We start from the raw sequence: 138,665 nt of genomic DNA on the forward strand, positions 1-138,665 counted from the left end.
AACCGCTGAGCCATCTCTCCAGGCCCATGGCTGGTTTTTATTGCCCTGCTAGTGATCCAACTCAGATACTCTGTCATGCATAGCCGTCCACTGAGCTCTCCCCCCACCACTGGTTGATTTATTGATTGCTTTTTGTTTTGTTTTGTTTTGTTTTGTTTTTGAGACAGAGTCTCACTGTGTAGCCCTGGCTGGCCTTGAACACCTGGCAATCCTCCTGCCTTGGCCTCCCAAGTGCTTGGATTACAGCATGAACTGCCATGCCCGACTAACCCTGGTGGTTTTAATGAAAATAAATGTGTGCTCCCTCCTATGAATGTGCTTGTTGCTAACCTACCTCCTAGGATAAGATTATTGAAATGCCAGAGCAGAAAGAGATAATTGAAACTTCCTTACAAACAGAGTTGCACAACTTTAGACCTGACATTTGTCCTTCTTTTCCTCCCAGATTCCATGAATAATGAATGACCTCTTGACCTTTTTCAAAAAAAGATTTTCTTCTTGTTTTTATTTTTAGTTGTGTGTGTGTGCACACGTGAGCGGAGTGCTTGAGAGGACCAAACTTCTGACCCCCCGGAGCTAGAGTTACAGGCAGTTGTGAGTGGTGGAATCCTGGGAATTGAACTCAGCTTCTCTGTAAGAATAGTATGTGCTTTCAGCTTCTGAGCCAGACTTCCATCCAGCGTTCCCCCACCCCCAACTCCCCCTCCACTGCCCCACCCTCCTGTCATTTATAGATGGTCTCTCTGTACGAGGTAGGCCTCAAAATCCCAATTGTCCCATAGGATGTATTCTTACCTATGAGAGTGTTTTGTCTGCATGTCAGTGTGTCATATGAGTGCCGTCTCTCCAGCCACATTTTGGTTTCTTTGCAGTGGGGATATTGAACCTAGGACCTCATGCATGCTAGTTGAGTGCTCTCTCACTAAGATACACTCCAGCCTTTTTCTGGTACAAAGGTATGTTATCTTGAGATAAGGTCTCACTAAGTTGCTCAGGCAAGCCTTGAACTCGTAAATCTCCTACCTCAGCTTTACCAAGTAGCTGGGATGACAGTCCTGTGCCACCAGGCCAAGTTTCTTTTTATACTTTTCCAAACATATATAAATATATACCTGCATATCCATTTCCCCTACCCTTTTGTGTCTGTCTGTCTTTCCCCCAACCCCCCACCCCAGCTTTTTGAGACAGGGTTTCTCTGTCTTTTTCTCACTCTGTAGAACAGGCTGGCCTGGAAGTTAGATCCCCTGCCTCTGCCTCCCAGTGCTGGGATTAAAGGTGTGTACCACCACACCCCACCCTTATTTTTTTTACTACATTTATTATGCCAGAGGACAATTTGTAGAAGTTGGTTCTTTCTTTTTACCCTGTGTGTTCTTGGGATCAAACTAAGGTCCTCAGGCTTGGCAGCAAACACATTACTTTATCCCTTGAGCCATCTCACTAGCCAGGATCACAGTTCCTTCCATGAATTCCTATCCCTTGGGGTAAACTGAAGACAAGCCTAGCTGGACCCTCCAGTATCCCTGGCTTTAGACGAGTTAAAGACCGCCGATTTCGAAGGTCAGACATCTCAGAAGTACATTATTTTTTTGGTTTCCCATCAACTTTGCTATAGATAACACCTCAGACATGTTGGGACTTATTTATAATCATTCATTCATTCATTCATTCAAGACAATATTCATAGTTCAGGATGACCTACAACAAGCCATGTAGTTGTGACTGGCTTTGAACTTAAGATCCTCCTGCCCTAGCCTCCAGTCTGGGTTGGCAATAAGAGGTTAACTTTGAGGAACTCGAAGGCCATTTCTGTTGAAAATACTGGCTCTTCGCTGGGACCTGCAGCTGTGCAGTGGGGCCGGATGGACTGCTAAGGCCTAGACTCTTTCACACCGTGTTTGCCCCCTTTGCTGCACCGTCGAGTTGGTTTCTACTCAGTTCTTCATATAGATAAGTTCATCGTTTAGAGAGGCTATATCCAGCGGTCGGTGGTGGCGCACGCCTTTAATCCCAGCACTCGGGAGGCAGAGCCAGGTGGATCTCTGTGAGGCCAGCCTGGGCTACCAAGTGAGTTCCAGGAAAGGTGCAAAGCTACACAGAGAAACCCTGTCTTGAAAAACCAAAAGAAAAGAAAAAGAAAGAAAGAAAGAAAAAGAGAGACAGACAGACAGACAGAAAGAAAGAAAGAAAGAAAGGAAGGAAGGAAGGAAGAAAGAACGAAATGCTATATCCAAAACTATATGCAGAGTTAACCCAGACTTGACAGGTATCCTATTCCCTACTTCAAGACTAATGGTCATGCCAGCAGCTGGTATCATTAGCTTGTGTCTCTCCAAAGAAAAGAAAAAATAATACCCTATAAATATGTAAAATGATTATATGTCAGGTTTGGGATTTAGCTCAGGCCCTGAGTTCAATCCTCAGCTCAAAAAAAAAAAAAAAAATGATTACATGTCAAATAGAAATAAAAATGTAAGCTGGGCAGTAGTGGCGCACGCCTTTAAATCCCAGCACTCAGGAGGCAGAGGCAGGCGGATCTGTGAGTTCAAGGCCAACCTGGTCTAAAGAGTGAGCTCCAGGACTACACAGAGAAATTCTGTCTTCAAAAACCAAAAGCCAAAAATGAAAAGAAGAAAAGAAAAAGAAAGAAAAACGTGGGGGGTGGCTCATTTGATAAAGTGATTGCTGAACAAGTGTGAAAAACTGGGTTTATTCCCAGAACCTACATAAAAACGTCAGACGACAGTGCACGCCTGCAGTCCAGTGCTGGGCAGGTAGAGCAGTCGGTCTAGCCTAGTTAAGGAGCCCCTGGCCAGAGAGACCCTGTCTCAAAAGTGAGTGAAGGGACAAGAGACAGGACTCAGCCGTTAAGAGCTAGCGGATTGCCCCGCAGTGGTGACACACGCCTTTAATGCCATGACTCAGGGAGGCAGAGGCAGGTGGATCTGTGAGTTCATAGGCCAGCCTGGTCTACAGAGTGAGTTCCAGTATAGCCAGGGCTACACAGAGAAACCCTGTCTTGAAAAACCAACCAAACAACAACAAAGAGATAGGGTTTCATATAGTACAAGCTTGCCTCAACCTTAATATGTATTCATGGATAACCTCCTGCATCCATATCTCAAGCATTGGAATTATAAGAGATTATAATAGTTTCTGCCAAGATTGAAATATTCTGGGGCTGGAGAGATGGCTCAGAGGTTAAGAGCACTGACTGCTCTTCCAGAGGTCCTGAGTTCAATTCCCAGCAACCACATGGTGGCTCACAGCCACCTGTAATGAGATCTGGTGCCCCCTTCTCTATACATAATAAATAAATAAATCTTAAAAAAAAAAAAAAAAGATTGAAACATTCCATACTCGAAGTCTTCAAGTCTTCAAGCCAAAATCATCCTTTTTTCCCAGTTTTATGTATATGAGTATTTTGCCTGCATATATGTGCACAAATGTGTGTGTACCACATCTGTGCACACTCTACCCACAGAGACCAGAAGAGGATATCAGTTCCCTGGGACTGGAGTTTCAGATGGTTGTGAGCTACCATGTGGGTGCTGGGAGTAGAACCTAAGTCCTCTGGGAGAGCAGCCAGTGCTCCTAACTGTACGTTAAGCCGTGTCTCCAACCCCAAGCCTCTTCTTTCTACGCAGCCTTGGGTACTTCATTATAAGGAAAAGTGGACTAATTAGACAAGTTCGGGCTGTGCTCACTTCGTGTGCATGGGTGAGTGCATGTATGGAGATGTCTCTATTTGCTATTCCCATTCTCATATAAGAAGTTTGCAGGAAAGCCTGGAGAGATGGCTGCTCTTCCAGAGGAGCAGGGTTCAATTCCCAGCACCCACATGTAAAATCACAACTGTCTGGAACTCATTTCTAGGGGAAGTGGCACCTCCCACAGACATACATGAAGGCAAAAAAATTAGTATACGTAAAATAAAAATAAACGGGCTGGGGATTTAGCTCAGTGGTAGAGCGCTTGCCTAACAAGCGCAAGGCCCTGGGTTCAATCCTCAGTTCTAAATGAATGAATGAATGAATGAATGAATGGATAAATAAACAAATAAATGAATAAATAAATGAATGAATAAAAGGACTTCCAGGAATATTCCACCACTGAGAAAAAGACCTTATCTGGCATGCAGACAGGTCTAGATAAAAAACTATCACATTATCAACAGAGCATCCAGTGAGTAGGACAGCAAATAAGGTTGAAATATAGATAGAAACTAGTATACAGAGGAGTTTTCTCAGTCGTGATGACTAGTGGTTGTCTACTGGGAATATGGTATGTGTCATTATACATTTTTTTGTTTTTCTTTTTAAGAACAGGTTGCTATGTAGCCTGTGCTGGCCTTCAATTCAAGATTCTTCAGCCTCCTAAATGTGGGGGTTATAGACTTATTCCACCATACCACCATTTCATTTATTATTTTATTTTCCTATATTTTGTTCCTCTATGATTTGGTGTTTGTAGGCCTATTTGGACTAAGGAGTTAGTTCAAGTCAGTTCAAGGCCAAGTTGGGCAAATTAATGAAGTCCTGTCTCAAAATGAAAGTACAAGGCGGCCCAGAGGTAGGGTTCAGTGCTTAGGCTATGTGAAATCCTTAGTTCAGTTCCCAGCAGTCCCCTCCAAATAAGTTCACTAACTTCATTTAACTCTGCTGTGGTACTGTGGGATACTTGAATTGTCTTTTTTTCCCTCTTAGAATGCAATGTTACAAAATACTTCTCAGGATATTCATCTGCAAGGCAAGAATTACATTATAAACTTCTTGTGGGCTGAAAACAGAAAAACAACAAACTCCCTCATTTTCTTTCTTTCTTTTTTGTTTTTGTTTCGATTGCTCAAGACAGGGTTTCTCTGTGGAGCTGTCTTGGCTGTCCTGGAACTCACTCTGTAGACCAGCCTGACCTGGCCAGAAATGCATAGAAAAACACTGTCTTGAAAAACAACAACAAGCAGGGCAGTGGTGGCGCAGGCCTTTAATCCCAGCACTCGGGAGGCAGAGCCAGGCGGATCTCTGTGAGTTCGAGGCAAGCCTGGGCTACAGAATGAGTTCCAGGAAAGGCACAAAGCTACATAGAGAAACCCTGTCTCAAAAAACAAAACAAACAAAAAAGATTTTTTTGTTTATTGTTTTTTTTTAATTATTTATTTATTTTTTTATTTAGAGACAGTGTCTTACTATAGAGCTCTGGCTGTCCTGGAACTCACTATATAGACCAGACTGGCCTTGAATTTGAAGAGATCCACTTGCCTTTGCCTCCAGAGCCCTGGGATGAGAGGTGTGCACCACTGTGTCCTGGCTGCTGTGAGTTTTTTGGTTGTTTTGTTTTGTTTTGTTTTTGTTTTTGTTTTTTACATTCATTTTTATTTTATGTGTGTTGGTGTTTTGCCTGCATATATGTCTGTGTGAGGGTTTTGGATCTCCTGGAACTGGAGTTACAGACAGTTGTGAGCTGCCATATGGGTGCTGGGAATTGAACCCGGGGTCTTTGGAAGAGCAGCCAGTGCTCTTAACTTCTGAGCCATCTCTCCAGCCCTGCTGTGAGTTTTTATGAGAACATATTTTAGTACTGTGTGGCTCAGCAAGAGAACCAGACCATGAGAGGACACTGAGGATGAAAGGCAAAGCCTGATTCCAGACAGGAACTGCTGGGCTGTCCCCCAGAGAAGGGAGGGTAGCCCTGGCGAAAAGCAGAGTTTGCGCTTTATAGAGTGGTTTTAGTCAGCAGGAGGGAGACTGGCGGGAAAGGAATTGTCTCAGGAGAAAGGGACTGTAGTAAGCCAGACTTTATGAGGTGGAGTGTGGGGAACTCTGGCTGATAGGACAGCAGGAGGTTATGGCCAAACTGTTCTGAGGAGAGTCTGAGAAACGCATAATCTTCAGTTTCCATTTCCTGGGAGGGGCTGGGTCCCATGTGGGTAATCCATCTTGGTGTCTTAGGTGACTTCATTTTGGGCCAATGATCTGGGCCACTCCAGCAAGTATAACCTTATCAGATATTACAATGCATACCAAGAACTATAATGGTCCTTAAAAAGATAAAAACACATACTGGGTGTGGTGACGCATGCCTTCAAATCCAGGGTTTGAGAGGCAGAGGTAGGCAGATCTCTGTAAGTTCGAGGCCAGCCTGGTCTGCAGAGCGAGTTCCAAGACAGCCAGAGCTACACAGTGAGAGCCTGTCTAAGAAAACACACACACACACACACACACACACACACACACACATATAATAATAATAATAATAATAATAATAATAATAATAATAAAAATAAAAAAGAAAGCACAGTAAGAGTAAGCAGGCGCACTTTACCTCTAAGCCTACAACCTGGTCGACTGGAAATGAGTATCTCCGCCTGTCTTAGTCTTCGCCCTATTGCTGTGAAGAGACGCCATGACCATGGCGACTTTTATAAAGGAAAGCATTTACTGGGGGCTGGCTTAGAGTTTCAGAGGTTTAGTCTATTATCATCAGTGCAGAAAACATGGCGGAAGGCAGGCAGATGCTGGAGCAATAGCTGAGAACTACATCCTGAGCCACTGGCAGAAAGACTGACACTGGGCCTGGTGTGGGCTTTTGAAACATCAAAGCCTACCTCCAGTGTCGCTCTCCTCCATCAAGACCACACCTCCTGGTCCTTAGAATACTCTCAAATAGTGCCATTCCCTGGCCCACACCGCCCTATTATGTATGTATGGACAAGTGCTCTAAGTGACAATATCTGAAGCACAATGGAAGAGAAGGATTCATGTATGCATGTGGTGATATTTTGTGTATCCTAGTAAACTTTCCTGAGGATCAGAGGACAGAGCCAGTCACTAGATTAGACACAGAGGTCAGGCAGTGGTGGCACACACCTTTAATTCTATCATTGGGGAGGCAGAGATCCATCTGGATCTCTGTGAATTCAAGGCCACACTGGGCTATATGAGATTGATCTGATCCAGGATAGGAGAGAAACAGCCAGGTGTGGTGGCACACACCTTTAATCCCAGCACTTGAGATCTCATGCCTTTGCTTGGGAAGGACATACACCTTTCATCCCAGGAAGTGATATGGCAGGGCAGAGAAAGGTATATAAGGCGTGAGGAAACAGGAACTCTCTCTCTTTAGACTGAGGATTCTGTAGAGGGAAGAACTAGTGGCTGGCTGTTCTGCTTCTCTGATCTTTCAGCTTTCACCCTGATATCTGGCTCTGGGTTTTTTTTATTAAAAGACCATCTAAGATTTGAACAACATATCCACACTGAAATGGCATTTTGGTTTATTTTGCCTGCTGGGAATTTGTGGGCTGCAACATGACAAGCCAATCTGATCACAGGACAAACAACAGCCAGTGTAGACCATCTACTGTCCACATCTGGAAGCAGAAGCAGTAACACTGGGATGGCAGCATCAAGTCCAGAGGTTTGCTGCAGTTACCAGGAGATATACAAGGCTAAAAGGTGGCTCAGGAGTTAAGAGTGAATACTGGCCAGGAATAGTGGTACATGCCTCCAGTCCCGGGACTCAGGAGGCAGAGGCAGGCAGACCTCTGTGAGTTAGAAGCCAGGTACATTTACAAAATGAGTTCCAGGATAGTCAGAGCTATGTAGAGAGACCCTGTCTCAAACATTAAAAAAAGAAAAGAAAAAAGAAAAGAGTGAATACTATTCTTTCAGAGGGCCTGAGTTCAATTCCCAGAACCCAGAACCCATGTCAGGCAGCTCACAACCCACAACCACCAGTAACTCCAACTCCAAGGGATCTGATATCTGGCCTGGTGTTCTGGCTTCTCCTGGTACTTGAACTCATGTGCAGATATCCACATACATATACACATAATTAAAAATTTTTAAAAAGGGGGGGCTGGGGATTTAGCTCAGTGGTAGAGCGCTTGCCTAGCATGCGCAAGGCCCTGGGTTCGATCCTCAGCTCAAAAATAAAATAAAATAAAATAAAAATAAAAATAAAATAAAATGAATATTTTTTTTTTCTTTCAAGACAGGGTTTCATTGTGTAACAATGTTGTGGCTGTCCTGGAACTCTCTTTGTAGAACAGGCTGGCCTTGAACTCACAGAGATTCACCTGCCTCTACCTCCCGAGTGCTGGAATCAAAGGTCTGTGCCACCATGGCCCCTGGATAAAATCAATCTTAAACCAGGTTCAGGAGTGCACATCTTTAATCCCACACTTTGGAGGCTGAGGCAGATAGGTGTTTGATGCCAGCCTGGTCTACAGATCAAGTTCTAGTACAGCCAGGACTATGTAGAAGGACTCTGCCCCACACTCAGACAGACAGACAGACAGACAGACACACACACACACACACACAAACAAAAAATAAATAAATAAAATAAATCTGGGCCAGGCAATGATGGCACATGCCTTTAATCCCAGCAGAGGCTGAGGCCAGGTTGGTGGGAATTGAACTCAGGACCTTTGGAAGAGCAAGCAGTGCTCTTAACCTCTGAGCCATCTCTCCAGCCCAAAGCTATACTTATTATAGAATCTTTTTTAAAAATATTTATTTATTTATTTATTATTATTATTTTTTGTTTTGTTTTTTTTTTTTTCGAGACAGGGTTTCTCTGTGTAGCTTTGGAGCCTGTCCTGGACTAGCTCTGTAGACCAGGCTGGCCTCAAACTCATAGAGATCCACCTGCCTCTGCTTCCCAAGTGCTGGGATTACAGGTATGTGCCACCACCACCACCCAGCATTTATTTATTATGTATACAGTGTTCTGTCTGAATGTATGCCTGAAAACCAGAAGGGGTAACAGATCTCATTATGGATGGTTGTGAGCCACCATGTGGGTGCTGGGAATTGAACTTAGGACCTCTGGAAGAGCAGCCAGTGCTCTTAACCACTGAACCATCTTTCTAGCCCGATTATAGGATCTTTAAAAAAAATATTTTGTATGTATGCCTTCATATATGTGTGTGTACCATATATGTGCAGTGCCTGTGGAGGCCAGAAGAGGGCATCAGACTGCCTGGAACTGGAGTTACAGATGGTTGTAAGATGTCCTGTGGGTGCTGGGAACCGAAACCTGGTCCTCTGCAAAAGCCGCTGGTGCTCTTAACCTCTGAGCCACATCTCCAGCCCCACTTACAGAGTCTTTGCCAAGTTTCTGAAAGGACAATCAACCTGTGTGTCTGTCTCTCACTGGGGTGGGTGTGCGCCAGATGAAAGTAGGTGAGCAGTGATTTCCCCTAACACTGGGATGGGGTGCTGTCGGCGAGCTCCTTCCTCCCTGCCCTTCCCCCTTTCCTGGTGGAGTCGGGACAGGATAAAATGAAAGGATGTGTGGAGGGAACGGAACCTCTACTCTTGGACCTAGATTGCCTTTCGTGCTTACTGACGGAAAACTGCACTGTAGCTGATAAAGCCAAACCTACCAAAGAGATAATGTGCCTCTTTCAAAAAAACCTCAAACAAGGATGCTAAAATCAGCAAACTATGCCTCCTCAGGGCCAGAATGTTTGTAAGCTGGGCTCTCCTCTCCCATCCCTAAATCTAAATTGCACCTCAGAAAACCACTGTCTTGGTGTTCTTTTTTCCCCCCTGAGACAGGGTTTCTCTGTGTAGTTTTGGAGCCTTTCCTGGAACTAACTTGGTAGCCCAGAATGGCCTCGAACTCACAGAGATCTGCCTGGCTCTTCCTCCAGAGTGCTAGGATTAAAGGCATGCACCACCACCGCCTGCTGTCTTAGTGTTCTGTTGTTGTGAAGAGACTCCATGACCAAGGCAACTATTATAAAGGAAAACATTGCATTGGGGCTGGCTTACAGTTTCAGAGGTTTAATCCATTATCAACATGGCAGGAAGCAGTCAGACATGGTGCTGGAGAAGTAGCTGAGAGTTCTACATCTGAATCCATAGGCAGCAGGAGGAGAAAGCCACTGGGGCTGGCTTGAGCATTTGAAACCTCAAAGCTCACCCCTAATGACTCACTTCCTCCAACAAGGCCACACCTCCTGATCCTTCCTAAGTAGTGTCACTCCCTGATGACTAAGCATTTAAATATATGAGTTTACCACAACCACAATGTTTCACAAAAGAAAATTCCCCCCTAGTGTTGTGTTGACTCCAGGCTCTCACGTATGATAAGCATCCACTCTACCACAGAACCATGGCCTCAGGCCCAGAATTCTTTTGTGGCTCTTTGTGTGATTATATATACACTCAACCACATGTGCAATGCAAGCGGAGGACAGATGGTTGACCTCAGGTGTCCTCCTCTACCACTCTCAATGTCTGAGACAGGGCTTCTTCATGACATTCTGAGCTTTCAGACTTGGCTGGATTTGTGGTCAGTTAGCTCCCCTCCACCCTCAGCACTGTAGTTACAAGTGAGTGCTGCTGCTCCAGGCTTTCAGTGGGTGCTCAGCAAAGCACTTTACCCACTGGGCCATCTCCCTAGAGCCAAAATCCTAAGGGGAAAAAATTGTAGGGCTGAGATCGTGGGTCACTTGGTAGAATGCTTACTGAGTATGCATGAAGCCCTGGGTTCTACCCTTCACATAAACTGGTATAAACTAGTGAGCTAGTATGCATCTGTAATCCCAGCATTTGAGAGGGATTGAGGCTGGGGGATCAGGAGTTGATTGCCATCATGATTACATATTGAAGCAGAAGTAAGCTTGAGCTACATAGACCCTGTCTCTAACCCAAATAAAATAGCTTATATATTTTTAATTTTCAAATTTAAATTTTAAGCTTTAGTCTTTAAACTGTGTTGTAAATACATCCTTTGAGCAATATGTGTATGTGTGTATATACATATATATATTCTCTATACATATATACATTCACATTGCCTTTGTTTTAATTTTTCTTTTTGTTTTTCTGAGACAGGGTTTCTCAGTGTAGCCCTGGCTGTTCTGGAACTCTGTAGACTGGGTTGGCCTCGAACTCAGAGATCCTCCTGCCTCTCTGCCTCCTGAGTGCTGGGATTAAAGACTGAGCCACCACCGCCTGGCTAATAGTCATTGTAAAGGCAGCCTACACATATTTCTTGGACCTTTGGATTGCATATCATCCTTTTCCTATATAATTTTAATAAACTCACTATCTTGGCTTCGTCTTGGCAGATCCTAAAATTCTTTTCAGCCAAGTGATCAAGGATCCAGCATTAACTGAACGGAGGTCCCTGAGAGGGAAGGGCACTCCAGGTGCTGGTGACAGAATGGAGCTGTATCCTCCACAAACACCAGCCCCGCCCTCCCCATGACCATCCTCATCTCTGTTTTGTGCAACACCAAATTTATCAGCACACTAATCCTTCATCTCCTTCCAACCCAGAGAGATTAAATCTTCTTGAAAGGCATATTTTTAAAATGGTTAATTAAAAAAAAAAATTTGTATGGTTTCTGCAACTAAATTTAAAAATGGCTTCAAGGTTGCAAAATTGGTCTCTGCCGTTAATCAGATTTCGTAGATTTATCTTTAAAGGTATAAATTATTTTGCATTAATAAATGTAACACAATGACCCGAGTGCTTTGACGTAGAGAAAACAGATGCTGGGAGTGGGGGAGGATATTTGTCTGCTTACGTCAGCTCTGTTTTTTCCAGGGCCTGGCCTAGCTGGAGCTGTGGGTCCACAGCTGGACCTCTGCTGGGCCTTCCTACCGGCAGTTGGGTGGCCTACTTGATCTACCCTCCTCTTTCAGGGGTGTCCCGTGGGCTGATGAGATAATATATTCACGTGAAAGCCTTTGTCAACTGTGAGGCACAGCTGAATGCCAATGGTTGCTGTTGTTATTACACAAATCACACTCCAGGGAAACCCTGTTGCCCTTCGGCACCCCTCCTCCTCGCCCACTAGGCTGGGCAGCCCAGGAACCTCTGAGGCTAGACAGCCCCTCCCACGTGGGCCGGAGCCCCTGCTTGGGGGAGGGGCCTTCTCTCCCCCCCCCCCCCCCCCCACTCCCCTTCACTCCCAGTAATGGCTTTCCCAGTTCTTCCTGGCTTCAGGGGCCTCACTCCGGAAGGAAATCTCAGTTCCAGTGAAAGTTCTGGGGTTGCAGAAATCATCTACCCCTTTGGCGTCTCCTCAGGGCCCCCTCCCAGCCTCATCCCCTCCCAGTGCCCGCTGGAGCCTGGCTGCCCCGGAAGGATCTGACCGGCAGTTTCCTAGAATTGTCTTGCTGGAGCTCCTCAGTCATCCAGCTCCCCACCCCCTTCCCCACCTCCTCTCAGTCTCTCTGGATGGCCCAGGCGTGGTGTATCACCTCCTAGGCCCCTTTAGTAGTTACAGCATAGCCTCTCCTTGGGGTCTGCCTACATAGTTCCTGGGAGGAATTGGGCATGGGAGTTAAAATGGCTACCAGGGCCCACGGAAAGTTGAGAGTGCTGTGGTTGCCAGGACAACCACCTTTCCTTCTAGCGCATTTCATCCCAAGCTTGGCTGGTGAGTGTAAGCACCCTCTCAGTAAATCTCAGCAGCCCTCCACAGCCACCTTTGATGTACAAAAGAGATCCGCCTGCCTGGTAGCCAGACCTTAAGGCCCTGGTGTTCCACTCTACCGCCAGGTCCCACTTGGCACAGGCTCCAGGAAGAGGCCTGGGGAGGTCAGGGCAGAGGCCTGTCTGCCTTTGATGGATGGTAATGAAGAAATGTCTGGCACTTTCCTTCCCTGTGGGGGAAGTGAAGCTGCCCTTCTCCCCCACATTCCTGCCGGACTGCTTAGGAAGGTGCTAGGTGGCTGGAGCCCGGAAAGGAGGACTCTTGATCCAGCTCAGACTTTATTATTTTTGACAGGTTATCATGTAGTCCAGATTGTCCTCCAATTTGATAGGTGACCTTCATCTCTCTGGAATGGTGGAATTAGAGGCCTGGATCACCACGAATTCAGTGTCAGAGCTGGCACCTGGGGCTTCATGAATACTAGACAAGCCGTTCAGCCAACAGCCAGGGCATTTCCAGCCCTCCTGAGGGGCAGGGGGTGAAGTCACATTTGCCTACACGGACACAGGGAATGGAGTGTAGGGAAGAGGAAGAACCCCATTCCCACACCGCAACTGAGTTTCAAAGGGACCCCTAATGGCCAGTCTAATGGTGGAAGGAGAGAAGAGAATCTTGAAAGTTGTCTTCCACGTAGATGTAGTGATTGTGTGAGCCTGCCCCCTACAACACACACAAAATAAGTAAAAAAAAAAAAAAATCAAAGCAATATCTAAAATAAAACAAAAGGCTCCATGAGGAGCCAGAAAGATGGCTCAGTGGTTAGCAGCACTCATGGCCCCCCACTGAAAAGGCCCATTTCTCTTGAGAAAGTCCTTGCTGGTGTGGGGAGATAGTGGAGGTGCTGTAGAGCTGGCTCAGCAGTTAAGAGCATTTGCTGCTCTTGCAGAGGACCCAGGTTCAGCTCCCAGCACCCACATGGTGACTCAGAACCACCTGTCACTCCAGCTCCAGAAGATCCACTGCCCTCTTCTGGCCTCTGTACCAGGGTACCAGACATAACACACATGTGCACAGACATACAAACAGGCAAAACACTCAATACACACAAAATAAATCTAGAGCTAAGCGGTGGTGGCGCACACCTTTAGTCCCAGCACTCGGGAGGTAGAGGCAGGCAGATCTCCGTGAGTTTGAGGCCAGCCTGGCCTACAGAATGAGTTCTAAGACAACCAGGGCTACACAGAGAAACCCTGTCTTGAAAAAGCCAAAACCAAAACCAAACTAAAAAAAAAAAAAAAAAGATGTCTTTGTAAACCTTGAACTCACTATGTGACCAAGGATGACCTTGAATTTACGATCTTCCTGCCTCTACCTCCAGGACAGAACCCAGAGATTGATGCACCACGGGAAAGCCCTCTATCAGCTGAACCACATCCCCGACCTCTTTATTAGACCTTTTTTGGGTCAAGGTCCTGGGCTGGCTTAGAATGTAGCCCAGTGTGGCCTTATCTTCTCAGGAATCCTGATCCCACCTCCAGAATATTGGGATTACAGGTGTGAGCCAACATCTAGGGCCAGTGTATTTTTTGAGATGAGTTCATTAAGTTGTCCAGGCTGGCCTTGAACCTTTGATGTTCCCTGTGTCGGCCTCAGTAAGTGGCTAGGACTACAGGCCTGCCTCTTTTTAATTTTTAACAAGGCCAGCATCAACAAACACAACCTACGTAAACAAAAGTTAGTTGGGACTCTTAAAAGTTTAGCACTGCTGAGAAATTCTGTGGTCTCTTCGATTAAAAGTGTAAAATTTGTAACCACAACAAAAAAGAAACAAAGTTGAAGGCAACTCTTTTGGAAGCAGAGAAAGAACATGACTGTTTCCCAGCAACCCTCTTCCCGGCAAGAAGAGACTGTTCACAGGAAGAAAGACTTTAATGGTTTTTGCTCATAGGAGAAGCAAGGCATGGACACCACAGCCTTTCTTCTCCTCATGCACTGTGTGCAAGGTCTGTGGGGTGGGGTAGGGTGGGAGTGAGGGGGGAGCATTTGTGACCCGCGACTGCTCACCGCCTGCAAGCGCCTAGAGTCTCTTTTTCGATTTCCCGCAGGTGGCGATTTCCCTCACTAAGAAAGTTACAGTGGAGCAGAGTTGAGGGAAGACAAGGAGCCGCCTTCCCAACCTTGGCAGGCAGCGGAGTAAGGGTGGGACAGGGTGCATGTGCCACCGGGAGTGACTGTGCATTTCAGTCAGCCCTGTGAGTTTCAGGGGGTCCCCTCCAGGCCCCTCCATCTCCACCCTCTCTCAGAGGTCACAGCTGGTGACTGCTGGAACACAGTCAGGTCCCTCATCTTTCTGCAGTGGTTCGGTTGCTGTGGGGGAGGTGGAAGCTGGGCGCCTCTGTCATCTCCGGCACAGGGAAGGGAGGTGAGCAGAGGGACAGCAGGAGCAGCAGGTCAGCCTCTTGTGCTACACCCCCGCTCCCCCAGGAGCCAATAGGTCCGAACCTTGCCTTTGCCCTGGAAGAAATAAAGAGGAGGCTAGGTAGGGAACTTGCCCAAATCATTTGAGAACCTTAAGGCTGGGAGTGGCCGCGGGATCCTCTGGGATCTAGAGCGTTCATTTTCTACCTTCATTTCCACATCCCCTCGAAGCTCCAGCTCAAAACCATCGAACTCCTCCAGCACAGCCTTGGTCTCAGAGGACAAGTGGATCTTGAGGGCTAGAGAGAGGACAGGGGTGGAGGAAGCTGAGGAGCGCCGGGGTGGGAGCAGCGGGTAAGACTGGGAATGTGGGGTGGATAGCAATGGCTTCCTTCAGCTCAGGAAGTCCTAGACTGTCCTTGTAAAGTGTGAGTACATAATCTGGGTTCTCTACAAGAGCAGTACGTGCTCTTAACTGCTGAGCCATCACCCTGGCCCTTCCACGCCCTCTTCACTCTCTTTTGAGATAAGTTACTTAAACTGACTTTTACCTCCTGATCTTCCTGCCTCCACCCCCATGGGCTGGGGTGACAGGCAAACATCAAGTCTGGTTTATGTGGTGTCAGGGATTGAACCCAGGGCTTTCTGCTGCTAGGCAAGCACTCTAAGGACTAAGTTATTTATACTCTCAGCTTGCTGGACATCCCCCCCCCCCCCCACCCCTGCCAGACAAGGTTTCTCTGTGTAGTTTTGGTGTCTGTCCTGGCTCTCACTCTGTAGACCAGGCTGGCCTCGAACTCACAGAGATCTGCCTGGCTCTGCCTCCCGAGTGCTGGGATTAAAGGTGTGCGCCACCACCATCCAGCTCGCTGGATATCTTTTAAGTCATCAACTGGCAGATGAGATGCAAGGCTACAATACTGTACCTATGGATTACAGAGCATCTTTGTGACTGTGGAAAACACTATTGCACAACATTGCTTTTGAGACTCAGCCAGCTCCCGAAGGGGTGCACAGCACTGGTTAGGAACCCACACTGCAGATGCTGTTCTAACTCTAACTACAGAGGGGCTCAGCTTAGACTCCTCAGGTAACTAAGATAAACAGGCACCAAAACTACAGAGAAACCCTGTCTCCCTAGTCTGTAAAAGGCTGACAGCAACAGTGCTCTTTTCAAAGGGTGGGTGCTGTATGAAGTTAACCCCACTCTCATTCACCTGGCTTAGATTTCCAGCACCTCAAATAAGCAAATAAAGCACCTGCGAAGTATCTGGACACAGTGTGCACACAAGAAACACTATGTTAGTTGTGATCAATTACTTGACTCAATATTGTGTGTGTGTTTGCCGTGTACGTACACGGCAGTATGCATACATGTGTACACACCTGGAGGCACAGGTGAATTTTGGGTTTCCTGTCACTCTCCACTTTGACATAGGGTCTCACTGAGTCTGAGCCTTACTGTGGTGATCCCTGTTTGGGCTAGACTTGGCTGTCCGTGAACTCCAGGAATCTACCTGTTTCCATCCCTCCTGGCAGTGCTGGGGTTACACGCTCTAGTGCCCATCTGGGGATCCAAACTCAAGTCCTCATGCTTGAATAGTAAGCATCGTACCCAGTGAGCCATCTCTAGATGCCCTACCCCGCCACCACACACACATCTGTTTGTGAAATGTAGTTTCACTCTGTAGACAAGGCTAGCCTGAAACTTGGAATCCTCCTGCCCCAGCCTCCCGAGTGAGTGCTGGGATTATAGAAATGCACCACCTGCAGGGAGACTCTTTTTATGGTAGGAGGTCACGGAGGACCCACTGTTCCCACATTCTTTCTGAAGTCACTCTGACCCATGTCTTCATGGTATCCTGTGTTGCTGACCCACTTCTGAGAATGTGCTCTGTGAAAGATGATCTAAGAGTGAGGTTCTTTCCACATCAGCCCCAAACATAGGTGCAAACATTAGCAGCTGAACAGGACTTCTTTGGGCTTTGGGTCAGGTGAAGGTCACATGGCCTTCTCAGTTCGCCCAGCCTGGAGGTAGGGAGTTGTTGGATAACTATTTACTTAATTGAATTGTGTCAAATACAGCAGGGAACTGTAATGCTAGCACTTGGGAGGCTCTGGGGGAAGGGACTGGGGTCAACCCAGACTGCATAGCAAAATAACCAAACCAAGCAAAATACAACTGGGCAAGGTGGTATAATCTTGTGGTCTCAGCGCTCAGGTGAGGGCCAGAGGATCAGGACTCAAGTCAGCCTTGGCAACTTGAGATACTATTCACAAACAACAAACACCTAGCAGGCAAAAATAGAGGGGGCAGGAGGCAAGACCAAGGGGCGGGGTGGAAACAAGCATTTATTAGATGCCTACTGTCTACCCAGAGCTTTGCTAGATCCTTTACAGCCCACAAACAGGAATACTGTATGTAGAAGTAGTTGAGGCCCAGAAAAGATGAATGACAATTTTATACTGCACTCTCTCATAAGTCTACATTTTAAACTACATTTATTTATGTATCAGGGTGAGAGGACATTTTTGGACATTGTGTGTGGGGGTGGTTTTTTGTTTTTGTTTTTTCCTTCAAGACAGGGTTTCTCTGTGTAGTTTCGGTGCCTGTCCTGGATCTCGCTCTGGAGACAGGGATGTTTTTTGTTTTGTTTTCAAGACAATATCTCACTAGGTAGCTCTGGATGTCCTGGAACTCTCTGTATAGATCAGATTGGCCTTGAACTCAGATATCTGCCTGTCTCTGCCTCCTGAGTACAGGCACTATAGCTATGTCCAACATTCCTGGCATATTGTGGTGTTTATTTATTTGTTTTTCGGAGACAGGGTTTCTCTATGTAGCTTTGGCTGTCCCAGAACTTGCTCTGTAGACCAGGCTGGCCTCGAACTCACAGAGATCTGCCTGGCTCTGCCTCCCGAGTGCTGGGACTAAAGGTGTGCATCACCACTGCCTGACCTTATTCACCTATTGTATGTACATATGCATGTGGATATGTGGTGAGTATATGGAGGTCAGAGGGACAACTTGTGAGAATCCATTCTCCCCTGGTACCATGTGGGTCTCAAGGATCAACCTCAGGTCATCAGGCTTGGCCAGCAAGCACCTTAACTCACTGATCATCTCACCAGCAAAACACCTATCTTTGTGGGTACATGAGCACATTCAATACTTTATTATTATAAAATAGACTTTGTTTTCCAAGCTGGTGGCTTAGGCCTGTAATCCCAGCTACTTGGAGACTACAGCAAGAAAATTATAAGTTCAAGACCAGCCTGAGCAACTTAATGAGATCCCCATTAAAATAAAGAATATAAATATCTTCTATCACATACCTCAGTGTCAGGGCACTTGTTAAATCTCTAATATCACACACAAAGGGAAAGGGGGTTGTGTTAGATTGCATTGCTCAGTTGTAGGGTAAGGAAAGTGCCTTGAAAACAATCCAGGTACCTAACTAAGCAATGATGTTCATAGGTAAGGTGGGTAAGGTGGGCTTAGCGCATTTTCAATCCACTGTGTGTATACTCTCTCTCCTCTCTCTCTCTCTCTCTCTCTCTCTCTCTCTCTCTCTCTCACACACACACACACACACACACAGAGCAATAGCCTAGATTTACAATGTGGGGGATGTGTGTTATGAAAAGGCAGTGTGGGAGGAGAGAAGGCTGGGAGCTAGCTGAGAAACTAGGTAGGCATAAGCAGCAGGAAGCCATTGCCAGCTGCCGCCTTTCTCATTCCCTCTAGAAGGGACATTCTACCTACCTTCCCCATTGGACTCCATTCTTGAAGCTGTGTTGACGGTGTCTCCAAAGAGGCAGTATCGGGGCATCTTCAGCCCTACAACACCAGCACACACAGGACCTGGGTGGGAAAAAGAAGCCCAGGGATGTCAGAGGAGGCAGGTAGGCACTCCAGAAGAGGTAGGAGTTGGGATATGTGGTCCCAGGATGTGTAAGGAAAGGCAGGGGATAAGGGGACTACACGCAAGGACAACCGCTTGTTCCCTAGTTTTGGCCTCCTGGATCTGACTCCCGATGTCTTCTGTGGGCTGACCCGTGTGGATGCCAATGCGCAAGCGCAGCTGCTCCTGGGGCCGATGGCGGATGCGGAAGGAGCGCACAGCGTCCAGCAGAGCAAGTGCCATTCGGGCCACCTCTCGGGCGTGGAGCTGCCCATTCCGCACTGGGAGCCCCGACACCACCATGTAAGCATCGCCAATGGTCTCCACCTGTGGGGTGTGGCGTGAGAATGAGGAACAGGGGGACTGGAGCCTTCCCTGTGCTGGTGAGCCTTCCAGACCGTGTTCACCATCTCTCACTCAGTCCCTATCAATCCGCCTGTCACTGTACTCCTCCTCCATCCTGGGTCCTCTGTCTGTTCCTGGGTCCCCTGTGTCTCTTTGCCCTTGTCCTTGGTCTCTGTTTTCTTTTGGTTTTTCGAGACCGGGTTTCTCTGTGTAACTCTGTCTTGGAACTCACTCCATAGACCAGGGTGGCCTTGAACTCAGAGACATGCCTGCCTCTGCCTCCTGAGTGCTGAGATTAAAGGCGTGACCACTGTCTGGCTTTTTTTTTCCCCCATCCAGTGTGCTCCACTGAACATTTTTCTGACTCTGCCCACGTCTGCCTGTCCTTCCTGTACCCACTCACACCCTCACCTTGTACACATCAAAGTTGTCTATGACAGCGTCAAAACAGGTATACAGATCATTGAGCAGGGTCACCACCTGGAAGGCAAGGGACGCCAAGAGAAACGGGGAAGGTGGGTTCCCACCAGGGACAAATGAGGAGTGCTAACCAGAAGGCCAAGCTGATGACCCTACCTGGCCTGTGGCCGAACCCCACCTACCTGCATGGGTGTGCTCTCTGCCGAAAGCGCTGTAAAGCCCACGATATCACTGAAGTAGATGGTAACACTGTCAAAGGCCTCAGCCTGGACTGTCTCGCCTCTCTTCAGCTGCTCAGCCACAGAGCTGAGGGGGTGAGGGCAGGCAGAGACCAGAAGGTGAGGTGGGGTGGGGAGTGGGCTATGTGATCATGGGCATGTGTGCAAGCGTGAGCATGCTCGACTCCACGGTCCGGCACTCACTGAGGCAGAATCTGGTAGAGCAGGGCCTCAGCTTTGCGCTTCTCCTCCAGGTAAGCCTGGGTTCTCTCCTCTACCAGTTCCTCCAGATTGTTCGCATACTGCTCCATGCGTGACAGCAGGTTGTCCAGGATGTTGCTGCTATTCTCCCTGAGGGCCGTGGGGCATGTGGGGGCACAGATGAGATGACTGGTCCTGCCTGGCAGTGCCCACATTCAGGCACTCAACACTCCCCTCCCCCCACTTTGAGACAGAGTCTCCCTAAACAGTCCTAGCTGGCCTCGAGCCCACAGACATCCACCTGCCTCAGAGCGGAGCTGGCTATCTTATTTATTCTTAATGTCCCAAGTGAGTTGGAAGGAGGTGGAGAGGAAGGGAGACAAGATGAGTTGAGGACAGTGATGGGCACACAGGCAGCCGAGAGACATGTCTGGGAGGCTAGGCCCCAGTGGGCCTGAAGGAAGGGCTGAGGTAGGGACCTTTGAGTAGGACTGAGACTAAGGGGGCAGGAGGGAAGAGGCTGGGGGTATCTGGACCATCTACTCTTATTTATCCTAAGTCTAGGGGTCAGTGTAGGGCTGAGGGCAGGAAGGGTGTGGAGTGTCAATGTTGGTAGAAGAAAGGTGAACGGTAGAGAGCTGTGGGGACAGCCAAGTTATACACACATGCAGATGCCTGTGAGGCTGTGAGGGGCTGCAGTGGGCTCCCTCTGCCACTGTAGAAACAGATTTAAGGCGGGCTTTATGCTGGCAGAGGTGGGAAAAGACCACTAACTTGTTAAACTTTCGTAGCGCCAGGCGGATCTGCTGGAAGGGTGGCCGCTCCTGGGGGTCCTCTGCCCAACACCTCTGCATCAGCTGCCCCAGTTCCTCTAGGTGGCTCTGCAGAGCCATGGAGGGTCGGAATGGGGGCTGCTCACCCCGAGTCACACGCTCAATGATCTCTGTGTGGGAAGGGGTATACACTGAAGAGTGGTATTATCAAGGACCTAGCTGGTCAACCAGCTGGAGCAGGTGGGATAAGTCCAGACCAGAGGGCAGAGTGGACTGGTCACTGTCAGCCATGCAGCAAAGGACAGTGGTTGACTCCCCACTCCAGAAGGAAGGGTAGGGGTGTTTGCAGAGGTTCCCTCTCTGGGGGTGGGTTAGTCAAGATTGGCTGGGGTATAGGTCACATGATCCTCACCTTTTGGGCTGAGGTCCAAACCTTCCACATGGAAGACCCCACTCCTGAGGGCAATCTCCTGAAGGATGATGCCAAAGCTATATACGTCACCAGCTTGGGAGCCACGGGCAGGTGGGGAAGCCATTCTCAGGAGCTCAGGTGCGGTCCACAATTTTTCTGTGGATCAGAGGCAAGGAGTCAGGGAAGGAGAGGCCCCAAAGCTAAAGGATAAGGTACTTTACATTCTGATAGGAAAACTAGCAGATGACTATTGTATCTCATGGGTAATGAATGCAATAACAAAAGTAAGAAAGCATGGGACAGTTTAAGATTAGCTGGGAACAAGGCAGTGGCTAGCCCTTCTGTGGACACTGCACAGCGCCAAGAACCAGAGGACTAGAGACCACTTAGTCTGACCTCTTTAACCAATGAAGGTTGAGCCTAGAGGTGAGAGATGTACCCGCGTGAGACAGAGGCTAGGCCTCACTTGCCCTTCTCAGCTGTGTTGGCAGCCAAAGCCTAGGGGTCAAGAGTCAGGCTCACTGGCAAAGAGAGTGTGTCCTTGCTCTGGTTCCGGGTCTCTGAAGCTCTCGAGCCCATAGTCCGTGATCTTTAACACAAAGCGCCCATCTACCACGCAGTTGGAAGACTTGAGGTTCCCATGGGAACAAATGGCCCCATTGTGTAGAAAGAGCATTCCCTGGGAAATTTAGGAAGGCAGAGGGCTTGGGCATGAATGTGACTTCCAACCGTGCCCAGCCCTTGCCTGGCATCCAATGAGCTCCTCTGGACTCACCTTGACAATGTCATTGGTGAGTGAGTACCGAAACATCCAGTCCAGAGTTATACTCTCATTCTCTAGAATGTCCTGCTGGGGCAGCAAGAGTCAGAACCCCCTGGGCATAGGAGGAGGGCACAAGGGAGCTACTGATATAACAGGATACTTGGATTCACTCTAGTGCCATCACCATGCCTGCCCCCGACCCCGACCCCCCAATTTACAGAGAGGGCCGAGAAAAGCCAGAAAGAGGGAGGCTTATCTGGGCTCATATGGTCAGTGGGGTAAGAGCCAAGTTTCCTGACACACATACCCCCTTGTTCCACTTACCTGTAGGCTCCCACGGGGACAGTACTCTGTGAGGATACAGATGTTCGGGGGGTCGGTACAGGCACCCACAAACCTGGTCAAGTGTTCATTCTGCACATCTCGCATCTGCAGGTTGGGACAGCATCAAGGCCCTTGGCAGAGGCTTCACACCCCATCAAGTCATGTGTTTGCTAACATGTCCTTCCTCAGAATCTGCTCCCTAACTTCTTGTCCTCCAGGCTGTCTACCTGTGGGGACCCAGTGATCTCTCATAACTGATCTCCCTCTTCCTACCCACAAGACTCAAGGGCCCATCCCAGATCTACAGATCCCTCCATAATCAGTTCTGTTGGCCAACTCTCTTGGAGCACCCACGGGTCCCTTCCCAGGCCGTGGCCTCGCTCCCCTACGTTACATGCTTAAGTTCAAACAGGACTTTTCGTGTCAGATCAATGCGTTTCCGGTTCACACGTTTCACAGCCACGAGGTTGCCCTGAGCAAGAAATGGAGATGTGTTGTGCGGGGTACGGCCTGAGACACTCCACCCCCACCCCCAACTGCTTCTGAATGCCCATCCATGACCCCAGGTCCTTACCACCTCGTTCTAAAAGCCCACCCCTGTCCTCTGGTGGCCCACCTCAGAACCATCTCTTAGTTCTCAGAGCACACTGGGATCCACGTGGGTCCCAAGGATCAACCGTCTTTCTTTCCCCAGACCTACCTTATAGTATGCTGTCTTGGCAAAGACTTGGAACTGACCCTCTGTGGTCAGAAGGGAGCCATAATTGGAACCTCGCTGCAGAGAAGAACAACAGACTGCATGGTCAGCCCCAGGGGCCAGTCTGCATCCCAGAAAGTCTAGATTCAATCCCACTGCCCCTTATCTGTGTCACCCTCCTGAGATGGGGTATCAACTTTAGCCCAGGCTGCCCTGGAACTCCTAACAATGCTACTGCCTCAGCCTCCCAAGCTAGGACTACAGGTGTGAGCCACCGAGGCTGGCCCTTACCCTCCTTTATGTAGTATGTTAGACTCATGACTGTGTATTTACTTAGACCTTTGACCTTTGAAATAGCCTTGTCAGGGAGGCTGCAGCTGCAACCCGCATCTGAGACAATGTCAGAGACAGCAAGTGAAGGAAGGCAGAGCTGGGAGTAGACTTCTTCTTTTGTTCAGTTTTGCTTTTGATTATTATTTTTAATTAATTAATAATATTTTTGAGACAGTATTTTTTGTGTAGCCTTGGCTGTCCTGAATCTCGCTCTGTAGACCAGGCTGGCCTCGAACTCACGGAGATCCGCCTGCCTCTGCCTCCCGAGTGCTGGATTAAAGGAGTGCGCCGCCGCCGCTGCCGCAGCTGCCGCCGCCGCCACCGGTTTTGGTTTTCTAAGACAGAGTGTCTCACTCTGTAGCACAGGCTAGCCTCAGACCTGAAGCAATCTTCCTGTCTTAGCTTCCCAAGTCCTGATTCCAGGTGTGAGTCTAGCTTAAGATCACCTTCTTCTACTTACTCATGGGGCATCACCCTTGGTACTCAAATAGTCCCGCCCTCCAGAGTCAGCAGTGTCCTCACCCCGCTCAGAGACAGCCGGCTGCCAGCGCTCCGAAGATGCCTCTCCAGGCTGCTGGGCTGCAAGTCTTCCCAGTGCACACGCCACAACTCTGAGGCCAGCTCCTTCTCCAACTGCATCTTCCTGGGATGTGAAGTCTGCCCCTGAGCCGCTGGCCCAGCGGGGTGCGCAGCAGCCCCTCAGAGCCCTGGGACATTTCATGTGCTAAGAGATGAGTTAGGGAGTCCTGTTCTCTGAACTAAGAGTTGGGAGGCCTGGGGACCTCACAGAGGTCTATATTGACTTTTACTACATTTTTATTTATTTGTTTTTTTTTTTGAGACAGGTCTCACAATGGAGCCCTGGCTGTCCTGGAACTCACTCTGTAGACCAGGCTGGCCTCAAACTCAGAGACACACCTGCCTTTGCCTCCTGAGTGCTAAGATTAAAAAGCATGCACCACCATACCCAGCTTCTACTTCATTCTTGGTTTTGTTTGTTTGTTTGTTTTTGTTTTTGTTTTTTGAGAGAGGGTTTCTCTGTGTAACAGTCCTGGCTGTGCTGGAGCTCCCTTTGTAGCCCAGGCTGGCCTAGAACTCACAGAGATCTGCCTGCCTCTGCTTCTTGAGTGCTGGGATTGAAGCACGCGCCACCAGTGCCTGCTACGTCATCCTCAGCTATTACAAGGATGAAATGTTGTCCTGAGTATGTAAGTGCCTGGTACACAGTATGTGCTCAGTCAGCACTGCTCTTTCCCCTCTCTTTCCTGTTTCCTTATCCTACCCTGGACTTTCATTTCCACACGCACTGGAGGGCAGGCGTGGGCTCTCTCACACCTCTTTTCCAGTTCAGGGTCATCCCCCGGCCCACATCAGGGCTCATCATTCAGGGCCAACTACTTTGGGCCAGTACCTGAAGGTTTTGAACTGCTTTGAACTCAGCAAAAGATGCCAGTTCCACATCAGTATCCCCTCTGCTATGATGCCATTCCCAACTTCTCTGTTCCCTCTGAGTTCCTAGATGGGGCTTTGTAGCTATACCCCAACCTGCTCCCAAGTCTCCCCAGCCTCACTTAGCATACCTAGTCCCTAACTTACCTGTATATGAAGAAGGACACAATCAGAAAGCTAATGAGAGAGAGGCTGCCCACCAACGCCAGAACCTCCAGTGTGGAAAAGCGGTCTGCGGGAGGGTCCATGTTGCAGAAGAGAGACTGGGGTTAGACAACAGGAAAGGGGAATCATCTCATAGTCTAACAGATGATAAAGGGAGTCTCAGTCAGGCAGAAAGCTCCAACTCCCCAGGGAGGAGGCACTGTCTCCACTACAGGACTTTGGAAGCATGGGCCAGTCACCTTGGTTGCAGGCTGGGTCCTCATTGTCAAAGCCACACTTAGGGATGTCAGGAGGTGGGTATCCCAGAGGCCAGTATAATTTGTGTTCTGACACAGCCATCAGCTCCTGGGAAGTCCCATTATAGTTCAGGACGACCTGAGGGAGATCAGGAGAGGTGAGTGCCTGTAGCCTCTGAACCATCTTGCTTCCTGCTTGTCAATCTCTGTTTCTAGGACCTGTCTCTGGACTACCAGCTATTCACCAGGCTCCTGCTGTGACTATCCAGAGAGTTCAAATCTATGCCCAAAGCATTAAGGGGCAAAAAGCTTGAACACTAAAAGGCTTTGCAGAGAAGTACCCATAGGAACTCCCATTGGAAACCCCAACTGTCTACTCAAGAAGCTTGGCATTGGCTGCAAGACAGAAACACCTCAGTCTACACTTGCAGGACTAATCCCTGTACGTCTTTTTCAGGCCTTCACTGGTAGATCTGATTCTCGCTGCCTTTGACCTCTGTCCCTTCCTGGCCCTGCTGTGTTTACATAGGTGCACACATGCCTTCTTCGTGGCCCTGAGTACCTGTCTCTGCCAGGATGGGGTCCCAGCTGTCTTAGGAACTCCTCAAGGGAAGGATTCTGCTCTCTCTTCAGACCCGGAGTTCCCTCTGCACCCTGATCCTTTTGGTTGCTCCCTAGACTGAGGAGTTGAGCCTGCCTTATCCAGTATTCTCATACCTGGCAGGGATGCTGGGGAGGCGGGTGAGGGGGAGGAGGAGGAGACACCATTCCTGCCTGGCACTGTCTTCTTGGTGCATGAACTTACCCTGAAGGCGCCTGTTTCTGGATCCATATCCCAGAGGGAGAAGTCGGTCTCCCGATCTCCATTGCTATCGATTTTCAGGTATCCTGTCACACCTAGGGACATAGAGGAGGAAAGCTGTGTTCTGAAACAATGGAGGTTCAGAGATACCTCACTTCATCACAATCCTCTCTCTCTCAAGACAGAGTTAGAGATGTAGACACAAACATGGACACATGTGTAATGGTGAGAAGGACAGCTATGTTGGCGGTGGGAGTGGCAGGTTAGGGACACAGAATTTTATGGAACTTAGGAGACTGGCTGGATAGCAGGCTTTTTGTGGTCTCCTGCTGGGGCACCTTGGGCTCCCTCTCACTTCCACCCCCAAAGCAGCCCATTCCGGTTAGTTCTAGGCCCTGACCTTGGAAGCTTCGGTTCCACATCCGCTGTGTGATGTCCTCCCCATCAGTGACAGTTCCCCCCTGTGCCAGAGTCTCTGTCACTGCCCGGACATAGAGCAGGAGCCCGTCATGGAAGGATGCTGGGATGATATTCTCCTGCAGAAGCAAGCAGAGCTCAGACAGGGCAGAGAGTGACAAAGTGAAGTGCTGTGGGTAGGGAACTGGGCGGGGGGGGGGGGGGGTACTGGGAGCTTGGAAGAGGATACAGAAAACAACCATATTCCACAGAGATGTGTGACCCTTAAAAGATACGTTTGCATCTACCATTGCTCCCTACTCGGAGTCATGTTAGGTAGATAGGGCAGAATATCATTCCCATTTCCCTGATGAGGACTTGAGGTTCAAGGGATGTATTTGCCATTGTCTCCCTCCATCATCAAAAGAGAAACAGAAATAATAGGAAGAAGGGGAGATGGAATAATGGAATGCCCGAGAGAGTAGGCTAGAATGGCAGAGCCATGAATTAGGGTCTGGAGCTCCACACTGGCGGTTCCTAGGACCCACCCCTTACCAGGCCATCTTCTATGGTAAAGTTGAACTGCTTGTCAGCCAAGAGTTTTAGCTGCTTCAGGAAGTCCAGGTACTCAGGGTTATCCGGCTCTTTGTAAGTAATGATTTTGGCAGCCTGAGGAAGGCATCAGGGAAAAAGGGGAGTCCTAGGAGTTGACCCCAGTCCTCCCTGTGTCATGGGGTCCCAACCATCTGGGGTCCCACCTCCAAGACCAGCCTCTTTGTTTAGGTCAAGATCAAACTGAATGACCTTATGTGGTAGCACACACCTTTAAACCTAGCTAGCACCCAGGAGGCAGACGCAAGAGAATCTGAGTTTGAGGCCAGCCTGGTCTGTATAGTGAGTTTCAGGACAACAACCAGGAATATAGAGAGAGACCCTAGCTCAAAACCAACCAACAAAAACAAAAAGTAAACAAGAAATATTAAATAAGAAAAAGATCAAATCGAACCCTGTGTCCTTTATGAGGTGGCCTCCATGCTTGAGCAAAAGATTCAAGAACTGTCTAGTTTATGGGTCTTTAATATCTTCCTACTTCAGATCCATTCTGTTATCTGTTTAGCCTCCTGATTCTGAAGCCCCCAAATCCCATGGAGTTCATTGTACAACTCTCTGACTATCCAAAACCTGTTTTCTGGAATCATTTCAGACATGTAGGGGCATAGTGCCCAGAGACGATGTGTCAACAACCCCAGCACTCACCTGAAAGGCCTGGCGGGCATTGCTGTCCTGCCTATCTCCTCTTTCCCAGGGCTTTTGGGGAGCAGGGCCTTGAGCACCCTGAAGGCTTTGCCCAAACACATCCAGGTGGAAGAAAACATAGTCCTCCCCAGTCAGGCCAGCATCCATGGCCAGAAGCATCAGGGCCCTGAAGGCGTCCGGAGAACTGCAGATATAGATAACTGGAGAGAAGGAAGGGGGGGGAGAAAGAAGGAGGGAGGGAGAGAAGGAGAGAGGGAGGGGGGCACACACTAATGAACACACAGGCATTGCAAGGGAGGGAATTCTGAGTTTGTAGTCTTTAAATGGTACCAACTCCTGGCTCAGTCTGGGCCTTGGCAAGGGATCGTGAAAGATGGGAGAAGGAGGTGTGCCGAGTGGGGGGGGGGGAGAGGTGAGAGGAGGGAACAGAAGGTGGGAGACCAAGAGCGCAGGAAGAATGGCCAGCGGGTGAAGGAACCCGAGAGCTCGTGTGGGAGCAATAGAAGAAACTGGGGGAGAGAGAACGTGGCAGTATAGAGCGAAAACAGGCAGAAGAAAAGCCGGGCACCAAGCAGAGGACGCAGTAGCGCTAGAACTAGGCCCTTCCGCGCTTAACTCAGGAAAAGTCCGCGGCAGGAAGGTCACGGGGAGACTGGAGGAAAGGGGTGGGGGGGGGGGAGAGGGTAGGAATGCAAACCCGGCGCCGAAGGGTTTGTAAGAGAGGGAACTAGAAACTCCGAGGTAGGAAAGTCGTCTTGGGCAAGACTTTAAAACAGCCAGGAGGATGCCTGGCTCCCAAAGGAGGGAGAAATGCCAGGCCCTGGACAGGCCAGAGAGAAGGCCCCGAGAGCCAGGGGTCCGGGTGGGTGCCCGCCTCACCTCTGCCCTTGCGCCGCACGGCCCGCAGTAGCTTGGAGTAGTGGTCGGGGTCGCCCTCGACGAACTCCTGGTGATGCACTGTGATGTTGAGGCGCTCACGCACCCGCATGTACAGCCCCTCCACTATGAAGAAGCAAGGCCGGTCGTCGCCCAGCCGATCCGCGTAGAGCACCAGCGCCTGGTGCTCCCAGCCCAGCCGTCGATGCAGCGCCGCCACGAAATCGCCCAGCTTGACGTGGCTGGGCCCCGCGCGCGTGGTCAGCGCGTACTCGTTCTTGACCCCGATGCCCAGAGCCGGGGCGCCGGCGGTCAACAGCGGCACCCGCCAATGCGCGGTGAAGCGCCCCACCGGGGCAGCGGAGTACACGCAGCCGGGGCCCAGGAACATCGCGGGGCTGTGCTCCCACTTGAGGTCCACGGCAGCCAGCGGTGCAGCGGTGTCGGAGCAGACGCCCGCCGCGTTCTCGCTGCTGCCCAGCACCATGCGGACCGTCCAGCCCGGCAGCAAGTCCGGCTGCGCCTTCACCTTCTCCAGGGCCAGTTCCACGGCCGGCCCCACGCGCGCCCAAGACCACGGGTAGGAGGTGTTGGCCAGAGGCAACACCACGGCCACCGTCAGGTCCCCCGCGTGCCCGCCCCGCAGCAGCAGCAGAGGTGGCAGCAGCAGCAGCGCCTGCAGGCGCGGACCGACGCGTCGGGAGCCGGGCATGGCCTCAGCGAGCGCAACGGCGGCGGGAGAGCGCTGTCACCATGTTCCGCTCGCAGTCCTCAGGCTCAGGGGCGAATCGCGGACGTCCAGAGAGGCAGAGCAAGAGCGAGGGCCGGGGTGGGTCGCAGCCGCAGCCCCGAGGGCACGCCGCCTGCCGGGGCTGCGTCGGTCCGGTCCTCTAGTAAGCGCGCTGAGCTGGGCGCGTCCGGGAGCGGAGGGCGCCTCGGAGCAGGTGGGAGCGAGCGCAGCACCCGAAGGGAGTCGATAGAGAGAGAGAGAGAGGAGAGAGCGAGCGAGTGATCCGGAGAGAGCGAGGCAAGAGGGAGCGCCAGCGAGGAAAGGGGAGTGTGCGCTCGCGCTTGCCCCAGGAGTGTGCCAGAAGGGGCGTCCGGCTGGCTCAAGTCTCCGGCCGTTCCGGAGGCGGGAGGGGCGGGGGGACGGGGACGGGACCACAAGGTCCCGAGCTAGGCAGCGAATCCTCTCCCCTCCCAGATTCGGTGACAAGAAAGCCCAGGGAGCCAATCCCGGCTCCTTCCCAGCCTGGGCTAGGGCTGCCCCCCCCCCCCCCCCCCCGGGAGTGCGCGTGGTTATTGCTGACCCTCTTCCCTCCGCGTTGCCGCTGTGCGAGGTTTCCCTCCCTGGGCAGCACCCGCGGGCGGGCGGAGCGCACAGGCCGTGGGGAGAGCAAGGCTGAGGAGGGAGGTGTAGGGAAGCTGCTCCCCGGCCCTGGCGCCCCTCCTGGGCTCTCCTCTCCTACCTGGGCTCCTTCTGGGGAAGAGGGAAATAGAGGCTTGTTTGGATCTCGGCCGGAAAAGCTGTGTGTGGCTTGTAGGAGTTTGGGAGGGTTTCTGGAAAAGGCAACCGAGTGGAGGCGAGCCAGAGTCCGGGTTACACAGTCCATCAATGAGTACCTCCCCTTTCTTCTCCGCCGCCTCCCAGATCGCGCCGATTAACTGAGCAAGATGACCAGGTGGGAGGGCGGAGTTAACTCTTCAGTTCCCAAATAATGATGGAAAGTGGGGACGGGGAGGAGTGGGTGGTTAGCGAAGAGATGTCACCTCATTCGAGTGTTTTGTGTAGAAGAGTATTAAAATGGGACCTGTGAGGTTGTAGTTGGAAATGAACATGGGAAGAATAAATGAAGGCGCGAGGAGTCTGGGGACACCAAACAGCTGGGCCGTTGGGCCGAAGCGCCATGGGATTAGTCTGCCCTCTAATGGTCATCCGCACTCATTACCCGTATTGCGCCATCATCTTCGCCAGCCTTCAGTCTAAGCAGGATCTAAGGTCAGCAAACATTTCCAGAGGAGCGTCTGTGTCAAATGCCAGTTAAATACTGACAGCATAACGATGAAACACACACACACACACACACACACACACACACACACACACGTATACATATACAAATATACACATCTATACGTATATATATGCTTTTGAGGACAAATAACCACAATACAATATACTTTAAGGCACTGCAGAGAAGACAGGGATATGCTCAGAGACCGAGATGAGGGCTACTAGTAATTCTATCTGGACTGGAGCCAGGAAAACCTCCAAAGAGAAAAAAAACTCAACAAGGATAAAAAGATGAAAAAGGGTATTCGGGGTTGGAGATATGGCTCAGCCGTTAAGACCGTGTATTGTTGCCCTTCCAGAGGAACAGAGTTCAGTTCCCAATACCTATAGTGAATGGTTCACAAACAACTGTAATTCCAGCTCCAGGGGAGCCAACAAGTCTGACCTGAGGGCACACGCCCCCCCCCCCCCCATGTGCCATTCAAACAGATACAATTGGTATTTAAAATAAATAACTCTAGTTAAATAAAAAGAAAAGGGAATTATGTGGAGAGAGCAAAATGTTGAAGTGTATTTTCTACACAGGAAGTGTTAGGAGAATTTTTTTTTTTGAGACAGGCTTTCAGTATCTCCATTATTTAATTGTCCATGCTTAAAAAATAGCAGATGACTGGATAGTGGTGGGTTCTTGTCTTTAATCACAGACTGCGGAGGCAGAGGCAGAGACAGGCAGCTCTCTTAGTTTAAGGCCAGCTTGGTCTACAGAGTTCCAGGAAAGCCAGGGCTATATAGGGAAATCCTGTCTCAAAAAACAAAACAGTAGACGGTTCATGATTATTTGTGTTTCTGGTTTTTTTGTTTGTTTGTTTGGTTTCTTTCTTCCTCCCTTCCTTCCTTCCTCCCTTCTTCCCTCCCTCTTTCCTTCCTTCCTTCCTTCCTTCCTTCCTTCCTTCCTTCCTTCCTTCCTTCTCTCTCTCTCTCTTTCTTTCTTGTTTTTCCAGACAGTGTTTCTCTGTGTAATTTTGGTGCCTTTCCTGGATCTCACTCTGTAGACCAGGCTGGCCTTGAACTCACAGAGATCCATCTGCCTCTTGAGTACGGATTAAAGGCTTATGCCACCACACCTGGCATGTTTCTGTTTTTTTTATTTTTATTATTATTATTATTTTTTGGTTTTTCGAGACAGGGTTTTTCTGTGTAGCTTTGTGCCTTTTCTGGAACTCACTTGGTAGCCCAGGCTGGCCTCACAGAGATCCGCCTGGCTCTGCCTCCCGAGTGCTGGGATTAAAGGCGTGCGCCACCACCGCCCAGCCCTGTTTTTTAAAAGTAGCTTTCCTTAAGTTTTAAGTCTGAGTGGAGTACAGGTGCCCTGGAAAGCCGGAAGGCATGGGACCCCCTAGGTCCAGGAAATCAGCCATGGGTCACGGGTACTGGGAACAGAACTGCAGCCTGCCAGCACAGAAGTATGCCCTTCTGACTGCAGAGCCCTCTTTCCAACTCCCTAACTGGAAAAGAGAAAGAGAGAGAGGGATAGGGAGAGGGATAGGGAGAGGGAGAGGGAGAGGGGGGGGGGGAGAGAGAGAGAGAGAGAGAGAGAGAGATTTATTGAAAGACTTGTTTATTTATTTATTTATTTATTTTGTGTGTGTGTGTGTGTGTGTGTGTGTGTGTGTGTGTGTGTGTGCAGGTGACCTAGGCCTGATGAGGCTTTTGATCTCCTGGAGCTAGAGTTACAAGCAGTTGTTCCCACAAAGGTGCTGGGACCCTAACCTGGACCTGGGTCTTCTGTAACAGCAGCAAGCACTCTAGCCACTGAGCCCTTTCTTTAGCCCCCTACTTTTCTTGAAATATTGAAAAAGCTGGTGACACAGGTCTGTATCCCTTTCTGCACGATCAATGGGAACACTTCTCTATCCACCTTATTTCACTCAAGGACGGTACCTGGCTGTCATTGGACCTGGGCGTGCGAATGACTGAGCAGGAAATAGGGCAGAGGAAATGGCATGAGGAAGGCTTTTCTGTGACAGGTGCAAGGTGTTGTGGGAAGTAGAGTCTGCATGTAGGGTACAGGAGATAGAAGCTGCTTCATAAGTGCCGTTGGCTGGACTCAGAAAAGGAAGGACCTGAGGGACATGACCTCCAGATGAGAAACTAAAACAAGAGGTTTGGGTGGGTGGTAACAGTTCATTGAACCTAGGTGCCTGTAGATTCCCAGGTAGAGGTTTCCATATGCTTCTGGTGCAGCTGGAGCTCAGAGGAAAAGACTGGACCAGAACAGTGTTAGGTTATTGAATTCTGGTCAGTATGGTGAAATCTGGAGCCACAAACAACTAGAAATGTTGGATGATTTTCTTTTTTCTTTTTCTTTGAGACAGGGTTATTCTGTGTAGCCCTGGCTGTCCTAGAACTCACTCTGTAGACCAGGCTGGCCTCGAACTCACAGAGATCCACCTGCCTCTGACTCCCGAGTGCTGGGATTAAAGGCATGTGCCATCACTGCCCAGCAGATGGATTATTTTTTAAGGTGAGAGAAGATCATCTAATCAGGAGGCTTTTAATAGCTGTCAACTAAGGTTGAAGGTAAATTTCCAGAAATAAGGGCTGCAGCTGCAGTGAAAGGAGTGGATGATTGTACCCCCTTCCTTCTCCCCCCAACGGCATTCACACCGGCCTCCCTATAATATTTCTTTAGGGCCACAGTGTCCTCATGGGCCTCACAAGCCCCCCTTCCTCTTCCCTCACCCACACGCCAGTGAACAAAGGTACACCTGGCACATATCAGGTCAAATTTGGGGGCTTGGCAATCCCAGGCCTCAGCAATGGCAGTGGTGGCGTTCGGCATGCACACAGCTCACTGTAGCTCACTGTAGCTGGTCCAGGTCTCTATCAGGTAACACTGGGAGAGATGTATCCCGGCCTTGAGGCCACCAGAGTATGAGAACAAACTGCTGTATGTGGTCTTGATGATGGCAACAGTAGCACTGACCTCTTTAGGACATATCACCATGGCACACCAGGCTTCAAAGCCATGTGTTTACTGTGGTGATGTCACATTTTACCATCTGGTCGGCTAGCTCAGAGTAAGCACTAGTGACCTCCGCTAAAGACCCCTGCTCCTGATAAACTTTCTCAGCAGAGAAGACAGGGGCGGACGCAGCTGCGGGGAGGTGGGAATGGAAAGCTGTCAAATGGGAGAATGATCTGGTTAAGAAGGCCGTAAGGTTAATGTAGGTTGGGTACTCAGTATTGAGGTTTCTTTTCTCTCTTCTTCCTTTTCTTTTTTCCTCTTTTTCTTTTTCCTTCCTCCCTTCCTTCCTTCCTTCCTTCCTTCCTTCTTTCTTTCTTTCTTTCTTTCTCTCTCTCTTTCTTTCTTTCTTTCTTTTGTAACAGGGTTTCTCTATTTAACAGCCCAGGCTGTCCTGGAACTCACTCTTTAGACCAGACTGGCCTCGAACTCACAGAGATCCGCCCGCCTCTGCCTCCCTAGTGCTGGGATCAAAGGCATGCAACACCACTGCCTGGCAATATCGAAGTTTTTATGTCAAATGTGACCTCATTGTCTCCCATGAAGACACAACGGGAGTTCTGCAGGATAATGTAGTGAAGGTGGAGTTGTAGTGTTTAAAGGTGGCTGTGAAAACCCAGGGCAGGCTAAGTGAAGAACTCCATCTGTAATCAGCAGAGTGACATTCCATCAGCAGCAAGGAGAACGTAGAGCCAGTTTTCTACCCAAAGCATAGGAAAACAAGGCTGGAGCACTGGCTGGTTAGCTTGTAAACTCCATCCAAGACAAGGTCATTGGTCCCGTTGCCCATGAGTAGTTCTTCTGGGCATAGTTAATGGCAGCGTCTCCCTTGGCTGTGATGAACTGCTCAGAATGCAAAGCTGGAGGTGAATCGGTGCAGACTTCACCAGTGACTGTGGGTTCCCTCTGTAATACCCGCTGCCAGCACACACTTGTCAGTACCTGCTCACTAAATGAGATACTGAAGAAGTCATCTCCCCAAATGTCACTTGGCATCTGGCCATGAGAATGGCCCGTGTGGACAGAGATGGACTCCTGCAAGGTGCTACAGGATAGGAGGCAAGGTGAACAGGTCCTGGTCACCTTTCCCATGAAAGCTAAGAATCCGGTAAATAGGGGCTGGAGAGATGGCTCAGAGGTTGAGAGCACTGGCTGCTCTTCCAGAGGTCCTGAGTTCAATTCCCAGAAACACATGGTGGCTCACAACCATCTGTGATGAGATCTGGTGCCCTCTTCTGGTCTGCAGGGATACATGCAGACAGAATATTGTATACATAATAAATAAATAAATTAAAAAAAAAGAATCCGGTAAATAATGCACTGAGCAAAATGTCAGATATCTGGTGAAATAAGAAAAACAATGGTGGCACACGCCTTAACTCCCAGCACTTGGGAGGCAGAGGAGGTAGATCTCGGTGAGTTCGAGGTCAGCCAGAGCTACACAGGAGACACTGTGTCAAAAAACAAAAGCAAGGCAGTGGTGGTGATTCCTGTCTTTAATCCCAGCACTTGGGAGGCAGAGGCAGATGGATCTCTGTGAGTTTGAGGCCAGCTTGGTCTACAAAGAGAAACCCTATCTTGAAAAAAACAACAAACAAAAAACCCCAAACAACAACAACAACAACAGCAACAAAACTCATGGCTCCTACATGCAGGCAAACCACCAATGCACATAAAAAAAATTAATAATAAATACAAAATCAAAGATAAACAAAGCAAAATACCAAACTCCAAAAATGCAGAAGAGTCTCGCCATGGAACAAGTGAAAGAAGCCAGAAGCCCACCCCCTGCACTCCCCACCCTCATCCCCAAGGTGGGGTCATCCAGATGTAAAGATACTTGCTGTAAAGCATGAGGACTTGAGTTCAGTCTCCAGGACCTCTAGGGTGGAAGCAGAGAACTGACTCCAGCAAGTTGTCCTCTGATCTCCACTTGCATGCCATGGCATGCGCGCGCGCGCGCGCACACATACACACACACACACACATACACGAAAAAGTATAGAAAAATAAATGTAAGAATTTAAAAATTAAAAGAAAATAACAGACATAGCTGGGAAGCTGGGTGTAATCACACAAGCTGGGGTGTAATCTCAGCGGCATTTGGCAGACTGCATGCAGGAGGAGGGGTTATGATGACTAGGCTAACTTGGCAAGTTCCAGATGCAGGTGTACATAGAGACTTTGTGGAGTAGGTCCTAAGGATGTGAAAGACTCAGTGGGACATGGCTGTGGCACAACCTCCTGGCTACCTACCCTCAAATCATGCACACACAATAACGAATAAACACTTTTTTTTAAACAACAGCTTAAAAATACTTTTTACATTTACTTATTTTATGTATATGAGTGTTTTGCACACATGTATGTCTGTGCACCACATGCATGTCTAACACCTGTGGAGGTCAGAAGACCACCTTGTACCCCCTGGTACAGACAGTTGTAAGTCACGAGGTGGGTGATGGGAGTTGACACCTCCTCCTCTGCAAGAGTAACAAGTGCTTTCAACTGCTGAGCCATCTCTCCAGCCCCTAAATTAAAAAAAAAAATTATTATTATTATTTTTCAAGGCATGTAGCCCTGGCTTTCCTGGAACTCACTCTGTAGAACGGGCTGGTCTTGAACTCAGAGATCTGCCTGCCTCTGCTGGGATTAAAGGAGTGCACCACTACACCTGGCTCTAAGATTTACTATTCATTCACTCACTCACTCACTCACTCACTCACTCACTCACTCACTCACTCACTCATTCATTCATTTATTTTAAATTATGTTTATGTAGGCCAGCGGTGGTGGCACACTCCTTTAATCCCAGCACTCACAGAGGCAGGTGGATCTCTGTGAGTTCGAGGCCAGCCTGGGCTAGAGAGGGAGTTCCAGAAAAGGCGCAAAGCTACACAGAGAAACCCTGTCTCGAAAAACAAATAAAAGTAAATAAATTGTGTGTGTGTGTGTGTGTGTGTGTGTGTGTGTGTGTGTGTGTGTGCGCGCGCGCGCTTTTGTGTGCAATGCCCCAAAGGCGGAAAGAGAACAGTTAAACTCCACTCCCCCGCAAGAGCAGTGCATGCTCTTAACTGCTGAGCTGTCTCTGAGCTAGTTCTTCGGTCCTGATAAACAAACAGACAAACCGTAAAAGCAAACCTAACCCATGATAGTAGAAATCCAGAATGGTTAGCTTTCTGAGGTCATAAACTATTGTTTTTTGAGACAGTATCTCACTATCTGGCATGGACCGGTTATGTAGACCTGGAACTCACAGAGATCCTCCTGCCGCTGTCATTCAGGTGCTGGAATTAAAGGCGTGTTCCACCATGCTCTGCCAAAATATTTCTTTTGAAAAAAAATTCTGTTAAAATTATTTATGCTTTTCTTATGGGTGTCACCCATAGCACCCACAGCACACATAGTGAGGTCGCAGGATGGTATGCAGAAGTCGCCGCTTTTTTCCTACCACGTGGGTCTCAGCAGCTTATACCCGCTGAGCCACCTTGCCGACCCGATAAAAATATTCTTTATTTTAATCTAGGTGGGGATAGGTTACTTGGAAGGAATACATGCCTACAAAAGTAAACGGTACATCAGTACTTGTCAGAATCACGTAATACAGCGAAGTGCGGAGGATCTGGGTGGAACTGGGGGAGGGGAAATACATGATCAAAATAGAGTGTATGAAAATTTTTTTCAATAAAAAAGAATCGTATAACAGTAATAATATCGAAGGAATGATTGTGGTAAATGAAACTAAATTATTCCTGGTATTTTCATAGGGTAAAAGCTATCTTTTCAGGTGAGGTGGCACACGATTGAAAAGCCGGCGCTTGGGAGGCTAAGGCGTGAAGATTGCTGAGAGTGAGGCTCATTAACGAGTAGTATGTAAGCCGGAGTGACCAAGCAATACTCTGTCTGGAAAAAGCAAAACCGAAAAATGTTGGAGAAGAAAAAGAACGTTTCTTACTGCAGAAAAATAAGGGTTTTTTCTTTTTGTATCATCAAAACGAAGAAGGTGCCCATAACAAAACGTAAGTCTCCGATAGCAGAGGATGGTTTCGATCCATCGACCTCTGGGTTATGGGCCCAGCACGCTTCCGCTGCGCCACTCTGCTACCCACTGGCTACTGAGGTTGTTTTTCCCTAGAAGAACTTTTCCAGTTCACTGTCCCGAATTCTGAACGCCCCCTATCGCCAGTGGGGAAAATTGCCTTCATCTCCGTTATGTTTTCTTATTGGTTGGCTCTTTATAGGGCATTTTTGATTGGTTGCTGAATCAACCAATAAGCAAGAAGGACAGAGCGAGGCGGGAGCCTATCGCGCTGGCGTTTGTTGGGACGCCGCGGCAGACGGTTCTTTGCGGACCTGATTCTTCCAGGGGAAGGGCGGTTGAGTGGCCTCCATTGTTCAGGATTAAGCGGACCATGAGGTAAGTGGATAGAGGTGTTGGAAGGTTCCTCCAGACACCTCGGGAGGGCGGGCTGAAACGGAGGCGGAGGGCCGAGGGCCTGTGTCTGGGCGGCCGGCGGAAAACCTGGCCGGCGTGAACGGAGCTGCAGGAGGCTGGTGGAGGCGGGGAATCGGGCCCGCAGGGGGCCGGGGCCCAGCGGGGGAGTTGGGGTAGCCCCTGGTCTCGGGGTGGTGTAAAGGAGTGTCTTCGCTGACCAGAAAGCATCCTCGGCGTGCAGTGAGGTGACGGGAGCGCTGCGCATTTTGTTTTAGTGTTTGACCAATAGGATGTTCTGGTAACTGTTACGCTGTGTTAATAAAAGAGAAGTCACTTTACTTAGTTTGCCTCACGGTCGTGGATTACTTGGGAGGGGTATGTGTGTCAGGGTCTGGACCTCGTGTTTTCCTGATGTGAGCGTTGATAAAATCCAGAATTAGAAGTCGGCTGTGGTGTCACACGCCGCAGTCACAGCACTTGGGAGGTAAGGCAGCCAGGCATACCGGAGACCCCTGCTCAAAAACAAAAATCCAGAATTAGGACGTCATGGGGGTGGGGCTGGGCACCGTTTGGAATTGGGGAGAAGCGACTTCCATAGTTGGAAGCAGTTGAGGTAAGTCAAATTGAAATAACTTGGCTTGTATGATGGAGATGTTTTTCAGCGAGGTGAAAGTAAAATGTGTGTGTTTTTAGGGGTGACAGAGGACGTGGTCGTGGTGGGCGCTTTGGTTCCAGAGGAGGCCCTGGAGGAGGGTGAGTGTGGCTGTTTGCATCTTTGCCCTGGTTTGTTGGAGTTTGGAGTGGACTATTGTACCTGATTTTGTGAAAGTCTCCCCCCATTTCCCCCGCAGGCAGGGTTTCTCTGTGTAGTTTCGGTGCCTGTCCTGGAACTCATTCTGTAGACCAGGCTGGCCTCCAACTCACAGAGATCCTCCTGCCTCTGCCTCCCGAGTGCTGGGGTTAAAGGTGTGTGCCACCATGCCCGGCTCAAATTCTTAAAAGACAAAGTTGGTGCATTGTATACCTCTCACTTGCTTTCTGTTTGAATAATTTTGGATTATTTTCGTGTTTCAGGTTCAGGCCTTTTGTGCCCCATATCCCTTTTGATTTCTATTTGGTGAGTATTTGGCTTTGGAGGACTTGACTGACCACTGCTCATTTACAGATGGAGAAATAACAGAATATCCTTGTTAATGAAGTTAAATATTGTTTGGAGTAGATTCATGAATGGATGTAGTGTTTTGTTTGAAAAGAGGGTCTTTCTCTGTATGCCTGGCTGGTGTGGAACTCACAGTGTAGACCAAGCTGACGGCAAATGCACCATCCTCCTGTCTCAGCCTCCTGAGTGCTGGGACTATAGGCATGCACTGTCATGTTTGACTTAAGTTTTTATGTATTTAGTTTGAGTGCTAGAGATTTGAATCCAGGGCCTTTAGCATGCTAACCCTGTTACAACTCTAATTTCTAGTTTTATTTTATTATTGTTATATACTCTGAGTGTGTGTGTGTGTGTGTGTGTGTGTGTATACACACATACATACATGTATGTAATATGGCTCTAGTCGCAAACACAGGTTTGATTCCCAGCACCAACATCACAGTGCACATTTGTCTATAACTCTAGTTCCAGAGAATCTCATGTCTCTGTTGACTTCCACAGGCTCCCAGACATAGGGTGCACAGACATACACTGAGACACTCAACACATTCACAATAAATAATAAATCTTTAAAAACAAACCAGTTGGCCAGCTAGTCTTCAAAGTGACTGTAATCCTTTTGTGATCCCTTTGTAACCCCAGTAATGGATCCTGAGGCAGGAGGACCCTGTTCAAAGTTCAAGGCCAGCTTGGGCTACTATAGTGAACTATCTCAACAAGAACAAAACAGAAAACAGTATAAGCAGGGCAGAGAAGATAATTCCTTTACAGTTTGATTGTAATATTTTATTATAATATAAATACAGTAATTTTTAGGATTTGTTTATTTACTTATTGGTTTTTTGAGATAGGGTTTCTCTGTGTAGCTTTGGAGACTATTCTGGAACTCGCTTTGTAGACCAGGCTGGCCTGGACTAAAGGTGTGCACTACCACCGCCCAGCTTATTTATTTTTGAGACAATGCCTGTATATATAATTTTGGCTGGCCTGGAACTTGCAGAGATCTGCCTGCCTCTGCCTCCTCACTGCTAAAGGTATATACTACCACAAGTGGTGGATTTTTTTTTTTTCCTACCCCTGGACTGGGTCTTTCTCTGAAGCATTGGCTGTCCTAGAAATTACTCTGTAGAACAGGTTGGCCTTGAACTCTAGAGATCTGCTTGCCTCTGTCCCCACCCCAGATTAAAGGTGTACATCACCACACCCCGACTTCACAGAGGATTATTTTTATTTCATGTGTATGTATGTTTACCCCTTTGCATGCCTGGTTCACTTGAAGGCTAGAAGAGGTTGTCAGAGGTTGTGAGATGCCATGTGTGTGTTAGGAACCAATTTGAGCTCTCTCCCCAGCCTCTAGGCTATTTCTTTCTTTCTTTTTTTTTTTTTTTCCTCTCAAAATGGTTTCTCTGCAGCTTTGGAGCCTGTCCTAGACTAGCTCTGTAGACCAGGCTGGCCTCGAACTCACAGAGATCCATCTGCCTCTGCCTCCCGAGTGCTGGGGTTACAGGCGTGTGCCCCCCCCCCCCCCCGCGGTTATTTCTTTTAATATAAGGGTAATGAGAATGTGGGCTGATGTAGCTCAGTTGTAGAGTGCTTGCCTAGTATGCGCAGAGCTCAGGGCATTTCATATGTCAGGTATGGAGGTACACACCTGTGATTCAAGCATACAGGAGGCAGAGGCAGGAGGAAAGTTTAATGTCAGCATCAGCTACATAGCAAGTTCAGGCCAGCCTATGATAAAATAGAACCTGTATCAAAAAAAAACAGACCAGAGCAACAGTGTAATGAGAACTTGAATTAGGTTCTTCCTATTTATATTTGGACTTGAACATCCAAAGGAGTTAAAAAGTAAGAGCAAGTGTTGCAAGCTGGGTGTAATGGCTTTGAAATAGAGCAGATGGAAGAACAGAATCAAAGGTAGAATTTTGGGTGGGGGATGGGGGTTATTCCAGAGGTTTATGTGTGAGTGTATGTATGTGCACCATACACATGCCTAGTACTAGTAATAGTGGAGGCTGAAGCAGGAGTCAGAGTCCTTAGAACTGAAATTATAGGTCGCTGTGAGCTCTGTGTAGGTATTGTGAACTGAACCTGGGCCCTCTGTAAGAAGAGCAAGTATTCCTAACTGCTGAGTCTTCTCCCCAGGCTCCCCCCACCCCCCAGGTGTTTTGTTTTTTTGAGACAGGGTTTCTCTGTGTAGCCCTGGCTGTCCTGAATTCACTCTGTAGACCATGCTGGCCTTGAACTCACAGAGATCCATCCATCTGCCTCCTGAGTGCTGGAATCAGGTGCCACCACACCTGACTTCTAGCCCCTATTTTTTTATTCTTCTTATTATGTAAGTGATTTATTTTTATTTTATGTATGTTAGTGTTTTGCCTACATTTGTGTCTGTGTGAGGGAACTGGAGTTACAGACTATTGTGAGCTGCCATGTGGGTGCTGGGAATTGAAACCATGTCCTCTGAAAGAGCAGCCAGTGCTCTTAACCACTAAGCCATCTCTCCAGCCCTCCTATTTTTATTTTTTTAGAGATATTTTTATAGCTGGGCAATGGTGGCACACGCCTTCAATCCCAGTACTTGGGAGGCAGAGGCATTCAGATCTCTGAGTTTGAGGCCAGCCTGGTCTACAGAGTGAGTTCCAGGACAGCCAGGAATACAAAGAGAAAACCCCTGTCCCCCCAAAACAGGTAGTGATGATGATGATGATGATGATGATGATAGTGTTTTTATTATATTTATTATCATATGTACATCACAGCAAATGTGTGGCGATCAGAGGACAACTTGCAGGATTTGGTTCTCTGGGTATTGATAACTCAGGGCCTTTATTATCAAGCCGTTTCATTGGGTCCTGTTTATATATTTTGAAACCAGGTCTCATGTAGTGCAGGCTGATGCTGAACTGTTGATTCTGCTTGTCTTGAAAGGACTGGGGTTACAAGTGTATAACAATTTTTTTTCTATTGAGTATCAGAAAAAAACCTTCTGTATATTATTTTTGGTAAATAACAGTTTAATTTCTGGTTTAGTGTGAAATGGCTTTTCCTCGAGTCAAGCCTGCACCCGATGAAACGTCTTTCAGTGAAGCCTTGCTGAAGAGGAATCAGGACCTTGCCCCCAATTCTGCTGAGCAGGTATGTTCTTCCCTGAGTCTGTGCTAAGGGCCTAAAGAGTTAAGAGTTAGGCTGGAGAGATGGTTCAGTGGTTAAGAGCACTGGCTGCTCTTCCAGAGGACCCGGGTTCAATTCCCAGCACCCACATGACAGCTCACAGCTGTCGTAAGTCCAGTTCCATGCGATCTGATAGCCTCACACAGACATACATGTAGGCAAAAACACCAATGTACATGTGAAATAAAAAAAAAAAATCATGAAAGATTAGTAGTCCACCTGTTAAGAAGAGTGTTATCTTGCCTAGGATGTAAGCCGGTGGTAGACCACTTACCTAACACACTTGAGGTCCTGGGTTTGATTCCTGTCAAGGGTGCTGTCAGAGCCCAAATTCCTCCAGTGTTGAATTGTTCACCCCCTTCTTACTGTAGGTGGAGAGTCTGGTGATGATTCAGACAGATTAAACATGTTGTTTTGTGTTTGAGGGTACTTTTGCTTTGTGATGTTTTTTAGGCTTCTATCCTTTCTTTGGTGACAAAAATAAACAATGTGATTGACAACTTGATAGTGGCTCCGGGGACATTTGAAGTGGTGAGTTTTTGATGAATTAATCCTAGAAAGGCACCCTTGGTGGTATGGAAATTTCCTTGGCCCTTGCCTGTTAATCTTTCAAATCAAAGCCCCAAATGGAAAAGTACAGGGGCATTCTGGAACTCCTGATCTTAAGGACAGGATTTGTTTCACTGGTCTAGTCAGTGTGGTTGTTTGGGGGATGTGATTTCATTGTGGCTGCTTTGAAATCTGAGTATTAAGGCTGCTGAAGCAGTTCTGTGGGGACTCAGCACCTTTGTTTTTTTTTTTTTTTTTCAACAGCAAATTGAAGAAGTCCGCCAGGTGGGATCCTATAAAAAGGGAACAATGACTACAGGACACAATGTGGCAGACTTGGTGGTCATACTAAAGATCCTGCCAACATGTGAGTGTACCTCTTGCTTTTCTCTGTTGGGGATGAGACATGGCCTTGGACATGCCACCACCCTGCTGAACAAGTACTCTTAACCTCTAAGCCATCTCTCCAGCCCACTTTCTTAAACATTGAGGTTAGATTTAGGAATATTAATAATTAAAGCTCAGGCCGGGTGGCGGTGGCACAGGCACACACCTTTAATTCCAGCACTTGGGAGGCAGAGCCAGGCAGATCTCTGAGTTTGAGGCCAGCCTGGTCTACAGAGTGAGATACAGGACAGGCACTAAAACTACACAAAGAAACCTTGTCTTGGGGGAGAAAAAAAAGAATTAAAGCCCAGATTTATTTGTTAGTTTATTTATTCATTTATTTGTGTGTGAGTATGCATGTGTGAAAAGAAAATAGTAAATTTATTTGTTTGAGACAAGGTTTCATTATGTAGGTCTGGCTGTCCTGGAATTCACTGTGTAGACGAGGCTGGCCTCCAACTCAGATGTCTGCTTGCCTCTGCCTCCTGAATGCTGGGATTTTTAATTTTTTAATGCAATTGGAGTGATAAGTGACAAACAGTAGTACATGTCTAGAACAAGTTGTGGCCAGTACTGGAGTCCACGTCTACCAACTGGAATCAGTTTTGCTCCCTGTGAGACATTGATTATGTCTAGACACATGATTGACTATCTCAACCAGCGAGTGCTGGCATCCATAGGGACAGGGCAGAGGTGCTCAGGAACACCTAGAGCACCTAGGACAGACCCTGACCTCACTGAAGACAGTTTGCCTAGCCCACATGTCCTAATGCCACTGACCTGGGAACACTGCTGTAGAAAGAAGACGTGTAAATTGGTTGGCGGTGGTAGTCCCAGCACTCGGGAGGCAGAGGCAGGCAGATCTCTTGAGTTCGAAGCCAGCCTGGGCTACAGAGAGAGTTCCAGGACAGCCAAGGCTACACAGAGAAACCCTGTCTCGAAAAATAAAAAAATTTTAAAAAGAAAGAAAAAGTAAAAAGAATCTAAGGATTCTTGTTGCTTGAGACTTCCAATTCTCATGTCAGGCTTTCGTTCCCCTGGCCAGAGTGTTCATTCTAGTTGAGTAAGCTTGGTCTGTGGGGTATAAATGGAAATGTCAAGTTGTTTACTGATAGAAGAAATATCCATAAAATGTCTTACTGTAACATTCATAATGTCCTTTTTTCCCATCTAGTGGAAGCTGTTGCTGCTCTGGGGAACAAAGTCGTGGAAAGCCTGAGAGCACAGGACCCCTCAGAAGGTCTGAGTTTGTCCTCCATGTCTATATAATGACAACAGAAGCTGAGCCCACAACCGTCAGGTCCATGTAGGTCATGGAAGGCCTGAGAGCACAGGACCCCTCAGGTCTGTGTTTGTGCCCAATGTCTATGTAGTGACAGCCACAGCCGGGCTCACAGTCAGGTTTGTGTCGGTCAAAGGTTAGCAAGAGTCTCAAGTATTCATTTTATTATGAAGGGTGGGTTATGAAGACAAAGACTTACTCTGTAGCCCAGGCTGGCCTAACTTACAATTCTCCTGCCTTAGCCTCCCAAGTGCTAGAATCATAGATGGGTATGCACCACTGAATTCTGATTTCTGTTTTAAAACTCTGTAATTCAGAAATAACCCTTAGCTTGAATTTGTGTATGTATGTATGGTGTTGAGGTTAAACACAATACCTGTTATTATATGTGCTAGATGATCAGTAGGCCACTGACCTGATGACCTCCTTGCTGCCACCTTCTAGTGACTGGTATCTAAACTCTTATTGATGGTTTTGGTGCATGCTTGTAATCCTAGCACTTTGGAGGCATAAGCAGAGTGTCTGGAGTTTGAGACCAGCCTTTGCTACTTATACATACATACACATCTTGCATCAAAAGTTAAATAACAGCCGGGCGGTGGTGGTGGCACATGCCTTTAATCCCAGCACTCGGGAGGCAGAGGCAGATGTATCTCTGTGAGTTGGAGGCCAGCCTGGGCTACAGAGTGAGATCCAGGAAAGGTGCAAAGCTATACAGAGAAACCCTGTCTCGAAAAAAAAAAAAAAAAAAAAAAAAAACCACAAAAACAAAAAACCAAAAAAACCCCCAAACCAAAAAAGTTAAATAACCCACTGCCAGAAAACTTACCTGTTAAACCAGGTGTGGCACGCCTGTAACCCAGCATTTGAAAAGCTAGGGCAGGGGGTTGGTAATTTAAGGCCAGCCTGAACTATATACACAGTAAGACCTAATGTCACAAAACAAAAATGGGAGCCTAATAGTGACTTTGCTTACCAGAAAAGAACTGTTCTTTGTAGGAAAAGAGACAGCATGTGGTTAAACTCAGTTTATGAAGAGGAATTCAACACTGAGTTCCCTTACAAGAAACACACTCTGTTTTCGAGAAAGAAACACTCTTCTCTTTACTGTGTTTCTAATGCAGCCAGAACAGTGAGCGTGCTCAGAACAAAAGAACTGTGCTTCCTAGACACACGGTCCATGTCTGGCCTGTGTGAAGGTCTGAGATCATTATTCAGCATTACATACACCAGATTTGGTGGCACATGTTCCTACATGCTAGTGAGGTAGAGGAAGGAGGGTCAGTAGTTCAAAGTCATCCTTGGCTATGCAGTGAGTTGAAAGGCAGCCTGAGCTAAATGAGATCTTGTCTCAAAAGCAAAATGGGTCAGCAAGATGGTACGGTGAGTAAAGGTGCTTGCCACCAAGCCTGGTGACCCGAGTTTGTTCCCTGGGCCTACATGGTGGAGGGAGAGAACTGATTCCTAAAGGTTGTCCTTTGGACGCTACAGGTGCTCTAAAATATAATTTAATAATAAAAGCAAAACAGAACAAATGTGTCTTACATATTTTGATTATTTTGTTCTTTTAGTTTTGACCATGCTGACTAATGAAACTGGCTTTGAAATTAGCTCTTCTGATGCTACAGTGAAAATTCTCATTACGACAGTGCCACCCAATCTCCGAAAACTGGATCCAGAACTTCATTGTAAGTCTTCTCCTCATTTTGGCAGAAGAGACAGCCAAAGCTTTGAAGATTTCAGGAAATTTTAGCATTGAGTTAACTGTGCAGGAATTTTACTTTCTCTGCAATTTGTAAATAGTTTTACCAGCTTCCTAGTGAGATTTTCAAAGCCTTAAAAAGGATTGCAGAAGAAAAAAACTTGAAGAAAAATTAAAATAAAAGTAAAAGCCTGTATAATATTTGGAAGGGATAATAGATTATTGGAAAAGATATGTATGTTGCATGTTGCCTGTTTTCTGATTTGGCTGGTGAGGATCAATAGTGTTTGGATACATGGCTTGCCACACTCCTGGACAGGTACCAGGATTGAGTCTATTGCATACTTGATAGGAAAGTTTCTTAGTCTGTTGTGTTTGTCTTCAGTGGACATCAAGGTGTTGCAGAGCGCCTTAGCGGCCATCCGGCATGCCCGCTGGTTTGAAGAAAACGCTTCTCAGTCCACGTGAGTCTAATTTGTTATTTATGTGAGACAGCCCTTCCTGAGGCGGGTAGAGGTTCTGGCCTCTACATGGATAACAGTACACACCCCTGCTTCCTCTGACAGAACTGTTTCAGATGTGATGTTTGGGTTTTGATTTTTACCTAAGTAAACAAGATTGAAGGAGGATATATTAATATTTTATCACAGGCACATTCACAGGTCAGTTGTTTAGTCTCAGGGCAGTTTTAAGGAGTTTTCTCCTTTCATGTGAGTCTCAAGGATTGAACTCAGGTTTGTCAGACTTAGTAACAAATGCCTTTCTCTGCTGAGTCAGCTGGTGGGCACTGTATATGAAGTTCTCTAAATAGTATAGTCATACCAGTATGATGTTATTACCTCTAATCTGTGGGTCTCTTACATTCAGAGTTAAAGTTCTCATCAGATTGCTAAAGGACTTGAGGATTCGTTTTCCTGGTTTTGAGCCTCTCACCCCCTGGATCCTTGACCTACTTGTAAGTAAAAACAGGCGGCTGAGGATGTAGCTCTCTGTAGCAGTGCTTGTCTAGTGTGTGATAGGCCCCTGGTGCAGGTGCAGGTACTGCAAGAAAGAACAAGGGCACAGTTGGAGTCACTCTTTGTCTGTAGCTAGTTAGTTTGGAGACAGGGTTCTCTGGGCAGCCCTGGCTGTCATGGAACTCACTCTAGACCAGGCTGGCTTTGAACACAGATCCTCCTGCCTCTGCCTCCAGAGTACTTGGATTAAAAGGATGTGCCACCACACCCAGCTTGATTTACTCTTGAACCGACATCAGAAATTGAATGAGGCTTAAGAGAAATTTTGGTCAGTCTTAGACAGGCTGAGGCAGGAGCATTTTGAGTTTGAAGCTAGTTTGTGTGACTTAGGGAACCCTGTCACCACCAAAGTTTAGTGGGTGAACAGTGTAGGAAGATTGGAAGGTTACTGCTTCACTGAGGTTTTCAGTACTTAGTGTGAATACTGTGTGCTTTCTACTGCTCTTGGCTCATCGTTCCAGCTAGTGTTCCTCATTACCTGAAGTTGTAGTTTGTTTGAACATAGAATTGCCAGTTGGTAGCACACTTACCAGACTACTCTCTTCCAGGGGCACTATGCTGTGATGAACAACCCCACCAGACAGCCTTTGGCCCTGAATGTGGCATACAGGTAAAGCATGCTTCTTTGGGTTTGGGTTGTAAGCTGTTTTGTGTGCTTTCTAAATGTCTTTGTGTTGCAGGCGTTGCTTGCAGATTCTGGCTGCAGGACTGTTCCTGCCAGGGTCAGTGGGCATCACTGACCCCTGTGAAAGTGGCAACTTCAGGGTGCACACAGTCATGACCCTAGAACAGCAGGTATTAACACAACCATGAAATGAATGGGGTGCTGGCCAGAAGTCAGGGGAACTGGGGACTCTTGAAGACTGAGTGAACTTGAGATTAAAAACTGTCTTCATCTCTTTCACATGGATGTTAGTCATGTCTACCCCTTTATTTTGGCTGATTTTTACCCTCCTTGTTCTTCAGGATATGGTCTGCTACACAGCTCAGACTCTGGTTCGAATTCTCTCCCATGGAGGCTTTAGGAAGATCCTTGGCCAGGAGGGGGATGCCAGCTGTGAGTTCTCCTTGGGATGTGGTTCAGGGGTTCTGATCTCTAGAGAAGCTGTATCTTAAGGTGCTCTGCTATTTCTGGATACAGCTTACTTAGTTTACTGAGCTAACTGTATGAAATGCGTTTTATCTTTCTGACCTATGACCTAGATCTTGCTTCTGAAATATCTACCTGGGATGGAGTGATTGTGACACCTTCAGAAAAGGCTTATGAGAAGCCACCTGAGAAGAAGGAAGGAGAAGAGGAGGAGGAGAATACAGAAGAGCCACCTCAAGGGGAAGAAGAGGAAAGTATGGAGACTCAGGAGTGAACTTCCCTTTACTCTTTGCTGTCCAAGGAAAGATGAGCCTAAGCCAGCTGCCGTGGGGCTTTATATGGTGGCATTTCTGTGGCATGGGAGATAGAAGGAACGAAAACAAGCTGTAAAGAAAAGTGTGTCATTCCACTGTCTTGATAGAGGCCGAGCAGCCAGAAGTCTCCTGTTTGTGACTGTGTATGCCATCTGTCCCCCTAATGAAGCAGAATGCCACACATTCCCAGTATTTAAAACTACCCACTCCCAACCAGTACTTCCTGTTGAAATGTTGTAAACTGGGTTGGGGATTTAGCTCAGTGGTAGAGCGCATACCTAGCAAGCCCAAGGCCCTGGGTTCGGTCCTCAGCTCAAAAAAAAAAAAAAAAAAAAAAAAGTAAAGTGTCAAGTGTCTGAGAATTTTTTTTCTAAGAAAAATGATTAAAGTACTTCCTAGCAGGGTTTTTGGTCTTATTTTTCAATATGTCGCTCAACCATTTCTGCGTTTTATACACTTCATTTAGAATTAAAGTTGAATCTTTTATTATAAAAGATTTATAAAGTTTGTAATTTCAAACTTTGTAAATTAGAAGTAGTGGACTCCTGGAATCTTTCTATGTTTGAGAGTAAACTGGAATACATTTAAGCATTGTGATGGTTAATTTTCATGTCAGCTTGGCTTAGGAGATTGGTAAGACACACTTGGTTTTCTGTAGAGGGTTGACTGAGCAATAAGACCACCCTAAATGAGCTGGTGCCTGAACCATCCTATGAGCTGGTGCCTGGACAGAATAAAGGGATGACAGGAAAGAGAAAACAGGCAGAATCCCAGCATTCCCTTCTCTTGGCCAGCATGGGATGGAGAAACTTGATTAGCATGCAATCATGTCTGACAGTAGGCCCAGAAACAGATCACGGTGACCATGGCCTGAACCCTTTGAAACCACAAAGCAAGATAAATCCTTTTTGATAAAATAACCAATACAAGCATTTATTTAATAATGCTGAACAATACTATTAACATACGCAAGCCAGGGTAGTCAAGAGGATAGATTATTACTTTGACTTTACCTACGTCTTCAATTGTAAACAAAGCAAGTGAAGTTACAGGTAAAGGAAACTTTGCCCAGGTCCAAGTAATAAGACAGTAACAGGATGGTCAACACTGGTTAACTAGGCCTGGAAAAGATGGAACTCAAAATATTTAGCTTTAATTTTTTTTTTTTTTCTTTTTGGTTTTTTGAGACAGGGTTTCTCTGTAGCTTTGGAGCCTGTCCTGGACTTGCTCTGTAGACCAGGCTGGCCTCGAACTCAGAGATCCACCTGCCTCTGCCTCCCGAGTGCTGGGATTACAGGCGTGTGCCACCACCGCCCGGCTATAGCTTTAATTTTTTATGTGCATTGTACCCCTGGAACTGGATTGTAGATTGCTGTGAGTGACCGTGCGGGTCCTGGGAACTGAACTATCATCTGGAGGAACAGCCAGTGCTCTTACATCACTGAGCTGTCCTTCCAGTCCTTAAAATTAGAACTTGTTAAAAGAAAAAGAAATCATTCACAAAAGCTTAGGGACTCTCAGCTGTCAAGGCTCTCTGCCCTTGACTTTAGATCCTCATGTCATTTGTTACGCTCAGTAATGAAGGCAACAGTTGTGACTTGATCTAAGAAGAGTTAACCCAAATGTTAAAATATATAGGATATATGTAAAGATGAGTCTGGAAAGGTCATAACCGTGAGAGGAATGATGGTAAAGCATGGAGAGGAGGAGTGAAATATTCTTTCTGCACTAAATCTGGTGTGTTTTTCTACCACATGATGCCTAACCTACTTAACATTCTCTGTGGGAATATATAGAGAGAGGCTTGAGCCAAGCACACTGGCACATGCCTATAATCCCAGCATTCAGGAGGCCAAGGTTAAGAAGACCTCTTGTTTGAGGCCAGCCTGGGCTACATATTGAGCCTTGTCTTCTGAAACAAAACTCAAATGTAGAGGCTTATCCCCGGAAGCACAAGCTGTAGTGGAGGTTCTTCAGGAAATAGTCCTGCAGGATGCACATTTCTTGAGGCTGCTACATGAGTGAGTACACAGTTCAAACTTCCCTGGAATCTTCTCATGTCTACCAAAACAAGGCAGCTGGAGAATAGTACTTGTACTCGGGTCACAGGCCCACTTATTTGCTTGGAGAACCAGGAGGGTAAACTCCTGAATCCAGCATTGCTCTCCTCCGAGCTGTCTCCTTGGCAACACTGTGGTTTAATCGCCTTAGCCGTTCCTACGAGACAGGAAGACAGGGAATCTAACGACTGCTGTAAAAGGTTTTACCTGAAGATATCCTAGCCCTGGCCGTCCTGGAACTTGCTCAGCACACCAGGTTGGCCTTGAACTTAGAGATCTGCCTGCCTCTGCCTCCCAAGTCCTGAGGTTAAAGGTGTGCACCACCACCGCAGGGCTGGTTTGGGCTCTCTTTTTTTATTTTTTTGGTTTTTCAAGACAGGGTTTCTCTGTAGCTTTGGAGGCTGTCCTGGAACTCACTTTGGAGACCAGGCTGGCCTCGAACTCAGAGATCCACCTGCCTCTGCCTCCCAAGTGCTGGGATTACAGGCGTGCACCACCACCACCCGGCTCGGTTTGGGCTCTCTTATAAAAGTCAATCCTATAAGCCTGTAAATGATATTAAGAATTTGGTTTATGGGTACCTACCTGTCCAGTATGGTAGAAGACCTGAGTTTGAGGCCTAGTATGGGGGTGGGGTGTTAATGAGCCTTTTTTAAAAAATCAGACTAGCTAACTCCACCCCTTTCCCTGGTAGTTAAAATTTTTGGTGGCTTTCACTGTGTTGAAGACATAAAGCAGGATAAAGAACTGTTAGAATTTTGTTTTGTTTTGATCCAGGGTCTTGCTATATAGCCCTGGGTGATCTAACAGTCCTTGTGTAGTCCAAGCTATGCTCCAAGTCTCAGCCATCAGCCATCCTTCCTGCCTCAGCCCACCAAACACTGAAATTTCATTATGTCACCGTGTTCTGCCAGGAAACTTTTTTTTTTTTTTATTACCTGGGCATTCTGTAAAATATTGTTCACCAAGACAACTCGTCGCCTGGCATTAAGCAGCTTCTTAACATAGGGGTCCAGATCCAGGGCCACCTTCTGATCCTCATTGATCCGGCAAAGTTCTGGGAAGAGGAAATGGGTAACCAACATCTAATGGCTCATTTTTTTGTTAGGGAATATTAAAAGAGGTACGGGATGAAAAACAGTCTTGCAGTCTCTCTTGTGACCACAGACACTTTCCCGTCACCCCCTTTCATTCTGTCGTTACGATAGCCCCAGAAATTAGAGTCCGTGGGTAGTTCTCATATTGAGGAAACAAGTGACAGAAACCTAGCCTAAAGTCTGGGAAACCAAAGCTCGTGAAAGTGAGTCCAAGGGTTCTAGGTCGTCCGGGTGCTCACTCACCTGTAGCTAGGTTGTCAATTTGTTCCCGGAGCTCTACCTGGCTTTCTCTGCAAAGAGGTACAAAGGCCTACACGGTCAGTGACTGGAACGCGGGAAACTAATCCTACCTATCCCTCGAGCACCGGAGCAAGCCAACCTCCACGTAAAGGCCTCATCTACGCCCTTGCGCCTCTTTTACCCAGCCTCGGCACCAGTTTCCAGTTCAGCATCTGTCTTGGTCTCCAGAACTTAGCAGGTCTCTTCCTTCCGCGGCCCCGCCCCTACACCGCCAGTTCCAGAGGCCCCGCCCCCAGCCTGCCCGGTCCAGCACCTGACCGCGTGCACGTGAGAGTCGAGCTGCTGCACGGCGGGGCGCAGGAACTCCAGGAGCCCCTCGGCAAAGAGGTCGCGGCCTGTGGGCCCCGCCACTGGGGTCCCTGCCCCTGACACGGCAGCGGAACCAGCCGCGGCCATCACGAACTGCCCTGACGCCCGCAGCCTGCCGCGAGGGCCGCCGGGAACTACGGAGCGCCGCGAGGGGGCGCTTAGGGGTACAGTCCGCACGGCAGTGGGATAGCTGGGAAATGGAGTCCTCAGAGAGCCGCGGGCGAGCGTGGCTAGAGCCCTCTGGAGATTGTAGTTCTTTCGTAGGCCCGAAGGGGGCGGGGTCCAGACTTAGGAGCTAACAGGAACCATGTTTTTGGATTGGGTATTTTTAAATTTTATTGTATTTTTGAAGACAGGGTCTCTCTATACAGTGAGTACACAGTGTACCGACCCTGGCTGGCTTGGTACTCACTGTGTAGACCAGACCAGGCTGGCCTCGAACTCACCGAGATCCGTCTGCGTCTGCCTCTCGAGCGCTTTGTTCCCCTATTTTTTTTTTTTTTTTTTAATAAGTGAAAATAAGTGCTGTTGTCCATAGCCTTCCATGGGAATCGATGAGAAAGCCAGTTTATATTCATGTGAAAATTTTATATTTCTTCTTTTTTGTTTTTGTTATTTTGTTTTTTGAGACAGGGTTTCTTTGGATAGCCCAGGCTGTCCTGGAACTAGTGCTATATAGATCAGGCTGGCCTTGAACTCACAGAATTCTGCCTGCCTCTGCCTCCCGAGTGCTGGGATCAAAGACTTGCACTACCACTGCCTGGTGAATTTTATATTTCTAAAGATTGTATTTATTTATTTTAGACAGAGTCTTGCCATGTAGCCCCAGGTTAGCCTTTAGCTCACAACTTTCTGTCTCAGTCTCTCTAGTGTTGGAGTTACAGGCCTGTGCCACCATGACAGTGTTTCTGAGTAGTTTTGGAGCCTTTCCTGGATCTCGCTCTGTAGACCAGGCTGGCCTTGAACTCACAGAGATCCGCCTGGCTCTGCCTTTAGAGTGCTGGGTTAAAGGCATGCGCCACCACCGCCCTGTGCTTTAAAGATTTTTATGCTGATTTTTTGTTTTTTGGGCAGGGGAGGATCCCTGAGGTTTGAATCCAGGGCCTTTTCATGATGGCTGGACAACTACTCTGCTGAGCTATATCCCCATAGTACCTTACCCTCCCACCCCACTTTTTTTACACTTCTTATTTTGAGATAAGGTTTCACTAAATTGCCAGAGTGGACTTGAATTTGCTTTGTAGTTACATGCAAGACTTGAGTATGTGATCCTCCTGCTTCAGGCACAGGCTTGCACCAGGTCTGGCTCCTAAGAAGTTGGCAATTTGTTTTTCAATTTTCTTGTGTGTGTGTGTGTGTGTGTGTTCATATGTATGTATATAGATACCTGGGCCATGGCATATGTGTGGAGGTCAGAGGACAACTTGAGAGAGATCAGTTCTTTCTTTCCAGCATGGTCCTGAGGCTTCAGATTTGGCACCTTTTGGAGCTGTTTTGCTGGCTCTCTCTCTCTCTCTCTCTCTCTCTCTCTCTCTCTCTTTCTCTCTCTCTCTGTGTGTCTTATGTACACGAGTGCAGTGAGTGCAGGTGCCTAGGGAGATCAGAAGTGTTGGGAGTACAGGCTGTTGTAAGCTGCCTGACCAGGGTACAAGGAACCAAACTTCAGTTTTCTAGAAAGGCATTATGTGCTCTTAACTGCCAAGCCATCTCTCCAGCCCCCAATGGGTATTTTTAAAATTATTACTTTAAAACTATGTGTGTGTGTTTGTGTATGTTTGTGTGTATATGGATGCACGTGAGTGCAGGTGCACTTGGAGGTCAGAAGCATGAGATTCCCTGGAGCTTTGAGGCTAGAGGTGTTAGATCCCCTGGAGCTGAAGTTAACAGGTAGTTATGAGCATCCTGATGTGGGAACCCATCTGGGGACCTCTGCAAGAGCAGTAAGTACTCTTTTTTTTTGGGTTTTTTGAGACAGGGTTTCTCTATGTAGCTTTGCACCTTTCCTGGAACTCACTCTGTAGCCCAGGCTGGCCTCGAACTCACAGAGATCCACCAGGCTCTGCCTCCTGAGTGCTTGGATTAAAGGCTTGTGACACCACCGCCCGGCTGCAGTAAGTACTCTCAACCACTGAGCCATCTCTTCAACCTCTCCCCATCCAAGAATATTTCTTTTCTAAGATTTATTTATTTATTATGTATACAGTATTCTGCCAGCATGTGTGCCTGCAGGCCAGAAGAGGGCACCTGATCTCATTACAGATGGCTGTGAGCTGAGTGCTGAGAATTGAACTCAGGTCCTCTGGAAGAGCTGCCAGTGTTCTTAACCTCTGAACCATCACTCCAGCCCCCAAGAATATTTTTAATAGCATCAAATATGCATAAAACTGTATATGCCTTGGGTTGGAGAGACGGTTCAGCGGTTAAGAGCTGTAGCTGGAGAGCCCTTGACAAGCCCTGTTAATCCCACAGCCCACTTATAAAATAAACACACAGATGCTTATATTGTTTAAACTGCTTGGCCATTAGCTCAGGCCTACCGTTGTCTAGCTCTTACTCTTATATTCAGCCCATTTCTATTAATCTATACTTTGCCATGTGGCTCGTGGCTTACATCTTTCTTGTCCTGGCGGCCGCTGCAGTGTCCCCTCCTGTTCTCTCTATTCTCCTTTCTCTTAGTCCTGCCTATACTTCCTGCCTGGCTACTGACCAATCAGTGTTTTATTTATACAGAGCAATATCATCAGCAAAGAGCACTGGCTGCTTTTCCAGAAGTCCTGAGTTCAATTCCCAGCAACCATATGGTGGCTCACAACCATCTGTAATGAGATCTGGTGCCCTCTTTTGTTGTGTAGATAGAACACTGTATACATAATAATAAATCTTAAAAACAAATAAACAAACAAAAAACTGTATATGCTTTTAAAAAGAATGGATTTAAGAATGAAATCTGGCTGGGTGGTGGTGGCACATGCCTTTAATCCCAGCACTCGGGAGGCAGAGGCAGGCGATCTCTGTGAGTTCGAGGCCAGCCTGGGCTACAGAGTGAGTTCCAGGACAGGTTCCAAAGCTACACAGAGAAACCCTGTCTCAAAAAACCAAAACAATAAAAAATAAAAATAAAAAAAAGAATGAAATCCGGATATAGGCTAGGCCAGGGATGGCCCTTAAGGACAAAATAACCTGGCCTCCAAAGGACAAATATTATATGGTTTGGCTTATGTGAATGGCCAAATTCATAGAGATAGAAATGTAGGATGGGGCTGAAGGTATGGCTCTGTGTGAAGGCGTTTGTGTAGCATGCCTGAGGCTCCAGGTTAGATTATCAGCATTACGCAACAACAAAAGTAGGGCTGGACGTGATGGAGTGAAGAATAGGATTGCTTAATGGGCAGAGGCCCAGTTTAGGAAGATACATGGCTATGCACTTGCTGCTACTAAAGTGGATCATGTTATGCACACTTCTTGTTTTGTTTTTGAGGCAGGTCTCACTATGTAGCCTTGGCTGGTCTAGAACTCACAAAGATCAAGCATACAGGGGAAAGCAGATAAGCAGAGTAGCAGCAGCCACTAGAGACTTAAAGTCCTGTATCCCAGATCTGAGGTACAGATATTATTGAAATGGGCATAGATCAAGCTCACTGAATGGCATAGAAATTACTGTAATACCATGTTGGTGGACTTTGCTGGATTCCGCCCTCTGGAGTTCCTGCTAAAGCCATTTATGGGAGATGGCCCTCTTACCATGCTGACATAAAACATCTTGAGGACCCTGGGTGCCAATGACTGCCACCAGAGCCAGAAAGCAGCATTTCCTCCTGAATGTTTCTCCAGCCTTCTGTCAGATGGCAAAGGAAACATTCAAGAGATCTAGAACTATTTTTACTAGTAGACAAGGAATTAATATAGTATTGCAAGGGTATCTTTCTTTCATTTGTTTGAGACAAGGCTTCACTGTGTAGTCCTGGCTGGCCTGCAACTCCCTTTGTAGACCAGATGGGCCTTGAAATCACAGGGATCCACCAGCCCCTACCTTCCACCTGCTGAAACCTACACCACCACACCTGGATTATATAGTTTTCTTAAGAGAGAACTGTATCAAAACATTTCAAAGTATGAAAAGGGCAGATAGTACCTGAGGTTAGGAGAGAGAAGGAAGGAAAGGGCAGAATTAATGGGGAGCTGTACAAGGAGAATGCGGAGGTCACGATCCTCTCACATCCTGATAACCCTGTGGCCCTCTGCAAACTTACTTTTTGGTGGGTCCGTCTTTGATTTTTGTTTTCTCCATGGTGGTCCAGCCTGGGGCATTTGGGGTTTATCAAGCCTTTTCACTTCTGAAATCTGCAGCCTGCTGGTGTGAGCCCTGCTTTCCCCCCATCCCCACAAGGTCTTCAACACCCAGTGCAGCAGCAGTGGTACCTGGTATAACAGCTTGTGTTCAGACTGGATGTCAGTGACGATCTGATGCCATTAATGTCGATGCTAAGCATTCACAAAGATTAGGCAGAGGGTTCACAGGTACTGTCTACCAACTATCATAATGCCAGCAGTTTCTTACAAGGTGGAGGGACTGGATCCTGGGTGACTTTGACTTCTTACCTCCAATTTGGGCCTCAGTTCTTCAACATCACATTTCATTTTCTCCGACTTTTTTTGGTTTTTCGAGACAGGGTTTCTCTGTGTAGTTTTGCGCCTTTCCTGGAACTCATTTGGTAGCCCAGGCTGGCCTCGGACTCACAGAGATCCGACTGGTTCTGCCTCCCGAGTGCTGGGATTAAAGGCGTGCGCCACCACTGCCCGGCCTCCCTGACTTTTAACTCAAGAATCTCCTGTATCAGACCTACCCAAGCAAGCCACCTTTTGTCTGGACAGGTATCTCCTACTCCTTCCAACGTCTCCACAAAGAGAAATCACCTTTTTTGATGATCTGCTAGGTAATCCCACTGCTCCCTGACCACCTCAATCCAGTGCCTCTCTCCCCAATCATGGCAGGGATGACTCCTCCAGAGTCAGCTTGGAGATGTTGGTCACCATGACAGTGTCTAAGTTGTGGTCTTGGCTGCTTTGTCATAGGTCAGATGACCCAAACTCCTGTAAGCAGGTTGGTGCACAGTCTACCCTGCTGACTTAAATGTGGTGTCAAACCTCCCGTCTGCCTAGATTCTCCCTTTTTTTTCCTCTGGAGCTGAGGTTCGAACCCAGGGCCTTGCGCTTCACTGAGCTAAATCCCCACCCCTTGCCTAGATTTCTAATCAGCTGGGTTGGTGCTGTTGGATGTCAGTGCTTCCAAGCTTGTTTGTGCTGGAGGCTCTGGCCCTGCCTCACTTCAAGCCCCATTTCACTTCTCCACCCCTTCCACAGTGGCTGGCTGACTTGCCTTCTGTCTTCCTTGCCTTAACGCAGGCGCATAAGGAAGCTTTGCAGGAATGCTTGTATTGGCTCAGATAGCACAAAGTCTCTGCCTGGAGGCCACCTGCACCCTGAACTGTTCCTGAGTTGAGACAATGTGCTCCTGTGGAAGGGAAAGGTACAGGAGTATCATGCCTAGCTTTAGCCAAGGCTTTGGCATCCGATATCAAGTCCAAAGAACAAAGATGGGGATATTCTGGGCTTGCCCTTCTAGGAGGCCAGAACTTAAAGGCTCCCACATTTCAGTGGAGGAGCTGAAAGAGTTGTGGGGTGAGTGTTGGAAAGGTTAGGCACAGCCAGTCAGGCAGTGTGTGGCTCTAGTTGCTTACTGACAGTTATTCCTGGAGAGCAGCCACCCACTTTGGTGAAATCTCAGATGATGCCACCCACAACTGCGCCGCTAATCACAGAGGAGAAATGAGGGTGTGGTCCTGGCCTTGGCCTTCCCTCATGTGTTCTCAGCCCTGTTTTTTTCTTTCCTTTAGAGAATGTGCTCATGAATTTATGATTGCAGGGCATTTTGGGAGAAGCCACCTCATCAGACTTGCAGAAAGCTTTTCCATTGCATCCCCTTCCCACGGATATCTGTCTTGATTTGATAGTCAAGGTTAAAAAGGTAAACACAAGTCAAATCTAAATGAAGTGAATCCCTTAAAAAGGCATCAAAAGCACCCTTTAGTTATGGCCTGGGCCTGATGGGCATTTGCTGCTAACAGCACAGACCCCACAGCTGCCCTTGGCTTGTCTCCATTCCCTAGGTGTCATTCTGGCCTGCTTTATGGTACCCCTCTGTCTTTACATTGCCCCCAAGCTATGTGGTCAGCCTGCATCCCCAGCATGCTTGGTTGAATCACTAGCCAGGGTGCGAAGGAGGTTGGAGGCCACCCAAGGAGTAGGAACTTTCATCCCTATCCCTCTCCACTCTACCATCTATAGTGAGCAGAGGGCATCAGAATCACTCCCCACTGGCATACCAAGCAAAAGAATCTTGGAACCGATGGGCATGGTGGCACAAGCTTATTATCACAACATTCAGGAGGGTGAGGCGGGACCATGAATTCAGGCAGTTTACGCTCTATCAGTAAGAACTAGTTTTACCACTAGGTGGCGGTGGTGCATGCTTTTAATCCTTTAATCCTAGGAGGGAGGCAGAGGCAGGCAGATTTCTGGGTTTGAGGCCAGCCTGTATAGAGTTGAGTTCAGGACAGCCAAGGCTACACAGTGAAACCCTGTCTCAAAAACAAAAAACAAGTAAGAAATCAGTCTCAAAATACAAAACAGGAGGCAGAATACCACACATCTGGATGCGGATCCCTAGTTAATAGAGTAGTGCTGGATATGGGGCGGAGGTATGGGACCAGAGTCCAGAGAACAGTATTCTCAAGAAGGTAGTATTTGCACATGAGGTTATTTGAGGCAATGAAAATGAGGCTCAAGCCCCCTGGGATAGTGGGAACACTAGGGCTGAAGTTGGACAGGAAGAGAGAAGCTAGATGCCAGGTGTGGCCGAGTCCCAGGCATTTTAGGGCCCTTGCCTTCCTTCTTAGGCCAGCCAGTCTGAATGCCGCTTGGTTGCCAGGAAATTAGGCATGAGTACTAGAAGTCCCAAAAGACCCAGGGTAGGAGGTACCTTAGGGCTCTTACCACCATAGTGACTGGGTAGCTAGGGCTTTGTCCCTGTAGTCCCATCTCCCACCAGGACTGTGATGTTTAATTGGGACGGTGCATCAGCAGTTAAGTGTGGCTAACTACCACCTGCAACTCCAGTTCTGGGGGATTTGATGGTTTCCTTCTGACCTGAGGGCAGCAGGCACACATGGTGAACGCACACATGGTAGACAAACATACAATGCAGACATAATACTTAACACACTGAAATCTCTCACATACACAATGTGACTCCAGAACACGACATATTTTTGTCTGCTGTAATTGCACTTAGTGCCGTTTCTTGTAATTTTGACATGTAACCCAGGCTAGCCTCAATTTGTATGTAATCCTCTTGCCTCAGTCTCCAGAGTGCTGGGATTAAAAACAAGCCTTTTGCCCTTGTCCTGGCTCTTCCCACCTATCTTTAAACTTTCCTCAGCTTCAAATTTCAGTAGAGCTCCAGCTGGTCAACTAACTCTCTAGGCTCCCAATGCACAATGGGGCACAATGAGGCCTTGTTTAATTCTGGAAGGCAAGTCCTCAGTAGATGGCAACTGAAGTTTCAAAGGCTGATCAGGAGTCAGGAAGGTTTGCTCTCTGGTCCACCTGGGGCATTATCATCAAGTGAGGATGGCAGGCGTGCAAAACAGGCCTTAGGAGAGACGCCGAGAACTGTACACAGCAGGTGAGGCTCAAGGGCCTATGGCTGGTGGGGAACTGATGAACTTTTTCATGAGGCAGTGATAGGAGGTAGAAAGGGAGTCTAGAGTCACTCTCCTTTGCTGAGATCTACCCTGAGCACCAGCCTCCTACACCCCAAAGTCCATCTCCACTGGGCCCCTCAAGTCTCTTCACCTTAAGCAAGTAAGGATTCAAGTTCAGATGATGGTGTTTAGTATTTCCTTCCTGGCTCTTAATGCACACCAGTTAGCAAGGTGTGATCTTTTCTCCTGAACAGAAAAAGAAACAGTACCATGGGTCAATACACCAGTACTTTCTAGGTGGGTAATTCTTCCTAAGGGCTTTATAAAAAGAAAGCAAAAGTTTTACTTTCTACAAAGCCAAACACCCCCCACCTCTGGACTGTTTGTTTTGAGTCAGGGTTTCTTTCGTGTAGCCTGGCTGTCCTGGAGCTCACAGAAATCTGCCTGTCTCTGCCTCTTGATACTGCTGGTCCCATCCCCAGAAAATTTTTTTTTTGGTGGAGCTGAGGATCAAACCCAGGGCCTTGCGCTTGCTAGGCAAGTGCTCTACCACTGAGCTAAATCCCCAACCCCCAGAAATTTTAATGTGAGAATTTTCAACTATAAAGGGACATACTAACACACCACCCCCCCCCAAAAAAAAAAAAATTTGTTTTTGTTTTTTTTTCCCGAGACAGGGTTTCTCTGTAGTTTTGGAGCCTGTCCTAGACTAGCTCTGTAGACCAGGCTGGCCTCGAACTCACAGAGAGATCCACCTGCCTCTGCCTCCCGAGTGCTGGGATTACAGGTGTGCACCACCACCGCCCAGTGGTTATACAGCATTTTAAGAAACCAAAAAAATAAAACAGAAAGCTTGGGTTGAATTTGAGAGAACAATTGTTATAATGAACCAGAAGTACAAGATTCCACTGAAACTGAACAGCTGACAAAATATGCTTGAACTTAAACCTTCAAGAGGGTCAAATAAAGCCAGTTATGTGGATTAGACCAAAATTGGTTCTGGACAAACATAGGTAACTGCACTTCAGCATGAACAGCAGGTGACCCCTTCCCAGCAATTAGTTTGTAAACAGTTCCCCACCCTTGTTTCTTCTGCCTTATGTGTCACACCCGAATGGCTTCTTCTATCCTGGATGCACACAAGTCTCTTGGACTTGACACAAACCCAAAGGAAAGCTTAAAAATCTTCTTATAGGGTGGAAATTGTACATGTCCAGCTCAGCATGTCAGCTACCATTCTGTGATGTCAATGTGGGCAGCACCAACTTGGACCAAATCAAAGTTGCTACCATGTGTAGGCTGTTCCTGGCCTAGCAGCAATATCACCATTTCCAATTTACTGCCTTCACCGCCAACACAGCAGACACACCTTTAGTTTCAGCTGTTAACAGCAAGTTTTAAGGAAGATGAAGAACAACTGTATCCCAGAGACCACACACATTAGTGAGAACAGTGGCTCCCTCCTGGGAACCTTTTTCAGGATCATAGAGATGAACAGAAGAAATATTAAAATGTCAGAGTATATGACGGTGAGACAGAGGCTGGAAAAATATTCTACTCACAAGGCCAAAGCATTCCTGTCCAAACAGAAGTTTGGGTGACTGGATAAACAACAAAACAAACTCAACCAAATCAAAGGAAAATAGGGTTTCATATAACACAGTATCAAAAAGTAGACGGAACAGACTAAACTGCCCCAGCTGGTGGCAGGTAAGTCCACAGCCTATTGTGATAGGTCCTTCCAGCAATCAGGTTTCTTCTCACGTTTTTCTCAAGGTTATTTTTCTTTATAGATGTGGTGACTTTAACAGAGTCTAACAGGCGGGCTGCAGGCAGGAAGGCTTCAATCATTGGTTTCAGGATCTGCCTGTGCCATGTAGGCATCCAACTCAGCATCCAGGTGTCCTTTAGTTTTCGACATGTATGCATCCAATTGGTTGTCCAGCTGCTCCTTGGTTAATACAGGGCGGGTGAGGGCACCTCTCCCTCGGCCACGACCTCGGCCTCGGCCTCCAAAGCCCCCTCTTCCCCGACCTATCATACCCCGACCTGGCCAAATGAAAAAAAGAAAGAAAAGAAAGAATACAGTTACACATAGGTTTGATGGGTCCTAGAAAAAGTGCCCCATTATGGTATGGGGGCCTAGCTGAGACAAGCTCAAGGACAGGGCAAAGAGGAGAAATCTGGAAAAACAAGAAACACACTGGGTGGAAAGCAAGACATGGAAAGCACACACAATGAGTCCCTGTTAAGTATTCATCTCTAAATGCTACTAAAAGAAAAAACAAAAACAAAAAACTGTCCCCTCCTACTTTGAGACAGGGTCTTGCCAATGCAGACCAGCTAGCCTTAAACTTGCACTCCTGGGCAGGAGTGTAGCTCAGTCAGTAGGGTGCTTGTCTAGTATGGACGAAGCCCTGGGTTCAATCCTCAGCACCACATAATGAACACCTGTAATTCTAGCATCTGGGAGGCAAAAGCAGGAGAATCAGAAGTTCAAGGCCAGCCAGGGCTACCAGAGACCCTGTCTCAAAAAAAAACAAAACAAGAGCCTCCCAGTTGCTGAGATTATAGGTGTGTAGTATTAGCTGAAAACTATTAAACAACATTAACAAAGATTAATAAAGATTCCTAAGACAAAGGAGTCGCCAAAAGTTTGGGACTTACTGTAAGTTCATAATTAAAAGACATCATATAGAACCCTAGTTAATTAGGAGGCAGTAAGAAGGGCACAGAGAATCAAGGGTATTCATATAAACCTTCTGGATTGTTATCTCATCTGTTCTAATTTATTAAGTCTAATCAGGTGACTTCACGTATCCAAAGACTGAAAAGTTATTCTAGAGAAAAAACTTAGCTGCTACTTCTCTGACTGGTCACCTTAGGACAACTATTATCTGAGAAATGATTTCAATTCACTAACCAAACACTCAGCTTTCTCAAAAATCGACTTTAGTCTTTCCTAACCTCTAAAGTCTCTCTCAGAAACCATGTTAAGACAACTGGAAATTGTCTTGGAAATCTGGAAATCCAGAAACTCATACAAGATTGTACTTCATTCAGTAAGCCAAGTTACATACAATGGCAGAGAAGAAAGAAACCTTGGTTATCAAATGTTCTTTCCCAAGTTATTCTTCAGCACCATCAATGCTAGGGATTAGCAAGACCTGCCCCCACACTTTAGAAAGAACAAGAACAATTGCCCATAGAGCTTACTAGAGTAAGATGCTCAACCTATCAACAGGTGTTGGGAGTTTCTTACTAAGCTCTAAGCCAGAAAAGCTCCCATAAAATTTGGTACCGACACCACCATCATTAAACTCTTCTAATCTGGTCCATGAGATCACAAGGCAAGAATCAAGGCCCCAAGGGCAGATTACTAACAAGAGTCAGCCAGCTAACTGGTAGTAACACATCTCAGTTTCAACCTTGATCAGGAAACCTGTCTTTGGTTCTTCACAAATCCTGTTTAATTTACTTGGTTTCAGAGGCAAGGCCAGGTGCCAGGTCTCATCCCACTACCTCACAGTGCTGCTGGACTGATCTAGAGTCTCGTGCAAGCCTAGCATGTGCTGTACCTTCACCTTTTGTTTCTCTCTCTCTCTTATTTTTGTTTCTATGGTGTGAGACTGACCCGGCACTTCATATGTGCTCGGGAAGTTCTCCTCTGCACTCCACCTCAGTCCCACTTCTCTCTTCTAAGTTCAGCTGCCTTTGGGCTATGGAATGGGTGTGTAATGGTGGTGGTGGCGGTGGCAACAGAAGGTAGATACAGAAAAACAAAAAATCCTAAACTGACCATTGCATCATTTTAATAGAACAATTTAATTTTCTAGAAACCTGGAGAATGCCTAAAATGTGGCTCTAGATAATGTACTTGATGTTAATCCTAATAGACTTTGCATTATCAGCATGTAAATTTAGAAAACAAGCCAGTTTCAAAGAACAAACAAGACAAACAAACAAGCCTGCCTATGACTTGAAGCTGTGCAGAAAGGTGGCTCTGAGTTTTGAAGGGAGGAAAATAAGGGAGCTACTCTCTGAAGTTGGTAGCTGACTAACCTCTACCACCGATTCCGCCACGACCCATAGCTCCACGCCCTAGGCCCCCTCTCCCAGGACCTCCACGACCTCGAACACCACCTCTTCTTAAGCCCATTCGGGGAGCTACGGCTCGTCCACCTCGGAGCAGGTTTTGACCTTGGAGAGGAGGCATACAATGTATATGCAGGTAAATCCAAGAGAGACAAAGTAGATTCTAACCAAAGGAAGGCGGTGAGGGTTAAATAAGAATAATTAGTTAATGTTTAGTCTGGGTGGGGCAAACTGCACAGTGTGTGTGAACAGATTAAATAGCTTATTCAATCCAGTAATTCTGACCACAACCATCTTTAGAAAAAGCTGGGACTAAGTAAGTTCATACATTTAATAAGCTAACAATCAGATGCCTGGCATTATGGTAGATTTAAAAATAAATGCTATGATTCCTGTTTTCAACACATTCTTGAAAGGATAAGAACTTTATAAAGGGAACAGTTTAACAGTGTCCAAAGAGTATGATACGGATAGGTAGGTAGGCACTATGGATCAAACTGTCCCCTCTCTTCCAGATTAACAGTTTTTCACTTCAGGAAGGCAGATAGTTAGTCATGACACAGGCCAAAAGACCCATCTTTTTTCTTTTGGTATTGAGGATATTCAACCCAGGGCCTCGCACATGCTAACCACACATTTCTTAGACTTATTTCCAGAACTTGAATGTGCTTTGATTCAAGCAGCAGCAGGTGTTTTCAAATGGAATGGAGATGACATGAATTACCTGGTGCTATGAGGTCATAGCCTCTCATCATTGCACATTATCAGAAAAGGAATGATATCAATAAAACACATGCAGCATTACTAAAAATGTGATTTCAAAAGTTAATTAGATTAATACAAATTTAGGATTAAAGGTGCTAAACAAATATGATCATAGCAGCCCAAGAGAAAGGAGAAGATAGAGTCCAACCACACAGCTGCACACAAACACTGACCTCGGAGCGACATCCCGCCCCTAAGCAGGGTTCTGGTGGCGCGTCCCCCACGTAGTCCTCCTCGGGGCAAGCCTCTCTGGATTATGGGTAGGCCTCTTCCTCCAATTGCTCCCCTGGCCAGGGCACCTATGGGTCGGCCTAAACGTGCCTGGATGTTACTCTTACCCAGGCGCTGCTTTAAGCTCTTCTGGAAGAAAAGGTGTTAGAGGATTGAGATCAAAAAAGGAATTCAGTGGGATTTGCCAATTTAAAGTATAGGACAAATGAGGCAAGTGAGACGCTTGCTGCGGCTATTAGCCTGTTGTGGGTAACGTAAGGATTCCAAACCAAAAGACTTTATCTACCCCAAAATATGGATAAAGCAGAATTCTGGTCCAGAACAAAGGCTCTAAGAAGCTCTAGTACGGTCCACAACATTGGCACCAGCATAGACAACCTTACTAATTTGGCTACTCAAGTCACACAGTGCTGCTTCTTAGCCACAGGTTGACAATGACAAGCCTTCATCTATACCTGCCAAGGACTACACTGTTTTCAAAGGCTTACTCATACACCACTGGAAGTGTGTCACGTTCTCGGTAAACTTAAATTATAAGTTCACTTGAATTCTTGAGACTTAAGGACAAGAATGGCTTCTCAGTCAGAGGCCAGTGTGCTCCAGTTTTCCTTTGAGCACCTATCGCCAGATAGTCCTTTTTATTTATTTATTTACCGTAAGATGCAATTAAACAAATCAAATCAATATTCTTTTCCTTACATCTCTTGAAAATCTATAAATTCCACATTTCTCCTTGCCAACAGTTTCCTTAAGCCAGAAAAATGGCCTTAAGCTCACAATTCAAATCTATCTTCATAGTGTCAGCCAAATTCATGTTAAAATTAAAACAAGTGAACTATTAACCACAAAGACCACAGAGAACTAGGACATACTAGAGATATCAATTTTTCAACGATTAGTTTCTCCAAAAGACTCGGAAGATCACATCTCACCAAGTTAGAGTTCTTCAAAGGAAAAGGAGAAAATTTGGCCTAGAACACAACAAAGGTTCTAGCAATTCTGTTCTTCCATAAAGCCAGTCAGTATTAATGAAAACGGTATTCTTGCACACAATCCACCTCCATGACACTCTAATGGCATAAGCATATACAAATGCCTGTGCATATATACTTTCCCTGAATTAAGAGCTCTGAAAAAGATGTTGAGACATTATCATTAGCTTTCTGGCACAAAATCTTAAAAATGCTTCTAATTAGGAGAAAGGCTCTTAACGTTAGACATTTAACACAGGCAGGCGAAACCAACCAAGGGCCTGTCCTGTCATTCCCTCAATTAGCACGGTAATTATTTTTTGTGGTGCTGGGCATGAAACTCATACCCATGGTAGGCAAATCCTTTACCACTGAACTGTACCTCCAGACCCTAGCATACAGTTATGAAGTCACGACTGCATTCTCATGTTCAATTACTAAGTATACTCATTCTCCTGAATTGTGCAGTACAGAGCCTATCTCCATCTTTAGTTGTTACTCATCCTGACACTTATATATACTGGTAGTACAACTCAGCTTTTCCTCTAGAGCTGTGTTGTATAATAAAGTAGCCATTAACCACACATGGTTAATTGAAATTAAAAAAATTTTTTGAACTGGGTGTGGTGGCATACACCTTTAATCCCAGCACTCTGGAGGCACAAGCAGGTACATTTCTGTGAGTTTGAGGCCACTCTAGTCTGCATATGGAGTTCCAGGCTAGTAGTAGCTACACAGTGAGATCCTGGTCTCAAGACCACACCAAACAATAACAAAAACCAAAAACTAAACAAAATCTGGGTTGGCTTTGAGCTCATAATGCCTCGATATGCTGAGATAACCACTGTATGCCCTTCATCTGGCCTTAACATAAATAAAAGGAAAAAAATTAAGCTCCTCCATTTGCACTAGCCACACTAGAAGTTCTTAACAGGACACATGGCTACTGAACAGACTGAGAGCATCCCATCAATGCAGAAGCTGGTGGATGCTGCTGCTTTAGGGGTTAGCCTGTTGAAAGGACCTGGCAGAGTTTATCAGAGATGTCACAATTTTTATTTACTCTAGGAAAATGGTGGGCCTACAGCTTACTGCTTTCCTGAGTCATGGATGAACCCTAACCATTCCAAGGCTGAAAGGTAGACAAAGCAGAAAGCCTTGCTTATTTTCCGTCAGTGAGCGCAAGGTTCTGAGTGGGTGGGTGTTATTAAGTGCTGACCTATGCACAGCCATGCAGTGCTACCAGTTAAAGTCCTTACAGTTGCATGGCACCGCCCTCTGGACGCCCAGCCACAGCTCGGACATATCCTTCCACAGCCACTGTCCGGACTTGCATATAACGTCTACGAATGATAAAGAGCACGTTTTATTTCAGGCCTGAATGATTAACTCTTACTGGAAATGTGAAAGAGAACTAACATTTGATTATCCCATCCAGTATGCTTGCTTTACTGTGATGTAAAAACTAGGTGCCGTTTTTAGCACTGAAAATCTTAAACCACTAAGATGCAGAATAAGATTATTCTAGTTTGTAAATCTTTCGAGACAGTGTTTCTCTGTGAAAAAATCCTGGAACTCACTCTGTAGACCAGTTGGCCTCCAACTCAGAGATATTATTATTATTATTATTATTTTTTTTTTTGGTTTTTCAAGACAGGGTTTCTCTGTGTAGCTTTGTGCCTTTCCTGGAACTCACTTTGTAGACCAGGCTGGCCTCGAACTCACAGAGATCCGCCTGCCTCTGCCTCTTGAGTGCTGGGATTAAAGGTATACGCCACCACCGCCCGGCATAAATTATTATTTTTTTTTTATGGAGAGCAAAGCAACTAAAACAAAGTCATTCTCTTGTTTTTTGGGAAGGGGTGAGACTGAACCCGGGGGCCTTGTGCTTGCTAGGCAAGTGCTCTACCTTTAAACATCACTCCTAGACTAAACAAAGGTTCTCTGTAGAAAAAGATTAAAAAAAAAAATTCTATTTTAAGAGTAAGGATCAGAAAATAATCAATCTTCACTGATAACACAAACAGGCTATAGAGGTATCAAACTCCCCTAAAAGAGAAATATATTAAAGTTTCCTAAGCTGGGTGGTGGTGGTGCAGATCTTGAATCCTGGCACTTTGGAAGCTGAGGCATGTAGATCTCTGAGTTCAAGGCCAGCCTGGTCTACAGAGTGAGTACCAGGACAGCCAGGGATACAAAGAAAAACCCTGTCCCAAAAAATACAAAAACAAGTTATTTAACTGGTACCTGCCCAAACCAAAATTCTTTGAACATTTGTTCAGGTAAGTTTCAGCTTTTGCCTTGAGCCATCTTGAAATCATCCATCATATCCTGACAGCCTTGGTGAACTGCCTGACACAGACTGCCAAGACCCACTCTCTCACCTGCTTAAGTTTTAATGCTGCCTGGACAGAGGGTCTATTCTCCATCTGCTGGGCCAGTCTTCTGTTTCTGGCACTGGCTAGCTGCTGCTGCTGCTGCATCGAAGCCCGAATATTCACTGGCATCGGCTGTTTGTTCTTCAGCATATTAGTAAAGCTTCAAGGTCGAACAAAATGGGTGTTTAAATAAAAGCTTTATTATAAAACACTTATTGGCATTTTCATGGCTTGCTAGACCAGGAGCTCCAGATCCCACGAACTTTAAAGTGGTACATTTGGATCAAGGTTGATGTGGGTTAAAGACTCCTCTGTTTCCACAAACTTGCAAGAACCAGAAACTTAGAAATGCAGCCAAGTGCAGCACAATTAAAAGTGATAACAAGGGCTCAGGTAACAGCTCTTAGAGAAGTGGAAAGCATGAAAAACACGCATTAAGCCAATATGATGACAAGAGACAGAGATGCAGTTACAAAGACAAACAAAAATGCCTACACCTTTGGGAGTGAAGGGTTCATTCTAAGGACAAACAGGAGGAAGGACCAGAACACCTTTGAAGTCCACTGAAATAATACAGACAAATTATGGAAATTTATTACATTCTAACATGTTACTTAGTAACACATGAATACAGATAATTAATGTGTCATATCTTAAGATATGAGCAGAGAAGCACATTTGCTTTAGAAACAAAAACAGACATTAAATGCCTTGGGAGTTCTAGCAGCAATATAATAAAATGGTGAAAGACACCAAATAAATGAAACTCTCAGAAACAAAAACTGCCTTTAACTCAGTCCTTCTGAGACAGTTAAATTAGTCAACCACTTAGGAGCCTATGAGGACATTCTATCATTCCTGTTGTGATTAAGTTAATGGAAGAAAACATACAGCTGTCAAAAGAATTCCAACAAAACAAACTAAAAAGCAGAATGGGAAGAGAGTGAAATGGAGCAAAGCAAGTGCCTCTTACAAGGCCCAAGAATGACATTCAGGGGCCTTTGGACATAGTCATGGCTTGCTACCTGCCTCTTACAGGCCAGACACAACACTGCTGGCCTTGGACTAGGCAGCAAGCCTGTTGCAGCCAGGATATACCATACCATCATGCTGCACCACCCCTGTATCAATGTTTAAAAAGGAGGGTGTGAGGAGTCTTTCAAAAAAATAGATCCCACCATGTAAATATTTCAGATAGTTTAATATAAAAATCTACTGATAAGGGGTTTTGAAACAAGCGCCCAATTTGTTTTGTGTACCACATTAGATGCAATTAAGAACAGAGGTCTGGTAGCCTTCTGTTTTTAGCTTACAACTGGTTTTTGTGTATTGGACCCCAGGGCCAACTTAAGTAATGTTTTCTTAGGAAGGAGCTGAAGTTGCTGTTGGCTGCCTCACCGCTCATTTAGAGACATCTTGGTGGTGCTTTTTAGCACAACTTTCGGCGCTGACTGTGCAGCCATCTTCAAATCCCGAGAATCTACAAAGGACAATATGCATAATGAGTAAAGTAAAATAATCAAGACTGCATTTTCTTTCTTTCCCCTTTCCCGCTCTATGTAGCCTTGGCTGTCCTGGAACTCAAATCTGTAGACTAGGATGGCCTTGAACTCAATAGAGTTCTACCTCTGCCTCAGAGTGCTGGGATTAAAGGTGAGCACCACAACCACCCAGCTGAAGATTCCATTTCCACAAGGAACAAGGCATAAATCAATGAAAGTTCTATATTACAAACTGTTGAAGACCATATTAAATTCATTAATTTTTTTTTTGCTTAAAAAGTGAATCTATGTGTTGTGGGGAGCACCTATGGTCCTGGAACTTCCAAGCCCTGAGTGAGAACTAGAGCCTCTTTTTATAAAATTTATTTTTATTTTATGTTCATTGGTCCTTTGCCTGCATGTGTGTCTGTGGGAGAGTGTCAGATCTCCTGGAACTGGAGTTACAGACAGGTGTGAGCTGCCATGTGGGTGCTGGGAACTGAACTTGGATTCTCTGGAAGAGCAGCCAGTGCTCTTAACCTCTGAGCCATCTCTCCAGCCCTCTTAAGATTCATTTTTAAGAGCATAAGTTTATATCACAGTTATCAAAATGTCAAAGCCCCAGTATGAAGAATGTCTGCCAGTCTCCAAAATGGCAGAATCAGATGTAGCCAAAGCCTAGGGAGCCTGGCTTTCAATCTAGAACAGTCCTTCCAGCCTACACTGATTTAGCCAAGTACTGTTAAAGAAAAGAAAGACCCCAAACCAAATTTTACCTTGATGCACCAATTAAACTACAATCTGGCCACGAGGTGCTACCCAGGTGCATCTTAAGAGGTCTATAGAAAATTGAAAACTATGTATCAGAATAAATGCAGGAGCTGGGAATAGAATATAGCCCAGTGGTAGAGTGATGGTGTAGCACTAACGAAGCCGTAGGTTCAATTTCCGGCTGCGACAGGGGAATGGTGTTAACAGGCTGAGGCCATCGTGGGTTACAATGTGACACTGTGAGGCCCGGACTCTCTCGCACACATATACAAAGAAACGCCTAGCTTCAAAACCGATTCCCAACTCCAAATGCAAGTGGCGTTCTAGGAGGGCACGGCAGGGTAGAGACGGAAAGGGTTTTCTAAATGGGTATTTACCCTTGAGAGCTCTCAAGAGTACTCCACAAAATTGAACCGTAGCTACACCTGATGGCACAAGCTCAAGGCCAGCCCGCGTGACTTGAGAGGCCCGGTCTCAAACGAAAATTTAAAAAAAGAAAGAAAGAAAGAAAGAGAAAAAAAAAGGTTGGGGACGTGAACTCGGGGCGCCTGTCTTGCCAAAGCAGTATTTTGGCTTCCATTTCGGCGCCGCAACACCCAACACCACCTAGCGCTGCCGCTCAACTCTGCCATCTTTATGGAACCTCCCACCGCATCCTCAGAGGCTCTCAAGACGCCCCCACCCCCGCCGGTCAGTTGGTTATTTCCGTTGTTCCCCCCCACATCAAACACTACTCTGCGGGGAGGCTGCGGCTCGGGGGTCTGGATAAGCAAGGCCCAGTACCGAGAAAGCCAAAACCACGCCACCAGCACCACACCGGACAACCCAAAGCAGCAGCAGCAGCAGCCGGGCCGCCACCCGTCGGGCCGGTGGGCCGCGGCTCCGGCTCAGCCTCCGACTCCGGCTCCGCCCCCTCCCCGGCCTGCGCGCACCTCAGCCCCGTCCACACCTGCCACCCGCGCCGCCCGGCCCCGAGCCCCCACGGCGCCCCGCCCCTGCTCTGGCCACAGAGACTCACCGAAGGAGACGGACGCCAGCGCTCCTCCCGGGGCTGCCACCACGGCTGCGGCGGGCGGGCGGGCCGGAGGCCGGCCTAAGCTGAGCGGACGGGGGGCCGTTCGGGTTCACTAGCTGGGCGGCTGAGTTAGATGCTTAGACGGTACGGTGCGAAGCTCACTCGTGGTGGGTTGGGGAATCTAGCCGGCCGATCCTCCCGCTCGTCAGGCCTGCCCTTTCCTGCCTTTCGTCGGTGCCACCACAGCCGGCGCCGACAACTCCCGCTTGGTGCCCAAAACAAAATGGCTGCCAGGCCCACCAGGGCAGCGTGACCGGCTAAAATGGCGCCGACGGACTTGCGTCAATGCGCGCGCAACTAGGGGCGTGGCAAATGGGTGCTTCGGCCGGCTCAGGAATCGCCCGGGAATCTCCGGGGGCTTTGGCAAAGGTCCCTTCAGTTAGGTGTAGGGCTCCGCCCCTCGGGGGGCGTGGCCATTGGCCTTGATTGCTAGGCTACCTTCTAGACTACCTGCTGGAAGAGTTATCGCTCCACTTTAAAGGAATTTTCTGGGTTGCAAAGAGCGGTTTAGGTTTGATTGGAAGCAATGTTTGTATTCTGTTATTCCTCCATTCCTAAGCTCTAAAGACAACTCTTTTTTTTTTTTTTTTTAAGATTTATTTATTTATTATGTATACAGAAGAGGGCGCCAGATCTCTTTACAGATGGTTGTGAGCCACCATGTGGTTTCTGGGAATTGAACTCAGGACTTCTGGAAGAGCAGCTAGTGCTCTTAACCTCTGAGCCATTTCTCCAGCCCAAGACAACTCTTAAAAAGTCTTTTTTTTTTTTTTTTTTTTTTTAGGCTGGGCGGTGGTGGCGCACGCCTTTAATCCCAGCACTGGAAGGCAGAGGCAGGTGGATCTCTGTGAGTTCCGGCCCAAGCCCGGTCTACAGAGCCAGTTCCAGGACAACAAGGACTGTTACACAGAGAAACCCTGTCTTGAAACTCCGCCCCCCCCAAGTCTTTATTAGGACTTCAGAGCATGGGGTGATTTGCTCTGGCCCTCTTCTCATCCTTTGTGCTGTGTATCCCCCCCCCCCCCCACCCCAAGACAGGGTTTCCCTGTGTTGTTTTACGCCTTTCCTAGATCTCGCTCTGTAGACCAGGCTGGCCTCGAACTCACAGAGATCTACCTGTCTCCGCCTCCCGAGTGCTGGGATTACAGGAGTGTGCCACCACCGCCTGGCCTATTTGTTTTTGGTTCTTTGAAACAGGGCTTCTCTGGGTTGACCAGGCTGCCTTCGAACTCAAAAAAGATCCACCTGCCTCTGCCTCCCAAGTACTGGGACTAAAGGTGTGCACCACCACAGAATGGCAATTTGTTTATTTGTTTGTTGTTTTTTCGAGACAGTTTCTCTGTGTAGCCCTGGCTGTCCTGGAACTAGCTCTGTAAACCAGGCTGGCCTCGAACTAACAGAGATCTTCTTGTCTCTGTCTTCCTACTGCTGGGATTATTGGCATGCACCCCTGCGCCTAGCTCTTCCATGTCCTTTTATGTGGGCTGCCACTAGAAGATGTGGCTAATTTTAGGATGTGTCTTCTCACTTTGAATAATCCAATAAAGCATATCTGTCACAGGTGTGCCCAGTCCCTTGGGGTTTAGTTGATTACAGATGTAGTCAGGTTGACAACTAGGATTAGCCATTATGCAGGATGTCTCACTATGGAGCCCTAGCAGGCCTTGAACTCTCAGAGATGCTCCTGCCTTTGCTTCTGCCTCTACCTGAGAGGGCTGGGATTAAAGGGTACTTCACCATGCCTAGCTAGAGCCACCGCTCCCCTACCCCCCCAGCACTATGCTGGGTGTTGAACCTGTAGAGCTAAATATATCCCATCCCCCCGCTCCCCATACACACTGTAAATGGCTATAAAGCCTGACTTTGATGTGTTTTCCTTTCTTCTTTCACTTGTTTTGTTCCCCCACCCCAGACAGGGTTTCTCTGTATAGCCCTGGCTGTCCTGAAGCTCACTCTGTAGACCTGGCCTTGAACTCATAGAGATCCACCTGCCTCTGCCTCCTGAGTGCTGGGATTAAAGGTGTGCGCTGCTGCCGCCGCCGCCGCCGCCGCCTGTTCTTTGATTGCTTGTTTGTTTTTGGATATAGGATCTGGCTATGTAGTATGGGCTGGCTTGGAACTCTTCCTGTTTCATTCTTCAAGCGCTAGGATTACCAATGACTTATACAAGTCCTTGAGAAGCCAATGGCACTTCAATTTCAGCTAAAACTATGGACCCCTACATTTTTGGGTCTTGAATGTTCCTTAAATAAGATGCAATGCACATAAACTCTCCAAGATAAGGAGTGTTGGGAGTGAGCACCCTTTACTCCACACAGATCCAGACCCAGAGCAGGTAGACATTGACAGTTGTTGAGGAAAGCCTTTATTAGGGTGAGTGGCAGACCTAGACAGACCACCACTCTTGTGCCCTTGGTGGGAGACTGGGCAAGGATGGGGACATGGGGAGGTGTAGGTGGGGTGAGGAGAAAGCCGGATATAGGAGAAGTCTGACAAGGCCGAGAGGAAGGGCACTGCCCATGGCGGCCATGCGCTCAACTGTTCTCCCAGAAGAAATTGTTACAAGCCACCGTGAGAGCAGCCACCAGCACGACATACTCCTGGAAGTCCACCTCCCCATCTCCGTTTTCATCCAGTTCCTTCATCACCTTGTCCACAGCATCTGCATCCTTCTGCACCTGTGGGAGGAGGCGATGGAGACGGATACCACTGAGTTAGAGCCTGCGCAGCGGTTGAGGCAGAAATGAGCAAGTGAGAAGAAGATTTATGGGAGTCTTTGGCAGCACGAGAGACCGGTGAGCTCCTGGTGTCTGCAGAACCTAGCAGAGTTGATTCTGACACCAGTTGTCAACCATGATTGTCTACATGTGACAGGTGCTACATTGGGAACCTTGCAGGCTTTGTTTTAATAAAAACCACACACAAAAATGATTTTAGGGCACGGTGGTAGATGCCTCTAATCCCAGCACTCAATGAGGAAAGAAGCAGGTAGATCTATTTGAGTTCAGGGCCAGCCTGGTCTACATAGCAAGTTCCATGTCAGTTGGGGCTACATAGTGAGACCCTGTCTCAAAAACAAACAAACAAAACCACACCATTTTTTTTGCCACTTGATCCAGGCTAGCCTGGAACCTGAGGTCTTCCTGGGTCTGCCTTGTTAGTGCCAGTATCACAGACGTGTGCCACCAAGCCTGTCTTTAGCACTAAGGCAAATAATGTGGGAGGCATTTCCACTGCTTCCATGATAGAGAAGAAACAAATTAACAGTTGGGGTATAAACAAAAGTTATGCAGCAACAGAATAGCAGGGCCAGAGCTTCAGTCAAGCCTAAGAAAGCTGGAGTTTGTCTGTGGTCCCTGTCAGCATCTGTCTCTCTGCATCCTCCAGTCAGTCAGCATCTGTCTCTCTGCATCCTCCAGTCAGTCAAAGGAAGCTTCCGAGCAAACCTTCCACCCTTCCTCCCATGCTTCTTTCCATGTGGGCACCTCCTACCATGTCTTAATTTACCTACAATCTTCCAGGGGAAATCTATGGCTCAAGTGCCACCTCAGTAGAGAAGCCATGTGACTTCAGAATACTAATCTCCACCGTTCTAAGAGTATTTCTTTGAGTTCATCGTTTTACTTTTTCTGGGGTTTTTCAATAGAGGGCTCCTCTGTGTAGTAGCCTTGGCTGTCCTGGAACTTGCTATGTAGACCAGGCTGGCTTCAAACTCACAGAGATCTACCTGCCTCTGCCTCCTGAGTGCTAGGATTAAAGGCGTGCGCCACCACGGCCCGGCTGTGACTCCATTCTATGCTGTGGGTAATGTAATTGGTAAATCTGCAGAGCCTAGTGTTTTTGTTTTGTTTTGTTTTGTTTTTAAGCTGAGGATCGAACCCAGGGCCTTGCGCTTGCTAGGCAAGCACTCTACCACTGAGCTAAATCCCCAACCCCAGAGCCTAGTATTGATAGGTGGTCAGTAAAGTAGGGCATTTTGACTTTTCCAGGGAGGTGTTAAGGGAGCCTGGGAAAAGTTGGTTAAGAATGGAAGAGGAAGACAATTGGGCTGAGCTTGGGGTGAGGCAGGGATATACCAGGGCATCCATCTCCTTCCTCCACCCTGTACCTCAACCCTCTGCTCACATCTAGGAAGCCGGAGAGCTCAGTCTGTAGCAGGTCTTTCAGCTCCTTCTTGCTCAGCTTATATTTGTCCCCCTCCTTGCCCGAATGGGCATGGAACACGTTGATGAGGGTCTCCATGGCAGTCTCCAGCTCAGAGCCCATTTCAGCAGCGTACCTACCCAACCCCAGGAAGATGGAAGTGAATTGAAAATCAGGTTCAGGATATCTGGGGTCTGGGTAAGGGGTATCCTCAGACTTGACCCTGGTTTCACAGCTCAAATAGCTACAAAATGGGCCCCCCTTGTACTTTATTTTGAGATTTTGCACTGTGGGAGAAACCCTATCACACCTAAATCCAGTCCAGCATTCTGGGTCTCTCCAGAGGGAGTCAGGGATGGGCATGGAGATTGAGCAATAGGAACCGGGCTTTCTTAAGAAGCCTGCAGCAGACATCTGCAGTGGCTGGCTCCTGGCTGCCTGGATGGAGATGGGGTGGGGTGGGGCAGGCATGGGTGGACACAGGGCCAGGCAGCTTTCTAGCTCTATTTTTACCTTCCAGGCCTGTCACAGTCAAGCTTTGCAGTTCGTAGTAAGTGAGCTGATGTCTACGATACCCACTCCAGGAAGAAGTCTGGTACCTTTGGTGAACAGTCAGGGTGGGAGACCCAAGAGTTGTTGGGGAGAGGGTGTCTCACTGTTTCTGAGCTTCCTGTCAGCAGTGTGGCTCTTCCTCTTTAGGCACCGAGGATTAAGCCCAGGTAAATTAGCTATATCTCCCATCTTTTTGTGCTTGGGATTTATTTATTTATGACAGGGTCACATTCTATAGCCTAGGCGGCCCTGGGACTAGCTCAGGCTGGCCCTCAGCTTGTGGGCAGTCCTGTGTCCAGGCCTGGCTCCCCTGGCTCCTCAGTATGTCATTTTGGTTTCCCTGGGGCATGCTTCCCATTACTCCCCCATCCTACTCATCCTCTCTGCAGAACCATCCCTTTCCATCAGGTAGGCAGAAGGAAGGGACAGGGAAATGTCTGAGGTTCTCCTGAGACGCTAACCTGAAGGTGTTGTCCCTGATGCTGTCCATTCCTGCCTCAGGCCAGCTCTGTTCCGGTAGCTACTGTGGGAACAGGATAGGGCTGGTCTGTGTTAGAAGGACTGAGTGCATGAGGTCATTTGAGCTCAAGGGGCTGGGGGACAGCAGACGACTGACTGGGGAGGTCTATTGGGAAAGGATTGCCGAGCTAGGGGGCCTGAGTCCCTTGGCCCTGGGAGAGTCATGCTTTCCACAGCCTCAGGGGCGGCTCGGATGTCTCAGATCAGGTGTCCTCATCCTTCCTCACCACTGGGTACACTGGACAATAGGTCCTGATTAGATGACATCCCAGCTCTTCAATGGAGTCCTTGTGACTGTCACCTGAACTCCCGTCACAAGAAGCAGGCTGTCACAGAGACAGGGGGAGATAGAACCCAAGCCGGGCTGATCAGGGGGATAAGGAGTGCTCGAGGGAGGGATTTGGGGTGGCTCGGTTACCTTCTCAACTATGAGGGGCACCTGGAGGTTTGCCCGGTGCCCTCCAGCAGCTTAGAATTTCATGAAGGGGAGGACCTAGGGGTGGAGCAGCGGGCAAAAAAGGGGAAAATTGGGGAGAGAGACGTGGGGGCCAAGGCTGAAAAAAAGGGATAAGGAGGGGGTCTTGTGAAGGCAGAGATAAGACGGGGCAAACTGCCACAGACCCCCTTCTTCATGGTATCACAGGGCCTATGCTCTGCGGCTCCTGACTTCCCTAGGGTTTGGGTCTTGACAAGGCTGGTTAGGGGGTGGCAGAGACTGGGGCTGGGGAGCGGGCAGGAATAGCCGTTCTTATTCTTACCCCAAAGGAGCAGGGCTGTCTCTCCTCCTTTCCCACACCTAGAGACGTAGGGTACCTGGCAGGAGACACTGGGTTTTGTGGGAAGGTCTGGTGGCCTGGAAGCTGGGTGGCGGCGTCCTCACTCACCAAACTTTTATTAGCTCTCTGACCTTCACTCACCTCTTTTCAGTACTTTCCAAACCTTATCCCCCCCCCCTAGACCTCAAACTACCCTTTCCTTTCCCTTGTCTGAGTCCTTCCAGACCCTCGCCAGACCCTGGCAGCACCACTGTATCCTTTTTCCAGGGCTCTTGGGGTCTTTCTGAGGCTCCCTTTCCTCCAGGCTGGCCAAGCCTGGGACCTCTCCTAGTCAGGGTAGGGTACTCACGGTTGGCCTGGGCCTGAGGTGGGAGCAGGTTCTCGACAGGCAGGCAGGCTGCAAATGTGGCACCTCGAGCCGGTGTGGGGAGACCTGCCCTTCCCTGCCGACCCTCCTCCCCACCAGCTCCACCCCTTCACCAACGACACCTCGAAGGGCTAGAGGCCAGGAGTGGACAGAGGCGCCCTCTGTCTCCCGGGCGGGAACCGGCTGCCCTGTGTTTCTTTCTGTTCTTGCTTGTACCCCCTCCCTGAGCCCGCAAGAAGGAGGTGGAAGAGACATCTTGGGAAGGGTGCTGTGGGGCGGACTGAGCAGGGGGAAGGGAAGGATTCTGTCCAGGGGTGCTTAGCCTGTGCGCCTCCGTGAGGGGCTTCTGTCTCGGAACTCAGTGAAGAATTTCAATTGGAATTTCATTATGGGGGCCTCAGTCTGGGGCTTTCCGAGTGCCCTTGGGCTGTAGGGTGTTTTGCAGGGTCTCTGGTTTCTCAGACCAGGCTTTCCAGGGCTGAATTCCCCAAGCGTTTTTAATTTTAATTTTGCCTAACAGCAGTAGCAGCCCCTCTGACAGACTCCTGACTAACCATCATAACTGGGAGGGATGGGACCCTAGGGTCCCTCCTCAACAGGCTCTGTCCTGGTCGCGTGGCGCAGCGTTGGGATGGCTAGTGACAGGAGGGGCGGTCCCCTCTTTCCCGAATCAGCGGAGGCGGAAACTTGACACTTCGGAACTGGGAGTGGCTGTCTTCTTCCCTGGTGCTTAAAAACTTCAGCCTTGAGGCTTCAGCTCAGTTTACTGCATCCCATCTCCCTTCCTGGGTGAGTTACTCTCTCTGACTCTGCAGAGAGCCTGGAGACCCTTTTCTTTATCAGCTCCCAGGTTCCTCCTTCCAAGTGGGTTCAGGCAGAGATTCAGGAAGTGGCTTCAGGAAAGCAGGCAAAGGTCCTTGCAGGAGTATGTGGGTGGGTGGACAGAAATGAGGGGGACGAGTAGGCATGTTTCTTCCCTTTCTGGAGCCCCGAGGGCACTGGGTGTCCATGCCAAACACTTTGTGGGCTGTGGGCTTGAGGATTTCCAAGAGTCCCTTTCTGGACCTGGTCAGTCATCGAGTGGAGAACTTTGGTGGGGTCTCGTGCTGAGCACTCTCCGACCCCCTCAGAAGAGGTAGGGTATGGGGCAGAGAAGATGGGTCTGGCCCGATTGAGCCAGACCTGACCTCAATTGGGCCTTTGCCAACCCTAGGCTTCTCTACTATGAGCAGTAGCCAGTCTGTGGGAGGGTGGAGACTCTGCTCTCAACATAAATAAGCATTGGAGACAAACAATTTCCTGACCCTAAGACAGGGAGTGGCAACAGGAAACGGTCATTAGAACAGAGACCCTACAGGTGATGTTACCACACTCAGATGACTCCAAAGAAAAGCCCTCAAAGATAGAGTGGTTGCCACTCGAGAGACCGCTACAGAGGCATCCCAAGACAGACACTTGAAAAGGACACTCAGACATGGGAGGCGGAGAAAAATTCTTTCTGGAAGTGAACCTAAACTGAAATACTGTTGCCTGTTCTGGACCCTTTTCCTCTTTCCCACACTGACCCTTTCAGGCAGCCACCTTACCCATTCTTGGATCCCCAACTCTCTTGGTCTTTTTCTTCCCCCACCAGGTCACTCTGTGAAGACATCGGCTCCTACTTTGGGTTACTAATGGCAGCTGAGCCGCTGACAGAACTGGAGGCAGCCATTGAGACGGTGGTCACCACTTTCTTCGCCTTTGCAGGGCTGGAAGGACGGAAAGGCAGCCTGAGCATCAATGAGTTTAAGGAACTGGTCACCCAGCAGTTGCCTCATTTGCTAAAGGTTGGTGGAGGTCTCTGGGACTGAGACTGGTCTGTGTGTGCCAGGTGATGACACCGAGTGGGTGACAGAAACAAATGTGAGTGACTGCGTGTGTGTGTGTGTGTGTGTGTGTGTGTGTGTGTGTGTGTGTGTGAAAACTAGATGAGCGAAGATGCTGTGCAAACGGGAATGTGCCAAACAAGGTTGTTGAGTACTTGAGTCTGCCTGTGTCTCTCTAGTCTCATTTTCTCAACATATTACTGGACCCAGAGGTGGATTCCCAGAGATTTACAGATGGTAAGAACTGGAAGGAGGCTTAGCAAAAATAAAACTACACCCAGGCATGGTGCAGCCTGCAAGCTCAGCACTCAGGAGGCTGAGGCAGAAGGATCAGGAAATTGAAACCAGTTTAGGGAGACCCTTTCTCAACAAACAACACATAAAGTCGTAGAGAGCTATATTGTTAGTGTCCGGGTCTACAAGGAGCTTCCATACTTAGTTCTCACTACCTGTGAGTAGTTCCATCCCCTCAGTAAGGTGGCTCATTCTACAGAAGTGGTTGGGGGCTCTAACTTGCTGACTCTGAGTTTATGTGCTATTCTAGCCTGTTAACAGTTTATTTTAATCCTTTATGAAAATTCACAGCCACGTAAGAGTGTGTGACTGTGGCTGGGCGTGGTGGCGCATGCCTTTAGTTCCAGCGCTGGGGAGGCAGAGGCAGGCAGACCTCTGAGTTTGAGGCCAGCCTGGTCTACAGAGCAAGTTCCAGGACAGCCAGGGAGACACAGAAACTGTAACCAAACCAAAACGAAGTAAAACGAAATCAATTCCTTGCTCTCTTGATCTATTGTGCACCTCAGTGTTCCGTTCTACAGTCTGTCCTTCAATAGCCATCTCATATTCGATTCAACTCTGTGTTCTTCACTAGCCAAAAAATGTGCCCATCCTCCAGCTCTGGAGCTTTCAGAACCTCCTGTAGCCTTGCTTTGTCTGATCACCCTCTGTTGTTCCACTTGTTGTTTTTGTGTTATTTTTTTTAACAGATTTTTTATTCTATGTGTATATGCAGCACATGTATTCTGGTGCCTGCAGGGGTCAGAAAAGGGCATCAGGTCCCCTGGGACTGGAAATGCAGTGAGTGCCAGGATTAAAGGAATACACCACCATTTGAAGCCACATATTTGTGGGGTTGCCCCCCACTTTTTGTTTTTTGAGACAGAGTTTTTTTTTTTTGTGTAGCCCTGGCTGTCCTGGAGTTTGTTCTGTAGACCAGGCTGGCCTCGAACTCACAGAGATCCACCTGCCTCTCCCTCCCAAGTGCTGGGATTAAAGTCGTGCACTACCAGCCCAGGTTCCTCCTCCTCTTCTTTGTTAGTTTGTGTGGTTTTAAAAAAAGATGTATTTAATTTTTCATTTTCTGTAGAGGATTGCCCATATGCAGGTCTGTGCACCATGTCTGTGCCTGGTGCCCACAGAGGCCAGAGGAGGGCTTTGGATCCCCTGGAGCTGGAGTTACAGATGGCTGTTAGCCACCATGTGGGTGCTGGGAACAAAAACCTGTGTTCTTTGCAAGAGCAGCAAGTGCTCTTAACTGGTGAGCCATCTCTCCAGCTCCCCTTTTTTTGTGTTTTTGAGACAGGGTAAAGTATTTGTGTAGTTCAAGATAGCCTTGAAGTCATTGCAGCCCTCCAGTTTGGGCCTCTTTGGTGTTAGTTTGGGTCCAGTTCCGAGTGTCTCGACTGTTTTCATTTCCTCCCATCATCTTCATCTCCTCATGGCTCTTCTTGTTTAGTTCACGTTCTAAGACACACACCCTTATGATCACGCTTGCAAACCCCTTGATCCTGTCTCTCTATTGTTGTCAGTCAGGACCCCCACATACCTACATTTCTGCCTAAATCCACCACGTGTGTCTGTCTGCACTTGGAGAGCTGAATCTACCTAGAGGAACATGCACAGCCGGGTTGACTTGTTTCTCTCAATCTATAACCACAAACTCCAGAGGAACCCTTGGCAACGTCGAGCACTTCTGTATTTCCTTGTGAATGGCCGGGACACAACCTTTTCCTTCCTCAGATCCCAAAACTTCCTTCCACAGTCTCCCTGTCCCCGAGAAATTGACTCACTTTGAAAATAAGCAATCGCGAAGGTTCTCTGTGCTTCCCCCCTCACAGAGCATCTACTGTGTCTTCCTTTGGGCCTCACACATGATCCGTCCATGCTTCTAAGGCCAGCTCTCTGCTGGTGTCCTGCATTCCATCCCCTCTCACCTACTTAGAACACTTGCTCCTGCTGTGATTCCCTTTTCCCTCTGCACATTTCCCTTCTGGATCGCTTGTAGTAGATTACGATGTGCTGGAATTCATAACAAAATAGGCCTAGTACTCGATTACCGGGCCCTTTCTTTTCTTTTCACCTCTCAGTTCAAAATGCTTTTTATCTCTTAAGAGCCAGAACCCGGGTGGTGGTGGCACCTTTAATCCCAACACTCCTGCCCCCCCCAAACAAAAAACCGTCCTAGTGACAATAGCAATGCTCTTTCCACTTTGCCCAAACATGCCTCTGAATGGACCTGTGAGAACCTTAACATGGAGGTGCCCCCCACCCCAAACCCATAGGAAGGGGATACCAAATCCGAACAAGCACACATGGCTCTACAGCGGTGTAAGCGTTTATTTGTGGGAGCCCCCCAATTCTCCTCAAAACCACTCTATTATGATGAGGTGGACACTAAGACTGCTTTCCCTCTCTTACAGGTTGAGGACACGGAGGTCCAGAATTGTTAAGCAGCTTGTCCAAAGCCCCAATGTTTAGAATAGGCCCTGGGTTGCCTGGAAAAGAGGGCTGTGTTGCCTCCCCTACACTGTAGTCTATGGGATTTATTTAAGGGGGGTGTTTCAGAAGGACTAACTGGACCCTTCCAAAGGAAAGTGGCTTGAGATGCCCCACTTTTGGGGCCTATTATTTTGCAAAAGAAAGCTCCAGAGTACGGGAACAGAATCTACCCTGACTCTGCGGCGCAGGAAGGGCCAAGGAAGGCAGTTCAAAGGCTCCTAGCCCACTCAGCCACACAGCGTCCCGGGTCACGTCAACCGGAGATGACTAGGGTCTGGGGTTAGCAGATTGCCTAGGAACTCATTATCACTCACCGTCAGTGGTCCTGTGTCGTTCAGCCCGCCCGAGGTGGTGGCTGGTTCGTGCAGGTCCCCTGGCTCCAGGCGCTCCCCTGGGATCCTCCAGTGGATCTGACTAGATGCCTAGTGGCGCTCCTGAAGCTCCCGGCTTTTTTTTCCCTTGAGGTACCAGCTCTGGGCTAAACTATATTGCCTGGGGCTAGAAAGCCCTGTCATCAGTCCAGGGTGGGACAGCTGGTTCTGGTTGTTCTCATTCAACCCAGCCGCGTTTACCACTAGCTCCCTAGACCCCCACCCCAACTCCGGTGTGCACACACAGGCGGATCTCTGTGAGTTTGAGGCCAGCCTGGTCTACAGAGGACGATCTGCAATAGGCTCAACACTCAAGCCTTAACGAAACCTTCTCCGTAGTGTAGCCTTTTTGAGGAAAGTAAACTTAGTCTGCCCACTGTAGCCCATCATAGGGCCACTTTCTCTGGGCACACAGAGACTCCTTGCTCTTCTGTACTGTGTCATGTTGTGGGGTGTAATGAGTCTTTTCTGTCCCCCCAGCCAGCTCCCAAAATAATGACATGGAGATTTCTTATTAATTATAAAAGCTTGGCCATTAGCTTAGACTGGTTCAACTAGCTCTTATAACTTAAATTAATCCATTTTTATTAATCTATGTTCTGCTACTTGGCATTACCTCTTTTCCATCTTGCACCTCCTGTTTTCCTCTCCATGTCTGGCTTCTCTATGGCCAGTTCTGGTCAGCTAGTCACTGGCTTTGCTCCCTGATTCAAGGTATACCTTTATTGGGAAGTCTTGGGAGTGTCAGAGGGCAATCAAAATATCCCACAATGATGTTCTTGGGAGTGCCATCAACACAGAAGCTTTTGCTTATTTATTTTTAATACTTATTGTTTTTATTTGATGTGTATGGGTGTTTTGCCTGTGTGCATGTCTCTGCACCATGTGTTGGTGGGGGCTGGAAGAGGGCATCAGATCCACTGGAAGTGCTACCAACAGACTGTTATTAGCAGTCATATGGGTGCTAAGGATTGAACCCAGATCCCCTGGAAGAGTAGCCAGTGCTCTTAACCACTGAGCCATCTCTCCAGTCCCATTTGTTTATATTTTTGAGTCAGATTCCCTCTGTATGTCCCCAGCTGGCCTTGAACTTGAGATCCTCCTGTCTCTTCCTCCTAAGTGTTACAGGTGGACACCACCACACCTATATTTCTTCTTCTTCCTCTTCTTTCCCTCCATCCCCACAAGACAAGGTTTCTCTGTGTAGCCCTGGCTGTCCTGGAACTCATTCTGTAGACCAAGCTGGCTTTGAACTTAGAGCTCTGGCTGCTTCCCAAGTGCTGGAATTAAAGGTGTGTGCCACCCCTTCCAGCTTCTTTTTCTTTTCTTTTCACTTTTTTAAAAAAGATTTATTTATTTATTATGTATACAGAAGAGGGTGCCAGATCTCATTACAGATGGTTGTGAGCCACCATGTGGGTGCTGGGAATTGAACTCAGGACCTCTGGAAGAGCAGTTGGTGCTCTTAACCTCTGAACCATCTCTCCAGCCCTCTTTTTACTTTTGATACAGGGTCTCTCTATGTAGCCCTAGCTGTCTTGGATGTAAGGATGTCGGATCACCTGGAACTAGAGTTACTTATAGTTAGTTGTGAATTGCCATGTGAGTGCTGGGAATTGAACCCCTGGTCCTCTGGAAGAGCAGCCAGTGGTCTTAACCTCTTAGCCATCTCTCCAGCCCCCTGGTTAACATTCTTATAACTAAAAGCTATTTTTAAAAATTCTTTTTGAGACATGGTCTTATTATGTATCCCAGGCTGGCCTCAAACTTGTTACATAGCTAAGAATCATCTTGAATTCCTGATCCTCCTGCCTCCACTTCCCAAGTGCTGGAATTACAAGCATGTACCACTATGCCATGTTTACCTATTAATACTAGTTTTGTGTGTATGGTATTAGAGATTGAAGCCAGGTCCTCATGCATGTTAGGTAATCTCCTAAGGGCTGAGATATATCCTTAGCTACCCCACCCCCCTTTTTTGAAACAGACTCTCATTAAACAGCCCAGGAAAGCTTTGAACTCATGATCCTCCAGCCTTAGTCTTCTGGGTAGCTGAAACTACTGTCCTGCACCACCAGGCCTGGCTCATTTCTAGGGTTTTTTTGGGGGGGGCAGGTGCAGGCAGGGGAGAAAGACACAGAGCAGTAGCCCTGATTTAGAAGATCTGGGTTTGAGCTGGAGCAGTGGATTAATGGTTAAGAGAGAAGACCAGGTTTCTGTTCCATTGCCAGTATGTCAGCTCATCATTGTCCATTCTCCAGTTCCAGGGGGTCCACACTCTCTTTTGGCCTCAGCAAGTACCAGACCTATACAGAGTACAAAATGCACATACATATAAGATAAAATAAAAGAGAAAAAGCTCTCTGTGAGTTTGAGGCCAGCCTGGTCTATAGAGTGAGTTCCAGGACAGGCTCCAAAGTTACACAGAGAAATCCTATCTCGAAAACAAACAAACCAAAAAACTGAGAGAGAGAGAGAGAGAGAGAGAGAGAGAGAGAGAGAGAGAGATATCACGAGAGCAACCTGGACTCAAATACAGGTTCTAGCTCTTCAACTGTGCTTGGTGCCAGTACCTGGCCTTTCTGGGGTTTAAGTTTCTCATCTGCTAGGCAGACTTATCACGCCTCATCATTGTCCATTCTCCAGTTCCAGGGGGTCCACACTCTCTTTTGGCCTCAGCAAGTACCAGACCTATACAGAGTACAAAATGCACATACATATAAGATAAAATAAAAGAGAAAAAGCTCTCTGTGAGTTTGAGGCCAGCCTGGTCTATAGAGTGAGTTCCAGGACAGGCTCCAAAGTTACACAGAGAAATCCTATCTCGAAAACAAACAAACCAAAAAACTGAGAGAGAGAGAGAGAGAGAGAGAGAGAGAGAGAGAGAGAGAGAGATATCACGAGAGCAACCTGGACTCAAATACAGGTTCTAGCTCTTCAACTGTGCTTGGTGCCAGTACCTGGCCTTTCTGGGGTTTAAGTTTCTCATCTGCTAGGCAGACTTATCACGCCTTTCTTGCTGGACTGGTGGTGTACTTCAGCCTGTACTTATTGAAGATTTGCTCTGTCTTTTCCTGTCTTAGTGAACAAACTTCAGCTGTGTACTTGACGTTGAAAGTATAGTGTTGGACTAGGTCGACCAGGCTCTTGTGTCATGGAAGCTGTCACTCTAGTGGATCACGAGGCTCAAATGAAATAAAACATAGTGTAAAATCACAATGCCTGGAGTCAAAGACGTAGGGGGTTGTCCTCCTACATTCCCTTCCACTGATAGTGGAGGAAGTGCTGTACAATGAGTGAGTGGAGACTCTGCTAAACTCTTAGTTCTATCCCCAGGTCCCACATAAACGTGGTGTGCCCGTCTCCTGTATCATACACATGCATAATAAATCTTTTGTAAAAAAAGAAAAAAAAAAGACTCTGCTAAAAAAACAAAAAACCAAACCCAAACCCAAAACCCTCCATGAATTTGCTTCATGTCATCTAGAGATTTGTTTGGCAGCTATTTGCCATCGTCCAGATGTTGACCCAAATGTTGAGCATGGGCCTGGAGAGATGGCTCCAGTGGTTATGCACACTACTCTTGCAAAGGACCCAGGCTCGGTTCCCATATGGCAGCTCAAATCCATCTGTTACTTCTGTTTAGATAGCATCCTTATGGTGGTTTGAAAGAAAATGGCCCTCAAAGGGAGTGGCATTATTAGGAGGTGTGGCCTTGTTGGAGTAGGTACGGTCTTGTTGGAGGAAGTGTGTAATTGTGGAGGTGAGCTTGGAGGGCTTATATATGCTCAAGCCACACCTAGTGAGACAGTCTTCTGATCAAGGTATAGCCAGCACCATGTCTGCCTGCATGCTGCCATGCTCCCCGCCATGATGACAATGGACTAAACCTATAAACTGTAAGCTGCCACCTCAATTAAATGTTTTCCTTTATAAGAATTGCTGTGGTCATGGTGTCTCTTCACAGCATTAGAAACCCTAACTAAGACAATCCTCTTCTGACCTCTGTGGGCACCCAGCATGTATGTGGTACACATACATACCACACGTTGGCAAAATGCTCATATATAAAAAATGAAATGAATGAATCTAAAAACCCTTGGATATGGGACCTCAGGCAGTGTAGTCCCGGGTCTGTAACCTCATCTTTTGGGCGGTGCTGGCGTTGTCTGAGGGAAGCACCTAGCAGTTCTTCCCTCTCTCCCTGCTCCAAGAACCCTAGTTTCTAATCCTCTTACATCTTCTTAGGATGTGGGCCCTCTAGATGAGAAGATGAAGAGCTTGGATGTGAACCAAGACTCGGAGCTGAAGTTCAATGAGTACTGGAGACTGATTGGGGAACTGGCAAAGGAAATCAGGAAGGAGAAAGCCTTGGAGATCCGGAAGAAGTAAAGCATGCTCATTGGGATTGGGGCCCAGCAGAGACAGCTGGGCAGGGCCAGGCAGAATCCCACTCCCCCAATAAAGCTTCCTTCTTGAAACACAGATGCTTATTTTTATGTTCTACCAGATTTCTTTTCTTGAGACGGGGAGAAGCCCTGTCATTACCTGAGGTGAAAACATGAAAATTGTAGGCAATTTGAAGGCAAGGAATGTGATTCATCTTCAGCTCTACTGCAGCATCTAGCATCCTACCTACTAACTGATTTCTTCATCTCTCTGGTGTTCAGAACAGAACTCAGGTCCTTGAGCATGTGTGACATAGCAATAGGTCTTGCATTAAGCAGGTGCTCAATAAATACATAGTTGGTGAGTGAAAAATGTGGAGACTTGGGGCCTGGAGAGATGGCTCAGTGGTTAAGAGCACTGGCTGTTCTTCCAAAGGACCTGGGTTCAAGTCCCAGCACCCACATGGCAGCTCACAACTGTTCAGGTCCAAGGGATCCGAGACCCTAATACAGACATACACGCAGGCAGAACACCAATGTACATAGAATAAAAATAAATAAATCATTTTAAAAGAAAGAAAGAAAAATGCAGAGATTTGAGGCTCAGCTCCATGGCTCCAGCTTCCAGTTTTCCTCATATAACTCCTGGAGTTTGTTCTTTGGCTGGTGATGATAATGAACACCTGTTAAACATTTTACCCATATTGCCCTGGTTAACTGTCACAGCTGTTAAGGTTAATTAATCCTTTTTTTTTTTTTGTTTTGGTTTTTCCTGACAGGGTTTCTCTGTGTAGCTTTGTGCCTTTCCTGGATCTTGCTCTATAGATCAGGCTGGCCTCGAACTCACAGAGATCCAACTGCCTCTGCCTCCCAAGTGCTGGGATTACAGGCGTGAGCCATCACCGCCTGGCTTTTTTTTTTGTTTGTTTGTTTTGTTTTTTTGGTAATTAACCCAATTTTTATAGAGTTGAGGATTAACCTAAGATCTTGCACATGTTAGGCAACTGGGAGGAGTCACACCCCCCAGGCCTCTTTTAGCTTTTTTCTTGTTGTGTTGTTATTGTTTTAATAATTTGCTTTTTAAAAAATTTTATGTGCATTGGTGTTTTGCCTGCATGTGTGTCTGTGTGAGGGTGTAGATCTTGGAGTTACAGACAGTTGTGAGCTGCCGGGTGGGTCCTCCGGAAGAGCGTCAGTGCTCCTAACTGCTGAGCCATCTCTCCAGCCCCCTTGGGACTGTTTTGAGATAGCCTTGCTGTCTTCAGCAATCTTCCTTCCTCATCTTCACAGGTGCTGGCATAACAGGTGCACTACCACGCCTGGCTTGGGGGAAACATGTTTAAGGAGGCTCGGTTTGCAAAGGCAAGAATCGCTAGAGAAGTGCTGCTCAAATACGACAGGTAGAGGGAGCTGTGGTAGAATGGAGTGCTTAGGGACGGGGTTGTCCCCTCTCTGCATTGAGGGGCAAGTTGTTTGCACAGCTCACCACTAGAGAGAGTAGGGGTGTGGCAATGAGGTAAGCCTCCTGGCTCCTCACTGCTGTAACTGTGGGTGTCCACGTGGGGCGGCTAGTCAACCAGAGGAGAATTAGCAGAGACAAATTCCTCATCGCATACCAGGAGAGGGACCTCAGAGGGATCACTGGGCTCTCTCGGTGAGAACCCAGGCTGAGGGACTCTGAGAAGCCCTCTGATGGCAAGACCCTTGTAGTGTCTCCAGACTGAAGCCCTTCCGAGGAGCTTTCCAAATGAGACTGTGTGGTAGAGCCCCTGATTGAGACCAGAAATACAGGGGACCTTCAGCAGGTGACACAGGGAAGACCATCTGCATATCTGCTCTGATTTCAGAGTTAGGGAATTTTGAGTCTAGGCCCATGCAATCCTTCTACTGACCCCTCAGCCCTTCCACCGAGGTCTGTCCTTCCCATGACTTTAGAGGCCCAGGTCCTAGGTCCTGGGCAGGTGAGAAAGGCTAGTTGGGTTGGTCACAGTCCTAGGAAGTATAGTTTAGGCTCCCCCTGGGGTTCCTGGGTAGTAGATTGGAGTTCTGGTGTTTGACATGCTGTTCAGGGAAGGGGTAGGATTGGGAGGGAGGGAGGGAGGGAGGAGGCAGCCCAACCAGTTTGGAGAGGTTGTTACCTGCCAGGGAACTCCTTTGAGCCTTGCACATGTGTGCTCTGGGCTGCTGCAAGGTGCTGGCAGGATGTCAGGCGAAGAAGGCTCAGTGCGGGTTGGTTCCCAGTACCAGGGTGCACTGCTCTGGCTCTTCCTTTGAACCTTTTCATCTCTATGCCATCAGGACTGGGAAAGGCTTGGCTCTGGGTTTGAGCAGGCCTGAGTGTTACTAGCCAAATTCACTCTGGTTGGGAGGGAGAGGAGAGATGAGCGAGTGAGCGTCAAAGCACAGAGACCCTGGGGATCTCTTTCAAGCTCCTCATCCCACAGATTCACCTTGATCAGCCCTTGCTTCCCTGCCTCACAACTGCTACGGGTTCCTACCCACCCCTCCCCATGGGTACAGCTCCTGCACCCCCTTGCCATCCTTCCCTTCTCTCCCTGGGGCTCTGTAAGGTGATCTTGTGCCAGGGGTATCCCATACCCAGCCCTCCATGGCTTCCTCCTCATGGTAGGGGTGGGAACTGACTCTAGTACTGTAGAGGGTGAGGCTCACAAAGCTGGCTCCCAGCCCAGGAGGCTGCAATAGCTGGGGTGGCTGAGGGATAAGGCCCTGGCCCTGCCCCTGGCTTCCCCTCCCTTCCCCCAGGTATAAGAGCTGAGCTCAGGTGAGCTGGCTCCTCCATCCTGTCTCTGCAGCTGCCAGCAGGTAAGAAAGTCCAGCCGCCTGCCTTCAACCTAGAAGGGCTGTCACTCTCCAGGGAGTACCCCATGCCCCTCTTGCCCAAGTCTCATGGGGTGGCTGGAGGAGGTGGGAAGAAGGAGGCCGGGGGGATTCCCTCTGAGTGGGTTGGCCTGGGGGCTGTGGCCTTAGCTCTTGGTGTTTGGGCAGGGACTGGATCTGTGTGGCATAGACTACGACCGCTTAGGTGAAGGTGTATGTTGGGTGGAGCCAAACGTGGCCATGAAAAAAGAATGAAGAGCTCTCCCCTCACCTCAGGCCTCCCTCTTTTCTAGGCAGATCATGAGCCATCAGCTCCTTTGGGGCAGGCTATAGGACAGACAACAAAACTAACTCACGGACGGACCAGTGTACCAGGCACCATGGGACAGTGTCGGTCAGCCAACGCTGAGGTGGGCCCATTCATCTGGCCGGTCTTTCTGTTCTTACACTCTTCTTGTTAGGAGGGTTCATGCCCCCACTGACTTCTGCTGCTTTCCTAGGCCTTGCCCTGTAGATACTGCCAGCAAGCCCCCAATCCCCTCCTTTTACCCAGGATGATGCAAATAGAATTCTTCTGGAAATAGGATGTCTGAGCACATGCTGGGGCCTGCCCTGCCTGGGATCTGGGGTTGTGGGGCTTGCCTAATCTGTGGCTTACTAAGGGCAGAGGCTACTGTGGCCTGAAGGCTGGGCTAGGGGAGGGGGGAGGTGTAGGGGGTAGAGGGGGAGGATTCTGGGCTCTGGATTGCCTTCTAGCTGCTTTCTAGCCTGTTGATTTTCCAAGGCTCCTGGGAAGGGTTTTGTAGGGTGGGTGGGCCTTCCTGATGTGGGATGTGTCTCCTGTCTTCAGGATGCCCAAGAGTTCAGTGATGTAGAGAGGGCCATCGAGACCCTCATCAAGAACTTCCATCAGTACTCTGTGGAAGGTGGAAAGGAAACGCTCACCCCGGCTGAACTACGAGACCTGGTTACCCAGCAGCTGCCACACCTCATGCCGGTACTGAGGGAGTGGACCCCACCCCACCTAGACCCCTGACTTCCCAGACTAATGCTCCAAGACCCCACCCACACTGGCACTGGTAACCCTGTGTCTTTCCCTCTTGCCAACGCCTGGTAGGCTCCTGCTCTCCTACCCGCCCCAGGCCAGGGTGGGGCAGGAAGATCTGGAGGTACTGTCTTGCTGAGCTGTGGTGTCTTTCCTGTCCTCAGAGCAACTGTGGGCTAGAAGAGAAAATTGCCAACCTGGGCAACTGTAATGACACAAAACTGGAGTTTGGAAGCTTCTGGGAGCTGATTGGAGAAGCAGCCAAGAGTGTGAAGATGGAGAGCCCTGTTGCTCGGAGCTGAGGACCTCTTCTTGGAACTTGTTGGGGGTGTTGGGGGTAGGGGATTTTAGAGGCCCCGAGCCTGGAAATAAAATTTTTCTCTACCCCCACCACCCCATTCCCCAGCCTGCACCTCTCCTCATCTCTGTAAGGTTCAGGCTCAGGACAGCCTTCCCTGTGGGCTCTGTGCACTCATCTAGGGTGCTCTGTGGAGCTCCAGAAGTCCTCATCCCAGGGGAGCTCAGGGGGTGGGTTGGGGCTGGAGAGGATATGCAGGGATCCTGGCGGGGTAAGGGCCAACCAAGCCCTTGGTAGTAGGGGAAGGGCAGAAAGAAACTGGGCTATGGGAAGTGATCTGAAGAACGGGGCTGGGAAGCTGGCTGGAGACTTGGTCCTGAAAAGGGTGTCTGAGAACCTATCTAACCCTTCTGATCTTGTCCGACTCCAACTGTGGCTGTCAGCCTCGTGCCGTCCTCGCTGCTTCCAGGGTCTGTCTCTGAGCAGGAGCAGGGCAAAACAGGAGCAGAGTTGCAAAAGAGGCCGAGGAGGGCGGGACTTCAGAGGTGTGGGGTGAGAGGACCAGCTAGGTGCTTGGGCATTTATGGATGACAGTTATTTTATAGTATTTGATTAATAAAAATATTGGAAAAGTAAAATACATTGTCTTAACTGTTTGTTCCTCTCCGTTTCCTAGTCTTCAGGGTTCAGGGTGAGGGGTTCTTTGAGCAAACGGCAGAGTCATTGGTGGGTGAGAGATAGGAGGATCGAGTGGTTGGCACTGGAAGAGATCAGGTGCTCACTTCTCTCCATGGACTTGGGTTGAGGGTGCTCCCAGCCCTAAAAGCCGAAGAAGATATTCCTCTCAGAGAGACAGGCTCCTCCTTGCCTGGGCTGGTCCTCTGATAGGAGATGAAGGCATGTATTCATACCCGGGGAAAGGAATGAACCATGTGTCCTGGGGCACAGCTGACTAATGTCAAGGAAAATGGGCACTAAGAGGCTGGAGGTTGGATCCCAACTCTGCCACTTATGGCTTTGAACTCTGGGCACTCTCTTTCAGTGTGTTTCCTCATGGAGGTGTGAATAGTCCTCTCATAGGAGGAGGATGTGACCCATCACCTGAAGTACTTGCCAGGAAGGTACATGAAAGTAAGGAGAAGGTTTTTTTTTTTTTTTTTTTGGAGCTGAGGACCGAACCCAGGGCCTTGCGCTTGCTAGTCAAGTGCTCTACCACTGAGCTAAATCCCCAACCCGAGGAGAAGGTTTTTATTGTGGAGATGAGGAGATGAGGGAGAGAACAACTAGAGGCACCTGGAAGAATCTAGACTGAACGTGGCCAGCAGAATAAACCAGGCCACGAGAGGAAAGAGAGGGAGGGAGAACGAGAGGAAAAAAGAGAGAGAGGACAAGAGAGGGGACCGGGAAAGGAGCCGAGGACCAAGGAGTGTGTGGCAAAATGGCTGGGTTACGATAGGAGTCAGAAGCTGGGGGAAGGGCAGCAAGGCTCAGGGCTGAAGAGGTTTAGGGTAGGGCATGGGGGTAAGAAGTGCTGAGAGAAGCCAGGACTCTATTTCAGGCGCTTGCAATGGAGAGAGCCTGGCTTTGGCAGGCTAAAGAGGCACCACAGTTAGCCATTTGGCCAGGGGTTTCTTTGGGAATCTGACATTCCAGCCTTCTTGTTGATGAGAAGGGGTGAGGCAATCTCTTCTGTAACTGCTTCTTCGTTGAAATTGGGGCATCGTTGTTAAGGGCCCAAGAGTGCTGGAAGGAAGAGAAGGGTGCAGGCTAGAGGACATCTGTCTTGCTCACTGCCCAGGTTCTGAGGGACCACCTGGGACTAATGAAGTACAGGCTGCTTAGGAGCAGTCTAGGATGCAGGTTCCAAGGAACATCTGGGGCTGGAGTGTTTCAGGGAGTTTTGGAGCAGTCTACACCCTTCAGCTGTTTGGAAATCTGCTGGGACAGGTATAGGCTAGGGACCGAAGGTAAAGTAAGGAACTTAGGGTAAAATTTTTATCTTGGGTGAACACTTGAAACTTTCAGGCCCATGGTCCTGGTAATTGAAGGAGGAGAGGAGTACTAGGAGACCAGGGGAGAGAAATCCCACCCTCAGAAATAGGCAGGTAGGGAAACTTAGGCTGTTGATTGACAGGAATACTTACCTGGAGTCTTTGACCTGTGAGAAGTGGATCCAAGTCTCATGACTCCCTGAAGCTTACAAGAATTTTTCAAGTTTACAAAAATAGATAAAAGTTTCTCTCTCTCTCTCTCTCTCTCTCTCTCTATCTATATATATATATATATATATATATATATATTAGTATTATCATTCTTTGTAATCTGTACTGAAATTCACATTGTAGAAAATTGACTCATGACTTTTATTGAGTCATAATGAAAGCTTGGGGACCCCCCCCCCCAAATAATTCTGAGTTAAAAGCATGAACAGGCTTTCCTCTATCTAGAGATTGCACAGATATCTTTAACACAATGAGAAGCACTTTTAAGTTCATACTTAGAAGTCAACCAGCCGGGGCGGGGTGGCACACGCTTTTAATCCCAGCACTCAGGAGGCAGAAGCAGGAGAATCTCTGTGAGAGGCCAGCCTAATCTACAAAGGGAGTTCTAGGACAGCCTGGGCTGTTATCTAGAGAAACCCTGTCTTGAAAAACCAAAAACCAAGCCAAACCAAACAGAAACAAAACATCTTCTTAGACCCTCACAACTTAAGTTTTCATATTCTCAGACCTTGACAACTTGTATTTACATACCTTCAATCACTTTTTTAGACCCTTACAACTTACACAAGCGTCAAACCTTTTCTTTCCACCCAATCAGTTGTCATGAGACCCAGGTGGTTGATTACTGAGAGCAGTCATTGCAAAACAAATTCCTTTAAATAAAGGAATAGTAAAAAGTTACACTGAAACCTGTTCTGTGAGTTTCTCTCTTTCAGTGTGAAGGCTGCAGGCAAGATAAACTGTCTGTGTCTGCCTTTCTCAGCAGGAGACCTAGTGGCTCATATCTTTTGAAATGGACTGACCAGGCCATACAGCCTTGGGGAAGGAGCTGGTTTTCTTGCTGCTGTTAACATCAACAGTTAGTCATCAACAGTATCAGAGACTTGAGAGGGATAAATTATAGCAGGAAGTATAATCCAAATGGCCTCTGTATCAATTAAAATGGCTACCTGGGTGGTTAGCATAGGTGCTCCATGGTGGTCTCAATGGCTTTGTTGGGGGCAGCGACTACAGGATACAGCAGTGGCCTTTGACTGCTAGACCCAGAGAGCTGAGAGATTTTCCTGTGGAGGAGGAACTTGGGAAAACTGGCATACCTTGATGAGGCAGAGTAGGACAGTCAACTCAACAGTGTCCACAGTTTGGGCAAAGCCCTGGTGTAGTTGAGGCATGGGTCAGTTCTTCATCCAGTGGTTAGTGTTACCACAGTCCAGGTGAAGTCATCTGTGCCCTATTGTCTTCTTTGTAAACCTGAGGGTCATTGTTAGGAGTGGCAGCTCTGTCTATCACAGGAAGCTTTTCCCATTAAACATTTTAAATGCCATATTTAGCAGATCTCTGAGGAGTTTGAGGACCATCATCAGTTAAGTATGCCTGAGTTAAGAAAAATTTACTACTTTTTAGTTACTTACTTTAGGATTAACCTTGAAAAAACATATACAGGAGGCTAAATAAAGCTTGTCCCTATAAATGAATTACAGTTGTACTTAGTGTGGCTATGAGCATAGTTTTTAGTACATTAAAGAATTTGATCATTTATAAGGTGACTGACCATTAACTTGCATGCCTTAATTATCTTTAATAGTTTACAACAAGTTAGTACTTGGTTTATTTTTTATTTTTTATTTTTTTATTTTTTGAGTCAGGGTTTCTCTGTGTAGCTTTGGCTGTCCTGGAACTCATTCTGTAGACCAGGCTGGCCTCGAACTCACAGAGATTCCCCTGCCTCTGCCTCCCAAGTGCTGGGATTAAAGGCATGTGCCACCACCCAGCTTAGTTAATACTTTTTATAAGATCAGGATTTTACAATTTTATCTCTGTTAAGTTTGAGTCTTAAAATTTGGAATTTAAGATCCTTTAGCACCAAAATAAAACTTTAAACCATAAATAAAGTCTACAAAGAGACTGGGAATTTTACAAAACCAAGAATACAGTCCACAGAGGGATTGGGAAACTTATTTTCTTGATCTTTCTTTTATTGTTATTGTCTGTTTGCTTTTTGAGATGGGGTTTCTCTGTATAGCTTTGGCTGGAACTCACTCTACAGACAAGACTGACCTTGAGATCACAGAGATCTGCCATCTGCCTTCCTCTGCCTCCCGAGTGCTGAGTTTAAAGGGGTGTATTACCACTACCTGGCTTCTTGATCCTTTATAGTGAATGATTACAGAATATCAGTTTCTTGTATGATTCAGTGTATCCCAGAAGATAAAGCTTACAAAAGCTAGCAAAGACAAAGAGGAGAGACATGCATCTTCAAGTTGGCTATTGTTAACCTGAGTAGATCTTAGGAATTTATAAACCTTATTTACCAAATATACATTATTTGTCAAATATGTTGTTTGTTATTAAAAATGTTCTAGAAGCCTGGTATTGAACAGTTAGCAAAGATGTAAGTGGTTAGACATACATCTCTAAGTCGGTTTCTATTAACCTGAGTAAACTTACAAATTTATTATCACATAAAAATCTATTCTAATCCAAAATACTTTGGACTTCCTTAGTCTAAAAAGGAGATACAATGATAAACAGAGGGTTCAGTAGGACTAAGAAGTTTTATGAGTTTTGCCTTAGTTGGTTTATACCACGTGATCATCTTAATCAAGATGGTGGTGAAGTCATATTGCATGTACTCTCTTTGAACCCCAATAAAGTTGGCTGCCAGACGCATGATTCCTTCCATCCTGATGAGGTAATTAGCCAAAATGGAGGTGAGCCACATGGTTGCTATTTAAAAACATCTATTTTTTAGTAGATCTATTTTTTTTTAAACAGGAGTTGAGCGCCAGATGGTGGTGGGGCACGCCTTTAATCCCAGCACTGGGGAAGTAGATTTCTGTGAGTTTGAGGCCAGACTGGGCTACCAAGTGAGTTCCAGGAAAGGCACAAAGCTACACAGAGAAACCAACCAACCAACCAACCAACCAACCAACCAACCAAACAAACAAACAAACAAAAAAACCAGGAGTTGAATCCAAGTTACATATACACTATATTCTCAACAAGAATAAAATCATTGCCAGTCGGTGGTGACACTCACCTTTAATCTCAGAATTTGGGAGGCAGAGGCAGTCAGATCTCTGTGAATTCAATGCCAGCCAGGTCTACAGAGAGAATTCCAGGACAGGCTCCAAAGCTGTGCAGAGAAACCCTGACTTGGGGAAAAAAAAAAAGAATTGAATCATGTGTGTGTGTGAGTGTGTGTGTGTGTGTGTGTGTGTGTGTGTGTATGCTGTAGCAAATTAAGATGACCTATGTATAGATCTGTAATTATAAGCTCTTTGTTATAAGTTTTAAGTTAAATTTTGTTACAGATTTTTAAAACATTCCCAGTGAATTTACACATTCCAGGGTAGTTTACAACATAGTCTTAAGAGATTATTTGAGAGCAGAAAGCAAATAAATAGTAAAGATAAAATATTTTTGTTGTTGTTGTTTTTTGAGACAGGGTTTCTCTGTGTAGCTTTGTGCCTTTCCTGGAACTCACTCTGTAGCCCAGGCTGGCCTCGAACTCACAGAGATCCGCCTGGCTCTGCCTCCCGAGTGCTGGGATTAAAGGTGTGTGCCACCACCGCCTGGCGAGATAAAAGGTTTTTAAGAGAGGAAAATAGAAAAACCTTAGAGATAAGAGACTTTTGGAAGTGTAGAGCAGAGATTTTGGGGATCATTTGTTTGTGCAATGGCAGAGATTGTTACCACACGAGAGTATCTGAAAACCAGTGATGTCAAGTTTTGGTCATTGATTGAGCTGTGCTGAGACCAAGTTGTTTACAGTAAGACAGTGAGACTTTAGTGCAATCTCCGAGTCTGAGGAAGAAGAGAAAAGGTCATACAAGGCTGGAAGGGTGTCAGGAAGCAATGGGACTTCCAGGAGGCAGCTGAGAGACAGAAGAGACAAGAGTCACAGACAGAACACTTCCTGAGGGAGGATTCCAGTGTTGTAGAGGTCCAGGAGGACCGTAGGAGACCACGGGACTGCAGCTCCTAGGGAGAAGTGAGGAAACTCCAGGAAGGAGTCAAGAACGAAGGGAGCAGAGGAGGTGTCATGGTGACAAGAATTTCAACCTGGAGCATCCCCAAGGGGAACTGAGAGCCTAGTCAGAGAGAAATGTTCCAAATCACAGAGCGGAGGCATCATTTTCCATGTGATAGGGGTTCTGGTAGGATGAGCTTTCTGGCACATGAGTGTGGCTTTTGTAGTAATCATAGACAAATTAGGTAGCTCCAAGGTGACACTTACCCAGTAGAGGAGTAGAGCAGGTAGAGGAGGAAACAGCTGAAGACATGGACTGGGAGAAGCTTTTGGGAAAAGGGAAGATTCCAATAGAGCAGGCTTCCCAACCTTCCCAGTGCTGTGACCCTTTAATACAGTTCCTCATGTTGTGGTGACCCCAACCATATTTTCATTCCTACTTCATAACTGTAATTGTTGCTATTGTTATGAATCATAATGTAAACATCTGTGTTTTCTGATGGTCTCAGGCGACCCCTGTGACAGGGTTGTTTGACTCCCAAAGGGTTTGTGACCCACAGGTTGAGAACCCCTGCAATAGACGGAGGGAGAGGAGTAGGTAGTAGAGAGATACCCATGTGGTGGGTGCCCCGGAAGGTGTAGCAGGCTCCAGGAGCCAGAGAGACACTTACTGGAGGAGAGGTGAATGGTTATGGAGAGCACGTGGAGGGAAGAAATGGCCGAAGAGGCAGACTCTAGAATTTGGAGTCAAATTTGGTGGGTGGAGGAAGCCAGCAGAAACAAATGATCCACACATTCTTTAGGAGAGTCAAAGAGAGAGAGAGTAAGAGAGAGGCTGAGTCCCTTGGAAGGAAGCTCATATGTGCCCCTCCTGGGTTTTGAACACCACATGAATGACAATGAGGAGAACATTGACTGCCCCTAGGGATGGTTGAGGAGAAGGGTTCTAGTGTCAATGTGAGGGAGAGAACAGCCAGAAGCAACTGGAAGAGTCCAGTCTGAACATGGCCGCAGAGTAGACAAGGCCATGGAGGGACCAGGAGTCAAGAGTGGAGGACAGAGAGAGAAACCGAAAGGATAAAGAGAACCAAGACAGTGTGTGACCAAATGGCTGGGTTATGTAGGAATCAGAAGCTGAGGGAAGGGAAGGGAAGCCCAGGCTGGAGAGGTTTAGGGTGTGTGTGTTGGTGGCAGGGTGAGAAATGCAAGAGGAGCCAGGATGCTGTAACAGGTGCTGAGAGAACCTGGCATGTGCTTTGATATGCCAATAGGTATGTCAGTTGGCCACTTTTTTTTTTTTTTTTTGGAGGGGGGCCTCTTTGGGACCTGACAGAAGTCATCATGGGAGTGGGCCAAAGGGTCCCCTCTGTTTTGGCTGCTGCCCTCTGAAAGGAAGTCAAGCTGGCCAGTTTCCTTGGGTACCTGCAGATAAAGGTGTGTACAGAGGAGGCATCTGCCATGAAGGAGGGCCTTAGGAATGGATTTCTGAGCTCAGGGTGGCTGACTCGGAGAAGGGAGACCAGAAAGAGCTGCTGTGTGTGCCCTCTTGCTCTAGCCAACAGAAATCGAGTGTAAGAGTCCGTAAATCCCAACAGTGCAGACGTTCCTGTGGCCAGGTAGGCTGGCTGGGAGTCTACTGAACTCTTTGGTGGAGGTTGCCCTGAAACCTGGCTTTCAGTGACCTAGGTGAGAAGGGCAGGTCATGAGCCTTCCTTTTCTTTCCTCTACCTTGTTGGTTCTGCGCAGGGCCTGCGGGGTTAGGAGGGTGGGGTTGGGGGGACTGCCAGCTTCTACCACTCCCTCTAGGGTGAGGGTAGAGGGGTGTTTAAAAAAAAAGGTGTGTACCCCTTTAACAAGGGCCCAACCCCAGGGCCAAGTCAAGAGTTCAGTCACTACCTTCCCACAGCCAGCTCAGCCAGGCAAAGCCGAGAGGGAGTGGGACAGATTCTGGGAGTTGCAGTGGGGAGGAGTCCTGGCTCGGCTGAGCAGGAGCTGCCTGGCTGTCAGTGCCAGAGCCCAGGCCTCAGAGCCCCGCTGGAGGAGGTGGACAACGTGGAGGCAGGTGAGCATTGCAGGCCTGGCTGTGGAGGGTTGGGGTTGCTGGGGGCACCCTGAAGCCTTGGCGGGTCAGAAGAAGGGTCAAGGAAGGGAGCCAGGGGAGAGGTGCCTGCCAGGCACAGGGCTGAAGATGTTGGTAATTAACTCTCCCGAAAGGCTAGTTAGGCAATGAGGGGCCCTAGTGGCTTTGTGAAACCCTTAGAGGGCTAGGTACGGTAGTAAGCCCCTCTCCTTGGCCAAGCAGCTGACCTGGCTCCTCTCCAGGGGCTGGGACACTGGGCAGAACATTCCAGGGCCTTGCCCACAGCTGTTGCGTCCTCGCTAAACGGGAACAGGGTGAGCATTTCTTGGTGGGTGTTGGGGGTGATCGGATTCTAGACACAGGCCTGACTGGGCTACAGTAGCTGTGACCAGGGAAAGATAGTGGGGTCCAGGAGGAATTGGAGAGGGACCAGAGCTCCTAAGAAGCCAGGAAAGGGAGGTAGGGGCTGAGGTGGCTTCTCTTCCACCTGAGGCACAGGCAAGGTCTGCATGCAGGCCTCATTTGCTCTGGGTGGCGTTCCTTGGGAGCGGCCTGGGGAAGCCTGGGAGGTCCCCTGGAAGGGGGGAAAGAAAGAGAAAGGAGTGGAGCTTCAAACTGGCAGCTTTTCCATCCCAGGACCCAGGCAGGTCTCAGCTTGACTGGCTTTGCCTGGCAGAACCACTTGTACTGTAGGAGTGTTTGCCCGCCCAGCCCAGCTAGGGGCAAGGGCAGGGGTGATGGTAAGGTGGGCTCAGCCTTTCCCCAGGAGAGAAACCCTATGGATGTTGGGGAGGCCTGAGGTAGAGGTGTGTGTGTGTGTGTGTGTGTGTGTGTGTGTGTGTGTGTGTATGTGTGTGTGTGTGTGTGCGCCCTCGCCACCCACTTACAACTTTATGAGTTGGGAAAAAAATTCAAAGGACTTCTTGCTTCAGCAGAAGTTGGCTGAGGATAAATGGGGTACCCAAGCAGAACAGGGCTGGCAGAGTTCTCTGCTCTGTTCATGGATGTTTAGATATGGGTGTCACGTCATGAGTCCTGGAGGGTGTAGAGGTAGGAGCACCTCTGTGAACCATTAGCCTCCAACACTGGGAAAAGCACGAGGGAGCAGAGACCAGGCCTGGGAGGCTGGAGAGAGTCACTCGAGAGCCTTGGAGAGGGAGATTCCTAGTCCCGTTCAGTTATTTTGCTATCCCTGCATGTGGATAGCCGTTGGGAGGCATGAGCTAATTGAGAAGGGAATGACTGAATGAATGAGCACGTGAATGTGTTGAATGAATGAAAATGGGTAAATGAGGCCGTTGGTGAATGAGTCAACAAATGGTGACATGACCAGTGAATGGCAGCCGAGAGGGACGCAGGGCATGCCAGAGCCAAAACTGAAAATCTTGTAGGCTTAGGAGAGGATCCTGAGTAGGAGAGGTGAGAGTAGGGACATATTCAACATTTGGAAATAAGTTATGACTGAAGCCTATGAGGTGAACCTTGGAAGGTGTGGTGGACGGACATTCAGAGTTCCAGACCAAGGTGGACTAAGGGATGGTGGTGAGCAGGCTCTTTGAAAGGGGTGGGGACCAGAATTTGGGGGTGGGAGGGTGGGGCTAGAGTGGCTGAGATCCAGGGGCATGGTGTCAGGGCAATTTGGGCTTTTGGAAAAGTCAGCAAGCTGGGCTAAGGTGGGCGGGGGTGGGGGTGGGGTGGGGGGAGTGGGAGCCTCTTGGTTGCTCAATGATGAATCAGTCCAGGAGACTAAGAGAACATTGGGGGAAGGGTGGGGCCCAAGGCGAATGGCCCCTTTAGGGGAGGGCCCTTTGGAGGGTAAGTGATTCCCCATTTCTGCTTTTTTGGAAAGCTCCAGTGTACACTGGCATACTCCTATGTCCTCATGACCCTGACTGTCTTCCCAAGACTTGCATGTGAAGAAACAACCTCCTGGATAGGTCTGCTAGAAAGGGAAGAGTACCGATTCCCTCCCCCATGCCTGGAGGTCCTCAGGCCTGACTGGTTAAAGGATGGGGCAGCTGCCGGAGCAGGTGGCTGTGAAATGGGCGGGACAGCTGAGCCTGTCTTCTGCCCCCCAGGGGAGGGTGGGGAAGGGGAGTAATGACACCTGACTGCCTGTTTGGATACTCTGTCTTCAGAAAAAGTTCCAGAAAATCGCTTGTCCTGATGGTTATCTCAGAGCTGTCCATTTTATAAGAACCTGGGGAGGAGATCCCTGGGAGGAAGGCCTGGGAGAGTCAGGACACAGAAGCTGCATCTCTGGTCGGCCCAGTGTTCCTGAGACAGGTGTCTGCATCATCTGTTGGGTGTTTCTCTGTCAATTGTTTGCTTGGCTGCTGCAAGAAGCCAGGTAGGGATTGGGCATAGCACTAAGGGGCAGGAGGAGGCTACCTCGGTGGAAGGCAGATAGAGGGAGAGCTGGCCTGGCCTTTGGGGAGAGCAACAGAGTCACACCATCCCAATGAGCTCCTTCGCTGTCTTCTCCTTGACTGTTTCCTACAGAACTCCTCCCTTGGAACAGCTCTGGGATGGTGAAGGGGTGAGGGGTGGGAGGTTCTCCGATTCTTTTCTTACTCTCAAGGCTTGGGTGGGAGAAAGCTGAATGCCACCCTTCCTGATCCTGGTGCAGGTTCCAGAATCTCCAGGAATGCTGGCCACGGGCTATCCTCACCCTACCCGAGGGCATCAGGGCAGACAGATCATGGCTTGAAATTTGTGTACGTTAGAGAATTTGTCTGAATGTCTTTCAAATATTAAACCACACTGTTACACCCTTAACAAACAGTATGGGGAAGAATATAGTTTCCTGTGGGTCTGGCACTATACGTCATCCTTCCAGCCACAGACCAGCGTGGCTAGGAGGGTAAGGAGGGAGGATTCCCTACCAGAGATGCCCCAGCCTGACCCGCTCCCTCTCACTTCTCCTTTCTTGCATCCTGGCCTCTTCCTTCTGATCATCCCTTAAGAAAAAGATGCACAGAAGTGTAGAAGGATGGGAGGGACCTTCGATGCTGGTCATCAGGGCTGGAAGAGGGTGAAATATTGGAACATCTCCCTTGAGCCGGGCACTTGGCCAGGTGTTGTAGGCCAGGCCAGTTACAGAGATTAAAAAGAGGGTAGTTGTATATTCAGGATTAGAAAAGCTCGCCCTCACATCTGCATATTCAGCTATTTGGATCAGAAAACAGCAGCGGAATGTAAAAAACCACAATGCCGGCTCCATAGATGGAGAGTTAAGAGCCGGAGACTAACCAACCGGGCTAATGGCCCTAGCTGGTGTTGACGTGGTGAAGACAGACATGGCTGTGGGAATCCAGGAGGAGTGTAGAGATGACAGAGGTCAAGGCAAGTTTTCCCGCAGGCATAGTGTGGGGAGGGCCAGAGTGACAGGCCCTCAGCTGAGAGGAGCGTGCCCGCTGACGGGCACCGGCAGGGAGAAGATGACTCCACAAGAGACAGAAGCAGGTGGGAAGGACGGGAGGCCTGGTGGGGCCTGGTGAAGGAGACCACCCTTTTGAATCCAACTGTGAGTGCTCAGGCCTGCCCAAGTGACGGTGTCCTTTTGTGTCCGCCTCCCCTTCCCGGGACCAGCTGGGCGAGGGCAGCAGGACTTCATTCTTGTGTCTGAGGGTGGGAGGGGAGTCTGATTTGCCAGGCTGACTTGGAGGGGCTCTGGGCATGGGCGGCGACTCACAGAGTAGATCCGCCTGCTCCCCTCATATCCTGTTATTCAGAAGGCTGTATCCGCTTGGAGAGAGAGTGCCTTTTGTTCTGGGGTGAGGGAGGGATGCATCTGGCCTCTGCCAGGCTGCTGCTGCTGTGTCCAGAGGCCCAGAGTCTGTCTCCAGCTGGGGCAGAACTGGGCCTGGATCTTCCTTAGGTAATGGGGTGAAAGGTGTCGCTGTGCCATGATGTATACTTCGGAATGGTTATGAGGGAGGAGAGGCTGACAGAGTGGCCAGGAGGGGAGCCACACAAAATCTAATCTGATGGAGCTGGACCTTGCTCTTTCCTAGAGAGGGGCCGTGGTGGCCTGAGGCCCTGAACTCACTGCCTTAGAGCTGGTGTAAGGGTTGAAGGTGGGCCAAGGGCTCCTATTTCTGGTCTGTGGCCTAGCGCTGGGGTCTTAGGCAGTCCTGGGATGAAAGATAAAAGCCCCTGGCCTTCTCTGTCTTGATTGTTCCCAGCTATGGCTCCCTAGAACAGGGGACCTGGGTATGTGTAGGGGGGACAGTTACCTGCCTGCTCTTCCCACAGGAACCTCCTGCTCTCACGAGGGCTCTGACAGGCAGCATGGCTGCCTAGGCACAGGAAAGACCTGGAGAACCTGTTTGGGCAGTTGGCAGTCTGGCTGGGTTAGAGGAGCCACTCAGCTCTCCTTCCAGGACCACCCCCACACTCACTTGGCTAGGCCTGCTCTGCTCCCCTCCCTGTTCCAGAAGACAAGCAGTCTGGGGGTGCTGGGGGGCTGTGTGTGTGTGTGTGTGTGTGTGTGTGTGTGTGTGTGTGTGTCCTCATCTCCTCTTTTTCTGCTTTCTAGCCCCAGCTGAGACAGGGAGATGGCTGACTGCTACACAGAGCTGGAGAAGGCAGTTGTCGTCTTGGTGGAAAACTTCTACAAATATGTATCCAAGCACAGCCTGGTCAAGAACAAGATCAGCAAAAGCGGCTTCCGCAAGATGCTCCAGAAAGAGCTGAACCACATGCTGACGGTACCTCCACGACTGCTCCCCCCGGCCTACTCTGCTCCTCACAGGCCTCTCTGTGATACCCCGCCCCCTCATCCCGCCCCCTCACCCCCACCCCGCCCGCCCCGTGCCCTGCTCCGTGACCTCTCCCTGTGCTCTTCGGTCCTGGCCAAGGCAGCTGCTGTCAGGGCTGATTCTGGGACTCTGCCTAGGGTCCTGTCTGGGTCATCCCAAGCTTTACTGACTCCAGTTCTTCGACAGGACACAGGGAACCGAAAGGCAGCTGACAAACTCATCCAGAACCTGGATGCCAACCATGACGGCCGCATCAGCTTTGATGAATACTGGACCATGATAGGTGGGATCACCAGCCCCATGGCCAACCTCATCCGCCAGCAGGAGTGCCAGCAGGAGCAGCAGGGCAGCAGCTAGAGACCCCTCTGGGCCCCTTTTCATGTCCTGACCCACGCCCCGCCAGTGTTCTTCCCATGCTTTCCGTCGACTCTTTGCTCTCTTCTCCCTCCAGACCCTTTCCTACCCTTGCTGGACAGCACAAGGGGGTGGGGGACTATCATGGCCTCTTTGTGAGTGTCTCAATGTGGTCATGCTTCCCTGAGCATTCAGACCCTGGAGCCTGCAGGCCCTGGGGGTCCCCTTTGTGAAATACCAATGCTGTTTGGGGGCCCCCAAGAGTTTCCTCACCTGTTGAGTCTGTATACTCCTGCAGTGTCTGATGTTCCCGTCTGATTCTTGCCTGATTCTGGGTCTGTCCTGACCTCTGGAGGTCAGCTTGCTGCTTGAGGTCTCCCAGCTCCTGCCTGTGGCAGCTGTGGAAGCGGCAGCACCAGTATTATCTTCTCCTTCTCCTTCTCCTCCCAACCTCTTAGCTGGGTGGAGAGGTGTTCCCAAGGGCTCCCGTCCAGCTGTCTCTGTCTGGGAATGACCTAACCTGGGTTGAGCCTCCTCTCTGCTCTGCCACTGAAATAAAGGCTGAATTTGGAGTTTGTAACTCCTAGCTGGTTCCTTTGTGATGTTCTTTAAATCTGCCACACTCCCTGGGCATTTATCCCATGTTGGTGGTCTTTGTCCTGGACTCTGGGGCTCTAGGGAATCTCACAAGCAAACCTCATTGGCAAACAAAGCAAGCAGGTGTGTGTGTGTGTGTGTGTGTGTGTGTGTGTGTGTGTGTGTGTGAAAGCCAGAAGTTAAACTTGGCTCGATGGCACACACTCGTAATTCTAGAATCCAGGCTGAAACACAAGGGTCTGGAGTTCAAGGACAGCCTGGGATACATAGCTCAGCATGGTGTTATTTGTCTGCAATCCCCAAAGACCCTTGTAAGCCAGTCTCAGACTCTAATTCAACTTCTAGGTGCATAGTAGGTGTCCATTAGTCCTCACTGCAGTTAAATAAAAGGGCCTATGACCCTCAGTTTTGAGCCACGAGTAGCGTGGAGGGCTTAGATCCTTCTCAGAGGATAATTCTGATGTGCAGAGATGTTTCAGGGTGGGGACACAGGATGTAACGGGAGGGAGGTGTGGGAAGCCAGAGACAGAAAGGGAACCAAAGTTTTCAGCTGCTGGGAACAATGCCAGCTTTTCCATGCCCCTCTGCTACTGCACCGAGGAGACCTCAACAGGCACATTGCAGGAAACCCAGCCTGTCCCCACAGTTTAAGATTGCCCCAGAGAAGCACAGGTCGGAGATTATTTCCCCTTCCTATTTTTGTTTTGTTTTGTTTTCCAGACAGGGTCTCACTATGTAGACCAGGTTAGCCTTGAACTCACAGAGATCCAAGTGCCTCTGCCTCCCAAGTGCTGGGATTAAGAGTGTGGGCCACCACCAGGACCAGGTGCAGAGACTTTTATTGGAGTCCATTTAAAGATTTTCAACTTTGTAAAACTGGTGTGCCTCAGACAGGCTGGTGTCAAGGCCATGCTGGCTCGACTGTCCCAGCCAGCATCACAATAATACTTGTTTTTTCAAATGTAGTTTTAATTTCTTTCTATCTATCTACCTATCTACCTATCTACCTATCTACCTATCTATCTTTCTATCTATCTATCTATCTACCTATCTATCTATCTATCTATCTATCTATCTATCTATCTATCTATCTATTAATGAAAAGAGATTCTTCTCTCATACAAGACATCCTGACCACAGTTTCCCATCCCTCCATGCCTCCCAGCTCCCCCCACCTGTCCTCTCCTCTGGATCCACTCTGCCTCAGTCTCCCTTAAGAAATAGCAGGCCTCCAAGAGACAACAACCAAACACAACAAAACAAAATACAACAAGACAAGGCAAAAGCCCTCACACTGAGGCTGGACAAGGTGACGCAACAGGAGGAAAATAGTCCCATGAGCAGACAAAAGAGTCAGAGACATGCCTGCTCCCACAGTTAGGAGTTCCTCAAAAACACCAAGCTAAGTCACAACATGTATGCAGAGGACCTGGTGCAGACCCATACAGGCCCCAAGCTTGCTGCTTCAGTCTCTGTGAGCCCTTGTGAGCCCTGCTTAGTTTATTTAGTGGGCCATGTTCCCCTGGTGTCCTCCATCCCTCTGATTCCTACAGTCTTTCCTCCCCTCTTCCTTGTGATTCCCTGAGCTCTGAGGGGATGGACCAGATGGAGACCTCAAATATAGACTCTCTCTCCAATAATGTTTGGCTGTGGGTCTCTGCATCTGCTCCTATCTGCTGCCAGAGGAAGCCTCTTGTATGACCACTGGCCAAGACATTGATCTATGAGTATAGCAGAATATCATTAGGAATTATTTAATTGATTTTTTTAAAGACCAGTCCTGTTTAGTTCTACCCTAGGTCTGTTGGCTACCCAGTGTCTGGTTCCTGGCTAGCTAACCAGTGTCTGGCATGGACTTCCTCTCCTTGAGTGGCCTCAAGTTATATCAGACATTGGTTGGTCACTTCCAAAAGTTGTGCAGCATCATTGCTCCAGCACACCTTGCAGGCAAGATCAAAGGTTTCATGGTTAGATTGGTGTCCAGGTTTCTCTTTTGGTGAGAAGGTGCCTCTCTGGTGCTTGCAGAGTACCTTTCCATATCAAAGAGACTAGAATGTGGGGATGAAGGCTCCATGTGGGCACCAGCTTGACCTCTCCACATTCAATGAGTTGTGGATGTTGTCCTCAGCAATGGGGTCCCTCTGTCAGTCTCAGACAACATCCCTCTGTCCTAGCACCATCCTTGGTTGTTTGGGGATCTCCATGGACCACTTTGACCAATAATTTAACTGAATGGAACCTAGTCCCACCACTAGGAGCTTGCCTGTCTACAGGAGACGGCCAGTTCAGACTCTGTAGATCCCCCATTACTAGAAGTCCTCACTAGGATCAAATTCACAGTTTTCAGGAAGTATCCACTGCTCTAGATTCTACACCATCCCCCAATGCAACCAAATTCCAGCTGTCTCTCCCTGCACCCTCTCCCTCTGTCCCAGGCCCCCTGACCTGAACTCTCTCCCTCCCATCCCCATCCACCCCAGTCTCCCTTCAAAATCTATTACCTCTTCCCAGAGAGATCCATATGCCCCCCTTAGAGCTTTCCTCTTCACATACATCTCTAGGTCTATGAATTGTAGCTTATCATTTATGTAATGGCTAATATTGACTTATAAGTGAATATATACTATAATTGTCTTTCTGGATTACCTCACTCAGGATGATTTTTTCTAGTTCCATCCATTTGCCTGCAAATTATATGATGTCATTTTTTTTTTTTAACAGATGAAAAAAAATACTCTATTATGTAATGTACCACTTTTTCATTACCCATTCTTTGGTTGAGGACATCTAGGTTGCTTCTAGTTTCTGGCTATTATGAATAAAGCTGCAATGAGCATAGCTGAGCAAGTGTCCTCATGGTAGAATGGAGTGTCCTTTGGGTATATGCCCAAGAGTGGATAGCTGGGTCTTTTAAATGTGTGCCAGCTTGCCTAGGATTTTTTGTTTTGAGCCAGCCTTCTCTCTCTCTCTCTCTCTCTCTCTCTCTCCCCCTCTCTCTCTTTGGAGCTAACCCAGGGCCTTGTGCTTGCTAGGCAAGCACTCTACCACTGAGCTAAATCCCCAACCCCAAGCTGGGTCTTGAGGTAGAGTGATTCCCAATTTTCTGCTGAACCTCCATATTGATTTCCATAGTGTCTGTACAAGTTTGCACTCCCACTAGCAATGGAGGAGTGTTCCTTTTGCTTCACATCCTTGCCAGCATGAGCTGTCATTTGTGTTATTGATTTTAGCCATCTTGATAGATGGAATCTCAAAGTAGTTTTGATTTGCATATCCCTGATGGCTATGGATGTTGAAAACTTCTTTAAGTGATTTTGGCCATTTGAGATTCCTCTATTGAGAATTCTGTTTAGATCTATACCTCATTTTAAAATTGGATTATTTTGGCTTATTTGATATCTAGTTTCTTGAGTTCTTTATGTATTTTGGATATTAGCTTTCTATCGGATGTGGAGTTGGTAAAAATCTTTTCCCATTCTGTAGGCGACTGCTTTGTCCTATTGATGATGTCCTTTGACTTACAGAAGCTTTTCACTTTCATTAGGTCCCATTTATTAATTGATGTTCTAAGGGCCTGTGTTATCCCTGTTCTGTTCAGAAAATCTTTTCCTGTGCCAATGCTGTTAGGATCCTGCCCTCACTTCTCTGGGTCTGACGTCTTATGTCATCAGCAGGCGCGGGGCGACTACATACCCGCCTTAAAAAGTTGGACACGGACCCCCACCCTCTCTGTGTTTTCTCTCTGCTCCCTCCCCTCAGGCCTGGCTCTCTCTCCCCGATTTCTCTCCTAATAAAGCTCTAAAACCTAACTTTGGGTTCTGCCATGGCCCATGACTTTTCCACCGGTAACCAACGCCACCAACCAGTGCTGTTTAACTATCAAATGCATTCAAGGCTATTCCCACTTTCTTTTCTGTCTGGTACAGTGTGTCTGGTTTTATGTTGAGGTCTTTGATTCACTTAGACTTGAGTTTCTGCAAGATGACAAATATGGATTTATTTATATTCTTCTACATGCAGATAACCAGTTTGACCAGCACCATTTCTTGAAGATGCTGTCTTTTTTTCCATTGTGTATCTCTGGCTTCTTTATCAGGTGTCCATTGGTGTGTGAACTTATGTCTGGGTCTTCAGTTTGATTCCATTGATCAACTTGTCTGTTTTTATGCTAATAGCATGCAGCTTTTATTACTATGGCTCTGTAGTACAGCTTGAAATCAGGGATGGTGATACCTCTAGTAGTTCTTTTATTGTTCAGGATTGTTTTTTTGTTTTTGCTTTTATTTATTTTTTTTTGTTTTTTCGAGACAGGGTTTCTCTGTGTAGTTTTGGTGCCTTTCCTGGAACTCACTCTGTAGACCAGGCTGGCCTCGAACTCATAAAGATCTGCCTGGCTCTGCTTCCCGAGTGCTAGGATTAAAGGCGTGTGCCACCACCGCCTGGCTTTATCTCACCATTTTTATATCTTCCCTTTTTTCAGAGTAGATTCAATGATCTACACTTTTCTATATCTTTTTCCTTTTCTTTTAAACAAGAACCCTGTATCTAATCTCCTTTGTTTAGCTTTAATTTTTTTTTAACCATTAACAATGAACAACTTGTAACCAACCATCGTAAACAATAACAATTATCCATAAGCCATTGAGTGACCAAAAAACACCCACCCGTGGGGTCATTTTCTTAAAATTACTTCCTGCTTTCCGAGGGCGAAGACATCTTTAGGGAATCCTGAAAAGAAAAATTTTGGGTTAATTATCAAGTCCTGAGAGAGTCTAGTCTCTGCACAATGGGAAAGTGCAGGGCTTATCTCAAGTCCTTGCTAGAGTAGTCTGTGAATCTGGATCATCTCAGCTAGCCATCCTGAAAATGTCCTGAGCAGTTTGTAGTCCAAAGCCAATCTTTTCATGGTGTTAATCAGCTTAATGGCTTTACCATAGTCCACGTGGAATCATTGTTGTAGGATCCTGTCATCTTTTTGAAGATTTCAAAGTCACTGTTAGGCATTCCTAACATGGTTCCCTGAAGATTTTTCTTTTCTTTTCTTTTTTCTTTTTCCTTTCCTTTCCTTTCCTTTCCTTTCCTTTCCTTTCCTTTCCTTTCCTTTCCTTTCCTTTCCTTTCCTTTTCTTTTCTTTTTTTTCTCCTCTTCTGTGGTTTGGAGCAATCACAGTCTGATAAATGTCTGTCTCTTGGAACCGTGGATGTTCTTCCCTAGAAGAGAAAATCTTCACAGCAATTTCTTCCCACCATTTGTCTTGCCAAACTTTTCCAAACTGACCTTTGCCGATGCTTTCTTGTAACAAGATGGTCCTGGCAATTCTCTGAACAAGCAACAGTAAACCCTTTGCCCAAGATAGCAGCATCACTGCAGTCACCAACACAATGAGATGGAGCTGGCAACTCAGAGCAGCAGCCACAACCTCCATGGTCTCACCGCCACTGTTTGTAGCTTGGCACCTGCTGCAGCTTCTCCTCAACAAGCCTCCTAGGCTGGCCTCAAACTCAGGATCTTCCTGCCTCTGCCTCCTTCAGTAAATCCAAGCAGTGTGCGCCACTACAACTGGCAACATGTAGTTCAGGTCTGAGCTGGGGCCCGAAAGGCCACAGGCAAGTAGTTTTTTCATGAATTTGTACTACAAATGTTGGGTGCCAGATGTAGCATGAAACTTAAAAGGTCTTACTAATAAAATCAAACTTGAAGCCAGGTATTGGAGTGAATGCTGGAAGATCAGAGAAGCAGAACAAGCCACAGGTTCCTCACCTCACCAATTCCTCAGCTGATCCTGTTTCCTCAGACTCGAAGGCTCTGAGTCCTTATTCAAATGGATCTCAGCTGAACTGAGGATCAAAAACCTAAAAGCTTAACCAGCTCTAGTTCCTGGTCCTCGCGCCTTATAAACCTTTCTGCTTCCTGCCATCACTTCCGAGAGATAATTTCCTGGTGTCTGTTCCTTCTGGGAGACTGTGCTTCTTCCTGTTCAAGGGCTTTCAGGTGTGCTGTCAAGTCACTAGCATGAGTCTCCAGCTTCTTCATGTGGGCATTCAGTGCTATGAATTTCCCTCTTAGCACTGCTTTCATAGTATCCCATAAGTTTGGATATGTGGTGTATTCATTTTCATTGATCTCTAGGAAGTCTTTAATTTCTTTATTTCTTCCTTAACCCATTGGTAATTCAGTTGAGCATTATTCAGTTTCCATGAGATTGTAGGATTTCTGTAGTTTTTTCTGTTGTTGAAATCTAACTTTAAACCATGATGGTCTGATAGAACACAGGAGGTTATTCCATTTGTTTTGTATCTGTTGAGATTTGCTTTGTGGCCAAGTATGTGCTTGATTTTAGAGAAGGTTCCATGGGGTGTTGAGAAGAAGGTATATTCTTTTTTGTTTGGGTGGAATGTTCTGTAGATATTCATTAAGTCCATTTGAGCCATAACATCAGTTAAGTCCATTATGTCTCTGTTAAGTTTCAATTTGGCCGATCTGTCCAGATGTGAAAGTGGGGTGTTGAAGTCTCCCACTATTAGTGTGTGGGGTTTTATATGTGATTTAAGCTTTAGTAATGTTTCTTTTACATATGTGGGTGCCCTTGTGTTTGGGGCATAAATGTTTAGAATTGAAACTTCATCTTGGTGCATCTTTCCTGAGATGAGTATGTAATGTCCTTCATCATCTCTTTTGATTGATTTTAGTTTGAAGTCTATTTTGCTGGATATTAGGATGGCTACACCAGCTTGCTTCTTAAGACCATTTGATTGGAAAGTCTTTTCCCAGCCTTTTATTCTTAGGAGGTGTCTGTCTTTGAATTTGAGGTGTGTTTCTTGTATGCAGCAGAAAGATGGGTCCTGTTTTCGTATCCATTCTCTGAGTCTGTGTCTCTTTTTTATAGATGAATTAAGTCCATTGATATTAAGGGATATTAATGACCAGTGATTGTTCGTTCCTGTTGTTATTTTTATTTTTTTGGTGGTAGTGTGTGTGTACTTCTCTTCTTTGGGGTTTACTGCTGTGGTGTTATCTATTGCCTGTGTTTTCATGGGTGTATCTGTCTTCCTTAGGTTGGAATTTTCCTTTCTAGTGCTTTCTGTAGGGCTGGGTTTGTGGATAAGTATTGTTTAAATCTGGTTTTGTCTTGGAAGGTCTTGTTCACTCCATCTATGATGATTGAAAGTTTTGCTGGGTATATTAGTCTAGGCTGGCATCCATGGTCTCTTAGTGTCTGCATTATATCTGTCCAGGTTCTTCTGGCTTTCAAAATCTCCATTGAGAAATCGGGTGTTATTCTGATGGGTTTGCCTTTATAAGTCACTTGGCCTTTTTCCTTTGCTGCCCTTATATTCTTTCTTTATTCTGTACGTTTAGTTATTTAATTATTATGTGGCAAGGGGACTTTTTTTTGGGGTCTAGTCTGTTTGGTGTTCTATAGGCTTCTTGTATCTTAATAGGCATTTCCTTCTTTAAGTTGGGAAAGTTTTCTTCTATGATCTTGTTAAATATATTTTCTGTGCCTTTGAGTTGGTATTCTTCTCCTTCCTCTATCCCTATTATTCGTAGGTTTGGTCTATTCATGGTGTCCCAAATTTCTTGGACATTTTGGGTCATGACTTTGTTGGTTTTAGTGTTTTCTTTGACTGATGAATCTGTTTCTTCTACCGTATCTTCAACACCAGAGATCCTCTCTTCCTTCTCTTGCATTCTGTTGGTTATACTTGCATCTGAAGTTCCTGTTTGTTTACTCAGATTTTCTATTTCCAGCATTCCTTCTGCTAGTGTTTTCTTAATTTTTTCTATTTCCCTCTTCAGGTCTTGGACTGTCTCCCTTGCTTTTTCATCATTTTCTTTCAGGGACTTATTGTTTTCTTCTTCTTTATTTGTCCTTTCCTCTAGTTTTTTTTTATAGCATTCTTCCCATTTTTTGTTTGTCTGTTCCTCTACTTTATTTTTGATTTCTTTTATATAAGGCTCTAGCCTCTTCATGATGTTACTTATAAGGTTGTTTTCTTCTTCTTCCATTCTGTGATGTTCAGGTCTAGCTGTTGGAGAAGGGCTAGGTTCTGGTGATGCTGTATTGCTCTTTATTTTGTTGTATGTACTTCTGCCTTGACGTCTGCCCATCTCCTTTTGTGTTTGTTCTTGGTCTTATCAGTGTGCTTGCTCCAGAGAGAGCTGACAGATTTAGGGAGCCTCTTTCTGGTCCAGATGGAAGCTCTGGGCCAGATGGGAGCTCTGGTCCAGATGAGAATGCTGGCCGGATAGGAGCTGGGGGACTGGACTCTGAGTCTCGGGAAGTCCCTGTGGTCTCCTTATTTTGTCCAGATGGGAGTTCCTCTGGTTTCTGGTCCAGATGGGAGTTCTGGGGCAGACAGGAGCTGGGGGCTGGTCTCTGATTCTCAGGAAGTGGCTGGGGTCTTGGACAAATGGGTGTGGGGGCAGGGTGTGGAGACTGCAGTGTCTGCTTGCAGTCTTAGAAAAGGGGAGCCTTCCCGCAGGGCCCACCGATTGGCCAGAAACTGGGGCTAAGTTGGGCCAGTGGTGGGACCCAGGGGCCCTTGCCTCTCTGGCTATAACCCCAGGCACTCACCTCTGTTCCAGATGGGAGTTCCAGGGCGGACCCTCTATCATTTTCAGATAGTTGGTTTTAAGGTATTTTTCTTGTTTTTCAGCCAGATTGGAATATTCAGGGCCTGCTGTGGTTGGATAGCTGGGCTCTGGTGGAGACATACTGCCCTGGCTATTATTGATTGTATTCTTGCGCTGGTGTCTAGGTATCTGAGATTGGGGTAACTATAGGTATAGGTCCTGATTCCTGGGTTTGTCTTTGTTGGGTGGGTGTTCTGTTCCTTGGTTTCTGTTTCCTTTCTGGATTTTCAGAGTATGATGGCTGTCTTTTGCCTGTGTTACTGTCTGCTCAGCTGGTTTCCCTGCTGGTATTGGAGGCTGGGATGCAGCAATGAGTGGGGGAATGAAATTATGAAAGAATGGTTTGTGGGATCCACAGGAGGCATGGACATGGGGGCAGGGAGGCTGCAGCTGGTGTTCTGTTGCCTGAGGGATTGGGTCTGTTAGGGGAACAGAGAGTCACAGTAACCCTCTTTCAGTGAAAAGCAAAGGCAGAGGCAACACCTTTGCCTTCTCCAGATAGTAATACTCTGCCCAACAGAATGGTAAAGAACTTGATCACACTTGTTTTTGTGTTGATTTTTTACAGTCTAGCCATCTACCATCGACTGTCCATCATGACAAAACACAGCATAAGTTGTTGTTTTCTTGATATATGGTCTCTCTCTATATTTCTAGCTGGTCCAGAACTCACTATGTAGACCAGGCTGACCTTGAACTCACAAGGATCCATCTGCCTCCACCTCTCAAATGATAGTACTAAAGGTGTATTTACCATTTTTTAATCCACATTCTCTCATGCTAGCCAAATGGTCAACATCCTGATCCTCCCACCTCAGCCTGCCAAGTGTCGGGATGACAGGAGTGTGCCATCACTCCCCATCCCCAACCCCTGCCTATTTTCCTTTTCAATTTGAATGAATGCACTTAAAAAAAACAAAAACAAACTAGTTTCATTTCTCCGAGTAACACTTCCAGTACTCTGCTAAACAGAAATGGGGAGAATAGCCTGGTGGTGGTGGCACAGGCCTTTTAAAACCCAGCACTCGGGAGGCAGAAGCAGGTGGGTCTCTGTGAGTTCAAGGCCAGCCTGGTCTACAGAGTGAGTTCCAGGATAGCCAGAGCTGTTACACAGAGAAACCCTGTGTTGACAACCAAAAGCAAAACCAAGCCAAACAACAACAACATGCAATGGTGAGAGAAAGCTTTTCTGTCTTGTCCCAGGTCTTAGAGGAAGTGGAGGCTTTTATTGTAGAATGACATCTGTGGGCTTTCCGTATATGGGCCTCTATCACCTTGAAGCTCTTCTCTTCTACTCCTAGTTTTGAATGTTGTGATTTTTTTTTTCAATCATGAAAAGGTACTGAATTGATATTGAATGCTTTTTCCATACCAATGGAGATGATCGTGTGGTTTTTGTTCTTTGATCTGCTTGTATGGTCCATTTCATTTATTAATTTTCATATGTTGAATTCTTACATTCCAGGGATGAATCCACTTCGTTACAGTTTATAACTGCCTTGCTGTACTGTTCAGTTTAATTTGCTAGGATTTTGTTGATTATTTTTGCATTAGTGTTCAATAGGAATTTCAGTCTATTGTTCCCTTGAAGTGTCTTTACCTGACTATAGATCAGAGTTGATGATGGCTTCGTAAAATGGACCCAGAACTGTTCCCTTTACTTTAGTTTTTAGAAAGCTCTTGAAAAATATTAGTTGTTTTATTTGTTTGTTCTTGAGGTAGGATCTTTCTTTGCAAGTCTGGCTTGAACTCCTGATCTTCTTGCCTCTTCCTCCCAAGTGCTGGGTGTCGAGGAGGTGTGTACCACCACTCCCCTCCCCCTCCCCCTCCCCTCCCCCCTCCTCTCCTCTCCTCTCCTCTCTTTTCTTCTCCCCTCTCTCCTTCCCTCCCTCCCTTCCACCCTCTGATTAGAGTTTCATGTCGGTGACATTGGCTTCAAGCTTACTATGTAGCTGAGGATGACCCTGAACTCCTGAGTTTTCTGCCTCCACCTCTCAAGTGCATGGATTGCAGGTGTGGGAACCACCCAGGTACAGATTTTCTGTTTCTTTATGATTCAGTCCTCATTGTGATCTGCATATTCCTAGGAATTTATCTGTTTCTTGAAGGACATTCAGTTTGTTAATGCTAGGTCTCAAACCCAGGAAAAATGGCTGAGATGCCTATTAACATTTCCAAGCCAATGCCATCCACCAGGTTCTCCCAGCACCTTTCAGTACCTGTTACAAAGTCATCCTGGCTGGAACACTGGGCCCCCTTCCCTAAACTCCAGTCCAGGAATTGGGCTGGGCTTTCTCTCCTCCCAGCTTCTCTGATTCCTATATAACCCAGCTATTTTGGCTATACCAGCCCTTTTTTGGGCATATAATTATTCATAGAAGTCTCTTATAATCCTTTTAATTTTGGGGGTATCATACCCCTCCTCTACCTCCGCCCTGAGGTCTTGTTCTGACACAGGATCTCATTCCAGCTCAGGCTGGCCTTAAATTCTCAGTCTCTTGAGGGTTGGGACTGTAAGTGTGAGTCACCATGCTCATAATTACCAGACTTTTAGAAGCCTGTTGTTAGAGGGTCTAAGTTCAAACCTAGAGTTATTAGGAGGATGCTGAATTTTTGTAGGGGTCAGAAACTTTAACGGCAGTCTGGGTTTTGCCTTAGGGCCTGGACCAGAGAGGCAAATACAACTGAGACAAGGTCAGGCCGCGTGGTAGGATTTAGGGCTCCCTGGAAAGTGTGGGGTGAGAAAAGGGCTGACAGTGTAAACTGAGCAGGCCAGAGCACCAGCACAAGCCTTGGCAAGCTGGCTTTCCCAGCCCCCTCTGTGTAGGGTTTCTCACTGTCCTGCCTCAGCAGCCATACCACGGAGGACTGAGGTTGGTGGTTGCCCAATGAATTATGTCTGTCAAATCCATCAGTGGCTTGACTTGTCACTCTTTAAACCTGGAATATTGTGTGGCATGAGGGTAAAATACCTAAAAACCTTATGTCAGCATTAAAAAAAAAGATTTATTATTTGCTTTTATGATATGAGTGTTTTGCCTGCCTCTATGTATGTGCACCGTATGTGTGCCCAGTGCTGTGGAGGCCAGAAGATGATGTTGAATCCCCTGGAACTGGAGTTACAGGGTTGTGAGTTAGCACCTGTTTTGGCAACCTAACCTGAATCCTCTACAAGACAGCAAGTGAGTGTGCTTAACAGTGGAGCCGACTCCCCAGCCCCTTACATCAGCTTTTGTAGATTCCTAGTGAAATCCCTTTTGAAAACTACAACTCTTTCTGTTGTCCAGCAATTAGAAGTTTGTTTTTCAAATCTAAGGCTTATTTGTTCCTTCTGGCAGCCCTGTGAGGCAGGAATCAGTGTTTACATTTCACAGTAGAAGACACAGAGGCTCAGACGTGGTGTGACTTACCCAAGGACATGTTTTTACTCATGCTCAAAAGATCTGCAGCTCAGGTCCTTTTTTTTTTTTTTTTTTTTTTGGTTTTTCAAGACAGGGTTTCTCTGTAGCTTTGGAGCCTGTCCTGGACTAGCTCTGTAGACCAGGCTGGGCTCGAACTCACAGAGATCTGCCTGGCTCTGCCTCCCTAGTGCTGGGATTACAGGCGTGAGCTGCTGCCGTAGCCACCGCCACCACCACCACCACTGGCTTTTTTTTTTTTTTTTCCCCTAAACTAACTTTCTGTGGATTGAGCAGAGGCCAGGAATGTTTGTCTGTAGTTTGAGGCCAGTACATTGGAGAGCCCAGAGTGTTCTCTGCAGGCTCTGCACAGTAGTGAGAACTGGTAACCTTGAGGAGCTGAGGAGCTAGCTCAGTGTTTGTTGCATGAGCAAGAGGATGGGAATTCCATCCCCAATACCCATGAATTAGGAATAAACAAACAAACAAATACCAACAGGCATGGTGGTGTGTACATGTAATCCCAGTGCTGGGGAAGCAGACAGCAGGATGCCTAGGGCTTGCCATCCAGGCTGTCCAGCTGATTTGGTGAGGTACAGGTTCAGAAGAGACCTTGTCTCAAAAAATAAGGTGAAGAGTGACTGAGGATGACATCCAGCATCAATTTCTGGCATGTGCACTTGTGCATACATAGACACACATCAGTGTGTGTACACACATATAGATATACACAAGCCAAAAACAAACAAACAGAACATGATACTTATTTTGTGCCAGGTTTAACAGAAAGAGTATAAGGGGGCATTGTCTAATTTTATGGGATTTACAGCTTTAGTGAAGAAGAAAGAAAATGGACACACAATCATACAAACATCTGGGGAATTACAAAGTGAGATAAATCGCAAGGGCATTCCTAACAAAGTTCCCTGGTGTAGCCTTGATATGGAGAGTGTCTTTGTAGAAGTGAGACAGGTGGAGATGTAAGAAGGGATGGATTTGCCAGTGACATGGGTCAAATGGGCCTTGAAGATGGGATGGGTCTGACGGTACAGGGGGAGAACACTGTTTGGGAACCAGAATGGTGGTGCTGTGCACTGACACACAGACAACTTTGGAAGAGGCCCAGATGTTTTCCTTTGGTGGAGAGGAGGGTGTGTGAATATGGTAAGTCTAGATTGGTCATGTGGTGATGTCAAAAAGGATGTTTACATGTGGAGTTCAGAGCTACGGGCTGGATTGGTAGTTTGGGAGTCAGAATTGTTTAGAAGGTTTAGGGTTCTGCAGAGGAACGAGACTGATACGATGAATATTTATTACAAAGGGGACTTAATAGGTGTCTTACCTAATACAGGCTGGGTAGTCCAGCAGTGGTTGTCTGCATGCTGGAGAGGCTTAGCACCCACTGGCTGCTCAGTCTGCAAGGCTGATGTCTCTGTAGTCCTGTTCTGGTGAAGAAGGGCCAGAGCATTACTAGAGATCTGCTGGTCCTCAGTCAACACTGGAAGCCTGAAGAAGCTGGACTGTAGGCTGGAGACATGGCTCAGTGGTTAAGAGCATGCACGACTTGCTCTTCCAGAGGACCTGACTTCAGTTCCTGATTGCCCACATTGGGCATGTACAATTGCTTACAATTCTAGCTCCAGGGGCCTCAGCATTCTAGTTCCCTCAGGCTCCTGCAAGTGTATGTACTTACTACATACAGATACACATACTTTTTTTTTTTTTTTTTAAAGAAGATGGAACAGTGGGGCATGGTGGCCCATGTCTTTAATTCCAGCATGTGGGAGGTAGAATAAGGCAGAGCTCTGTGTGTTCAAGGCCAGCATCGTTTATGCAGCAAGCTCTAGACTATCCAGGATGGTGTCAACCCTCTCTCCCCCCAGAAAAAGGAAGCTGGAAGCAGAATTCTTTTTGCTTTTTAAACATTTTAAACATTTTATGTAATGTGTATGGGTGTTTTGCCTACATGTATGTCTGTATACTACCCATGTGCAATGTCCTGGGAGGCAGGAAGATGGTGTCAGCTCTTGTCTTGTTAGGGTTTCTATTGCTGTGAAGAGATACTATGACCATGCAACTCTTATAAAGGAAAACATTTAATTGTGGTGGCAATTTACAGTTCAGAGGTTTGGTCCATTATCATCATGGCAGGGAGCATGGTGGTGAACTGGCAGACATGGTGCTGGCTGCATCTTGATTAGAAGGCAACAGGAAGTGGATTGCTAGCCAATGAGAGCCACACGTATTCACAGCATACAGAAAGACATCCCACAGCAGAAACTTCCTCCAACAGGTCACTTTACAGGTCTCACGGGCCCAGATCTTGAATTTGCAGCAATCCCAAGCACTCAAAATCTTGGTGCTTCCCAGTTTCCCTATGGAGAAGCTGAGGCAGGGTAGAAAGATGGAATGATGGTGACATATGGTTATACAAGGAAGGAGGCTCCTCATCTATTTTTACTGCTGAGAAAGGCAGGGACTCCAGACTCCACTGAAGGACCAAATGGTTGTAGATAATCTGTGTTTTCTAAAAGATATCTTGTCAAAGGCAATAAATAATTTGCTCCCATTTAGGGCCAGATGATGCATTCACACAGATACTACCCTCAAGGACATCAATGACAGTAACTAGGCAAGGCTCACTTAGGGTAAAAAAGATGTATGACCTTATTATTGTCCTGGTACTTCTTCCTCCTAGACCTGTATGCTGCTGCTCATCAATCCACCTTCCCACTTTGTTTACTGAGAAGACTTCTTAACTTTTAACCTCCATCCAAAGTATACTCCTTAGGCAAAGTCAGAAAGAAAGGAAGTGGTTTCTTAGAAACCTTTAGGGATGTACCTCGAGGGCCACCAAGATCCCATAAACACCGTCTGCACAGGAGCACAATGGTGACTCACCTCTGAGAAGCCCTCAGTTGTCTTCCCACGTGTGTTTTACTCACTTGGAGCGCCACTGGGAGCACGCGCCACTGTGCCTGGCTCTTTTCTTTATTTTTGGACTAAGGCTCGAACCCGGGGCCTGACAAATGCTAAGCAAGTACCTTTCCACTGAGCTAAACTCTCACTCTTTGTCTTAAGTCTTGCTTTGAGGCAGGCTCTTTTGAGGTTTCCCAGGTGGGCCTTGAACTCGTGATGAGCCAGCCTCAGCCTCCTCGACAGCTGGGGTTGTAGGTCTGTGCCACCCTCCTGCTTTGTTTTTTGACACTGCACTCACAAATCTCATCTTACTTGTTTACTGCTTTTCTTTATCACAACCATCTGCATGATTTCCTCCTGTCTTACTTACCGTGTTGTTCCTAGTACTTGGCATGTAGTCAGTGCTCAATATTTGGAGGATAAATGGACTCCCACGTGAAAGTATTACATTTGGGAATTACCACATCGCAAATCTGTACTTTCTCTTCCCGGGTTCTTTGCTGTCTCATTGAGGTGTCTCTATCTGTCTTAGGGTTTCTGTTGTTGGGAGGAAACACCATGAACAAAAGCAACTTTTAATTCTTTCACACCTCCATGTCACAGTCGGTCACTGAAGGAACCTGGAGGCAGGAGCTGGTGCAGAGGCCTTGGAGGGGAGCTGCTTACTGGCTGCTTCTCCATGACTGGCTCAGCCTGCTTTCTTATAGAACCCAGGACCGCTGGGCCTTGCCACATCAATCACCAATCAGGACAATACGCACAGGCCAGTCTTGTGGGGATATTTTCTCAGTTGAGGTTCCCTTTCAACATAACTGCAGTTTCTGTCCAGTGGACGTAACCCTAGCCAGCACAAGGTCTAGTTGTTGGAAGTCTTCCTGAGTTCTTCCTTACCCCTGCTTCTCATGTCCAGTTGATCAACAAGATCTGCTGCTTTTATCTCAAAAGTGAAGAGCCCAGACAAATAAAAACTGTAAGCCTATACACATATTCTGGGGGAATTGGAACTGACAGCTACTGTGGACATTTTTTGTTGTTGTTGTTGTTTTTTTGAGGTTTCTCTGTTTGCGCCTTTCCTGGACCTCGTTCTGTAGACCAGGCTGGCTCTGCCTCCCGAGTGCAGGGATTAAAGGCGTGCACCACCGTTGCCCGGCTACAAAGGTTAACTTTTAGCAATTGCTCCCTGTCTTACAGCCGACAGCAAAGGTTAACCTTTAACAGTTGCCTCTACATGACCCTTTGCCGTACATTCCTCTAACCTCTAACTGCTACCTCTACGGTGACCCTCTGCAGTGCATTCCTTCCAGCTACAAGAAAGCAGCTGTGTCAAGAGAGGCACAGGCTTTCACATATACCTTAAACTAACACCCTGTAGCCAAAAATCTTAAAATGTAGTCTGACTCTAGGACTAAACTCAAGATGTAAAAGTTCCTTTAATTCTCCCTAAAGCCTAACCTCAAGATTATAACATCTCTTTGGTCCACCACCTGGTGCTTGGTTGTCACTATAAGAAAAGACTTGAACCAAACAACCGTCTTCCGTATCCAGAGGGCCTAGTCCAGTCCCATGGGGGCTCCACAGCCACCAGTCCACAGTTCATGGGCTTCTACTAGTGTGGCCGGTCATCTCTGCATGCCCTCCCATCATGATCTCGACGTCCCTTGGCTGCAGAATCCCTCCTCTCTCTCATCGATTGGATTCCCAGAGCTCAGCCTGGTGCCTGGCCGTGGATCTCTGCATCTGCCTCCATCAGTCACTGGACAAAGGCTCTATGATGACAGCTAGGTTATTCGCTAGACCAGTCACCAGAGTAGATCGTTCCAGGCACCCTCTGGACCACTGCCAGCAGACCAAGGTGGGGTCATCCTTGTGGACTCCTGAGAGCTTCCCCAGCACCCTGTCTCTTCCCATTCCCATGCTGTCCCTCCCTGCCCTCCCACTCTGTTCCTGTTCCAGCTCCAGGCAGGGGGATCAGGATCCATCCCTGGTGCATGGGCAGGCTTTTGGGAATCTGGCCTATGGTGTGATGCCTTGTACAGCCTTGGTGCAGTGGGAAGGGCTTGGACCTGCCTAGGCTCAATGTGCCAGATTCTGCTGACTCCCCATGGGAGACCTTGATTTGGGAGATGTGGGGATGTGGGGTGACTTGGGAGAGAGGGCTGGGGGGGTGGGAGGAGGGAGGAGGTGGGATCTGTGGGTGGTATGTGGAGTGAGTAGAAAATTTCTTAATAAAGAAAAATGGAAAAAACAACAACAACAAAAAAAAGAAATAAAAAAAAGAAAAAGAAATTAAAAGAGAGAGAGAGAAAGAGAGAGAGAGAGAGAGAGACTTGAAACCCGCTCCCAATATCTCAGTGTCAGGAGCCTGAACTCTGACCTTGGCCTCACGGTGTCTGGAATAAAACTTGCTTCTGGTTGATAGACTTCGGTGGTCTATTCCCCATTATTTGTGCGTCCCTGAGACCCAACAAAAAGTAAATCTTGGCCAGGTGTGGTGACACATGCTTACAATTTAAGGGCTTGGGAGGTGGAGCAAGAAGATTGCTGTGAGTTGAGGCTAGCCTGGGTTACATAGTGAGTGGGTCTCACGGTGTAGCTCAGTCTGTTCTGGAACTCACATGTAGAGTAGGCTGATCTTGAATTTACAGATATCGGCCTGCTTTTGCCTTTCTAGTGAGCTGGGACTTGACCATGCCTTGAGTGAGAGCAGCAGCAAATGAAGTGCAGTGCAGAGACAAAAACAAAACAAGAAAAGAAAACACACGAAACAAAAAACAACCCCCCAGCAAAACAAGAACCCATGTGATGGCTTAAATAAGAATGCCCCCCCACCCCCCAGGCCCCAAGACGCATAGATTTGAATTGCTTGGTCACTAGGGAGTGGCACTATTAGGAGGTGTGGCCTTGTTGGAGGAAGTGTGTCACTGGGAGGGGGCATGATGCCACCATGCTCCCTGCTTTGAGGATAATGGACTGAATCTCTGAAGCCAGTCCCAATGAAAGACTTTCCTTTATAAGAGTTACTGTAGTGGTGGTGTCTCTTCACAGCGTTAAAACACTAGCCCAAGCCAGGCCTAGTGGCTCTCTCTCTCTTCCTGCTGCCTGCCGATCAGGATGTAGAACTCTTGGTTCCTTCTCCAGCACCATATCTGCCTGTGTGCCACCATGTTCCCTGTCTTGAGGATAATGGACTAAACCTCTGAAACTGTAAGCCAGCTCCAGTGAAATGCTTTCCTCTATAAGAGTTGCTGTGGTCATGGTGTCTCTTCAAAGTAATAGAACACTGGCTAAGACACCCAACTCACCGTCCCAGCCCCCAGGAACAAACACCATTTGAGTTTATCGCTGAGTGGACGTCTGGCCCTCCACATCCTCAGAGTCAAGCAACCATAGGTTGAAATGTTAAGCATTTTTTTCTGTATCGGATATAAATTTTTCTCTCATTATTATTCCCCAAGTAATACAGTAGAATGGTTATTGATGTGAAATGTATGTGTTCTGAGCATTATAAGGACTCTAGTGTTAACCTATAGTATATGTGAACTTGGACGTGGGTTATATGCAGACACTGCATCATTTCACATAAAGGACTTGAACAACAGTGAGTTTTGGTATCCTTCAAGGGTCTAAGAACCAGTCAGCTCCCTGAGGGTACCAAGAGAATATCAAGAGTACAGTTAAATACACTATGAGATCTATCCATACAACAAAAGGTACAGACATGGGATTGTGGATTGTGCTACACACTATTCAAATTGAAAAGTTCCACTTAAATTTTACCTGTACTTTACCTAGACAGAAAAGTAAACAAATATCTGAATTTCAGATATTGAGAAACATTAATTCCTCAAAAATGCAGCAGTGTGTTTCATCTTGGACGGTTACATATGGACTCTTCCAGGAAGCTGGGAAAAAGAGTAAAGTTACTTTTATTCCTGTCTCCCCTGCCTCGACCTGCCACATTCTGATGACTGTGTTCATTAATATTAAAATGTTGATGCATACACCATTCACACACACCACGGTGTGCCTGTATGTTGAGCCTCATTCTCTGAATTCAGGGCTCACAAGCTTGTCTCCTTCATCCCTGCATCCTTTATTTGATTCATTATTTAGTTGGTTGGATTTCAAAGGCTCTTGGCTCCTGTATTCCAGTGCTCTTTCAGCGTGAGACTGTTGCTGCTTGGCAGGGAACACAGCTCTTGGTCATTCATTCTTCTCTCCAGTCTTGCCCCCCCCCACCCCCCCCTCCACACACACACTGCTTCTCTGTCTGTGGCCCTCAGGCCTTTCCTGGGAAAGGCTCACACTAACCCGATTTCCTTTCCTGCTTGCAGCTGTCTTTCTTCCCACTGATTCTTACTCTCTTCTAAAATCCCACCCTCCACCTTTTTCTACTATTTTAGTGAGAGAATATTTTAGTTGCATAAAAAAGTTAAAAAAATACAATATTCAAATAAGTTTTGTTGAATTTGAATGTTTTTCTGTATTTGCTTCAAATCGCTTAAAGTAAATAACTAAAGCTCACAGATCCAGCTAAAAGCTCTTGTGTATATTACCACATATTGTGTTCATGCTCCCCACATCTGTGACCATTGTCTGAATTAGAATGTGTGCGTGATTCCATTACTGAAAAAAGTTATTGTAGTATAGTGCTGAGATTAGAACTCAGGGCCTTGAACATATAAGGCAAGTGCTCTATCTCTAAAAAAAAGTTCGAATCACACTCATACATATTCCTAAGCAACACATTATTTTACATTGCATGTTTTTGTACTTTACATAAATGCTATCATTAAACCAGCATGGTGGTGCATGCCCAGCTCCAGCACTTGAGAGGTAGAGACAGGGGAATCAGAAGTTCAAGAGTTCAAGGCCATCCTTAGCTACATAGTGAGTTCAAGGATAGCCTGGGATGAGACTTCGGAGGTGGGGTGGGGGGGGGGGGCGGGGTGGGGGTGGTATGTGATGGACCGGGACAGCTCTCCCAGCCTCAAATTTTATACCATCTCAATATACTCCTGTGTGGTGGGACTACCCTGTTCCATGACCACTGGGAAGGAATCAAGAATGGCTGACAGGAGATAGCTCACTGGTGGCTTTAGAACTGATACTTTCACTATTATTTTATGCTAATACCATCGAATCATGAGAGCCCAATTCTATGTCTTTAACTTGAACTTAATTAGACAAATACATTTGCAAGTCTGTCCTGTCTTAGCTTCTCTCAGAGTGTAATCTTTCCCCACTTCCGGTCACACTCCCAAATCTGATATCACAGAGATCAATGCTGCTGATTTGAGTTCCGCTCTCAACCAAGGGGCCCTGCTGGCGGGAGGCTCCTTGCAGGAAGTGTGTCTTTAGTTTCCACATGTATTGTAAATGCCCTGTGGCTCAGTGCTGACAACCTCTGTAAATGCCATGATGCATATGACCAAGGCTGGATACTTTCTGGAGTTTCTCAGCTGGAGTTACTCAACTCCCCATAGTTTCCAACTGTCCCCAGCAGCCTCTGGAGCTGTGGGGAATGCACTAATGAATCTAGGCTGAGCCATTCTTGGCCTCTAGTCCATCACTATGCTGTCTGTTTTTGAGTGTTACATCTCACTGAGACAAGCTAATGCACAGTGAACCTGCTTCAGAGTTCCTTTGTAGGAAATTTGCTGTTTTAGAGTTTGATCCGATTTTATGTTCTTCAGTTTAAATATGAGTCTAGCCTGGAGTTGGTGGTGCACACCTTTAATCCCAGCACTCGGGAGGCAGAGGCAGATGGATCATGTGAATTTGAGGTCAGCCTGGTCTACAAGAAGACAGGCTCCAAAGCTACACAGACAAACTCTGTCTTGGAAAACAAAACAAGACAAGACAAAGAATTCAGTCTGGACAGGCATAGTATCCCATGCCTGTCTTCTCAGCAATGGAGAGGCAGAGGCAGGAGTTCAGAGTCACTCTGCTGCACAGAAGGTTCAAAGTCAGCCTGAGCAACATGAGAACCCCATCTTTAAAAATACAATCAGTCTCCCTATAATTTCCTTCTGCATTCTGGAGTACCCCTGTTTACTTGTTTGTTCTCTATGGATACCCCCTTACGTTCTTCCCAGTTGTGTTCTTTATGCCGACTGCAATTTTATTTTATTTTGTCCGAGCAGTCTTCTCGGGGGCGGGGGGATACCCACAACAACACTAGTGTGTGTGTGTGTGTGTTCATGCACACATGAGCATGCTGCAGTTGCATGTGGAGGTCAGACAACAGCTTCTAGAAGTCGGATTTCTCTTTCCCCAGTCCTGAACTCAGGTCCTCAGGCTTGGTGGCATGGGTGTTTACACACAGAGCCATCTCCCCGGTCCTCACTTCACTCTCTCTCTCTCTTTTTTTTTTTTCCTGGAGCTGAGGATCGAACCCAGGGCCTTGTGCTTGTTAGGCAAGCGCTCTACCACTGAGCTAAATCCCCAACCCCATAATTTTTGTTGTTGTTATTTTTGTTGTTTTGTTTGTCTGTTTGTTTTGAGACAGGGTTTCTCTGTGTAGCTTTGGAGCCTGTCCTGGAACTCACTCTGTAGACCAGGCTGGCCTCGAACTCACAGAGATCCACCTGCCTCTGCCTCCCTAGTGGTGGGATTAAAGACATGTGCCACCACCACTTGGCGACTTCACTGTCTTAATGATGTCACTGATCTTGCCTTTGTCTTTTGAGGATAAATTTCTTGGTTCATCTGTGTCTATAATCCTGCTCCACATCATTTGTAACAGTCTTTAAACATACTTCAATACCGTTGCTGCACACCTCAGGCTCTGTTACTTTGTGTGTGTGCCAGGACCTGGCATTGAAGACATTTTCAGCTACTATATTTGGTAAAGATGACCAAAGGCATCAAGAAGCAGTGTCCTCCTGACTGTTTTCTGCCACTTTGCTGGGTGACGTCCTAATAAAAACAAAAAGGACCTGACACAAGTCTTCCCAGGACCAGAAGCTGGGGACAGAGAGGGGGCTGGCCTGGCAGCCAAGCATCCTTCCTGCAAACTTTCAGAGGGGGAGGGTGACACCAAGGCATGCATCCTCTCCCGTGCTGCTTTTGAAATAAAAGCTGAACAGATATTCCCAGGATGTCACTCAAGTGCCCAGATTACAGGTCTGTGTCACCACCATGCTTTGTTAATGTCAACGTTTGTCTTTCTTACTTATTTACGTGCATGAGTGTTTTGTCCCCCATGAGTGTCTGTGCACCATGAGCATGCCCGGTGCCTCTGGAGAACAGAAGAGGGCGTTGGCTGCCACGTGGGTGCTAGGAACTGAACCGAGGGTTCTCTCTCTGCTAGCGCAGCAAGTGCTTTTAGCCATTGACCAAGCTCTCCACCACCGCCCCCGCCATTTTTATCTGCATTGGGTAGATTTATGTGGCTGGTTGATTTATCTAGTGGTTAAGAGTCTTCAGTGCTGGCCAGGGAGACAGGTTTCTCTATAGATAGGCTGATTTTAGATAATTAAAACAAAAACCCTTGAATCTCAGCTTTAGGGAAAAACTGGTTAGTCTGGTTTAGAGTGCCCAAGGGCATTACCAGTTTGGCACCGCTTAACACAATTAACTTTAGTATTTAAATTTTTGTATTTTAAGATAGGATCTCAGGTAGCTGGGACTGGCCTCAAACTTTCTATGTAGTTGAGGCTGGATTTGAACTCTTGATCCTTCTGACTTCACCTCCCAAGTACTGGGTACAGGTATTACATATACATATAACAAAATTCCCATATTCATTCATTCATTCATTCATTCATTCATTCATTCATTCATTCTCATTCTCTCTCTCTCTCTCTCTCTCTCTCTCTCTCTCTCTCTCTCAGATAAACTTAGGGTATGCCAGGTAATAAGTACCCTATCATTGAGTCATATCACCAGCCACTTCTACACCGGGTTCTTGGCTTGTCTGAAGCATACCAGCCATGCATGCAAGCAAAACCTCGAATTCCTTGGAAGGTGGGTCCAGGCTTTCTCCAGTGAAACTTTTTTTCTCCCGGTTAGAATGCAGACTGGTGTACAGACTTCCTTGCTGTTGACTTCTTTTGGCTCAGTCTCTCAAACAGGGAAAGTCCTTTGAGCATTCTTGTATCATGCAGGGGCTTTCCATTTTCCAGCTGCTGGCAGACAAAACTGAAGCTCTCTGTCTCCCAAAGCTAGAACCACGCCTCCCTAAGTGCAGCTGGAGTGTTGTTCATACAGCACACTGTTGTGCTTTATAGCTCCGCCTTTAAACCTTAGACAACTTCCTTGACTTTCATTTGAATTCAGCTACAGACTAAAAAGAGGTATCACTGCTACATTTTAACCAGATGGTAATGGGAATCTATCTTTTCCCTTTTATTGCATGGGAGAGTGAGAATGCCCCCCCCCCACCACCACCACTACACAGTTATGCAGTTGAATCTCCCTACATTTGGGAAAGTTGAAGTGTAGTTTAGTTGGTCTTTTAATTTGTTGTTTGGGGACCCTGCCACCCAGCTCCCAAACAAATACATGGAGACTTATTTTTACTTATGAATGCCTGGCCTTAACGTGGCTTATTTCTAGCCAGTTTTCTTAAATTATCCTGTCTGCCTTTTGCCTCTGGGCTTTTACCTTTCTCTATTCTCTATTCCTTTCTTTCCTTCTTGCTCTGAGGTGGTGGCTGGCCCCTGGTGCCCTTTCTCCTCCTTTTCTCATGCCTTCCTCTACTCTTCTTCTATATATTCTCTCTGCATGTCAGCCCCGCCTATCCTTTCTCCTTGCCTCGCTATTGGTCATTCTGCTCTTTATTAGACCAATCAGGTGTTTCAGACAGGCACAGTAACACAGCTTCACAGAGTTAAACAAATGCAGCATAAGAGAATGCAACACATCTTTGCACAATTAAACAAATGTTCCACAGCATAAACAAATGTAACACATCTTCAACTAATATCCCACAGCATTGCAGGGGGCAGTACAGGATGAGCCTCATCCTTGGAAAACCACCTTCCTGATAACAATTTCTCCTCAACATGTATATAAGTGTGTGACTGTGTGTTGTTATGTGCATGGGAGTGCAGGGGCCCTTGGAGGCCCAAAGAGGGCATTGGGTTTCCCTGGAGCTGGAGTTACAGGCGATTGTGATCTGCCTGCTGTGGGTGCTAGGAACTGAACTCAGATCCTCTGCAAGAGCAGTACCTGCTCTTAACTATGGAGTTATCGCTCTAGCCCCTAACTTTTTTTCTTGTCATAATAATCTAGATCATTTTCTTTTTCTGGAATATGGTGTACTCATTAACTCTGGAGAATGAAGTATTTATTTTAGATTACTACCTTTATTATTTGTTCTCAGGAATATCAAATGTATACATTTAATTTTTTTTTTTTTTTTTTTTGGTTTTTCAAGATAGGGTTTCCCTGTGTAGCTTTGTGCCTTTCCTGGAACTCACTTGGTGGTCCAGGCTGGCCTCGAACTCACAGAGATCCGCCTGCCTCTGCCTCCTGAGTGCTGGGATTAAAGGCATGCTCCATCACTGCCCGGCTACATTTAATTTTTTTTGAGACAGAATCTAGAGAACTAGGTAGCCCAGGCTGGCCTGAAACTATTACTCCTTCTGCCTTAGTCTCCTGAGTGCCAGGATCACATGTGTGAGCCATCATCTGGGCTAGAGATTTTCATTCTTCCTCCCCATCTTCCCTCCCTCCCTCTCTCCCTCTTTCTTCCCTCCCTCCCTCCTTCCCTCCTTCCCACTCCCTTCTGTCCTTTCTTTGTGATAGCATTTTCTCTGTATTCTGGATTGGCCTCAAACTCTTTCTGTAGCCCAGGCTGGCCTGCGATTCTCCATTTTTCTGCCTTTGTCTTCTTAGCACAGGAAGTATAGGCATGCACCACTTTACCTGGACATTTATTTATTTATTTTTGTGGTGATGGGTGTCAAACCCAGGGTCTTGTGCATCTAAGTGCCTTACCACTGAGCTGTATCGTAACTCTGCATTTTCCCCCATTTAATTTTCATATTTTAACTTGTTACATTCTTGGAGTTATTTTTTTTCCTTTGGTCTCGTGCAGCTAAGTCTGGCTTTGAACTTGCTATGTAACCAAGAATGGCCTTGCACGTCTGATCTTCCTGCCTCTACTTCCCAAATGCTGGGATCACAGGCGTGTGCCACCATACTCAGCTCTCCTGTTTTGTGTGGAGTTCCCAGAGTAATTTTTAAGACCTAAATCAGATTAGATCACTCCATTATTGAAACCCTCCAGTCCCTTCCTTTTGAATTTACAACAAAATCCACACTCTCTGTGCTCTGTGTTAGATCAGAGGCTCCGTTTTGCTCTTGCTGACCTTCAGACTCCACCTGCCACTCTTTCCATTGCCATCCATGGCCCCCACACTGACCCTCCTCAACCACTTATACCTCCAACTCTCCTCTCTGGGCCACTGCCAGGAGTGGTCATGTGCTCCACTTCCAATGCAAGTAACTCCACGAACCTAAGCGAGTCCTTTGCTGACCGTGGCACCTGGTGGGCGCCATCACCTGGGATTATAGCATTGCACCTGTTTGCTTCATTCACAGACTTGTTCTGCAGTGCTGGGGACTGAACCCAGGGCCCTAAGTGTGCCAGGGAAGTACCACTGAAGGACACCTCAGCCTCAGTTCACAGCACTTGTCATAATTTGTGATTGTACACTTATTTCCTGTCTTTTTTCGTGAGTGTATGTTCCACTAAGAAAGGGAACATGTGTTTTTTGTCATCATTTTAGTATAGTGTCAGTACTTACAAACATCTGTTGAGTGCATAAGTAAAGGGTGAATTAGGCCTAAGCATAATGGTGCACACTTGGTGAATTGGTGAATTGGGCCTAGAAGTTCACAACTAGTCTGGGCCATAGTAAGAGTCCAACCTCAGTATCAGAGAGTTATATCCTCGAGAGACACACTTCAGGGCTTAAATCATGTAGAAGTTGATAGAAAGACCCAGAAGTCTTCTAAGCAAGCACGTGACAGAATAGACAACTCTGATTGTAATGGCTGCAGAATGGAGAGACTGGAATGCCAGGGAAGATCCCTCCACTAGGAGGGTTCTCTCCCAGGAAGGCTGGTGTGGCAGTGGCCACAGCACAGAGGTCATCTGGCCGAGGTGCCAAGGAAAGCCCAGCAGCAGCGTGTGATGTGTGCTCAGTGAAGACTGTGGTTGTCATCGAGTTTGGTTAGATTGAAGTGATGCACAGCAAGGCAGAGATGATGCCCACATTGTGGGTTTACCTCGTGGAAACGGGAACAATGAAGTCTCCAAGAGAACCTGGGACTGGGAGTGGGGGGCTGGTTGAGTGTAGACTCTGGCCCTCTGACTTTTAGGAGCCATCTAAACTGAAGGGTGACGAGAAGAAGGGAGAGAACAAGAGACCAGAGAGGAACAAGCAAGAGAGACATGTTGAGGGGACCCAAGCTAATGTGACCAGCTGGGCTAGGAAGAGAAATCGGGAGGTGGAGGGAGAAGGAACTTTGGGCAAAGCTGCAGAGCCTGTGTGATTAGGAGTGGCGCTCTGCGGCCTGGCCAACCTGAGTTCAAATCCAGTTCTGCTCTTAATCCACCGAGTCTCCGTTTCCAGACCTGCTCATCTCAGGCACAGCCCAGGTTCTAAGAGTGAGTGAGAGGATCAAAGTAGGCCAGGGCTTCTTAAACTTCCCTCTCTCAGCCACTTTTTGCTTGAGAAATTTATGAAAGACCCTGTACAGGTGGATATAAAATAGGCATATAAGTTAAATATTTGCTTATAATAAAGATACTTACTTTAAAATAATATTTTTGTTAAAAATGAGAGCCAATTTGAATACTAATGAGATAGATGTGCTTATTTAGTTTTTTTTTATTCAATTGTTTCTGTTTCTTTTATAAAATTAAAAACAATATTTTTTTTTTGAGACAGGGTTTCTCTGTGTAGTTTTGGTGCCTGTTCTGGATGTTGCTTGGTAGCCCAGGCTGTCCTCAAACTCACAGAGATCCATTTGTCTCTGCCTCCCGAGTGCTGGGATTAAAGGCATGCACCACCACCGCCTGGCGTTTTTGTTTCTTTATGAGACTGTAATTTAATTAGAGTGTTTCTTCCTCCCTTTCCCTCTCTCCAAATTCTCCCTTATACCCTTTCCCACTCCTTCAAATTCTTGGTCTCTTTTTTCATTAATTGTTATTGCATACATATATGTATTTGTATATACATATGTATTCCTAAGCATAACTTGTTGAGGCCCTGTAATATGTTTTCAGGGCTCACCGTTTGGCATTGGACAGCCAATTGATGAGCTCTTTCCTGGGGAGGGCCACCTCTCTGCTCTCAGCTTTATTTAGTTGCCTGTCATTGTTTGTGCAGGGTTGAGGCCCCACGGGATTATCCCCACCCAGTTTGGCGTGTCTGTTGGTGTCAGACTTGTTTGGGCAGTCATGTTGGGGAGACTTCACAGGTGTAGTGATGTTACTAGGAGACACAATCTCACAGCAACCTGCCTGATCCTCTGGCTTTTTACAATCTTTCAGTCCCTTCTTCTGTAATCTTCTCTGCTCTTTAGGTGCAGGAGTGTTTTGTAGATTTAGTCCACTGGGAGTGGGCTCCCCAACTCTTCATTTGGATTGATTGTGGTTTTCTGTAGTGGTCTCTGTCTGTTGCAGAGAGAAGTTTACTTGATGAGGGGTGAAGAATTTGTCTGTGGTTATATGGACAAATATTTATAGATTGTTATTAGGGATTATGCTGGTTTAACTAGTGGTTATAGATTCTCCTCCAGTAACCATGATTTCATTATCATTGGGTAGTTAGGTAGGTTTCCAGTATCAAGCATGGTTTCCCTCTTGTTGATTAGGTCTTGAGTCCAACTAGAGAGCTGTTGGGTACCACCAAGGTATGGTGCCACCGCTGTGCCCGTGGGGTTCTCATGGCGTGCTGGTCATTGATTTGGTTCACAGGTATCATGGCTGGGTAGGATGGTTGGTGCCCTCCCTCCTTTGGAAGCTTGCATGATGCCTTCTGGTACCATCAAAGCTAGTCCTCAGGGAGGGGGCATTTAGGTTAGTTCCAGCTCAGGGGTCTCTGGGCCCGGTTCCTGATGTGCTGTTTTCAGCAATAGGGATTTACCTTCTACCTCTTGGGGATAACTGAGGGCAACATGCTTGTTTAGTCTTATATAAATAATTAAATCTGGTCTGATATTTTGAGGCAGGGTCTCACTGTATATTCCTGTTGACCTGGAACATACTACTTGTAGACCAGGCTGGCCTCAAACTAATAGAGATTCACTTGTCTCTGCATCCCAAGTGCTGGGATTAAGGATGTGTGCTATCAAGCCCAGCCAATCTTGGCTGAATAATTGATACTTTCAGGATTAAGTCAGTAATGCAAACAGCACTATTTAATTTTTAAATATTTTACTTATTTTTATTTTTATTCAATCTTCCTTTCATTTGTTCATATATTCATATAGTGCATTTTGACCATGTCCAGTTGAAATCAATCACCTATCCCATTCCCTTTAGACCCTCTCATCTTTTCCCTCTCATGTCCCTTTTTTTTTTTTTAATAACCTGCTGAATCCAATCAGTGCTGCTTGTATGCTCATGAGTGAGGGATGATCTATGGTAGTAGCAGGGGCAACCTACCAGCAACCACCTGCCTTGAAGGAAAAAGACTCTCCCTCTTCCAGCAGTCATCAATCGCTGAAAGATCTTCTGCTAGGGCTGGAGCCCGGTGACTTCCTCTGGCATCCATGCTGGAATGCTGACTGGCTTGATCAGGTAATCAGGTAATCACAGCAGAGTTCAGGAGTGCACCAGCCGCGTCATGTCCACAAGACAGCATTGCACAGCTTTTCTGGCCATGTTCCTGCTTTTGCAGTCTACATCCCCTTCCTGTATGTTCTCTGTATGTTATGGTGAGGGGAAGGGAAGGGTTGGGATCGCATGGAAATGGTCCATTTAGGGCTGAGCCCTGAACAGTCATTTATTATCAGCTCTTTCACCAGGGATGAATCTGCTGCCCCGTGAAAAACCAAGTTTCTGTGAGCAAAGGCTGAGAGCAGCACTAGTCTATGGCTGTGAACATACATATTTTGAAGGCAGTTTGACATGTTAATTTAGCAAAAACAGTAGTAGTTCCCTGCTCCAGCTCCTACCCCAAGGTCTATACATTTCTAGACACAGGCTTTTGACTAGGTATACAGTACCAGACATAAATTCCCTGCTGTGGCACAGGGCCTCAAACCCAACCAGCAAGTGACTGGTTACTCCCGTAACTGTCAGACCACTATTGTATCAGGAGGTACAGCTTGCTGGGCAGTTAATTATCATAGCACGAACAATACACTGGTGGGTCAGACCATTGATATCTTTTCTCCTCCTGTGGCCTGTATAGCGCCTTCTGTCACTCTGAAAACTAGCTATTAGGGAGGAAACTTCTAGATCAGTTCCATCTGGATTTCTCCATGTTTGAACCACAGTGTGCAGTGTCTTCAGCAATCCCATCTTACCATCTAGCTGAGGTGGGCAAAAAGAGCAAAGACAATAGTCTGCATTGTTTTAGGGGGCTCTGAAGCTTCCCAGACCAATAACCACAGGGGCACATCCTATACTTGACACTGAGATTTTCAGTGGGGAACTCATGTCTTCTAGGGAAGCACTGGCTGCCCATGTAGGGTACCTCCTTTTAAAGTTTTTTTTTTTTTTTTTTTTTTTTAAGTAGCTTACAAAGTAGTGGGGTTCCAAGGCTTTTTTCCCTTTCCTTTCCTTTTTTTTTTTTTTTTTTTTAGATTTATTTATTTATTATGTATACAGCATATATGACTGCAGGCCAGAAGAGGGCACCAGATCTCATCACAGATGGTTGTGAGCCACCACGTGGTTGCTGGGAATTGAACTCAGGACCTTTGGAAGAGCAGCCAGTGCTCTTACCCTCTGAGCCATCTTTCCAGCCCTCTTTTTTTTTTTTTTTTTTGTCTTTTCAAGACAGAGTTTTACTATGTAGCAGCCCTGGCTAACCTGGAACTCACTCTGTAGATCAGTGGCCTTGAAATCACAGAGCTCCAACTGCCTTACAGGTGTGTACCACCACTCCCATAGTTTCCATAAGGCCTTTTTAAAAAAATATACAACAGCAAAAGCCTTTGTCTGATGAACTATCTCTTCTACCTCTCCCTGTCCCCCACTTTTTTTGGGACAGGCTCTAGTATATACCAGGCTGGCCTTGAATTTACAGTGGAGCTGAGTGTGACCTTGAACTGAGCCTCCTGACTGCTACCACAGCCACTTACTCTGTCAGGAACTAAAACCAAACTGTGCATGGGAAACTCTATCAACTAAACTGCATTCCCAGGGCCCTCAAAACACACTTCCTTTTTACCGATTTTTATTTTTTAGTTTTTTGAGGCAGGGTTTCTCTATGTAGCCCTGTCCGTCCTAGATTCACTCTGTAGACCAGGCTGGCCTTGAACTCAGAGATTAGCCTGCCTCTGCCTTCTGAGCGCTGGGATTAAAGGGGTGTGCCTTTAATCCCAGAGGGCCTAAAGCAGCAATTCTTTTTTTTGTTTTTGTTTTTGTTTTTGTTTTTTGAGACAGGGCTTCTCTGTAGTTTTGGAGCCAGTCCTGGACTAGCTCTGTAGACCAGGCTGGCCTTGAACTCACAGAGATGCACCTGCCTCTGCCTCCTGAGTGCTGGGATTACAGGCGTGTGCCACCACCGCCCGGCTAAAGCAGCAATTCTTAAAATCAAACATCCAAACATAATATATTCCCCAAATATACTAAGTTGTTACTAATTTGCTGAAGAATGATGGCAGGAAAATATTAATAGTCTTTGTTTTCCAGGCTGGAGAGATGACTTAGTAGTTAAGTGCATTGGCTGTTCTTCCAGAGGAGTGAGGTCCGGTTCTCAGCACCCACATGGCAGCCCACGACCACCTATAACTCCTGTTCCAGGGAATCCAATTTTCTTCTGGTTTCTCAGAGCCCTTGTACACACCCTTCACACACACACAAACACACACACACACACACACACACACACACACACACAATTTTATAATTAAAAATTATAAAGATAAATCCATAAATTTTATAAAAATAAAACCAGAGCAGAAGACTTTGTATATATGGAACACTGCAGTTCTTAACACAAAATAGTCTTGGGTCTGAGCAGTGTTTTAGTCCGAATTCATTGGTGCTGTGGGGGTGATGGCTCTGCCTAGTGCAGAGAGCTTGTTTGTGCTCAGAACCCCTAAGGCTGCAGTGACATTGTGCGACCCCACAGTCTGATGACCCCACAGTCGTCTGATCCATTGTGTGTTAGCTTTTGAATTCGTCTTTGGTTGTTTGTTCTAAAATCTTTTACTGTTGGCAAAGTTTTCGTGACAACCTCCTTGACACCCCCCCCCCCCCAACACAATTCTGTTGTGACCCCACCTAGGGCTTTAACTCACAGTTTGAAAAACCAGGAGTTAGGTAACATGGGAACAATATCCAGCACATTTAATTTCTTCTCGCCTACCTGCTGACTGCCTTTTTTCCTTGTCAGAAGGACATATTTCTCTGTCTTAAAGTTGGGCAGGTTCAGGTCATTCTTTACCACTTTATTCAGGGATACTCCTGTCCTGAGAGACTGATTCTTGTGACAGTGAGGTCAATTTCCTATTCCAGCATTCCAGAAACCAGCTTCATTTCCTCCCAGAAGGAAAGTCCCTCTGTGAGTCTAGAGTTGGTGGCAAATAACTGGATGTGAATATCGATTTCTCTCTCTCCCCCTCCCCCCTCTTTCTTTCTGAGATAGGTCCTTGTTCTCATATAACCCAGGCTAGCTTTAAACTTGCTATGTAGTCAAGGCTGGCCCTGAACTGATCCTCTGATCCTCCTCCTGGGAGGTCTGCACCAATAGACTGAGAGATGCGAATGATTTTTAAAGGGCTGTATGAATAAGCTTGACAAGGATGTGTGTCTCTCCTTGTAGGGAATAGAATTGATTTATTTTTCCACTTAAAAAATATCGATTTATTTCTTCAACTTTTATGTGCATGAATGCTTTCCTTTCCCTGTATGTACCCATGTGCCTGGTGCTTATGGAGGTCAGTAAAGGGCGTTACGGCCCTTAGGACTGGAGACAGTCAGTTGTGGGTCACCATGTGGGTGCTGGAAATCGAACCCAGGTTCTTTGTAAGCACAGCCAGCGCTCTTAACCCCTGAGCCGTCTCTGCAATCCTGGGTCTTCTTTCCAGCGCTGCTTCTAATAACACACATTGGATTCTTGTGTATGTTACTTGTGCTACCTCATTTGATCTGTGGCATGGGATGGTATTCTGCTACAGAGAGTGGACCAGTGAGTGCAGGGACTTACCTGGTGTAAGTGCACATACAACATGGCTTCTGTGACACTTGCTTTCTTGCTTTAGTAAGGGACCCAGAATCTGACCTTACCCGGGCCAGTCATAGCACTTTGTTTCTCTGGCTTCAGGGATTGGCCAATAGCAGTGCATATGAACCAAGCTGGGTCAATCGGGGCTTTCCCCTACATAATGAGCAGAGCCTAGGTTTACAGGGCTGGAAGAACACCTGGCCAGTGGGATGGACGGATGGATGATGTTTAATTCCTTGTGGCCCCTGAGGCTGGACCACTGATCCTGTGGAGTGCTCCAACATTTTGTAAAGACAAGTTTAGTCCTTTATTTTGAAATAGGGGCTTGTGTGTCCTAGACTGGCCCCAAACTTACTATGTAGCTGAGGATTATCTTGAAGTCTCCATCTAACTGCCTCCACTTCCCCTGGGTAAGGAGTATACCACTGCACCAATTTATGGGGTGCTGGAGATTAAACCCAGGATTTCTTGAATGCTAGGCAAGCAGGCAACCAAATGAGTTTTGTTCACAGGCCTTCTGATCCTGTGAGCTTGAGGTGAGGTTGTCTCTTAGCTGAAGTGTTGAATGTAACCAGCAGCGATA

General features: G+C 47.3%; 8 protein-coding genes and 1 non-coding gene across 18 annotated transcripts; 4 read left to right on the plus strand and 5 right to left on the minus strand.

The window, feature by feature from the left end:
• Window positions 1-14,316: 14,316 nt before the first annotated feature.
• On the minus strand, window positions 14,317-30,208 carry Npr1 (natriuretic peptide receptor 1). 2 transcript variants are annotated; one of them, XM_036190910.1, is made up of 23 exons: window positions 29,863-30,208; window positions 28,397-29,327; window positions 27,518-27,717; window positions 26,816-26,929; window positions 26,265-26,400; window positions 25,868-25,959; window positions 25,066-25,201; window positions 24,809-24,893; window positions 23,735-23,855; window positions 22,883-22,957; window positions 22,577-22,654; window positions 22,183-22,287; window positions 21,871-21,945; window positions 21,618-21,774; window positions 21,096-21,251; window positions 20,685-20,853; window positions 19,914-20,060; window positions 19,674-19,797; window positions 19,483-19,551; window positions 18,879-19,053; window positions 18,588-18,686; window positions 15,029-15,120; window positions 14,317-14,917 (listed from the first exon to the last, which is right to left on the minus strand). In XM_036190910.1, exons 2-23 carry the CDS (start codon window positions 29,103-29,105, stop codon window positions 14,855-14,857), a joined length of 3,177 nt encoding a protein of 1,058 aa, XP_036046803.1. In that variant the 5' UTR covers window positions 29,106-29,327; window positions 29,863-30,208; the 3' UTR covers window positions 14,317-14,854. The 2 variants fall into 2 exon arrangements, with proteins under 2 accessions (XP_036046803.1, XP_036046804.1); XM_036190911.1 differs by having other exon boundaries at window positions 21,871-21,942; window positions 28,397-30,207.
• Window positions 30,209-37,463: 7,255 nt separating this feature from the next.
• Trnam-cau lies at window positions 37,464-37,535 on the minus strand. Its single transcript has one exon. It is a non-coding gene; the product is annotated as a tRNA-Met (tRNA).
• A 191-nt stretch (window positions 37,536-37,726) lies between these two features.
• On the plus strand, window positions 37,727-48,829 carry Ilf2 (interleukin enhancer binding factor 2). Its single transcript, XM_036191459.1, has 14 exons — window positions 37,727-37,849; window positions 38,561-38,620; window positions 38,942-38,984; window positions 42,060-42,164; window positions 42,654-42,731; window positions 43,014-43,116; window positions 44,311-44,376; window positions 45,990-46,106; window positions 46,506-46,584; window positions 46,988-47,075; window positions 47,685-47,746; window positions 47,817-47,931; window positions 48,103-48,193; window positions 48,340-48,829. Exons 1-14 carry the CDS (start codon window positions 37,845-37,847, stop codon window positions 48,498-48,500), a joined length of 1,173 nt encoding a protein of 390 aa, XP_036047352.1. The 5' UTR covers window positions 37,727-37,844; the 3' UTR covers window positions 48,501-48,829.
• A 1,041-nt stretch (window positions 48,830-49,870) lies between these two features.
• Snapin (SNAP associated protein) lies at window positions 49,871-52,430 on the minus strand. The gene is made up of 4 exons (XM_036190552.1): window positions 52,251-52,430; window positions 51,941-51,987; window positions 51,539-51,657; window positions 49,871-50,757 (listed from the first exon to the last, which is right to left on the minus strand). Exons 1-4 carry the CDS (start codon window positions 52,391-52,393, stop codon window positions 50,656-50,658), a joined length of 411 nt encoding a protein of 136 aa, XP_036046445.1. The 5' UTR covers window positions 52,394-52,430; the 3' UTR covers window positions 49,871-50,655.
• An 8,497-nt stretch (window positions 52,431-60,927) lies between these two features.
• Window positions 60,928-72,107, minus strand: LOC118585709 (chromatin target of PRMT1). 4 transcript variants are annotated; one of them, XM_036190556.1, is made up of 6 exons: window positions 71,780-72,107; window positions 69,908-69,989; window positions 68,516-68,669; window positions 65,103-65,286; window positions 64,132-64,269; window positions 60,928-62,118 (listed from the first exon to the last, which is right to left on the minus strand). In XM_036190556.1, the coding sequence occupies exons 2-6, from the start codon at window positions 69,970-69,972 to the stop codon at window positions 61,913-61,915; spliced, it is 747 nt and encodes a 248-aa protein (XP_036046449.1). In that variant the 5' UTR covers window positions 69,973-69,989; window positions 71,780-72,107; the 3' UTR covers window positions 60,928-61,912. The 4 variants fall into 4 exon arrangements, with proteins under 4 accessions (XP_036046449.1, XP_036046448.1, XP_036046450.1 ...); XM_036190555.1 differs by having other exon boundaries at window positions 65,103-65,289; XM_036190557.1 differs by lacking the exon at window positions 64,132-64,269 and having other exon boundaries at window positions 65,103-65,289.
• A 2,067-nt stretch (window positions 72,108-74,174) lies between these two features.
• Window positions 74,175-78,317, minus strand: S100a1 (S100 calcium binding protein A1). Its single transcript, XM_036191528.1, has 3 exons — window positions 78,176-78,317; window positions 75,962-76,115; window positions 74,175-74,514 (listed from the first exon to the last, which is right to left on the minus strand). The coding sequence occupies exons 2-3, from the start codon at window positions 76,100-76,102 to the stop codon at window positions 74,371-74,373; spliced, it is 285 nt and encodes a 94-aa protein (XP_036047421.1). The 5' UTR covers window positions 76,103-76,115; window positions 78,176-78,317; the 3' UTR covers window positions 74,175-74,370.
• A 127-nt stretch (window positions 78,318-78,444) lies between these two features.
• S100a13 (S100 calcium binding protein A13) lies at window positions 78,445-87,689 on the plus strand. Its single transcript, XM_036191526.1, has 3 exons — window positions 78,445-78,982; window positions 79,827-80,019; window positions 87,453-87,689. Exons 2-3 carry the CDS (start codon window positions 79,867-79,869, stop codon window positions 87,594-87,596), a joined length of 297 nt encoding a protein of 98 aa, XP_036047419.1. The 5' UTR covers window positions 78,445-78,982; window positions 79,827-79,866; the 3' UTR covers window positions 87,597-87,689.
• A 1,097-nt stretch (window positions 87,690-88,786) lies between these two features.
• S100a14 (S100 calcium binding protein A14) lies at window positions 88,787-92,354 on the plus strand. Its single transcript, XM_036190840.1, has 5 exons — window positions 88,787-88,992; window positions 90,406-90,415; window positions 90,724-90,840; window positions 91,281-91,427; window positions 91,640-92,354. Exons 1-5 carry the CDS (start codon window positions 88,928-88,930, stop codon window positions 91,775-91,777), a joined length of 477 nt encoding a protein of 158 aa, XP_036046733.1. The 5' UTR covers window positions 88,787-88,927; the 3' UTR covers window positions 91,778-92,354.
• A 7,530-nt stretch (window positions 92,355-99,884) lies between these two features.
• On the plus strand, window positions 99,885-105,757 carry S100a16 (S100 calcium binding protein A16). 6 transcript variants are annotated; one of them, XM_036191478.1, is made up of 5 exons: window positions 99,885-100,030; window positions 102,187-102,398; window positions 102,678-102,765; window positions 104,589-104,760; window positions 104,998-105,757. In XM_036191478.1, the coding sequence occupies exons 4-5, from the start codon at window positions 104,608-104,610 to the stop codon at window positions 105,166-105,168; spliced, it is 324 nt and encodes a 107-aa protein (XP_036047371.1). In that variant the 5' UTR covers window positions 99,885-100,030; window positions 102,187-102,398; window positions 102,678-102,765; window positions 104,589-104,607; the 3' UTR covers window positions 105,169-105,757. The 6 variants fall into 6 exon arrangements, with proteins under 6 accessions (XP_036047371.1, XP_036047369.1, XP_036047368.1 ...); XM_036191476.1 differs by lacking the exon at window positions 102,678-102,765 and having other exon boundaries at window positions 99,886-100,030; XM_036191479.1 differs by lacking the exons at window positions 99,885-100,030; window positions 102,678-102,765 and adding an exon at window positions 100,174-100,362.
• The last annotated feature ends 32,908 nt before the right edge of the window (window positions 105,758-138,665 follow it).

The sequence above is a fragment of the Onychomys torridus genome, chromosome 6 (assembly GCF_903995425.1).
Source record: "Onychomys torridus chromosome 6, mOncTor1.1, whole genome shotgun sequence".
In the NCBI taxonomy this organism is placed as follows: Eukaryota; Metazoa; Chordata; class Mammalia; order Rodentia; family Cricetidae; genus Onychomys; species Onychomys torridus.

Coding starts and splice junctions, on each gene's coding strand:
- Npr1 (XM_036190910.1), bottom strand. CDS start 29,105: ATGCCCGGCTCCCGACGCGTCGGTCCGCGCCTGCAGGCGCTGCTGCTG. Junction 21,946..22,182: donor GTCCCCGTGGGAGCCTACAG/GTAAGTGGAACA, acceptor TTGCTGCCCCAG/CAGGACATTCTAGAGAATGA. Junction 15,121..18,587: donor AATGGAGTCCAATGGGGAAG/GTAGGTAGAATG, acceptor TCCTCTCTCTAG/CCCTCAAGATCCACTTGTCC.
- Ilf2 (XM_036191459.1), top strand. Junction 38,621..38,941: donor AGAGGAGGCCCTGGAGGAGG/GTGAGTGTGGCT, acceptor TTCGTGTTTCAG/GTTCAGGCCTTTTGTGCCCC. Junction 43,117..44,310: donor ACTAAAGATCCTGCCAACAT/GTGAGTGTACCT, acceptor TTTCCCATCTAG/TGGAAGCTGTTGCTGCTCTG.
- Snapin (XM_036190552.1), bottom strand. CDS start 52,393: ATGGCCGCGGCTGGTTCCGCTGCCGTGTCAGGGGCAGGGACCCCAGTG. Junction 51,988..52,250: donor TCTCACGTGCACGCGGTCAG/GTGCTGGACCGG, acceptor ACCTCTTTGCAG/AGAAAGCCAGGTAGAGCTCC. Junction 51,658..51,940: donor AATTGACAACCTAGCTACAG/GTGAGTGAGCAC, acceptor TCCTCTTCCCAG/AACTTTGCCGGATCAATGAG.
- LOC118585709 (XM_036190555.1), bottom strand. CDS start 69,972: ATGGCTGCACAGTCAGCGCCGAAAGTTGTGCTAAAAAGCACCACCAAG. Junction 68,670..69,907: donor AAGATGTCTCTAAATGAGCG/GTGAGGCAGCCA, acceptor TCGACCTTGAAG/CTTTACTAATATGCTGAAGA. Junction 64,270..65,102: donor GGGCGGGATGTCGCTCCGAG/GTCAGTGTTTGT, acceptor CTCCTCTCCAAG/GTCAAAACCTGCTCCGAGGT.
- S100a1 (XM_036191528.1), bottom strand. CDS start 76,102: ATGGGCTCTGAGCTGGAGACTGCCATGGAGACCCTCATCAACGTGTTC. Junction 74,515..75,961: donor AGCTCTCCGGCTTCCTAGAT/GTGAGCAGAGGG, acceptor CTCCTCCCACAG/GTGCAGAAGGATGCAGATGC.
- S100a13 (XM_036191526.1), top strand. CDS start 79,867: ATGGCAGCTGAGCCGCTGACAGAACTGGAGGCAGCCATTGAGACGGTG. Junction 80,020..87,452: donor AGTTGCCTCATTTGCTAAAG/GTTGGTGGAGGT, acceptor ACATCTTCTTAG/GATGTGGGCCCTCTAGATGA.
- S100a14 (XM_036190840.1), top strand. CDS start 88,928: ATGTTTAAGGAGGCTCGGTTTGCAAAGGCAAGAATCGCTAGAGAAGTG. Junction 90,841..91,280: donor GTCGGTCAGCCAACGCTGAG/GTGGGCCCATTC, acceptor TCCTGTCTTCAG/GATGCCCAAGAGTTCAGTGA. Junction 91,428..91,639: donor AGCTGCCACACCTCATGCCG/GTACTGAGGGAG, acceptor TCCTGTCCTCAG/AGCAACTGTGGGCTAGAAGA.
- S100a16 (XM_036191478.1), top strand. CDS start 104,608: ATGGCTGACTGCTACACAGAGCTGGAGAAGGCAGTTGTCGTCTTGGTG. Junction 104,761..104,997: donor AGCTGAACCACATGCTGACG/GTACCTCCACGA, acceptor GTTCTTCGACAG/GACACAGGGAACCGAAAGGC.